We start from the raw sequence: 144,179 nt of genomic DNA on the forward strand, positions 1-144,179 counted from the left end.
TTTTTCTTTCAGCAGTGATTTTTTTGCAGCCTGAATTTCTTTCCCATCAGTCAGTCCCCCAGAACCATCTGATCTCTTAAATGAGCAAAGTAAATGAGTTCTCTTCTCCCTGCCTGTGTCTTATGTGCTCTGATTCCGTGTTCTGAATGACTCAAAGAGGCATTAAAATCTGGACACATTGTCTCAAAAAATGTATAAAGGCTTCCCTAGAAGATTTCTAGCTTACCTACATTTTCACTGAGTCTCAACTGCTGTCAAATTACATTTCTTCCAATTTGCCTACTAGGAAGTAAATTTCACAATCAAAATGACTTTAAAAACCTAAACCTCATTTCCCAGATGACCAAGATACTTCAGATTCAAATCACATTGAAAACCTTCTACCTGCCTAAATTTCTTTTGAAAACTGACTGCTTCATAGCCGTTTCCCAAAGAAACCTACACTCTCCCTGTTAAATTACAGGTCTGACTATTTATTTTCTTTCAAGTAGAAAGGTGACATTTTTTTCAGAAAACAGATACTTCATCACCAGGAAAATAAAATAATTTTGTAGAATGACATCATTTAAAATACACTAGTTGCAGTATGATTCGTGAGTGAACGGGTGATGAAAGAAATGCATTTCTTCCTGCCAAAACTAACAGCTGTATTATTAAAAATATTGATAGGATTGTGCAAAAAAATCCAGTCAGATTACTATTGTGAAAAAGTACCTCATCTGCTGCTTCTTTTTAATACAGTAGCAAATATACTGCCTGGTTTGGCTTCATGCCAAGATTAATTTTAAATTGGACCTCATGAAATATTTATGAGGTCCAATTTAATGGGATTGCTTTCTCTGGCATTAAGCCTGTGTGGATAGCATCTTAAACACTGATATTTTTAAGAGAACCTCAAGACACACACACAAAAATATCCTTGGGTATTAATAGGCTTATTAATAAATTGTTTAACATTGTGACAGTCTGTTAGAAGTATTTTGACAGGCCCTTTGTTGTGAATCTTTACCTGCTTTTCTCTGAGCCCGCACTTCGCACTCTGTCAAACAAACGCTGCTTAGCATTTAGCTAAATGGTAAATCATCATTAGTTAGAAACAAGCTGAAGTAAGCCTGACTAAAGAGCTAATCACCCTTAGGTAGGCTTCCTGGGGAACTGACAATGCTCAGAAAGCTACAGACACCACTCAGCTCCTCTGTGGCTTTCTTGACTCACCGAGACACCATTTACCTTTGGTTTCTAATTACATTTAATAGTTCAATAAAAACACTATATTGAGACACACATACTTACAAAAACCCTCAGTGTTTCGTACAAAGAAAACATGCTGAATAATTGATAAATCATTTTCCTTCCCTTTTTCAATTAAGAGCATGGGCCTAATCTCTAGAGCAAATTATTTCAACTGCATTTGAACCCATTTCTAAATAGCTGCTTCACTGCTTCTCCTCAGTGTTCACAGTGGACCTTCAGCAATCAAAGACCACGAATGGAGCGTAGTGCTAAAGCCAGTACAAACCACAGCCAAATTTTACCTCAGCCTGTTACTACTAGACAGCACCATTGATGTGTGACGCCTGTTAAATGTGAAAACAATACTGCTGATACCAAATGCCCCCTAACTCTATGGATCAGCTCTGCAAGCTGCAGCACGGTTCCCTGAGTACAGAACCAAGTGGGTAATGGAGTACAGAACCTCTCTCTTTCCTACAGAGGGCTTTGGGAGGCCTGACCAAACAGAGGCTTGTCTGGAGTGGAGGGCAGTCGTGTTCTGCGCCACAAAACAGAAAACATATTCCTGTGTTTCCCAGCATGACCCCTTTAGAAGGGCCACAGACAGCTTACATTCCTTGGGAGAAAACAACTAACATGAGACAATCAGAAAAAAGAGATTGTCCATCTGACCTGCTTGCTTCAACAAACCTTTGCAAAAAATAAAGGCTGCTTGCCAGAAAGGTAAAAAGTATCAGGCAAGCAGGAGTGAGTAGCACACAATTCAAAAATGAAAGAGTGGGGAGAGAAATCACATCAAATTATGTGTTTGGGTAACTAGAAGTCAGTAGCAAAAAGATACACCTTTCCATATGGGTGCCCTCTGATTTTAGAACAGTAATTGACAGTCACAGAGTGAGACATGACATTGCAAAACATGCCTCAGTTTATTTGTAGTGCAGCTAGATATATTCCCACTTAAACCCCATATCCATATCACCAATACTGCATCCAAGGAGGCAGGAAGTTGGCTTCACCATTTGCCTTCCAAGGACCCAACATGCTCAACAATGAGAGCCCTTTAACAAAAATAGAGCCACGTTACCAGGAGTTTGGAACTAAATATAAAAAGATAATGATCTAAATAATGAAACTACAAGGGAGTTTTAGGAAGGCAGATTGTAATTAGCCAACTGGAATTTAGCCAGGACACCACAGCTAACACCTCTGTGACCTTCAATCAACACTCTTTTAATATGCATGAAGTTGAGTTTCTTTATCATTAATAAACTGAATGAAAATTCAATTGGAGCAAATACTCCATTGGTTGATTTTCATCATTACAGAGCTGCTGGGATGATGAAATTCTTGGGGGAAAAAATGGTGAGTAGTCAGTCTTAAATGCACAGCGAGCTAGCATTCTGTCCCCTTTCCAATACTTCTGATGCTTGACAGCTGTTGGATGTGCACAGAAAATACTTTCACACTCATATCTGGGGGGTGTAAGCAAGATATTTCGGATGTCTTCCTGGCGAAAACCAAACCACCCAAATTCCCATTGTAGTCAGTCAGATGGAAAAGAATCTGTAGAAGGATACCTGGAATTCTCTTTCACACTCCTATGTGGCCACCTTAGGACTTGGTATATCTTCTGAATCACATGCTGCACCCATCCACTTTATTGAGGCATAAAAGTGCCAGGTCAGAACAGCACAAAACCTGCTCATTTTGTTGTTCCCACACAGATCCACACTCCCAGCATTAAAGAAAAGCTAATCACAGAAAAGCCATGATTCACAGGCAGCCATTTCAAATGAAGGAATCCCACCCCACACAAAGCAGCTCTATGGAATAAAAACTTTGAACCAGCTACCCTTGTTTAGGAGTGTTGATAGCAAGATTAATTATCCTTCTGTTGAGAGGCAGAACCTGCCACAATGATGTGTCACCAGCACTTACTGAGCAAGGATGTATTCATCACAAGTGACAAGACTGCAGAGAAGTGAAATTCTTGTTTAATATGTGTCTGTATGCTAATGCAGTTTGAAAACAAAGTTCTCAAAAGCTGGATGAGAAGAAAAAAGAGAAGAAAAAAGAAAAGGAAGAAGAAAAATGCTTTAGCCAAAGTAAACGACAGGAAGAAGTAAAGCAATTTAATTTTTTTACTCATTTTACAGACCTTTTGAGATTTAATCTGCACAGCCATTAGGGATTTAAAGAGGACTGATGTTTAACTTGTTTGCCCATTTGACTTAAGACAAATCCATCTGACAACAACAAAGCACTTTCTTTGTCTTCACCACCACTTAATTTAAAGGGGACATGTTTACTAACAGCTTAATCTGTTTAATACAAATAGTCTTTTACATTCTTTTATCTTGTCCAAAAAAATAAGAAAAAATACCAAAACAAACTTTCAGAAACCATTTGGTCCCTTCCAAAGCCCAAAGCCGGACACTGTGGAACGTGATATCAATAAAATATCTTAGCTGTACAAACACACTGAACAATTTAAATCTTCTTTATAAAAGCAGGAAAAATACATTATTTTTAAAGTGTCTGTTCAACACTATACGCTTTTATTTGTGAAAAAAGCTGTTAATCTGCAGGAGTTCTATGTCAAATGCACGTATTTATTTCATAGAGCTGCATGCACAAAATTTTAGTCATGAGGATTAATGTCAAAGAGCATAATAACCACAACATCTCTCAATGTCACACTATTTCTAAAAACTACTCAGGAGAGTTCAGCGGTCTTTTTTCAATGCACATATAGGCTTGAACTGCACATGGAATGCCCCTTTTTCTAGTATATTCTCTTCCATCACCACCAGTGTCACTTGATTGTTTAATGCTAATAAAAATGGAAATGTCTTATTCTGTAAAAGTGTTAACCACCTGCTGGTCAGGTTTATTCTTTTCTGATTGCATTTTCTCATCTTTGCTGCTGATGTTAATTGCAATCCAGCAAAAAAATAGAGTAATGAGAATCAACAGATTCCAATAGTCTTAATTCTGGGGCTGTCTGCTGTACCATCCCAAATAAATGCTTCAGCCCCAAGCCAGCGTAACATGTGGGCACATACCTAAGAACAATCATTCATAATAAAGATGCACTTTATTGCCTTATTGCATTGAAGCCTTGCTTTCCTCTGCATTTCAATTTCTCCATCTGCAAAATGCACTAAGAGCAATTCCAGCAAAAAGGTATTTGTAAAAAACAAAGTAATGTTCCTGTCACTTTGCCTGAGAACTTTGTTCAGGTAGTGCCAAACTATCCTGTAAGGTGCCAAAGATTAAATTTTGTGGTTTGCATTTAAAATTATTAGTCCACAGAGTTCAGAGCCTTGCAGAACACTGTAGATGTACCGTGTTACCATCAGCTCTCCTTGTGTTTCAAAACTTCTAGCAGCATCCATCTTTCCTCTTCTTTAAATATGAAGGAGAAAATATATGTCTGCAAAATGTATTCAGGGCTTAGCATTTTTAATAGAAGGCAGTATAAAAATTGTGTACTGTTTTACTTAATACGTCAGTGTCGCTTCAGGAATTAGACAGTTATTAAAATAAAGCCTTTTATCTTCAGATTCAGAAAGGAATGTAACATAAAGACACCTCTGTCAAAATACTCATAGTGACTACACTCATGAGTAAACTCAGCCATACAAAAGCTAAGTGATTATTAGTCCCTGGTTAAACAAGGAGCTCGTGGAAGAAATGGGAACAAGCCAATACTAAGCATTTACATAGGCCTTTTCACACAAGAATTTAAAACATTTTAAAAAGAAAACAACAACAAAAAAAGCGGCACTTGATTCCTGAAGCTCAGTCTTCTGCCATATCTACTACACATCAATCTTCTCCAGAAAATGTTGGTTTTAGCATTTGTTTTGTTACGCGTATTTTCACTCTGCCTCTGTATCAGGTAGGCTGAGTAAACTGCAATTTTAGACTGACATGCATGCTTTTGAAATCAGACAAATATTTGAATTTCACTGTGGTGGCTTCTATAAAACCCAATTACACCCCATCCTGTAAAAACAATCTTTGATAGCAGTAATAAAAATCATATGACAATAATTGTATTTTCACGTTAATGGCAAAATAAAGAGCTGCTAGAAGGTAGTCTTTATCAGCCTAACAGCTATGCTATATTTTTAAAAGACCATGGCCACAGAATAGGTTAGATTTTCAGAGGTTTATCTGAAAATTTCCCCTTAAATGATTATTTAAGATTTTAAGTGGTTTAGGAGGAAGGCTGTCTTTTTATTTCATGTTTTTATGGCACTGTAACCTATCTGTCAACATTATAGAAATAATGAAAAAAATCCTGGCAATATTTTCATTAATATTGTGTTCATTGATTGATGGACACCTCTAGCTTGGTCTCAGAAATCTTACCATTTTAATCAGACATAGCATCTTTAAAAAACAAACCGGAACATGGCGCCTCAAGGCATTTGTGAGGATCTTGTGAGGCAAGACCGAGGGATCCACTTGGCTGTAGGTGTAAAATGTGCATCCCAACTTTACAGACCTCTTTTGAAAGCCTCACTGGGCTATTTTTGAAAGCATGAAGATACTAACTGAGAAGCTGTCTTTCTCTTTAGCTGCAAAAGTATACACAGGGGGTAATTAAATCGCAATTAACTTCTAACCACCTTGTCGCTCAACAAAGTGATTCTCTCCTGTGGGAAAGGAGAAAGTAAATGGGATTTGGAGGTGTGGTGTACTTCCCTCTCTGCTTTCCCAGAGCTGATGAATGCCTACTCCAGCTGGAAAAATATAAACAGCTCCAGTGAATCACAGAAGTTTGGACATCTTGCTTGGTTACTTGATGCCAGATATCTGATAATCTGACACTCACTAATCCCCCACGTACGTGGCATTTTTGGAGTAAGAGTATGAATAGTTGATTAGTGAAGACAGGGACTTTAATTAACCTTACTTTGTGGGGATTTACAGATTTAGACTGTGCAAGTGGTGGCATTTAAATTTTCTGCCTTATCTCTCTTCACATTTTCATGCATATAAACAGTAAGGACAGCCTTGGGTGTCCTCCTTTTTCAGAGGAAAGCCAAAAAAGGTTCCTTGGAGGCAAACTCGGTTAAGGAAAATAGACCAAATAAAGAAAAAAATGAGGTTAAACATGAAGAATTCTCAAGTATGTAACTATACCAAAGGCATGGTAGCAATCAGGCATTTTCCAAACATGAGCTCTCCCAATGGCAGTGAAATGCTGGATGTCACACTGAGAAATGGGACATGTTTTATTGGGTTTTAATTAAGAATGATTGCTTCAGCTGTGCAGGCAAAAGAATATGCCAGAAGCAAGTGCAGGTGAAAGAAAACAGCTTTTTACTACAAATTTTTAGTGCAAGAATCTTCTATGCCTGTGTTGTCACTGTAATGTCTCACGATTACCCAAAATCAGTTGAAATTGGGCAGGTCTCTGCACAACAAGAGATGTCACCATAAGGAAAGCCCCCCTTACCACCAAGGTATCCCAAATCTGTGATGCATTTTGGTGTGTGCTGCTTCAGTTTCATTTGAAATGATATAACCTGCAAGACAACCAGTAAATCCGTTGTGGGAATTAAAAATTCTGCTTCTTTGAGAACAGTCCATCTTCTTCAGCTGTCATAGGGCCTGGAAGTTTTATGGCTGCATTTCTCGCTGCCTTTGGCCTTTATATTATTTCTTTATTTAGCATTGAGAGTGAATATGGACAATTTATGGATCAAAGACTCTCAGATGCTCTCTAATGTGTCCCGGTAAGAAAAATTAAGACTGCCCAACCCTGTGACATGCAATAGAGGATTAGGCATTTGGTGGGATTGTATGGGTTGGAATTTGAAAAATTTCCAATTTCAGTGCATACCTTAGTGTGTCTGCATTCATTTCACATTCAAAATGTCCTCACAAATGTGTCTCACAAATTATTCCTATTTTTAAGAAGCTTTTCATTACTTTCAAAATCATTGCCAGTGTAGTCAGAAACTATCAGAATCAAGAGTATACTGGTAAGAGTTTGGGTAAACATTATTCATTTATTCATGCCCTTTGCATCAAGAACCAAGTATCCCCTATACAGGCAAATGCTGTATGTTTAATTTACATCAGCTGGCCTGAGCATCATAGCACAACCAGGCAATGTAAAGTTTGTTCACTGAAAAACAATGGAAAGTCAAAAATGCAGTTTGTTATTACAGCAAATAAAAGATAAATTACTTAAGACTTTTTCTTGTACACTTCTTTTTTTGCTAAAGGAGTCTGTCAGGACATAGGAGGGTGTTTACAAGTGTGGTGAACAAAGACCATAAAAATGGATGACAAAGAAAATAAACTTTTAATATACCAGGGCTCGCAGTCACAAGGATACTGAGAACTTTCAGCTCCTGATTTTGTCTCTAAAGGAATGGTTTGTTGAAGGTGTTGTGTGCAGGAGCACATTTTAGTTAATTGTGCTCACTGTAACTATCTATTGATGCCAGGGAGAGCTCCACTTTCAGATGCTTATTGAAGAATGTGATGCCAAGGCATCCAGAATAAGGTATGGAATCCTTTTACAGTTTTATAAGTAATTAAACATTGATTTATGGTAAGCCTTGTTTAATTGCAGGAAGAGCTGAGAAGGTACTGCAGAAAAGGTAAAATATTCACGTGAGTTCCTGGTTTTATTATAAAAATGCAGAAGAGGAACTGTAGAGTCTAGCCATGCAGAATTTTATTTCGTTATCTCATTATCTTTTAGTCATGTTAGAAGCTAATCCAATTTTGATGCAACTCTGTAAATCTGACACAGGAAAAAATTCAAACTATTGTCTTAGTTTACATTTGTACCCTTTCTATTCTATTTCACAGCTCAATTTCTCCAACCAGCCTTCACCTCTCATGATGCACCAGCATGATTCCGTCTTACTGCACCCTTGACAATTCATGGCTCAGGGAAGATTAAGAATAACAGGAGAGTTTGTCTCATTGAGGAAACTGGGAGGAAGAAATGCAAAGATTGTAATCACTAAAGCCTGCATAAGCATCTATTTACTTTTAAAAATCACATTTCCTTGTAATAGAGGAGAGAATTTTAATAGGTTATAATAGTGACAAAATAGGAGTATTTGATAAAACGCTAAAGTGAAATGCAAAAACCTATAATCCAAAAGGCATTTCTTTATCAAATGTGTGCAGGATAGCAATTGTCAGCAGATAACATTAGTAGTTAAACCCAACCATCTGTTTAAGCCAGGTCATGTCACTCAAAGTTTAGGGTCAAATAATGTTATAAAGTATCAGAGGTGATGAAGAGATGGACACAGATTAAAAGAAACAAATGGTAGAATGTGAGGTACAAGACGAATGCTGAAAAGAGGCACAGATATTAGGAATATGAAAACACACCACTGGCCTGATTCTCATTTGTATTATGGAGTCTTTATTCCTCTCTGTTTATTTAATGTGGCTTTGAATGAAAGAAAATTAAAAATCCATAACCCCACTGGATTTACTGGCATGACCTCATCTGCTTCAGTGCTGACAAGAATTTAAATCTTATTCTTCAATAAAATTAAATTATTTAACATTAAAACTGGTTAAATAGAGAAAAGGGAAAAAATATTCCAAAAACTATTCAAACAAATTAGATTTCTAATTTTTTATTCTTCATTCACACATATTCACCTGAATTCATTTTCAGTTGCATGAATGGAGAATATTCCAAAGAGTCACACTTGATGCGAATGCCCTGGGATGGGCATCAACAGCTCAGTGACTCCATTCAAGAGCAAAACCATCATCAGGTAACCAATCCCAAAGTACCAATATATGCTACCAATATAATCAACTCTTCTTGGACAGATTCAGGTCGGGTTTTAGTTTGAGCTGCTTGAAATTTGAGTGATTTCAAATTTCTCACAGAGAATTGCATTGGTTTTGTCACAGGAATAGGTGTGTTTCAAAACAGCCTTTAAAAAACTAAACCCAGGTGAAAGAAAAATCATGTCATTTAGTTGGAAATATCAGGTGCAGACAAACAAGACTCATATTTTGCAGTGATAAATCCGAATATGAGATGTGTTAATATACAAGTCAGAGAGCAGAAATTCCCTGCACATACCACCCTAACCAAACCTCTCTCATAAAGGAGGGAAATGGAAAAACAGTTTCCATCCTGACTTCCTCACATGAATCTCACTGTCAACAGAGTATCAACTGCTAATGAAAGGTTCCTTCAGACTGCCTTGTACTTTACTCTGAGTCAAAGTATCATGACTGCTTTTACCTGCTCCTGCCAGGATAATCATCTGAAAGTTGATCAAACATATCTGAGCCTGTACAAGAGCAAGAACTGCTGGAGATGGATGCTGTCAGGTAGGAAGATGTCTTCACGCGCTGTTTGTTCTGCACTTGTCACCTCCGGATCACAGAACCTCTGTGTGCACCTTTCTTTTTTATTATGCCAACACTGCAGTCCAGCAGCTTTCATTCCTGAAAGCTTGATGAAAATACGTGATGATTTTTTGAAATATGAGAAGAAGCTGCTTATCTTTGGAAAGATGTTTTCTTTGATGCTGGTGTAAAAATGCATGGAATGCATCTAAACTCAATTAAGGAATATTTGTAGTATCACTTAACCTCTTGCAAATGCTTCCTAGCCAATTCTAAAGAGAGCTGACATTTTCTTTGAACAGAAGAAAAAAAGGATCAGGGAGATACATATTAAAACTTACTTCTTGTGGGAATATGGTCTGGGAAGTTTCTTCCCAGAAGAGAAAAGTTTTAGGGCTGCCAACAAAATGTAACATTATGTAACATCATGTAATTGCTTAAAGGTTGTGATGCCTTAAGAGGCCTCCCAGAAACAGAGACTGGTCAGGAGTAAAAGAATAAAATAGGTATTTATTTGAAAGGCCTTCAAAGGTACCCCCTGGGGAGCCAGAGGCTATTGCCAAAAATGGACCCCAAGATGGACAACAGGTCACAAGTTCTTCACACTTCTGTAGGTTTGGTTCATTTGCATATCAGGGTTAATTCTCCAATTAAAGCTTCAGTTCAATGATGTAATTTCCCCTCTGCTTGCCCCCCTAAGAGGCTCTTTGGTTTATACTTTTTGGGCCTAGGATGGTCTGGGTGATCTTGGAGCGCAGGCCCGGAGAGGCTTTGTTATGTCTACCTAGCACAAGAGAGCAGAAATTAACAGGCTACAAGAAACTTCAGAGTTACACACTAAGCAGTACAGAATCAGGAAAACATAAAAGTTAAAACCTAGGCATCAGTTGGATATAGAAAACATTCATTACCCAAGAAAATTCCATCTAAAGGTGCTGAGCAGGTTGTAAAGACATCAAAATTTTTTTCTATTTCATTAAAGAATGTAACTACCAAGAAACACTGTACCCTAGTTCTTCTACTGCACAGATTTTTACCACTTCCAAATGACAACATAAAAAAGCATTTTCCCACCCATGGAGTCTTAGACTCAGATACTCAAGAAAAATTGGTGTGTTATTCAGAGGTGGCTTCCAGTTCATTCATTTGAGAATTTCATTACAGCAGGCAAACAGGAACATAGTGGCAAAGGTCTGATAAAGAGCAGACAGTGTTAGTAGGACGTATCTGTAATACCAGCAAGTCTGAAGGAATACAGAGCTTGTCTTCTAAGGTGGCCATTCCAATCTAAAGTAAGTCACAAGATGCTGCCAAGTGCTGTTACTATCTTACTATTCAAGTATTTTACATGCCTAAAGTTATTAACAGAAAACCAGCTTCTTTACCCTCAGCTCCCCCCATCAATACCTCTAGGAAACACACTGGTGGTCATACTTCAGCTCCTAAGGTCTCATGGTCCAGATTCTTACAGCCCAAACTCCATCTGAAGCTGAACTGCTGCTTGTTGCCTTTGGGTGTTCAAGGAATCCCAAATGACAGAGAGCACCAAACAAGTGGAGGTGAGGCTCTGTGAATCATGGATCTCCATGTCCAGATACATACTATGTCTCTCCAGGGCTGGTGTTTTTAACATAAAGCCTTGGAGGAAGAGGGAAGGGATAGTGCAGTGCAACACACAGCATTTTGCACCCCAGCTCATTCAGCTGAGACTGACACCTCCAGGAAAGTAATTCCCAATGGGTATAAAAGCATAAATAAAAAGTAACAGAAGCTGAACTGGTTTGGGTGTTTAGATACAGCAAGAACAAGGAAAAGTGAGCATCAAAACACTTCAAATCTCAGCTGCATTCTTTCACTTACATGGATGATACAACTGTGACATCAATGGGCTCTTTTAAAAATGATAGTTAGCAAAGAAAATTGGAAAATAGTACAATTCTTTGACTGCTCCAAAAATGCTTCCAAAGGAAGGGTGTGTATTTATTCTGCCAGCAGAAGGATAAGGCTGAAGGTGACAGATGAGGAATTAAGCAGCCACTTGATAACATAAGCATTATGAAATACTATTCACAATGACCAGGTGTCAGCTGTCCTTGATTACCATTCAAGAATAGTAATGGAATTCTAGAATACTATGGACAATTTTCTCCACCACACTTCTGCTCATTAGAGAAAGGTGGTCAGGAATTAAATGAGTGGAGTTTAAGCTGGCAAACATCTGCTCAAACTGATGTGCATTGCCACAGTATCTACACACAGTCACTGCCCTGCACAAAACCATCCACAACCTGTCCTGACTGAAGTTTGCTCAGATACTCATGCCAAATACCCAAGTATTTGCCAGACTTCCTGGAAGGGATTTACAGCCCATACTCCCAGGACAATATCATTAGTACTGGCCATTATCTACTTTTTGTACAAAGGGTACAAGCTGTTGACCAAAGGCTATTGTATCATGAGATAAATTACTTCCTGGATTTCCCTGGATAAAGGCACTGAGAGGTAATGCAATACATAATGATCTCAGGTGGTCTTTAGACTAAGACTAAGCTTCCATAAGCAGGAGAAACTGGAATTTCCTACACTGTTTACTGAACAGGGGCATATTTTAGTAGTTCCCAATCAGTCTGCCTTTAGCATCAAAGAAGCAGCAGATCAGTGGGATTTGGAATTTTAAGTCCTGGTTCTTACAGGGCTTTGTTGCAAAAAAGGAGCAATCACACTTGCATATATCTCCTGGTTCCTCCTGAAAGAACATGGCAAGATAACTAATGAACACACTAAACCATATGAAGAATCATGAGTTTTTCTAATTTGTTTCCTCCAAAATATTTTTCCAGTTTGTTTTGTTTCATTTGCACAGTGTTTCTTCATAAAGATTTATCAGAAGCAGAATGCCCACTTTTGCACTGTTCCAATTCACGTTGTAGGTGCTCTGCCCTCTCAACATCCAAGCCTTTTGGTTTTGTTGTGTTATCTAAGTGACTCAGACTGGGAAGATCTGTCCCTCAGCAGGTTTTGGATCATCATGAACAAAATATTCTAGGTCACTTTGGTGTTTAAGCCTGAATCCAAATACATTGATACCTGATAAATACTTCACAGATGTTTAGGTATTGTACCCTGCCCTGGCTGGCATAAGGACATTATGTAATGAAGGAACAAAGATTCCTTCCATGTTGAGCTCTTACTTCTAGTTATAAATTGTATCTCTGTGGGAGATCAATAGATTTCTCTCCTTTCTCTTTTCTTCTTTCATTCTTCTGGTTCCTTCTCCCATGTAAACCTTTCCTTCTGTAATGCCTCCTTTTTCCATCCCCCTCGGAAAGAATGCTCAAATGCTTTTGACACAAGAATACAACATAAAAATAATGAAAATCCTTGAAAATAGGGGATCTTATTTACTGGTGGTGTGAAGAAGAAACAAAATCAGTGGGATATAAGCAGAAATAATTGACACACAGAATGGAAAAAACCAGTGTGGATTTGATAAACATCTATACTAAACAGACTTGCATGTAATTTGCCTGAGATTTAAGACCTTTTGATAGCCTAATCTGAAAGTTAAACATCCCAGGAACTAGGAAGAGATGTTGATTGGACAGGGAGGATATCAAAGAAAGAAGGCCCTTGCATATGGAGAAGTGTAGGCAAAGTGAAGTGATTGGCAGGTAACCACAAGAATCAATACAAGGACAGTTTCACTCAAACTGGACATAACATAAAATAAGAGCACATAGCATGGCAGAAGAGCTTAGCAAGAATGAAAATAAAGAAAAGGATGGAGCAGTATTAAGTTTGCTAGCAATAATTTTACAAGTGATCTGAACAAGCTAGGAAAGCATTTGGCTTCCTTATTGTAACCTGCATAAAAGCAGGTTAAAGAGACTTTTACAGCAGTAAAAACTAATGAAACAAAACACACTCTGTGCTACAAAACTTGGCAAGAAAGCTCCTCCTGATGAGCAAGTATAGTTTCATCTTTTGGATCTCTCCTGGCTGCTTAGGTCTCAGTGCTCAGCAACTCTTAAAGAGAGTTAGAGCAGCAGTAAAAACACAGAGATAATATTACAAATATAATAAATATAAATATCCTAATATTTACATACAAAGAAAAATCTCCGTCTTCACTTAACCTTCTCAATGGGCATAAGAAAAACTTTCTCTGAATCTGTTTTGTTCTAGTACAAATCACCACTTAAAATACTCTTTCAATGACTGAATACAAGTAAATAAACAGCAAGTCAAATATTTTTCTCTAGCACTAGGTTTAAGAAGAGTATTATATCACTTTTCTTAAATAGCCACCTAAATACAAAAATTTTTCATTTCTTTACTTAAGAGAAATATCACAGTGAAAATATCTTTAACAATAGCATCCTTATTCCTTAGCAGTTAAAAAGTAAAGCCACCTTCTAGAGATCAGTAAGGAAAAATGACAATAATTTGAACTACAAGAAAATTCTACTATTGGAAGTGCTAAGAACACAACTGTGAAAATGAGCAATAAGCAAAATTTCCAGTTAAACACATTCAGAAGTGAAGTACACTGATCAGTTACAGTGTCAAACAAAAGCAAAAGAAAAAAAATGGGCAGTCTTCAATTTAGAAATTCAACCTTTTCTTACATTATTGCAAGCATTTTCAGGGAACTCATCATCTTACACCTGTTCTAGCAACAGCCTCAAACAATAAAGGTGTTATCTTTGGATTTCAAAACACCATTTAAAACAAAAAGACTACATAAAAATGCTTTTGATGATGCCAGAGGAAACAGAACTTATGTGTGCAAAGACTGGAGTTAATCAAAATAGGTATTTCTAAGATGGTTAGGAGGCACTACAAAAGCAATGAACAAAACTTTCTCACCAGCAGAAGATTATGGTTTACAGTAGAGAATGCAGTATCTACAGAGGGCAGCGCTCTTAGGAAAGGCTGTCTCAGACTTCCCACTAAAATACCATCTTTGCAGGAGTTCACAGCTTCCTCAAACTGTAATGATTTGGGCTGAGAGGCTTGAAAACTGCTAAGGCTGAAATTTTAGAGAAATGTTGGCCCAACAAAATTCTGCTCTTTCTCAGGGCTGGGAGGATGAATACATTTCTTTCCCTATTCCCTCCTCCCCCCATCTTTTACATTTTAAATAAAAACTACCTTTTACAGCTGCTTGGTGGAGATGCTACTGCTCCCTCCATGACTCAGATCAGGATTTGGAAACATGGCACAGCAGTTGCCATAGCATCAATATTCTGTTGTTCTTGTGAAAATGTCCACAAATTCAGCCAAGTTATGAGTTTCTGCACATCTACCCACACAGACTGAGCGGAAATTTTGACTGTAGAGCAAATAATAAGTAGCAAAGCTGGACCCACTGAAACCTATTGGGGCAGCTGGAGTGTGTGTACCTTGTCCTCCTGAATCACAGCTCCATCCCCTGGCAGGGCTTGGTGTGCCTTTCTGGCTGTGTGCACCTACCAGGCCCACCAGCAATGAAAGCTGTATGCTTTCTCTTACTTGTGCCTTTTATTGCCTCTGTCTGCTATCCCCTCTCTCTTCAGTCATGGTTAGAAAGGTACACTGCAAGTTATCCCAGTGGAATGAGAATGAGGCAGAAAAGTTTAAGGATGATTGGATAAAGAAGTTCAATTACAAAATTCACAGTGGAAGCTGGGTCACATAATGAAGAGCAACCAACAGCAGCAGATTGTCCAGTGCATCCATGGCTTTTGTCTTTGCCAGTGTGTCAAGCAACCAGCATGTTTCTAGGTGCAACTTTACAATCACCTTTCCAACAAAATTGAAGTCTCACCTCCTCCCACAGGACGGCATTATGAAAATTAAGGCTGGAAAAAACCCAGCACTCTGGAATTCCTCCATAACTTTGTTTCAGCACCTTAGTAGTTTTGGACCATTAGATGATCATCTACATGAAGACATTTCATTCCATGTACCAAGAGGCCAACAGGCTGGGAACCCATCACAGCTGGAAATGTGCAGAAAATGAGAATGCCATCTTTAAGAAACTCTCTCACTTACAGCAGGAGTTGAAAGACAGGCAGTGCATGAGGAAAGTTTAAAATGTGGTCATAAAATTAAAAAACATAATCCTCTAGTGTTGGAGTCTGGTCAGTTTTGGCCACAACCTGTATGGTGCTGAAAAGATTACTCTGAACTTTGAAAAGATTACTCTGAACTTTGCACTGCTGAACTCTGACTGTCTGGCCCTTACTTTCTGAAAACCCAGATTGCCTGAGATCACAGATTTGATTTATGAAAGGGCTGAGAATCCAGAACTGCTGGAGTTGGCCACAGATCGGCTTTCTCTACAAGTGTAAAGTATTCTGAAATGTAAGAGGTTTAAGGCATCTCAAATTAATAAAATTGATCACTTTTACCTTGCATTTCACCATTTTTTCTGTCCTCACGCATTAAATAGCAAAAATACTTTTAAACAGTTATTAACCAAAGGATTAATAAACCACCCTCTTACGGTAGCGCTATAGAAAGATACTTGAGGAAGTTGATAATCATGCATTCAATGCTGGACAGAATGGTGTGCAGCAAATAACTCAGTGGTATACACTGAGCAATTCAGATAAAAAGAAACATTTCATAAAGCTCCTATTCAGCAATCTCTTTTGTATATGTTAAAGGCACAGACATCTCAGAGAAAAAAGTAGCTATGCAATCATGTAATTTAATATCCCTGTCAGGATGATGATGAACAATTGAAAAAATAACTGGAATTAGGATTGCCTATGTATTTTCTGTTCACTCTATACTTGACTTTACAACCTTAATACTCTTGTAACAAAGCATATGATATACTGACTTACCAAAATCCATTTTTCCAATATGAGCATTTCCATGTCAGGAATTTGTAAACACTATTTTTTTTGTATTGAAGCCCTACTAATATTTAGAAAATTCAGGAACTTTAAAAAGTCACAGGAGATTACATTCAAAAATATTAGTTTATTATACATTTCTAGTAAGTTTTAATACTGAACCTGCCTTTCAAAAACACATGCAAATACTATCATTTTTCACGCAAAGGTGTAAGACCATGACCAGTGACCCATTTTGGAGGGTATGGGGGTAGAGGCCAGGGATCTGAAAATATCCACTTTAAAATGTCTCCCTTCTTTAACTTGGATCAATTAAAGAAATGGTTTGCCATTAAACTATGGCTCTCCCACACACCATTTAAATACACACTTGACTCCCATTGAAATGGTCAGTTCAACTTAAATTAGATTGAACTGTGCATAAACAAAAGGCTACTGGAGAGCACAAAACTCCCATAGCACCCTCTGCTGATAAAGAGGGAATGGGATTAACATTCATATGGAGCAATTCCACAGAACAGGCAAAGTAACAGAGGAAAGTGAAAACGGGTTTTCATTGCGGTTCAGAATTTAAGCTGCTGCTTTATAAAGGGACCCTTTCAAGACATTACACTCAAAGGCCCAATCCTGCAGTCCTTACTCTGGCAAAATTCCAGCTGAAGTCAATGGGAATATTGCCTGTGTAAGGACTATTCAAAATTAGTCAAACTGTCTGAATATCATTCAATCAGCTCTAATCACTGCATTGAGAATAAAGGCCGTAATTTTAGCAGGTTTTGTCACTTTAAATTCTTCAACAAATACTTGCATTATTCTCTGTAAATCATCTTGCCAAGCAGTATTTGTCAAATAATTGGACAATTTTTTTCCATCAACCATTGAATAAATTATGAATAACAAGCACTGATTTAACCATGTGACTCCCATCAGTCAATTCTTAAGTTTCCTATGAAGGGCTTAACTGGAGGTTTTATTGGTGGCTTAAACATTAGAGAAAATCTCATTCAACAAGAACTACTCAGCAACCTTTCCATCAGTATCGACAACGCTAAAACTGAATGGCAATTTACTTTTTTAATTGTATGGACTACCATAAATGTAGCATGTTTTTGAGAGGATGTCTGATTTTACTCATTCTGCCAAATCCAAAGTATAATTTTAGAAAAAAAATATGCAAAACTCTACTTAGGAGAGATGATATATGTAAAGAGATTTAATAATATTTGTCAAATCAAGAGATATACTTGGAATAAATATTTATTTTCTCTCAGGCACATAAGCCTCACACAGGCACAATAGCTACATCACATTAGCAACAGCATTTGTGTCCCCTATTCAACAAATATTATGCTGGTTCTTTCACCTCTTAGACAAATTCTAATTAGAAATATGAGGGTCTTTAGGAAATTTTACTCTCTGTTAATAAAAAATTAAACTAGAAAATAAATATGCATTTAAACAGGCATTTCATAGGCACTTAAAATAAAAAAATGAATCTCTATTTAAAAAATAGGGAGAAAAATTAATTTAAAATGAGAAATACCAGGGCATCAGCATGCACCAATAGCCCAGCAACCAGTATCTAAAATATTAAGTGACTTCTGGTTTAGAAGAAGAAACAGCCCCTTTAAAAGGTCCATTATTGTGCAATACAGTGCTAGGAGAAAAAAACTTGGGTTTATCTGAGCTTGTATGGCAGCTATAGTCACTGTGACTTGAAACAAATAATTCTGAATATTAATGATGTCATCTGAAACTGTTCTTCAGCAACATCTGTCCCTCAGAATGGCACAAACCCTGTCACGATGATCACACACAAGGCAGGGATGGCCAAGCACAGGCACAGCCAGGGCCCAAGGGATCCCTCTCCTCCTCTCCTCTCTGGAATGAGCACATGGGCTCCTTCAATGACTTTCCGCTAAGGCCAAAACACACAAAAACCAATAAGAATCTGAGGAGACAAAGGCAAATGAGAACGTGAGCAAAGAAGATAGTCATGAGAGTTTATAAAGTGATGGTGACTGGTAAAACAAATGAAAACCTCACAGTGAAAAATGAATTATAGAAGGTGTTACTATTCCATGCAGTGGCTTGCCCTACAGAAGCAGCGGGGATTCCCTCTCTCTCTCCCTCATGTGGATGTAACTATCTGCACAGGTTTTTGTCTCATTAACTCTCATTAACTTTGTGTTTCCCTCTCATTAATTCACCTTTTATTTCAGGTAGTATCAGGAAGTGCAATTAGCTGCATCAAGCACATTTTCACTGCACAAATTATTTAGCTGGTAACTGTGTTTATAATTAAGTGGTTTAACACCACTTTATTACATATTTTCAGTTGCTCACAACCTTGCCAAACTTGAGCTGTTTCCCACGCCAGGTTTCTGTCTTGGGAAGAAACATTTCTGGAAGATTTCTGTAAAAACCTTCCATGTGAATGGAAAAACTGTTTTGTCTACATTCAAGACATTTGCGCCTTTCTCAGATATTATTGGTGCAGTAATTGCAGAAAAAGAGATAAAATTGGGGCATGTCCTTCTACATGTGCTCAAGGGAGTCTTGTCAGAGTTGGCAGATTTAAAGCTTCTGTCTTTGGCATGTTCCATCTTCCCAGAGCTCTGAAAATGAAACCACTTTAACCATATTTTACCCCCAGCAGTTGATCAGCCTCTATTGTTGTCCTGGTAGTCTACACAGAATGCTTTCTGCACCAGTGTAGGAAAACACAGGCACCAGGATCAGAAAAATTGTGGCTTTTACACAGCCCGAGATCTGTGGATCCACAGCTGGGCGGTACAGCCTGGGCAGTTCAACCACATCACCAAGCCTGCCTTGAGCTCAGTGTGGGCCATCCACAAAGCATTAACTTGGTTTTCCAGAAAGATCTTGTAGGTCCCAGTAAGCTGTATGATGCAGAGAGTTAGAGGCAGAAGGCAGGTTCCCCACCTTGAAGCTGATTTGGGCAGATGGCAGAGGAGCAGAAACACCTTGACAGCTGTATGGACTTTTAAACTGCCTCCTGCACTCTCAGTGCTCCCCTTTTGCTCTATGGAGCCTAGGTAGAATAGTTTAAAAAGCCCTCCCTGATGCCAATGGAACATAGAACTGGAACTGGGAAAAGGTAGAAGAAAGGGCTAGACAGGAGCAGACTGGGATATGACAGAAGAAATCTGCATCCTACAGCAAAAATTAGACATCAACTTTGCATTGACTGTAAAAACTGATCCTAAGCAGCACTCAAAGAAGCCCACATCTCTAAAGACACACCCTCTAGCCTTTGCACAGCCTTGCTTTCACAATTATGCCAGTCTTGTGCTCTAGGTCTCTGCTACAATTGCCCTGGTTTTCATATTAAAAACATATTGGGGCAAGTTCTCTGCTGGTGTAAACTGGCAAAGTGCCACGGATTCTCATGGAACTGTGCCAATTTTCATCAGCTGCAAATCTGGACCATTCTTGCTAATTTACTTGTAAAGAAGCTCCCCACATGCCTCTAATCATTTCTATTTTCCCCCTTGACCCTTCCTGTGTTTGAGGTTGGGGTTTTATCCTAGAAACATGGTGAGAAAACGCTTTATTTTGTTTCATCAGCAAATAGGGATGTCATTAGTCACCACTTCTAGCCTCTCCTCCAAAATCAGATTCACAATAGGGTGCAGCACAAAAAGGCCTGTGACACCTCCATGGTCTGGGAAGGTGCAGGAAGCGACACACACAAGGCAGCTCAGGGAGTAAGACGTGGTGTGTCAGAAAAAGAGGTAGCCCGTGCTCTGTCTCTGTGGTCGTTTAAACACACCTACAGTGATCCTTGGACATCCCACTGACCGATTTATTTTTCTGAGAAAATCTTTTGCTTTCTATCACCAACCTAGTTTTCCCCCTCATTGGCTTTATTTGTCTCACTTTAACTATTAAGTTTTTATTTTTATGCTGAGCTGTGCTACTAGCTTCTCTAGAAAAACTTTGTCCAGTATTTTTTGTGGAACTCATGTCTTTTTTGATGAAACTATATATGTACCTGTAAATTTCTCCATTAAATTCTTAATCTTTGAAATATACTATAGGGCTGGAGCAGCAAGATATACTGTTGCAACAATCAGGGTTATTTTTCCTTAGAATTATACTCCATCCAGACTCTTTGTAGATTTGGGTCTTTTATCGTTAAGGAATTTATCAGTTAAGTGTCCTGACACCAAAAGAAGTTCACCATTGTAATTCCTGGAAGCATTCTCAGAACCACTTACCACAACACAGTTTTGTATGAAGCTGGCTACCTCCAGTTTTCCTCTATTGTATCACATTTTCCTGATTAATTACCTAACTTTTAATAGGAATTCAGTTAGCAATTCTTTAGCTCCTTCAGATTCCTTGGACGAATGCCACATGTTCTGACTTTCACTGTCATTTAGTTCCGTGGGTTGTTGCAAACCCTGTATATACATCACTGCTTTCGGCAGCACTTGCTCTTTGTAAATAGCAAATACTAAAGCGAGTGGTTCCTTACGATCTGCTCTGCTGAAGTTCTAAGCCACCAAAACACTTTGTTTCTGCATAAGCTCTTTGTCTTCTCAGTTTGTTCCCTCTGTGACTTGGTGACTCCTTATGTATTTTCAGCACATTATCACTATAAACCTTCTTCAAATTTCCTCTAAATATTTGAGATTGATTACACTTGTATTACAAGGAAATGGCTTTGAAATAATAATAAACCCCTATTTTTTAAAAATACACACCAATGTTGTCATCTACCTCTACTCACATTCTCCTTAAAACCCCGTCAGAGAAGAAAACAGTCTTTGCTTTGTGCTCTTTACTGTCACTCATAACCTGTTCAAGGTAGTACTGAGCCCATATTTTCCCTCTTGATCCTATGCACTCTTCACTTTTCTTGTCTAAAAAAAACCTATGGGATTTATAGAACAGCCTGCCACTTCCACATCCCAATCTCTTTCTTACACAGTATAGAGAAATGAATTATTGCACCTCATTGATTTTTTAACTTAGCACCATATTTCACATGTGATAAATTATACCTACATTATCCTGATGCCAGACATTAAGCCCTACTCAGAGTTTCCTTTAAGCTCCTTATATCAGTATTTGCAAGTTTTATTATTTTACTGAAATGTTCCTCTTTAGAGGTGTCTTTTCCCCTTGCTGCACCACAGATGCAGTTGTTTATTGTGCCTTCTGGTTTTGGGTGTATATTGCAAAGATGAGAGGTCTGAGCAGTTAAGAAATGGAACATTTTCATCTGCAAATACAAGGAGAAAAGCAAAATTATAGGAAAAAATCCCTTTCTTGTGAAGATTGTTTTTTGCTGCATACACTTTCGTTCTATGAGGAAATGTGTAACACTAAGCAAGAATAAGAAATACTTTTGCTTTGTATAAGTTGATGAAACAAAGAACAGAATACAATATTTTTCAAGTACATTAATTATTTTAAGTTGAAAATTTGTATAATGCACAGGATAATGCATTTATGTAATGCAAAAAAGACAGGAAAATATTATAGGCCTAGTCAAATATCTCAAGAGTGGTCTGACAAACCCAATCTATTCAGATTAGCAACAGAAATTGAGGGATGACTTGATGACATCGTTAATGTATCTTTTCAAGGAGAAAATAATACCAGTTAATAAAGAGCTCTTCAGCCTAGCTGAGAGAGACATAAAAAGAGCAAATGGTTAGAAGCTGATGCCAGACAAATTCAAATGAGACATAATAAAGAGTAACAGTCATGATGATTAATCACTTGAAAAAACAACCTCCCCCAAGTTATGAAATTTTTAGACGAAAACTTGATGGCTTTCTGAAATATCTGATTTAAACAAATGGTGTAAGTTCTAAACTGCATAAAATTCCTTGCACGATCGTAGAAGGTCGAAGTGGGTGATCAAACTGTGCCTCAAACCAGAAAGTTTTAACATGTGGCAACGTCAGAATCACACAACCATTCATAACTATTCATAAAAAAAACCTGCTGGTTTTCTATAACTGTCTTTTTTGAATTCTCTTAAAATGCTGAGTTTGTGAAACCCTTTTCTAACCCTCAGTCTTGTTACACAAAAGGTTAATTTCCCTTCAGACATATCAGGTAAAAAGCAGGTGAAAGTTGTATTTAAAAAAACACTCCTGTTTCAAATAGCATTTAACATAAAGAGAGAGAGGGAGAAGAGGGGAAAAAAAGACACGAACACCAGCTCTGGAAGTATTAAAAGCATGCTCTGAAAACCTCTGTGATGACAGTTTGAAGAAAGCAGCTTTTATGTGCTACTGAACCCATCTCTACAATGTCTTTTAAATGCAGCTGTTTACCTAGAAAATATCAGCAAGGGCCAGAATCTGGACTAGATGAGGCACCTTTTGATTGCAGACAGTGAACTGAATCTTTAACTAATAAATTGTTCCACACCTTTGTCTGAAACAAGAAAAGCAAAGGTCTTCATTTTCTCACAAGAATGCACAAGCCCCCTCAAAAGCAGTATGGTTTTCTACATCTAAGTCTCAGTATTTGTTGACTTAAAGAGTTTGTATGAATGACAATGCACATCACTGGTTTGTTACTTCTGTCATCTGTGCTACTGAGTGTACCTTGGCTCAGATCAAAGTTGAAAGCTTCTTAAAAGATACACAAACCACAATGTGACAAATAGCATGCTTTGTTTGACACAGCAAACAAGAAATTACTTTCATCAACCCAGGGAAAGAATCCTGTGTTTTCAGTGCTAATTCTGAAGGCAGCAGTGATGGAACCAGAGCTTTACTTCATCCCCAAGGAATGAGGACCTCTCCAAAGACAAACAGAAAGGAAGAAACAATATGCGTGCATTAAATGCTGGCAATGGTATGAATTCGAGGCTTGCACTCTACAGTACCCATTTTCAGAAAACTCACCCTTTACACAATTAAACGGATTTCCCACAAAGCAAAAAATGTCTCCATTAAGCAAATATTAATCTGACCGGAAATTACAGATTAGAACATACACAGCACTTCACAAATAGATCCAAAACTAAACATTCCGATGTCTACCACATTACACAGCCTCGTACCACACATGGTTAATGCACAGGCATCAGAAATACTGCAAACAAAATGTTTTGGTTTTTTTACAGCAACATTATCTAAACAAATGCCACTGCATTCTCATAAAATATTTGAAAGTTTTCACAAATATAAAGCACTTCAGATCAATAAATCCTTACTCTATGGGCACTATTGGAATAACAAGATTTTCACTAAGACATATGCTCAATAAAAATCAATGGTTATATGTGAAATCACATTTTGGTTGGAATCTAATTTGATCCAATAATGTATATATACAAATTTCCCTTTAAATTAAGCTTTTTCTCCCTGAGCAGGAAGTAATATTTACTTAACAGAACAGAGTTTTAATTCAACTACGAACAAGCGACAGCCTTTTCACTGACTTGTAAGGGCTTTAAATGAGACCTAATAACATCTCTACTACCCTTACAAACTAAAATTGCTCAGCTTTCCTACTGAGTCAGAAGCACATCCCTGAAAGTTAACAGAAATTCACAGAAAATGCAAACAGTAGGCAAATAGCATAACAATGACAAATACACAGTATGCCTTCGTGCAAACAAATATGTATTTCATATATGTGAACAAAGAGCAAATGAGGTAAAACATTTTCAAACTCCTGAGAAGAAAGGGCAGACACTGTATTTTTGTAATTAAGAATGTCTGACTCAGTTCTCTTAAAACAGCCTTTAACAGGGCAACTACAAAGCTCTGTGACACGGTGTTCCTTGCTGAGTCAAAGGCAGGGCTCACATGTGCAGATTTGCCAAAACCTGCCCTCCTCAGCCAAAAGAAGTATTTCAAGCTGGAATTCCTCTTTAATGCGTTCAGACTCAGCTCTCATTGTTTATGACAGCAGTGCACTTGGTTCTCAGAAGAAATAGTGGCTTGTAGATTTCCAGTATCATAAATGTCCTGATTTCCAGTGGGAGAAAAAAATCTCTATGTTTACACATGCAAATGTTTACCCATCCTACTCAATGTCTACACCCTGGAACCTGTTTGGAGGCAGTGATACAGCCCAGCATCCCTGGAACAATCCTACCTCACAACCCTTTCAGGGATAAGCTTAGGGCAGGCAGAGCCCTCACCATGCTCACAGCTCACCACACAGGCTTTACTTATTGTGTCAATACACATTTTTATAACACATTCCTTTAGAAACCACCATTCAGTTTGAACCAACCTGCACAACAGTGCTACCTTCCTTTCACTTATATATGCATATTTTTATTGCACTTTTTTAACACAAGTAAGTGTAAAAACACGTTACAGGCAGCAAGTTTCATGATGTGAGGACAGAATATCAGTGAAACTCATTACAGTTGCTACACTGTTTGTTTCAAACCTTTGCCCTAGCATTGCTCTTTCTGTATCAAATTCATTCAGCCCACAGAATTCAATAGCTCTTCCTGAAAAGTTACTCTCCTCCCATTGATGACAGCAGGCCACTTGCCTCTGCTAGTTAGCAATACCATGCCCAGTTGCAGCTCTACAAGAAGAAAATAGATTGGTTCTTTGGCTGGTGCAATTCGCTCTAGAAGAGCAGAAGCTGTTGAATCTGTGTCTTACTCCTCCAAAAAGGTTTTAAAATTTACTGCACCACACAGTACCTCAACTGAGTGCAGCTAACCTTTGGCTCAAATCCTCATTTTTCCTAAGTCTTCTTAAAAAGGACTCTGTAAAAGCCAATCATTCTAGACAAATCCGAGATTTCAGCACTATTTAAACATACAATTAACATTTAAAAATTATGCACATGGATAAAACCAGGTATCATTAGTCACTTATTAGTCACCTTCAAAACAGGCAGCGTGTTCATTATGTTAATGTCCTTGGAGTGTTTAAAGCAACCTTTTGCATTTGAAGTGGAGGCTCATGGTAAAAGGTGGCACTTAATAAGAAATGGCAATTACCAAGGCATGTTACTCTTCAGAAGACTGCAGTATGAATTTTAATTTCTTCCTGGCCATGTATCAGCTAAGGCTAACACAGGCCTTTTCGTTTAGAAGCAGTTGGAAGTACAGTAAAAGTGAAAACCAAAATAAGAGACGACACTAATCTTCTCTGAGTTTCAATTAAGGCCCAGCACCTCTGGATTAAAGGCTTATTTTAAGGAAAAGCCTTAATTAAGCATACATGTGTATAGGATCACCTTAATGAGGTATGACAGAAATAGAAGAGATGGCAAACATTTGAAAAGAAGCTTATTAGCTGCTTTAGGAAATTCAGTCATAAATTCTAAAAAAAATATAATGCAATACTGAAAAGACATAAGAATGATGAATCTTGTTCAAGCATAAAACTGAAACCAAAACAGGTACAAGAGAGATTATTTTCAGTATCTTTATATTCAAATTTATACATATTCATGATTTTTCTACACATCAGTGGGTTGGGTTTTGAAAATATAACAGCATTTACACTTTCATTTAAATTTTAGACAGCAGAAAATCAACTTTTCTACTTTATTTCCTAATTAAAATTTATTACTAAGTACCTTTAAAAGTTTATATTTTAAAATATCCCTTCATCATATTACTGAGTCAGGTTGGGGGTCAGACTGACTTGCAAGTTCACTTTAAAAACCGCTATTTTATCTTTTTATTCCTGCCTTCGGAAAAAATCAGTGATTTAATGTCATTTTAAAGATAGCCACTTCAGCTGCTTTTTACATCTTCCCTACCGTACAGAGAGGTATTCTCATTTGCAGATTTGACTTTAAAGTAATTACTTGTAATTACAGAGAAGTGCATCCAGTGGATTAATCACTCCATTTATATGCTACTCAAAAGATTACTCTCAGGACAACCTCACTGCTTTTGCTCAGAAAATGTCACTTCCACAGGAAAACAAAGCTCTCCAGTCAGCAGCAGCTGAGAAGGACTCTGACAAGTATTTAAACCCAAAAAATTAAAGAAATGGTACACCTGGATTTGAGGCACCATCTGTGCCTGTCCTACTCATGAAAAATAAGGCCCACCAAGTGAGAACCAGGAAAATGGCCAGAGGAAGCCTACACTCGTATTAGAAGGTTTTTCACACAATTCTGGATCTGAAAGAAACACATCAGTGCTAATCAAAGGCGTGGGCAGTGCTTCTGGCTCAGGAAGCTGCACTTCAAAATGCGGGAAGTCCCTGAAGATCTGGTGCTGTACTGTCATAGGTTAGTGTTCTTACCATCTCCCTGAGCCATTTTCTTTCTTGCCTTGAACAAAAATGGGACACTAGGTGACAAAGATCATTGTTTGATCCATATGGATACCGTTCATCTGTTGTCTTTATAAAGATTTCTTTTCTTTCAGTGGTGACTATTATAGAGTTGCCAAAGACACAGGTCACCAAAATGGCAGTGAGGAAGCTGGTGAAGGCTCTGGAGCACAAGTCCTGTGGGAAGCAGCTGAGGGAGCTGGGGATGAAGAGCCTGGAGAAAACAAGGCTCAGGGGGGACCTTATTGTTCTCCACAAGTACCTGAAAGGAGTTTGTAGCCGGGTGAGGGTCAGTCCCTTCTTCCAGGTAAGAAGCAATAAAGACGAGAGGAAATGGCCTTGAGTTGGGTCAAGGGAGGTGTAGATTGAATATGAGGAGAAACTTCTTTGCTGAAAGGGTTGTCAAGCACTGGAACAGGCTGCCCAGGGAAGTGGTGGAAAAACCACCCCTGGAAGTGTTTAAAAAAATGTTTAGATGTGGCACTTAGAGACACAGTTTAGTGGTGGATTGGCAGTGCTGGGTTAACGGCTGGACTTTTTCAAACCTAAGCAATTCTATAAATCTATAATAATCACAGGGCCTGCCTCTCATCTTACCACCTGCCAGGTTAAAAACACACATTAAAAATTGAAAAACACAGCAAAAAAAGTCTTCAAATCCAAATGCACGTGAGGGTCAAAATTAATGCTCACTAAGCCGCACAGTACCACACAGACATGGGGCTAAAGGGCAAAACAGTGCCTAGGGACAGTGGGATACAGGAAGTGTGCAGCTTCAGTGGTAGGAAAAATCAGAAAGGAACCATTCCCAGGGGCTTCCCTATGGGCAGTGACTGGGATCAAGCCAGGAGAGGCTCCATTCCACCCTCTGAGGAGAAGGGAGCAACACCTTCCACTGCCACCCTTCCCTCAGAGCCTGTGCTGTGGGGCTGGAGCTGTGCGGGGAAAAAGGACAAGAGGTTGAAAATAATCATCATGGTTGGAAAAGACCTGTAAGACCAGTGAGTCCAACTATTAACCCAGCACTGCCAGGTCCACCACAAAGCCATGTCCCCAAGTGCCACATCCACAGTTTCTTTGCAGCACAGACACAGCCCCTCTGATCATCCCATCTTGAGCTGTGACTGGCGAAGCGCAGGGCTGGCTGTGGTAGCAGAGGAACAACCACACACTGAAAAGTTCAGATCTGGGTCCCAAGTATGGGAAGGACATGGACCTGCAGGAGTGAGTCCAGAGGAGGCCACAGAGATGATGAGGTGGCTGGAGCACCTCTGCTATGGAGACAGGCTGAGAGTTGGAGCTGTTCAGCCTAGAGAAGGGAAGGCTCCAGGGAGACCTTATAGCACCTTCAAGTGCCTTAAGGGACAGCTGGAGAGGGACAATTTACAGGGGAATGGAGTGATAGGACAAGGAGAAATGGCTTCAAGCTGAAAAAGGATAGATTTAGTTAAGATATTAGGAAGAAATTATTCACTGAGAGGGTGGTGAGGCCCTGGCACAGGTTATCCAGAGAAGCTGTGGATGTCCCATCCCTGGAAGTGTTCAATGACAGGCTGGATGGGGCTCTGAGCAACCTGGTCTAGTTGAAGGTCCCCAGACATGGCAGGGCCGTAGAACAAGGTGATCTTTAAGGCCCCTTCCAAACGAAACCGTGCTGTGACTGTGAAGCAGCACAGCCCTGTATGCAGTGGCTCCTGTTTTTCACAGCTGAGGGGTCTCACTCCATCCCCTGCAGCCTCCACTCTGGTACCAATCACGTCCTCCTGCTGTGCCAGTGAGGATGTTGGGATCACAGTGGAACAGCTTCAGCCCCAAAGGGGCTGCCAACATCATCCCTGCTCTGTGTATCACAGGCTTCCCTGTCTACAGCAAACTAATCTTGCAGAACAGTTCTGTGGGGTTTATTGCTACAGCCACATCTTTTCCTCAGTTCAGCCTGAAATTTGTGATTCTTGCCATTTGTTTTGAATCCATTCCCTGTATATTGCAGGCAGCCTACTGAGGGTGAAATGAGGTCAACAGGAGAGAAACAAACTTGGTGATTTATGGATCCAAAGTTAACTTCTGTGCCTGGAACAGATGTTAAGCTCTTTCCCATGGGATCCCAAGGAGAAAACAACAGGAATTGTAGGTTCCTTGTCTGCTATTGATGAGGCTGCTTCTCCTGAGAAATATTATTCAAGTTCTTTTTATATCTCTGTTTGTAAAGGAACACTATTCTTGTCAAATCAGCTAAAGATTATCAATGGGACATCACGATTTTACATGGTACTATTTTCCATCTCTTAAAATAAAGGATAAGCGTGGGGAGAAACAGAGGAACAGGTAGATAAGCCCATTCCCTGTATAAAAATAATACATTCTTGTTTATATTCAGTGTTCTGGAAGGCAGAATTAGCCTTTGGGATTGTTTTTAATTATATGAAATTAAAATGTGTTCAGGCATGCCAAACTTTTATAGCTCATAATGAGTTTATTGAATATAATAATTATGGGCTCAGTAATTAAAACTCTAAAATTACTGCTATTTTATTTAATATATATAAATAATATAAATGATAAATCAAAGATTTCATTTGACTTTCTGTAAGTTAAAACTAGGATGTGTCAGAAACATCAATCCTAAATTTCATATTACAGTAATTGCATGTTAGGCTTCAACTACTGGACTTGTATGTGTACAAAAGCATTTAACAATTCAAAAAAGTACAGAGTTTCTTTCAATTTACTACAATATGGATGGTTTAAAATCATTTATAACAATAATTATTCAAGATTGGTTGGGTTTTTTTGCTTTTTAGGGCTGCTCCTCCAAACAAGGGACGAGAGCAGTTTCTGCAGTTGCTCTACAGGATCATACAATAAACAGTCATCAGCTTCAGGATCCTTTATTAACAGATTCTTCTAAGTAAAGGACAAGGAATACCAAGAACTTTTACAAATCCCATGAATAAAAGAAATAGTCAGAATAAGAGTAGCTACTGGACTAAGAAAAAAGAGCACCAAAGCAAGGAAGATGCAGAAAAGGAGTATCTTCTTGACCCCAGTTCTCCACAGCTAACATTAGGTAAACCATTCTGATTTGTAATTTTTGTTTTTATTTAAAATAAACTAAAATGTGGAAGCTAAGCTTTCTGTTCAGTAAGATGATTTATTGCTAAACAGCAAAATATCTTGTTTTAAAATTTGTCAAAATTCAGCAGTTTAAGCCAGTAGGTAAAAAACAGAATTGCCATCAGTAGCTTAAATGCATCTTTTCATACCTGAAATGCATTTAAAATATTATTCTTGTGACAATGAAGGCAAAAAGGTGAAAATAGTGCATCTTGATGAAGACAAATTCTTCATTAGAAGCAAGAAGCACTTTTAATGTCTATTGACTGTCATAACTTTTTTTACATTTTATTCTCAAGAAAACATCAGTGACTTTGATACTATATTTAGCTGGGGGAAGGTTCTAGCATTAAGATTTTTTTTAAGTCTATTTGAAACAGTTTGGTTTATTCCTTCTTCTGTAAAAAGACATTTACTAATGCTGCATGAAATGCATTCTTCGTTAATATATACCCAGCTTTGCTCAAAGTTAAAAAGGTTTGTTTTTACAATGGTCCTGGGGCTACACCAGGGAAGAATTAACACCTGTAGCTAAATACCTTTTTCAAATTTAGAAGCAAACATGCAGCAAGATAAAAGTCACAGATGTGAGGGCTTGGAATGATGCCTGGTAGGAAAACTCACTTTCAAATAGTGTTATAAAAATATAGTTGTGGAGCAGTGACAGATACTGCTTAGAAAAACAAAGCCAGGGAGCATCTGAACAGGCCAGGAGACCAAATGTGCTTCCTGCCTCTCAGTTTCAGCCCTGTATTTCCCTTTTCTAAAGATTTCAACAGTATTTTTGCCATGAATGTCTTCTTGTGTCCATCCTTTCTGTTGCCTTGATTAGGCACTACTTAAAGAACCTTCTGGCTCCAGAATTTGCAGGTTTGAGCATAACGAGCCTTCATCATCGTTAATCTCTTTTATTTATTCTTTTTCATAGAAACGCCCTTAGGCCTCCCTGAAGATCAGGTTGCCTTTGCCACAGGAACCAGTAGTCACAGTAGTCCCAGCTCCAGAGGGAACCCATTAAACCAGGGACACTCCATCCCAGCAGCTCTGCCTTTGGAATCAGCTCAAGGCTCAGAGGGAAACTTCAGATAACGAACAACAAGTGAGTGTAAGCAGTGATAGGACAAAGGTAATAAGATGAGGCAATTAGCACTTTATTTACATGTTTATAGTTCTAAAGATGGGAGGGCTTTTTCTTTAGTTCATTTTGAAGAGAGGATAGCAGGGGGAAAAACAGAAGAGAGGTATTGGGGTTAACAGGAACATCAATAATGAGTGATTATGGAAGCTGAATGCTGAGGTGAAAAAATGCAGCCCAAGTGTGAGCATGTTTTCTGCTATTATTAGAAAGACCAAGAATTTTCTCTTTAAATCACAGCATTGACTGAATTGTCCCACATGAATATTTGTGCAAGTGATTCAAAAGACTGTGCTGAAATATTTTTTGAAACTTCAATGGTTCCTGGGATTTACCTTATAGAATTTTCACCAATATTCTCATATTATTTCAAAATGCATGTGTCAAACTTTCTCTTCCTTAATAAGGGTGCACGGTTTAAATATTAAAACTGCAAAACAACTTTAAAAATGTAGTTTAATGCAACATTTTCTCCTTGAGTTTATGGGTAATCAAACAAAGTTTCATAGGTCTCCTATCATTCATTCTTTTCAATAGGAGCTTGATTCCTAAAATCCAGCAGTAATAATTTAAAGGCATGTAAACACTTCTATAAGGTTCATTTTAGGATAAATAACTTGGTTGTAAATGGGTGTGTCAGTAAATGGGTTGGGCTTTTAAATTCGATGCATAAGGATGAAAATTCTTGGATGTCTTGAGCTGTGATAAATGTAGGTTTTCACTGCTTGTATTTTCTCAAAGTGCTGCTTTGAGAATATCTCCATAGAGCTTTTTGCTTTGGCCAACATCCCTCCTTTTGTGTCCTCCTGCCAGTTTTCCTTCAGAAACTCTGTTGTATAAAAGCTTTCCTTCTAAACACCTGTATAACCTGTCTCTCACAAGTGTCCCATCTGGTTTGTATTATTTAGAAGTTCAATTTTGCTGCCAATCTCTTCTTGTTTGGCAGTTTAAATAATCCATTTGTGAAAGCTTTAAATAAGCATTTTCTCTTACCCCGGGGGTATACAGAAGGCTTTCCACAAAGCCATCCCATTTTCTTCCTTAAAGCAGCCTCTGACCACACTGCTTGGAAGGAAACCAAGATTAGGCATTTTTTAGGTTGTGATACTCTTTCATGCTGTCATTGCTTTGCTTTCTTGTTCACTCCCCCTATACCCAGATTTTCTCATCACAGAGGCCATCCCTCGATATATTGGGCTATCAAAATGGGATAACAAAAGGGGGGGGGTCGATGTGAAACAAACCACATGTAGGGAAATCATTCCCCACGTTGTTCCAAAAGCATAAACTGACCCAGCTTGAAACCTCAAAGCCATCCTGTTGTTCTAAAATATGGATTCAGATTGATTTATGTTTGAAGGATGTCATGACCTCACAAGGAAGTAGGCTAGGCATATAGTTCAGCTAAAGGGAAGACAGTATTCCTGATAGATCCTTTAGTACCTCTCAAAAGTTCTTTTAAAAGATCAAAGGCAGTTTGTGCAAATTTTAGATGATTAACGATATACATCTGTAGATGGATGAGCTCAGGAGGAGAATTTTTGCCTCAAAAATTAACAAATCCTGCCCTAGAATAATGAGATACTTGAGCAAGGGGATCACCAAAACCCCATGATTTGCTAGGATTCCTTTTTTCCTCATGAGAAATGAGTTTGGATGCACAAGCTGCCTGATGGGGGTTTTGAAAGCTTACACAGAACAAATATGTGCTGCATAGTAATGTGAGATTTATGCAAAGATTCTGGTATGAATGAAAGAGTTTACCCTTTCCTTCCCATCTAGGACTGGAACTCTCATCTAGGGGGCATCAGCTTGCATTGTAATTATTGTATTGCATTTTTGTCCCTCTTCCTTTCTTGTTTTGTCAAACACCATTAAGGCCTCACTATGAACTCGAGTTATTAGCTTATTACACAAACCCAGGATATTTTTCCACGGATTTTGGTCAATCCAGAAAAGCAGCTTCTTCTGATCTTCAAAGATGACAAAGATCTATCCCCTGCTGTACCTATTAGCATAAGTTTTTTACTGCTGAGATACTGACACTGGACTTTATCCGCCACTTGTGGGGGCAGGTAGTAATACTCTAAGTATTTTCACTGATTCCTTCTTTAAGAAAGCAGATTTCACATGTACATGCAGCAAGGCACCTCACAGTCATTACTGGAGTTGGACAAGCTCAGCTGTAACAGTGACACTATCACTGGTCTCTTGGGACCATCTCTTTGTCTCTTCATGTTCTTTATTTCTCTTTCTTATGTCACAGCCTCATCAAACTTCAGTATTTTGCAGCAGCAGCCACGGTTTTTTATTATACCACTTGATTAATTTTTATTTTTAAGAATGCATAAATGCAATGCTGAGGAAAACTTCACAATTCTGAGATTTTATTTATGCTGATAATTTGAAATTATGTTGTTGTTACATTCTTTAGGTAATCCCATTTTAAGGGCTCTGAAAAGGCATCAAAATAAATTCAAATTACTCAGCAAATAAAAATGTACATTAAAAAAATCCTGTATAAATCCTGTATGTAAACAGGTTCTGATAATTACTGAATAGCTAATCCATTAATGGTTTGGGTTGAAAGGGACCTTAAAGATCATCCAGTTCCAACTCCCTGCCATGGGCAGGGACACCTACCACTATCCCAGGCTGCTCCAAGCCCTGTCCAACCTGGCCTTGAACACTTCCAGGGATGGGGCATCCACAGCTTCTCTGGGCAGCCTGTGCCAGGGCCTCACAACCTTCACAGGGAAGAATTTTTCCCAATATGTAATTCAAACCTACCCTCTTCCAGTCTGAAGCCATTCCCCCTTGTCCTGTCTCTCCATGCCCTTGTCAGAAGCCCCTTTCCAGCTCTCTTGTAGCCCCTTTAGGTACTTAATCATAAGAAATATATTGCCTGATGGTTTTTTGTCCAATGATAGATTTATATGAAGTATTTGTATAAAGTATTCCTAAGCAAGTGCATTATCAATGAATTTCATATGAAGAAAATCCATTGTCTGTAAAGGCCAATGGGTTTTATTCAGTGATTTGTTGTTATTGTCCACAGCTCAGAAATCAGTAGTTGAGCATCCTTCCTTGACACTTCCTGCTGAAGAACGGGTCAAAAAAAAGCAGAGATACACACAGCATGGAGAATCCATACAGCCTTGTGCAATATTCAGGGAAGAATTTGCAATTCAAGCTATGGTACATAGGTAACTGAACAATTGTGTGGACTACACAATTGTATTTACTTATTTTATTTTCCTGAGGTGCTGCTGAAAGTCATCAGCTGGAGGAAGAAATAAAGGAAAGATTCTACTTTCAGACACTATTTAGATTTTAGTAAGTGGACCAACTCAGTGGCCAACTCTGGTATCATTTTGAACATGACATGGTAGAGGAAGATTGGTAGTATTTGTAGTATCACTTCTGAAGTTATGATAGTAGAGAAGCCTTTTTATCTGTTCTTGCAAAGCAGGTGTAGGCTATTTTCTGCTTCAAATAAACTCATGTTAGATATGATTCTGGCCTTCATTCATCAGGTAAACATTTGCTGTTTGTACAATTCAAGATATTTTTTGTCTTCTCACAAGTTTTGTTAATTGCAGTTTAGTACAACAGTTATTTCTATTTGGAAAATGAAGTAGGTGTACACCCAATGCCAGTCAGTCACTTCCTCAGGTTATCTGACGAAATGCCTCGATTTTACCTTGATGGCTTTGCTCAGTGCATGTGTGTAGCATGGGCATAAATACATCCTGTTTTATTACATTCTCTCATCTATCACCTTGAAAATATTAAGCAAAAAAAAGACAAGTGACTGATGGAAGCAAGAGCTGCTTCAGAGAGGTGATGATGGTAACTAGAAGATTATCCCAACTGCTAGCAAGTTTCTCTCCACAGTGCATTTTAGGGTAGTTTTGCTGCCTGTTCTCCCTTCAAATTTTTTTAGAAGACTTTTCCCAACCAAGTCTCTGTTGTGAATCAAAGTCTTTGAATAACCTTAGACGCAGGGCTTTTGCTTCTTTTTACATCAACATTAGCTGGAGGTGAACAACTGTCCACAGACAGGTAGGATATCTCTGGAAAGATCTGCCAATTTCTGGCTACCCTGAAAGTCTGAAGCTTGACAAGAGAGAGCAAAAGACAGCACTCATTAAAAAGGTTACTTTAGATTTGGCACAAAAAGGCAAATGCCTCTGGAATTCTTTTTGTCCTCGGTGTTTCGTTAGTTTTCCTCCCTCAAGGGAAAAAGCCACTGTATCTGAAAGCTTTCCCTCCAGCTGGCTGCTGGCCATTAATCCTCTTGTGTTTGCCAGCTCAAGAGTGCTCACTGCTTGTTCTGGGTTTCACTCCTTTCCCAGTTTTCCCTTCCTCTGAGAGCCAACTGCTTTTTTTGTCCAACTCTGTATCTTTTGTCAGGATGGAGATCATCAGCATTTGGTGGGAATTTAGGTCAGATAAAGGTGAAGTTTTCTTGAAGCCTATCAACATACTTTCTCTTTTGTTTTATTGTATGCGAGAAATGCTGCATTTGATGGGTATCACTTCTTGAAATGCCATGTCTCTGTTGGGAAAGGGGAGAAAAATTAATCAGATTTCATTTTAAATGATTGTTTTATAGTCTTTTCCTCCAGTCAGTAGCAGTTGCCATTTCTTGCTTTCTGCCACCCCATGTGTTGTTAACACAAAATTCACAGATTCAGAAACTAATTTTATTTCCACTCGAAAGATTGCAGTAATCACCAAAGGAAACTGATGACCTTTCAGGCAGTCAGAATTTTTCTCGTCAGCATTTTTTTCCTTTTCAGCTGTTAGAATGCTTTAAAGTCAGGTTTGGTTCTTGGGGTTGTTTTTTTCCTTTGAAAAAACAGGTGCTGCATTCATGTTCCCATGTAGTCCATTAAGTGAGTACATTTTTATATAACTATTCAAGCACATAATACATGAGTCTTTTAATTAAACTACCTAAGTGAATATCTTAATGAATTAAATGTAATCATCCTGAAAAGTAATTTTGATTCCAGATTTTTATGGTAAGAAATATAATTTAAAGCTATTTTATGATGAAGCACTTTATTCTTTTTTATAACCTTTTTCAAAAGCATATGGGAAAACACAGTTTTTAACTGAGCTCTACATGGGTATACTAACCTGGAATAATTTAATCCATGAAGTTTCATGTGAATATGTGGAGATTTACAAAATTCTCTTAACGCTTTAATTTTAAAAGTATGGATCTTGTGGAGTGTTCATGGATTGAAGAATTAAGTGTTTTTACATTCTGTAATCGAGCCTGTTTCATCTGTACCGAGATGAAATATATTGTAAGTAATTTTGATTCTTTTTTCGGTCATATCTGAAAACCTTTGAAAAATTTACAGGTAAAAAGTTGTCCTATGTGTAGAAAAGAGCACTATCAGACCAGAGTAATACATGATAGGGCATGCTTGGTTAAAATGAATTAGTTAGGTAAGCCTTACTTCCGCTACAGGTGCGTCACTGGACAATATTTATTTCTTAATAATGTTCCAAATGCATTAGACTTTTAGTAAGAAACTAGACAAAATGAATGCACTACAAAAGTTAGAGTTTAAAAAAATGCATTAAATTAATGTTTCATGTAAATAATTAAATTATATAAATTAGAGTTTCCTCTTCTTGAGCAGAATTGTGTCTTAGAGAATTCAAGCTTCCTGGAGGGGATACATTGTTAGAAGAGATTATAAAGACTTGAGAGACCCAGTGCCTCCTAAGGATAGAAAATTAAGAAAGCAATTATTTGACAAAAAGTTATGTTGTATTTGCTTCCTTGGTCTCTTTCCTTGGTGTGATTCAGCTTTCTTAAACCAGAATTCCTGAATATCAGCTCCCTCCCTTTTCATTTATTCCTTCTAATTCATATGAAACAGGCAGCACTGGAGTCACGCAGTTGTTTTGTCAGTCTGTTCATTCCATCCTCTTTAGAATCTAAAAGTAAGGAAAATAATTAAAATATTTAATTTTACGACCTGCATTTTGCCTAGCCCAACAATACTGGACTTCTTGTGAGGCTCTGTATTCTTTTTTTTTTTTTTGATAAATCAAAGTGATCTATTTTCCTATAAAATTAAATGAAGGGGGTACGGTAAGGGGAGAAATAAATAAATCCATAAACGATCATAACTCCTTTTGTTGTTGTTCTCTCACTGAACTGGGTACTTCCACTCCACGGCTTTGCCCCTCTCTGACTTCTGCTCAGATGCAAATCGGACTGTAATAAATTAGGGTGACCCCATACAAATAAAGCAGAGTCAAGCATTCTGCAGTGACCCCGCTTTGCCTTCCAGCACACAGCTGCTGCTGCAGAGTCCTGGGCAAGCCTCAGGCTCTCCTTTGCCAGCTTCCAGTCTTCCCTCACTTTAGTCACAGCCAGCTCAGATCAGCTTTTCAGGAACAAAAACTGCTCAGCAATAACTAAACCGTCCCTCAGGGAGTGAGAGGAGACAAGGTCCAGCCCAGGGTCACCAAGAGCCTGGTTCAGAGAGCAGAGCCACATCACCAGCTGTGTCAGTGCTGCTGGTATGTGCAGCCAGGAATATCCTCTCACCCAAGCTGCAAGCTAAAACAGTGCTAAGTTTAGACCAATACTTAAATCGTTTGGTTTGGGTTTTTTAAATAATCACTTTGGTTAAACAGAAGAGTGCTTGCAGAAAAAGGCTTATTACTGTCTGACATCATTTCTCACACGTACACAGCTGTATCCTGTTGGAGAGCTTTGGAGGCATGAACCCACTCTTGCCCTATTCTGCACTTCTGTATGATAGTGACACTGTACCCTACATGTAACCTGGCAGACTGGTGACACAAAACTGGTACTGCTGTACAGTGGCAGGATGGGGAGGAAATCCTGTTCTCAGCTGCAACACTGAGACAGATTGCTGGTTGCTTTGCTGCCTTTGGAACCAATGCAAAATCCTTCCCTGTAGCAGAGAAAAAGAATATGAAGGTGACTGAAGAACACTGATGTTACACTCAAAAGTGCTCAAGCCCTTAAGTTTGGAATAAATTAATCTGTTGGCAGATTGTGACTGTCCTCAAGAAGCATGACTGGAACAGACAACAGCAATACTTAGATTTTACTCCTGTTTGAAAGTCTGGGGAGGCAGATGGGTGCTTCTTTCCCAAGAAGGCTGTCAGTTTCCCATGGGCCCAAGATACCATGCTAAGCTATGAAACAAGGTCTCAGCAACAGGAGGTTGAAGAAGGCTCCTAAATATGCTAAAAGCTGCAGCTGAATGTCGTTGGTTAAAATTTCTCTCACTGAACTTCAGATGGCTACAGCTGCAACCCACCAAGCTACCTCTCCTGGGCCAGCTTTAGGGCCTCTGTCTTTGGTGCCTGGCTGCCTACATTTCATCCCATAGTTACAAAAGCCATGGGAAGGTCTTCCTTCAACACAGTACCCACATCGAGGCCTCAGTAGTAGGAATTCATTCTCACATGTAACACTTCAGGATTTCACAGGGAACAATATGGGCACCACTTTTCCACCTTCTATTAAGAATAAATTTATAAAGTCTTCTCATAACAATTAGCTGGGTTTGAATCAATTCAGTACAAGTAATGACTAAAGGATATACACTTATTTTTCTTAGTGGCTTTCAAGTGGGAACTGTAGATGAGTTTTCCTGCTGTTCACTCTTACACTTTTAAGTGTTGGTTAATGAAAACAGTACAGAAAGTTTTCACAAGGAGCTATCCACTTCCAGACACTAAAAAGCTTTTCTAAAATAAAATTTGCTTCTCAAAATTGAACTGTGCTTTTAAAAGGTCACTCCCTAAACATCAGCATAATCAAATGGCGTCACAATAGCAAAAAAAACCCCAACTATTTTTTAATAACCCTGCCCCCTCTGGAAGGATCACAAAGGTTAAACGTCAAGTTCCATATGCTTAAATAAATATCACAAAATAAAAAAAAAGTTCTGAAATATTAGTACTATGAAAGACACATATTGCTTATTTCAGGGTGCTACAGTAGCCCTTATTATACCTGGCATTAAAATTTTTTATAATCTAGATCAAAGGAGATAAGAAAGGTCACTGAAACCAAAGTAGGCTACTTTTAGCACTCCTATACACAGAGAGCAGGGTGTTGCTTCAGCATGTTAGGTAGTGAATTTCTTTGATCCCACCTATAAATGTCACTCTATATGTCATTTAATTGTGGTATAGCCTTTTATTGGTGCAATTAAATCTTTTCTAATGCATTACATTATCTCCAGCCCTGCTAAAAATCCTGCCATTGTTTAGGAAGCGAGGTAAGTCATTGTGAAATGATGCAGTTGACTTTAGTTTCTTCCTCCCCCCTCCACATGATTTCTCCCAACGATTTTAATTTAAATCTCACCAAACAGTATAATGGTCCTGGAATTTGTTTAGTCGTTTGACTTCCTTTATCACACAGAGATGGTAAACATTCTGTTGCTAACCTGAAGTGGCTCCAAGCAGCAAAACTAGGAGGATATTAAACCAGTAAAAGCTTATCAACTGATTCATTGATATGCTGTAAATTCCAGGCTTTTCATTTTACTTTTGAGGGTTGCCATAAGTCAACACATTAGTAAGCAATTTGCTGACACTGGATCACTTAAAAAGGCTTCCCCATGGACAAAGTTCACCTCGGTGCTTTGTTTCATCGTTTCATTTTATCATAGTCTTGTGCTGCTGTACAGATGACTGATGCAGCTTTGCATACCGATGGGGGATTTCACAGAGTCACTTTATGCCACTCTGTTCAAGCTTTAGGAAGTCACAGACATAAAACATACAGGGCATGGTGTTTTCAGAAATAAATTCAATTGCTCTGTTTCACTCGTTCTAGGCTAAAAAAGGTTTTTCAGTACTATGCTTTAAAGCAGAGCAGGATTTCATATTTAAATCCTAGAACGTGCCAACAATAACAAATTACTCAAAATGCTGATATCCTTTCTGTTCACATTCATAGTTTACACTGATTTAGAAAAATTTCTGGGCTAAATTTCAGTTAGGCTTTTTTTTCTTCCCAACCTTAGACTTTATTTACTGATTGATGGATACGAGTTGGGTCAGGTCATACTACAGAAAATCCAGGAGCAGCTCAAAGCAGGTAGTATCTTAGCAGTAGAGGAACTTCATAGATCGCTGTCTTATGCAGGAGAAGAGTTTTCCTCTTTATTTTTACAGTTCCAGCTCAAGGAGGCTCACTTGCTTACAAAACCAGGTCAGGTCTGGTCAAGTCTGATACCACTATAAATGAAGACCAAGCATAACCCAGGGCCAGAAGTGTTTTCAAATGGATCAATAGGTACTTGATGGTGAACAGAAACCACAAATTATGGAAGAGTTGGGTGTCATCTTACCTTGTTCCTCCTGAAGCCAGCTTTTAATATGAAATCAGTAAGGGCAGTTAAAATTGCAATGTAGAGATTCAGTTCTAGAACCCAGCTAACAACAGTTAGGTACAACTTACTATGGTTGTTATTGATTAAATACATAATCACATTAAAATATTAAAGACAGAAGCAGCACTTCATGAGTCATTCAGAGAGCACACGGTGTCACCGATCAGGATTGTCTGAAGACCACAAAGTAAATATTGGAGGAGGCCTGTGGTGGGACTCTTGTTTATTTGTTTTTTGTTTTACACATACCACTGAAGGTCACCGTGAACGCCTGTGTGGGAGAGACTGGGATGTTTCTTGACTGAGCAGTGATGAGGGGAGGCACCAGGTTCCCCACCTGCTCTTTGCTACACAGAATTCCCTCACAGAGTACAGGAGGGGCTGCTGCTTTTCCCATCACTTTGGAATTTAAATACATACACAATACAAGGGCTCTCAGGGAACTTCTTTCTGTTATGTTAAATTACTAAATCAGCATTTACTAACAAGGAAACTAATCCAATTTCTACTGACAAATGGATACAGCCTTTCAATATCCTGTTGTGTTAGGGATCATTTGGGAACAAAGTAAGTCATAACAGCTCTCAGCAGTGAATCAGACCATAGAATAAAAAGAATACATGAGATCTTGTTAGCAGCAAATTTAGGAAATTTAAGTTTATATGAATTCTTAGTGAGTTTTCCACATCATCTCTGTGAGATTTTTGTGGGATTTGGGCTCTTGATTTCTCTGGGTCTAAAAAAGTTCAATTTAAATATTCTGATATATGCTAGGAAGGGTCACTTTTGCAGTTGGAAGGGAGCACGTGTGCTGGTAGAGAAAAGCTACCAAAAGTGAAATGAAACAATAGGAAAGTGTTCAGGTGCCATGAGGCTGTCTGACCTTGAGCTCAACCCTTCTGCCACCTCACCTCTCACTTCCCAAGACACACTCCCTGAAAAAATGGCTCCTTCTTTTCCTATCAGATTTTCACTCACAGGAAATGCACAGAGAGAAAGGCTCATGTTGCCTGGTCATGGTACAGCTGTCAAAACACCCCTTAGAAGTGCTGCAAGCATTTATGGGCAGAGACACACAGACAAGTCTAAGACTTGTGCGAGTCTTTGCAGAGCTTTCAGACACTGGGATGCATCAGGAGGAAGCGGCCACAGTGAGCTGGGATTGCATTCAAGATTATTAAATTCAAGAAAAGCAATCATTTTAGGTATTTACTTTGTTGAGCCCATGTGGGAGCATCTTCAGATATGAAGATGAGATTGCCCAGGCCTACATGCAGAAACATATTTAAGGCAGTAAAAAGGCATAAAAATATATTCTGAGGACAACACCTGAGATGCCTCTTCTGTCACTGTCTGTCAAAAAAAAAAAACAACCCAAAACAACCAACCAAACCAAAAACAAAGTACTGAAGACGATGTAGTGCCACAGCTCAGGCTTGGAGGTTTCTGCCATCCACTTGAGCTCTGCATTTCCAAAAATATATGAGCATCCCCACAGACAGCAAAAAGGATGATGAGAGACCTCCATAAAACCATTGAGGGAATTGGGGGTCACCTCATATCAAAAATAAAGGGAAATGTAACCTTTCAGGTGTGGAAAAAGCTGGTGCAAGCAGAATGGCTTGTTTGACTATGGACGTTTGGGAACAAAATTAAAGTTTAAAGCATGGGAAGGGCCCTTTACATTTGACATTTATGAAATCTTGGACAATTAAACACTGGAATATAATGCCTAAAGACAGCACAGCAATCACATCACAGATAGCCCCTGCCAGGCTGGTTAAATACCAGGAATAGCACAGCTATGTTTGATCCTGTGCAGCTGGATGGATCAGACATCTCCAGGTCCCTTCCAGCCACGTGATTCTTGAACTTTAAAAACAGCCTAAACTCTCCTGTGAAATGGAATTTAAAGTCTGAAGCTGTTTAAGTTACAGACAGCTTTGGAAGAAACATGGTGGTCAGGGGTTTAAGATACAAAAATTGCCCTTCAGTCAAACTATTAAGGGATTGAAAATTACTTACAAATTACATAATGAGCATACTCTGCTATAAACAATCCCCACTGGCCTAAAGCAGAGGGTTCAAATTAACTGCACACCTGTCTTAAAACACAGAGCTGTGATGCCTCTGAATGTGCAGGAATCTCCATCATATTCCCTACCTCAGCTATTTTAGAAATGCAGCCACTTGAGAACCTCAAAAGCAGGTTAAATTGGGAGGAGGAAGGAAGAAGAGAGGAAGAAGAGAGAGGAACACAACTATTCATACCAACTACTGACATGATAATTGAGAATGATACAGATTCTTATTTTTTCATTGCTTAGAATCAAAAAAGACACAGAACTCTGCTATAAATCACACTTTACCTTTATTGAAAACACAGTAAAAAAAAATTTTCCTACAAAACATTCAGTGTAACATTTCAAACAAAGGAGAAAAACATAATACCACTGCTTTCCACAAAACAAAAAAAATCAGCCTATCTAAGGCAGCAGATATATTCACTTATTTTTGTAACACAACAAAATATCCACAACAGAGAACATTATAAATCGTAATTCTGGATGACCTAAAATGAACCAGGAAGGGTTTGGTGGGGAGAAGGTATCTACCCAAAAATTGTTGTGATTAAATTAACACTCAAAGCACAGTTTTTCGCTGTGTTATACCGTGGTCAGATACATCCATGTGAAAGCAAAGCCAGTTGGTCAAGACTGTGGAGTTTAGAAAGCCTAAAGCACAAATCAGACCAAGAGGGGACCACCAGTTCCATTCAGCACCTCCCAGCCTCACACAGTTTAGATTGTGCACAATTTATAACTTTTTTTTGTAAACTGTGGTATTAACCAGTAACACTGCAGTGAAAAACCTGGATGTGCACAGTGAAGGCACCTGCTGGCCATCACCATAGCCCAGCCAGCAGCAGCAACTGCCACGGAAACGCCAGCTCAGAATTGTGTTTTCATGGTCAAGCCCACCAAGCCCACATGAACCCAGTTCCACGTGATAGGGACCAGGGTGCCAACAGCACCCCGAGAACATCCTCAGTCTCCTCACTGGGAATTTAAAAGACAAAATTTAGTGGAGACAAGAGCAACATGTGATTTCTATTTAGGTAATGCAGGGTTGGGTCCCAAACCCAGAGGAAACGAAATGCACCCTTTTTTTGTGTACATGTGCTTCATACACACACATCCCCCCCTCAAGATTTCAAATCCCATGACCCAAATGTATCTTCTTTTTAAAGCAACAGAAGTCACACCAAATTAGGCAAAAATACTTTGAAACCTACCTTTAAGAAAGTAAAAGTGACTTTTTTTGTTATATAAAGCCAAGGAGGAGAAAGTACTCACAGAGATTTTGTGACTCTAGGAATTCTGGTCCAGAATGCAAAAACTCATGGTTAGGGGGAAAAGGGAAATCATGCACCAGCTAATTTTCTTCTTAAGCATTTTAACACACCCACTGAATCCACTGCACAGGTATCACCACCATGACACTTCTCTGAATGATCAATCACATGGGGAGAGAAGGCCCAAAGCATGCTCATACACATGAAATACAAAAATCCAGAGAACAGGTGAAGAGCCTCACCTCAGCACCTCACAAAGCCTGATCCTGATGAGAACATGAGAGCTACACACTGCTGCCCCGATGTGTGTCCACCTCCCACTGAGAGAGGCAGCGAGAGCTGAGGTCTCTCTCTGTACGTCCCACAGCAGATGACCAGCGGAGCAGTTCCACAACAGGAGCCACCCTGCAGTGACAACCACCCCACGGGCTCCCAGTGGCCACACCAGCTCATTCCCCTCACTCAGAAGTGGGGCTGTACCCTCACACCACTGGAAGCTAAAAGCACAAATATATGCAATGACTAGACCCTCTCACTCCTAATTCAAAATGACTTGAGCTTTTGGTAATTTGTTAGAGGACCCTCTAGTGACAGGACTGCTTAAATGGAATCTAGTGGTAAAAAATGAACTAATAAAAGTGAACATTTTTGTAGTGGAAGAACAGTTCTAACTGGGGAATATCTCTGTACAGGCTACATGGGAAAAGAAATCCATTAAAAACAAAGCAAGTGCCCCAGTACTTCAATAGCTGGTATCTATGGAAGCAGGGAATAGATGAGGAATGCAAAATAAAGACCTGTTCAGGAAAGGAGCTTCATCCAGTGATGCCGACTATAAAACTTAATATACTGGGGGGGCAGGGAGAAAAGCAACAGCAACACTTGGGGTTAGTGATCAACAAACATTTAGAAACAGCATACCAAAGTGCTCAAGTAGGTACATATCAACATTCAGATACCTAAAAGCCTTTAAGAATTTGGATTTCCTAATTTCTATGTTTATGTAAGGCCTTCATACAGATACAGCTTTTAAACAGCTTGGAATTCGGTATGTCAAGAATATCAGCATTTACAGGATATTTCTCATACTATCTCTTTGACTGTTTGGAGTCACCTTCTCTATTTGGTAAAACATTTAATGCTTTCTATATTTAAAAAAAAATTATGAGCAATAAGTGAAACTAAAAAAGTTACTGATACAGTATGGTAATTAACACAAAACTAGCAAGCATCCTCAGGTTTCTGTTAGCAAGACAGAGATACCTTCAGGAGTTCACAGGCTTCTATAAAGTCCAAAATACTGTTTCACTGTGAATCACGAAAGATGTTCTAAGAACTTATTAAGTTCTTTTCAGCATCCGTGAATTACTGGTTTAGAGAACATACAATTGACATTTGCATACTAATGATACACACTTCTTCTTTCTCTTTGAAAGAAGAGTTTTAGGTGCTTCATTTATGAAATATTCCAAAAGCCTTCCATTGAAGTTGCCTTCTGGTATGTTTTCTTACCGTGCATAAATCAAATCTATGCACATTCTTCTGCTATTTCATGTTCTATCTCAAGAAGAGTAGCTGTTCTTAACACAAAGGCCACTGAGAATGACCTGAAAACACTAAAAAGGGAAGCAAACCAAGAGGTTGGGTATCTCCAAGAATCAAGGCCAGATTTAGAAAAAAAAAGCTCCATCAGTCCCTCAATTCCATGCAATATATTTTCAGCAATCTGGAATTTTAAAGACCAACTAGAAAAATAATAAAAGAATCCAAGCAGGTGAGCTCCATGTCATTTCCATCAGCCACCACCCTTACCCAATTATTGGGCACAGTGGGGACTCTGAAGTCCCATCTGGGGTTGATTCCCCACAAGGTACGTTCTCCTTCCTAGGATTCTGACCAATATTGTTGGGCTTTAAGTGTTCAAGTGCAGCTTGCAGGAGACCCTCTGTGGCTGTGGTGTGGAGGGACACAGTTCCTCTCAGAACCATGCAGCTCTTGAGACAGCAAAAAGCCAATTAAACACAGAACAGCTGCACAGTCATGTACAGACAGAAGATCCTGAACCACCTGAAGCCCTAACAAAACAGCTGAAAGTGCCAAGCTCCAGTTCCTGAACACCTCAGCTATCACCTGGAAACCCCAGGAGTCTGCAATTCCCACCAATTCCCACAGCTCAGCACCTGAACTGTGTGTGGCAGAGGGACACACCACAGGCTCATCTCTCACCCTGATCACAGGAAGGAACATCACAGCTTCATACAACAGAGACTGTGTCTACCTTGCCTAAGGTCAGGGCAGGGGGCAAGGTAGAAAAGGGGGCAGAAGTTGTATCAGCATGTGGGTGGTGGCTGTGGGCTTAGCTGGTTCTCACTGACTGGGATGAATTCAAAAGCAGCATTTTTGTAAAGCTCAAATCCTGACAATGTGACTGAAAAAACCTGCCAGCTTACCAAGAGCAAATTCAGTGTTCATGGACTGGGGAAGGAACTCAGTGTAGGCAATATCGTCTCAACTCAGCACTAAAATCACAGCAAAAATCCTAACACTAGGAGGTAGGGAATCTCATTTCATTAAAGCAATTAAAGTTTTACAGTTCACAACAACACTTTTTTAAACAAAACTAAGCACATTTCTTTTTGAAGAGGTTTTTCATGTGGCCTTAGCGTCCTGTCTCTGTTTAGATTATTTCACCTTGATTTAAAAAAATGCTATTTTCAAGGTCAGAGAATTGTTTAACAGGATTTAGGATGTTTTCTTGTATTTTAGATGCTAGTCCACTAAGGGTAAGGCTCAGCTGCTGTACATACACCACCACCCCCCTCCTGGAAGAGGAAGAAGAGATGCGAAATAACCTAGAACGTGTTTCGAGTTCAAGGAAAGCCACATGCAGGAAGAGGCCAATTGCTTTGTTTCTACCTTATTCCTTTCTAATTTAGACTATAAATTCTTTAAGAAAAGGGCCATCATGTCTTCACTACACAGCACTAGGCACATGTGAGCACCTCAAATAGCATCAGCTGCTGCACAGACTGACGAGCGAGTGGCAGAGACATGGTGGGATAGACAGGGGCTGCAGCCCCTTGGCACCCATCACTCCTGGTGCCACAGGGGAGGACATGGCACTCCTGGGGACACAGGGGAGGATGTGTCCCCCAGGATCTGCTCCCATGTTCATCCTGCCAAGCACTTGCTGCAGGAGCTCCTCTCCACTGGTGCTCCAGGTGGTATTTGGGAACCAGACAAGGAAAACAACTCATCAAATCTTTTAATTTCTATGACACTACAACAGTCAACAGGGTCAAAGGTATTGGAGGAACAGGGCCAAAGATAAACATCACATTACAGACAATAAACAAAGCTTCCTATGAATGCAAAACTGTTACTTGTACAGTAACCAATACTATTATTTTTTAGCTTAAAGTGATAAGCATGTGTGCTTTATGCTTAGAAATCCTACAAATATTACAGTTCCACCATTGCATTTAATATTGTGCTACCAACATGGAAAAAAGCCAAAAAACGGCTAACTTAAAACACTCAGTTTGCATCTATTTTTTGGTCTTATGTGGTATCTAGTTGAAGATGGAAGCATTGATGTGCTTTTTGCCTCATAAGAAGTGAGGCAGATGTTAATGTTACTAAGATCAGTTGTATATACCTTGAAGGTATAGACCACCTGACTCTACATGAGTCAAAATACTAGGAATGTATTGTCAATATCCATTAATGAATTACCAGTTGCTTGTACTTAAGTGACCATATGCTTCTGTGGAAAGTATACAGTGACCTGTATCCTGCATGCAGTTACAAAGCTTTGCATAAGCATGTCATTTTCAAGGCCAAAGGCTTATTTTAATGTGGACAGCGTCACAATATCAGCAGTTGATTTTAAAACAAAACACTGTCAGTAGTTGCAAAGGGTAGTTCTGAATTTCTCACCCACCCTGGAAACCACACAGCACCTCAACCATCCCACAGAGTCCAGTGTAAAGTCTTCCCTAACACAGCCTTAACCCATACACCTGCCTGCAGAATCCAGCAGAAGGGGTGGGGACAGTCAAGGCTGTAACATTTGTTTTGAAAAAGGGATTTAAAGCCTTGCCTGGAGCTTGGGTGCTTCTTGTCAGGAACTGCCCCTGCTCAGTTGAAGTAACTGCCCAACCCACTTGCAGAAGCCACACACACATTACAATCCACCTTATTCTGTGTTCTTGGGTCACTGATGCCAGGACAAATATCTCTCCAAAGGCACGAAGGGCATGACCTATGCTGGTTCACACTCCTAGGTTTATTCCTAATATTAATTTCTTCAGCTTCTATTAACTGTCTTAGCATTGTAATAGAAATATTTCTATAAAGCTAACTGGCTTCACACACCACAATTCACCAGTCCCATTAAGACATGAGCACAATTTTGGTCATACAATGACTTGCATGAAAAAGTGGACACATTTCACCAGTTTTTAACTATGATGCCAATACATAAGGCTACAAGCTCTGAGAATACCTGAATGATGCCCCTAATAATATATCTCCCAATATTTTAAATATGAGCTCATTTTAGAACAACTTTTAATTATAGCTCCCTGTTACTGGTTGCAGAACTTTGACTCACATAAAGATTTCTCACTAAAGTGTCAGCATTAAACAAGAAAAAAGATGCTTGTAAATCTTAGTGAAATCAAGCAATTTTACTTCTTCTTCCAAGACTTGATACAACACATCAATAGTCAGTTCAATAAACCTTGTATTTATAGTAATCACACACACACAAAAAAAGTAACTCTCTAGCATCATATTTACTACAGAAATATTTACATTATGCCCCAGTTCAAGTCAGAAAAGGCAGCTGCAAAAAAGGTAAATCCTCATGTGTACTGGAGCTTGATTTTTGAAGCACTTTAGGGGAAAAAAAACAAGCAGACATTCACACACACAGCAATAAGGTCTACAGCCCAGAGCAGTCATCTCAGGAAAACAGCCAAAGAGTTTCTGACACAAGGTTTACCTTATTTTGGAACCCCACCAGAGAGCAAGCTGTCACCAAATAATATAAGACCTCAAACTACAGACAGGCAGTTTTACACAAATGGGAAATGAACAGGAACATTTTCTGGCTCCCTACATGACAGACACTCACTGAAGGTGTCCCCATTCCAGTCTGTTTGAAGATTACTTGTGGCCAAGCAGTACAAAAGTGCTACCAGATTTTGAATACTTACTTGGTTATTTTTCTTTACTATAAACTCCTGAAAGGACTCCTAAGGCTGCAGGAAATGCTACAAGACCACTGATGTCATCCTGAATCTAAGGCCTCTGAGCAGTTAAACTGTAACACTACAGAAGTTCAAACTACCAAGACTGAACACACAAGTTTTACTTACCAAACCACCTACATCATCTCTATAACCTTAGAATTTAATTTACGGTATCTACACATATAGGCCTATATACATGTTCATGTGTACATTAAAAAACAGGCTAGTGACAGATAACTGGATTGTGCCACTGAACAGAAATCCTGGTAACTGAAGTATAAATTCAGAGAAATTTACTTCAAATTAAAGATTGTAGAAAACTGCAACTGCAGCCTGTGCTCCTTGCATTGATTCCAGGTACTGCTTACCCACAGTAGTTCATCAAGAATTTCACAGGGGGTACTGGGTAGGGTAAGGGACCTCCACGGCACAACAGCTCACAGAACTGTAAGAGCTGTGACAGGGGGTCTACACAGCTTTTTACAAAGCATACTAGGCTCAGATTTAACACTGAAGTTAATCTTCATCTTGGACTTCCGTAACACATTGTTTGACCATCAGTAAAGCAACCTGGCATTTGGAGCTAAGGACAGAGAGCTGAAAACGCTGCCTTCCGAGACAGATCTGTGACACAGCCTACTGCATCCAGCACCGAGGGAACTGTGATCTCTACTGTCATTTTTAACTCACTCTCAGTAGAACTGTTTATCTTCTGTCAAGGATACCTACTCCAGGTACTTTACATTTCCAGTAAGGGTCATGTTGGCCTTCAAGTGTATGTTTTCTTCTTTTGTTTTTTTAACCAAGTCCCAAAGTTATTCTTCATAGCTGTGTTTGTATAACACAGGAGGTACTGTGCATTCAGATGGTAGCAAGTTTAAAAATAAAGATGTGAGACTTTAAACAAATAAAAAGGAATGCATTTTTCTCTTCAGCTTCCAGTCTTCAAGGCACCTCCTGCATTAACTTACTGGGAAATAAACAAGCAGACCAAAAGTTCACTGGAGAGAGAAGAATCTGACACACATAACTTCCTCAGAAGCACACAGCATCAAAATGAGACAAGGTTCGACCCAAACTAATAACTAAAAGCAATATAAAAATGCTGATGAGATGACAGGAATGCCATGAGGTTGATGTTTTCAGCTCTGTTGACTGCAGGTGACTGTTATCACAGTGTTTTCTGATGGCCATTTGCAGAAGGCTTTGTCTCCGAGTCTCTTGGATTGTTTGATAGATTAAGTTTATCTAGTCCTGCAAAACATTACAGAATAAGAAAAAACTAAGACTCCCCCTTGTTTCATGCACACAGGTATTCAAAAGAACACAAACAATCCAAATTCTACTTTGGGATTGTGGACTTCACATTTGCTGAAGACCACAACTGATGTTCTATCTCCTGTAAGAATTGCTTCTGGGAAATTCCCTCGGTGTTAAGTGAGAAAAGCCCATTACAGTGGACAAGCATGGAAGCCAGAGAATCCTAACTTCCCATTGCTTAAATCACAGACTCAGATGTTAAGAACCAAGAGAGACTTGCAATAATTTACCCTGTTGCCTACAAAGACCTAAATAATTACCTAAAATATTTCTTTTAAATTACAGCATCTTCTTGTGAATCAACCATTGCTGATCTTAATGTCATTGGTGATGACCAGATCACTTCTCTAAACTATTTATATGTCTAATTACATTTTTAGGACTATACTATTACTGATTTATCTCTGTTTCCAGCCATTTGTTCTTATTGCACAATTCTCTATTTTGAGTGCTAATTCCTCACATCGTGCCCCAGGGAAGCAGTTAAATTACTCTCTTTTTTTGTTATTTTGGGGGTGAGGAAGATGAGGAAAGACGGCAAATTTAGCCATATTTTATTCAAAAGAGGCATGATGTCAGTCCTTCCTTGCTTGCTACAGTTTCTCTCTGAAGTCTCCTATCAAGTCTCTAAAATTAAGGATCAAAACTGAAGAGTTTCTTATTCATTTAGTGTAGACTACACTGAATGTTTTACTTAAGTGCCACAATGTACAAAGTTAAATTTCTTCCATTGTTGGAACTGGAATTCCAAAATTTACTGCACTACCAAAAAACTAAAATCGCCTTAATGATGTCTTATTTGTAATTCTGTGAATTTTTTGGTCATAGGCCAATTTTGGTTCTCATTCTTTGAATTCCATGGGACAGTTTTTAACAGACACCTTTTGTTATGTACAGCACTGAAAACAAACACAATTGTGTCAGGAACCTACACATTTCAGAGTTTGTAACTCCCTGCTTGTGTCAAACCCAGTGACCACTACCCTACTGTGCCTGCGTTTTGAAATTTGTTAATCTGCCTTCAACATTTATGATTCTTTATTCAACATTATCTTTCTAATTATTTTACAGTAATTTTAACCTAATTTCCCACCAGCAGAGGTGCTCTCTGGGAAGTGACTGGATTTTTCTGCATCACAACTCTGAAAGCAGTGAAAACTAACATGAGTAACTTCTAGATGATGCAAACTGAATCCTCAGTTACCTTTAGTCCTCTCAATTTAAGTAAATACTACTCTGGGGATCTAAAGAGATAGGAGCTTTCCTAATTAGTAAAGATAAGATGAAGCAACAACAATAAAAAAAACCCCAACATTTTATCCTCTAAGTATCAAATGTGTTTCAATCCTTTCTTCTATAGTCAAGAAATATCAATGCAAAATTTGATCAAACTTTTGATTGTATCAGGTAGAGGTTTTACTCAACCAGTTACTAAGGTTCTGTACATTGCGTACAAAGATTTTCTGAATAGATGCTCAAAAAAAAGCATGACAACAAAGCAGTTAAGATCTCTGCTAGCTATTTTTAGGGAACTAATAAGTTGCTTTAAACAAAAAAGAAAAAAGCCAACCCATACACAAGGTGAAGTTTTAACGTGGAATAATTGCTCATAGCAATGAGAATGTTTCTGCATTCTCCAAAGACTGAAAATCCAACTGCAGATCAGTAAGTACCACACGCATATCATTAAAATCAACATTGTACCTTAGCTCTGCACTCTTCAAAAAACAACACAACGTTACTCATCCTCACACCTTAACTTAGAGGAATTTCCACCAAAAAAAAAGTATTCTGTGAGCTGTGACAGAACTTTACCAGTAGCACATCAAGATGTCAATGGTGGAGAAAGGGAATGTTCAAGCACACAGAGAATTTTCAGGGCTGTGTTACCTATTGCCTTCAGGAGCTCTTCTCGCACAGCAGAAGTGAACTTTCTGACCAGACACAATGTTGTCACGATAGCAAAGAGCAGGTTGTAAGATAACACAATATAGAAGTTCCCCAGCCAGTTGAACCTTCCGAAGTCTCCAAGCAGATCAAATCTGGTGATTCCTGTTAAATTCCATGCAAGATTTAGATCAAAATATTCACAACAATGTTTTAGGAAACACAAAAATTTCATTATATTACATTTACATTTGGATGCAAAATTCTTACAGACAACATACCAGAAGACACATGGTTAAACACACAAGACAATGCTCCTGAAGTCATGTTCTACTTTGTTGCTCACTGTAAAACTCTAAGACACCTTTACCAAAATGTTTTTTAAATTTCATAGTAAAACGCTTGAATAATGGGAGTTGAAATGAATTGTCTATTCTAAATAAGAACTCTTTTAATAAGTTCAATAAATGTAACTAGGAAAAAATCAGCTTTAGTATGAAAACTGCTTAAAACCACAGTTTCTATGAAATCCTTAATGATTTGAGAAAAGAATGAAATGCACTGTGAGCTTTTTTTATTAAAAAAATACAGGTAGCAAACAGCCTTTCTATGAGAGCCACAACAACTTATGGTAAACACTAAGTCTTCTTCCAGAGCACTGCTTTTGAAACCAAAGTTTAAAGACATCTTTCCAACTAGAGTTTTTCTCCTGGATCGGCCCACCACTACAGCCATGGAGCATTTGCACAGAAGGAAAAGAGTTAGGCTGAAAGATGGTGCTGACAGGTCTTCACAGTGCACCTCCAACCCTGGCACTCGGGCTTTGTGCTGATCAAAGGCCTGTCAATCACTAATTAAGGAACAACATTCTTCTGAAACATGGAAACGTCTAAAAGGTGTAGGGCCCATCCCAGAAGGCAGAAGAGGAAGAACCACAGGTTGGTTCCTTTGTCAGGTGTCATGGAGTACTGAATACATGGCAGAACATTGAGATGACAGCCACATGACTACTCTCCAGGATTCAAAAGCAGTTTATTCCCAAAAAACCTAGGGCACAGACAAAGTCAGAGTGACGTGTGCCCTCACAACAGTGCAAAAAAGGAAGCTGATCCTGTCCCAGAACTAAAATGGCAGCAGCAAAGAAGGCAATCACAAAACAGCCCTGGATCTGAAACTCCTAAAAGCTCCTGATTTTCTATCATCGTATTTTGAAAGTGTTTTGGGGCTTTTAAAAACTGACTTCTCAAGTGATAATAAATGAAGAGACAGAATTAAGGGTCAGTTACATTTCTTCCGTGGGTAAACCTGACACTTAGGAATCTCACTGTACCTGGATACCCAAGACTTGCAAGGCAGGTATCACAATGTTAAAAGATACACACACTTGTACAGTCATTTAAATTAAAACATTACTGAATTTGGTATCTAAGGAAAACATACTGAAATGAAAAGAAGAAGTTTCAAAGGATGAAACAAAACAATCACTGATCAAAATAGCAAAAGAGGCAGGGAGAAATACCAAAAAAGCACAGAAGGTCTTAGCACAGAAAGAAGAAACCAGCTGAATTAACTAGTAAAGAGATGAAGGACAATAAACACAGAGCTGCTTTCCCATTTGAAGGCAAACAGTGTCCTTAACATTTCCAAAGCAGCAGTGCTTTAGTCAGACTGTGGAGCCACATGAAAATTAAGAAAGTCAGGTTTGAATGTACAGGCTTCCAGAACTTTAAAGGAAAAGGAACAAAACAGGCAGAGCACTGGAATTCTCTGGAAAAAGAATAACATTCCTTGACACATAGAGGTCCAGAAGAACAGTGAGCCATGGAGTCATGTTACAAGGACAAACAGAAATGAACCCTGACACTTCTGTTAGAGTAGGTGGGAAAATTATTGTCCATAAATTACATTCAATTTCTTCTTACAAACAGAAGAAGTCACTGCTCATCAGAAAAGACCTGACACAGTAACAGTCTGTAAACTCATGGGAAAAAAAGGTTAAAAAGGTTTTGATGACTTTCTTACAAGAAGCAGTATCTACTCAGCCCACGGAGAAAAAAACCCAAGAATTTTAATAACTCTTAAGCTTAAGTTTTTGTTCAATTACTGATCTAGTGGCACAAATATATACACACAAACGCTGATAAAATTTTACCAAATAAACTATTAAAGAATTCTTCAGGTTAACAACAAATAGTAGGTTTTAGACAGCACACACAAATAAATTTAAAATCCCCATTTACTTGCACATAATACTCAAGTGTAGAATTCTAGGAAAACTTCTGTATGCTAGAAAGTTCAATTTCCTCTGCAATTCTTTGGTTTTGTATTCTTGACTATTAAGTGCCTTGCTCCCAATTTGTTTCTCTGTGATTAGAAATCTGGTGCTGGTGGGAAACATTTTTGAAGGGCTACTAAAAGGCTGAAAAGTCCTGGGAAAATATGAGTTAACTTATTTCAGTAAAAAAATTTATTTTAGTTAAAAACTTTCCTGGAGTTCTAGAAGAATGACAGATTAGACATATCCACCACCTACATATCTAATTAGAATGCCATGAAACATGTAAGAAACTCCATTTCCATTTTTAAAAGTTGAAAAATGGCAGTAGATGCCTTAGATAACTTTTGCTTTTTCACCTTTCCCATAAGGATAAAGTCTAGTCTTTTCTGTATAGTCTAGAAACTCGCTTTTTTAATAAAGTGAAAAGACTATGGATCTGCTTAACATATTTATTTCTTTTCATCTATTCAGTGCCACAGGGCAGTGGCATGTAGTGCAACACACATTGATATTTCTGCAAAGCACCACATGACTCACTGTACTCTAATACACTCTATTAATCCTGTTTGGACAGCTGTGACTGTGCGTTTGTTAGCTGGGTGTTAATTGTTCCATCTTTTTTCTTCTTTTATTTATCTCTATGGCAAACTATTCAGGAATTTCACTTGTTAGTCTGGTTTTTAAGTGAGTTTTACCATTAATCTGTTTCCTATGAGACAACAATGGGCCCAGCGTGTACACTTACTGCCACAGAATCTGGTTATTATCAGCTGTTAATCTCATGGATCATTAACAATTAATTTTATTTTCTTTTAAACAAGTCTTGAATGCAGTAACTTAGTGGACACAAACTTACATTACGATTCTGTTCTAAAACAGTGATTTTCCAATGTAACATCTGGCTCCACATGCTAGAACCATTTTACTTCTTAAACCTTTATCATACTGGTTATATTTTAAAACTGCACTACTTTAAATATGTGAATTACTCTTTTGCATTTTCATGAAGTTTTACGACAGATTTTTTTAAAGTAAGTTCTAAAATGAGTATTTTAAGATTCCACACTCCAAAATGCATTACAGAGGGTTTTTCATTTGCTATAGAAATGATTTATAGTTTATTAAAACACTTCATCTGTGGGTATACATAGCATGAGAATACACAGTATAGTTTACTGCAAAACATGAACTACTCTTGATTCAAGAGTATTCTCACTGAAAAGAAAACCAGCTGTAAAACTACTGAGCACACACTGCGGGTCTGTGGGCCTGAGCTCAAACTTCTAAGCTTGTACTTAAGACTTGTACAGCCTGAGGTGAAGATTTTTGTTTTGTTCTATTTAATGTTCCCAATGAAATTCACATTAGCTACAAGGATTCTGCACTACTTAAACATGTAATAGCCTTGCAATTTAACTTCAAGAATTCAAGCTGAAGATTACCTAAATGAAGTGGTGATGATACAACACGACTTTCCAACTGGTTAAAGCAGCTTAACTACTTCAATTGCTACTGTCAGTTCTTAGTAATAAAATCAGAAGTTCTTCAGTTCTGCTATGGTAGACTCCAAATTGTTAAACTTGAAAAATGAAGTAGCAAAACATACAAACATATTATTCTAGGGAAAATGAAAGTAGCCTGGTATCACTGCTGATTAAAAAACTTAGTAAATGAAGAGTCATTAACTTCTGCACTCAGTGCTACCTCAAATTTCAGACACCGAATCCCAAATTTTTCACAGGAACTAAGCATTAATTCCACAGTGACCAAGAAACTATTTCATACTGCTCTGGACAATCAGTTTTCCTATCTTTTCATGTCACAGTCTCCCGTTTTAAGAAGTTTCAAATCTGACCTTCTTAAAATAATATATTCTCTAAAAAACGCTTAGCATCTTTTTCTTTTTAGAAAGCATGTTCTGCAGTTCATGCACATAGATGTATGCTCAACAGCTCATGTTGGTGTAGAAATGAAGGCCATGGATACGTGCTCTTTCCACTGAAAGTGATGGCAAATTAAATACATACTATGGAAAATACAGCTACAGGTTCTTCTTTTTTCTTGTATTTTTTTTAATTCAATTAAACATTCTTTACTATGACTTCCATTTCACTTACCCAGTGTCCTTGACATCACTGGCAAAGCAGAGCTCAGCACCAAGATTGAGACACAGTTTCCAATTATCTGTTTGAAAACGACAAACAGCATTTAAATGATAAACGGGATTGTTGAAGGGAACACAAAGAAAATCAGTGGTCAAGATGAAAAAGAAGAGATCTTAAAAGGCACATTCTTAAAACTGAACCTAAAGCGATTTACAGTAACATATTGTTAGTCTTGCTGACTTCTGTCACTGCTCTCCACATGGTGTTAAACAAGACAAAGATGATCCAAGAAAAAATCAAATATGTATTCATGTGCTTTTAATCAGTGTTATGTATGCTCAGATTCAAAATAATTCAAAACTACCATGCTGCAAAGCATCAACTGTTTACTTACTTCCTGTGAATGTTTTATAAAAGAACAATTCCATGGGCTTAGAATAGATGACTGATACATCAGCTTAAGCCTTGGATGTAACTGCTTGCAGGATTAGCATTATTTAAAAAATTACAACAAAGAGCTTCCTTTCAATTCAATGCCTGTTGTCTACTTTAAATAGTATGAAAAAATTCACAGCTGTTAGATTTTACTCTTGTTCTTCTAAAGCCTTTAAAAAGAGTAATTGAAACTTTCTTTCAAAAGGGATCATTTTCTTCAGGTCTAGTTCTATCAGAAGCCAAAAGAAAAAAAAAATAGAAAACTTGAAAGTAGGTAGACACTTGTACATTCACTATTTATTTCTACACTATTCCTGATGTACTGTAAACAATCAATAGGAAATATTAAGAACATTCCAACTATCTACTACTTATTACTCTAATCATTCTGTGTGCATACCCACTTTCTCACTTCCAACAATTTGTTGGAAAATACCTTCATCCATTACTTAAAAAAAACCAAAAAAACAAAACAAACAAACAAAAAAAAAACCCCAGAAACAATGAAATATACTGAAAAAATAATTAAATTCAGCATCTGTTCCTTGGTTACTGATCACTTCCCCTTGTCAGCTGTGGGAATATATTGCCAAAAACCTAGGCATGTTCCTCTGAATTAGGTAACAGCATTGGTGATTCTAAAGCCATTGCTAAATTGTAGAAAGTCAAATTAGCTTCAGATTGCAAAATGTTGCTGAATAGCCCTCCTCAGTCTTAGTTTCATTATTCAAATTTGAATTACTTTGTATTACTTCTAGCAACCACGTTGTTCAGATCTCATACAAGTTCCCTGAAGTACAGTTAACGCAATCAAAGTTACTCATTAGCAATAAGTTTCTTTTGAAGAAAGTTCTTTCACTCGCTTTTCTATAGCCAGTTAACAAGCTCTGCCATTCCTGGCTTCTTACAAGTGAATGGATGCCATCCAAGCTAAACAGAGCACATCCTTTTTCCCACTCATTCAGCATTTTGAAAATCTTCCAGTTTGTGTTTACGCAGCTTACAAACAAACAGTGATCACTGCAAATGAGCCATTCAGGGCAATTACTAAGAGAGTCAGTTTGTCTTGGGTGGCAAGAAAGACAGGAGGGGGCCATCCTCATCCCAGACTGCACCTTACCTTTGTCATAGTTGTGTCATCCTTCCTGGGAGTGAAATTCTCAAAAAAACGAAGACTGTAGAAGCCGACGACAGAAGATACCATAAGATAGCTGTGAGAATCAAGGAAAAAGGAACCTCCAAGGAATGCAAGTTTCATTCAAGTTCTCAGCAGCCACCTAAAAGTCTTAAGAACTAAAGAAAAAAGAAACAAAAACACTTCAAGTGTTTGAGAAGGACTGACCCATCTCTTTCTTCTTTCCAGGCAAGTGCCTTAGTGTATTACCAGTGTCCCAGAAAACTGGACAGAATACTTGTTAACAGACAGAATTCTTACAGAAAGGATACAAAATCAAAATGATTTCAAGTGCTGCTCCTACAAAGCCAAAGGTGGATAAGGAGGCATTTCCTATTCCAGGCCCCTACAAGGAAAAAGATACTTTGCATAATTAAATAAGATACATACAACAGTTCACAAAGTTACCTCCTACCAAGAACAAAACATGTAACATCTTACATGAAATACAGCCTTTCTCAATTTCAGTGTTTCAGGGGCGTTCTGATGTCCTACCCTCAAAGTCCCCCCACCTCATGTAATGGCATCAGCAGCTTTCAAACTGCAGTGAAATGTATTGCTAAGACAGAACTGCAAACTCCAGATAACCGATCTGCTTTACTGCATCACTGTATCTAAATAAAGCTTCTGCACTATTTTAGTAAGAACTCCCTACAACATGACATGTAATAAACATTTGTGTGGGCACAGCAATGAAACCTAGGAGCAAAGTCAAGGTCAAGGTTCATTAGTTTCCGTGTTACTAAAGCAAAAGTTTACACTTGCACTTCTGTAAGGCCCCCAAAGCTTTACTAAAGTTATAAAAGTTGTAAGGGAAATTTACTTTACCCCTGATCCCTTTGGCATTGCAGTCTCGTCAACCAACAGGTAAAGAATGTTGAGAGCGACTAAGAGAACTGAAATGGACTATAAAAAAGTAGAAACAGTCTTGTTATTGAAAAGTATTCCACATTTTTAAAATCTACTCATTTATGCTCACCAGACTCCATAACGTCAAGTTTTTTTTTAAATGGTCAAGAAAAGAATATCAAGACTGTTGCTTAAACACACATCCCTCAAAAAATTTAAAACTATTCCCTCAAATGACCAAAGAACTCTTCATACTTTTTGTTGGGGAAAAAAAAGAAAGTTCTTACTGTCTCAGTCAGTAGCAATATCATGACAGCTGGATAGACTAAATTCCTTTCCCAAGCAGAAGCTTTTTTCCTCCGTTCTGTTCAGAAGAGAAAAAACAGAAGCTTAATACCATAGATCACCTTAGAATAAAAAAAGTAAGAATCATTCAGCTATCTATAAGCTCATTATAAATATAAGTAACAACAGTAACCTGATCTGGAACAAACATCAACCAGCTGATAAGAACATCCACTATGTAGAGCTGTACAAAGCAATAGCAAAAACATGAAACCTCTCTAGAGAAAGGCTGGGGAGACAGAGACAAGCAGATTCTTCTTAGAGGCATGTTTCACCATAACTTTTTTCTTCCCCTAGCACACAGCAGTTCCACAAAGTTTAAAATCTGCTGAATTTAAAAATACATTGCTTACATGTAAATTTTAGCATGACCTAAAGGGACAGAATAGCATTTCAGATATTTAAATAGTATTTTCCTCTTGTAAGGTAAGAAAGACAAAACTAACTTCACTAGAAATCATTAGCAGATGATGCTTTTAGTAAAAAAAAAAAACAACAAAACAACAAAAAAAAAAAAACCACAATTTGAATTTTATAGAAATAATTCAAACACAAAAAGAAAGTAATGCCCAAATATTCATAAGCATATCATATATTTAAAGCTCCATGCAAAGAAGTCAAGTGTTACAATTTCTCTAATGTTAAAAATAAGATCCAAATCTGACTCCCTACTTGAACTGTTTTGTTGGAGGGGTGCAATGATTCCATGTAATGTACTTGCAAATGCACAAATTTGGTTAAGAACAAACTGAAATCAATCAAGCAACTGCTCCAAACTAAACACAGCACCTTTAAGGTCATTTAGTAAACTACAATCTACATGAAACACTAGAAAGTTCATTACCTAGATTTGTTTTCTTGCTTTTCACTTTTTCCAGCTCATGTTCCAGCTCTACCGTCTGGTATTCCACTGTGGAAGATACACCTTTTAAAACAGAAGACACGATTTTCTTTTGGATGTGACTGACTGTAGTACTGTAAGGCACACAGTGACAATTCAGATTTAGGAAGCATCATATTAGCACTTGTGACTTTAAACTGCTGGTGTTTCTTTGACACTCTTCAAACACTTTTCCAAAACAGAAGCATCTAACCAGAAGAGCTCAGCACAGAGGTTTCAGTGTCATCTCCTGTGATCCTAGCCTGTTTTGCTGATGCCTTAACGCAAGTCCAATGACCACAGTGTGACAGAATGTCTCAAATGCCTCATTCTTGTATCCCTGTGTGATTCTTGCACCAAGATGTAAAGAATCCCCAGATGCCCTTCAGGAGCATTATTATTTAGCAACTCAAAGGCAAAGTGGACCTTTGCCTCCAAACTGGCCAGAGCTCCAGATTCAGCTTCTGCCCCTCCCTCCCTTTCCTCAGCAAGCTCAGTTTCCATACTGCTGACCTCCTTGCTGATGGATCCTCTGCTCATGCCAATTTGCCTGCTCCATCCCTCCATGCCACAATCAGATATTCCCACAACTACCCGTGAGACCATCCTGTTCCACTTTCCTTTCCAGTTTACAACATACACATGTCACTGTTGTGCAACTCCTCAAGCTTTCTCCTCTACACCAGCTGAACCCAGACAATCATCATAGTAATTCCTTTCTTCCTATTAATTTTCTGCCTAAAAGTTGCTCAGCAACTTTTCTTCCTGTCCCTACACAGCCTTGAGGAAACCCAGCCCATTTTTTCTCTCCATCCTTTTTCTCTTCAACCTTCCGTTCTCTTCCAACCACTCCTCTTTCCCAGTGCAAGCATACTGTGGTTTCCCTCCTTGATGCCCATTCCTCTACAAACCCTACACTGTGTTCAGGCACTGACACAGCTCTGCAATGCTGACTAGAGATCTGCTGTTTCAGTTCCCATCCCATTATTTCTGCCTTAGCTTTCACTTTCTGCAATCACAACCTGGAAATATTCTGCCTGGGGTAAGTTAAAAACACTCTCCACTCACCTCTGTTCAGAAATAAAAGCGATGAAAGTGGGGCAATCTCACCTGAAAATAAGGGCTCATATTTTCTCTGTCTATTCCAGGCCAGTTTCACTCTGCAATAACACACTGTGGCAGTGACAGTTCAAGGTCTTAAACCCAAAGTCCTCTCTGTTATTGTTTTGCTGATTTACATTCACACCCTTCACCTGCTGGCCATTCCCTACTCTCAGCCCCACCTTTGGCTGTGGGCTAACCCGTATGAGCACCACGCTCCATATACTTTTTTTAAACACTCTCTAATACATTTATATGAGATTAATATTCTTGTCCAGGCTTTTAGCTCATATCTTGATCACTTGCCTACAAAATCTAAACAGCACTTAGACTGCTGGCACAGCAACACTACTTTGTAGTCCAGTCTCATTATTTCCTTATTTTCTGTTGTCTGCTCATCCATACAGTAATCTTAATACAAGAATAAAGGCGACTGTTTTTATTGCAGACTATTAAATACTGATTTGTTCAATGCAGTCAAATCATCAATGAAACATCCAACCATTTAAAATTTTAAAAGTTTAATTGAATTAACTGAATGTTTCCTTCACACACATTTTTGCATATAACACATAACTTCTGTGCTATGTCTAAACATTTATCTTGGATATCAGTGACATAATGAGTATGGGGTAATATTTACAGGGCTTCAAATATATAAATATCTCTAATCTCGGGACTATCCAGTAAGACCTATAGACACCGTTCCATTACAACATCTTATCACTTGAAGCACCTGAAATACAAATGTCCGTTTCTCAGTATTTTTTTAAAAATTTATCATAATCCCCAGGTTTTCAGAAAAAGTCTTTTTAAAAAACCCAAGCTAATTACGACTATAAAAATAAGCTTTTGCGATGATGCATGACCCCCCAAAAAAACCTAAAACATCTGTTTTATAGAATGACTAATTAGTGTGAGGTGGGGAAAAGGATTTCATGGAAGCAGTTGAACAAGAAGGAAAACTCAGGTCAGCATCTGACATTTTCTTCTTCTCTGTAACTGATTTAGGGGTCTCTGAGGAAAAGCTCAATTCAATATATATATATATATGTTGTTTTCTTCCCTCAATATAAAAATCTGGAGCTCAAAACACTGATTTCTTGGGAGTCTATCCAACAAATCAGCATCATCACACTAGGTCCCTAAGAGACAGCTCAGTAGAAATTCTGAATCATATCTAAGTGCTGTTGTAGTTCCCCCTTAAAAATAGTTGCAAACAACAGGTTGCTATACAAAAGGATATTTTATGAGAGAGGCAAAGTTTCAGATCAGTCAAAAGAGTATTTGAAAAGGATGCAGCTAAATTCTTAAAAGCTCTCTAACATTAGCTTTATTTCAAACACGCACAAAGTTCAATGTCAGCGCTGTCTAGCCAATAAATCAAATTGGTAGACAAGACTTGTTTGGACTAGCAATGAAAAGTTAGAAGGGATTCTCCAAGAAAGCCACAAAGCAGCTCATTTAAGGTCAATTTAACGGTATTATTCTGTTTTTCTTCCAGCCCCGACATAAGATTTCAGTACCTCAAAGGAAATTGTAAGAGTATCTATTTGCATTCCCCCAAGGTGATTGGCAGTTCACCACCAATTAGTTCAAAATTACACTGTTACTAGTGTGCAATAAAAACAACACCTTTCATCTTTCTTACATAGGTAAGGATACCTTCAGAGCCAATAACTTTGATCAAGTAAGTATTTTTGATCCTACCCCACCCGTCTCTTTGGATTCAGGAAAACTAATAGCTGAAGGCAACTTTTTTCTTTCTATATAAAAAAAGTCCCAGCTTTATTCTTCGACTGTAGGAGTGATGTGGGTACTGAAATATAATACACTGGAAACAAACATTTTCCCAAAGCCCAGTATCTCTTCAATAGATAAAAATACTAGGGTAGATAACACAATCAAACTTTCCCCTCCCTCCTACTCCGATTTTCAGTTAGACACTGCAGACACCTGAGGAGGAAGAAAATTAGTTCCCACAAAGAAGATCTACAGTTTCACAGATAGATTTATTTTCAAATATGAAGAGCTTTACAATCATCAAGTATCACTTAAGCCTCTGCTCTGGTCCTCTTCATTTTAATAAAAATTCAACTCTTTAGTTATACATATAAATGAAGTATGTATTTCAGAGCACCTTCCTGCAAACCTGCCCAGCAGGGTTACTTAAGCACATGGATTTCCATCACCAACACTGTGGAAGAGTTGCAATGGCCATGGCAGAGGAAGCATGTAGGTGAATGTGTCTGCTGTGACACAGCAACAAAGAGTTACAATCTGTGCACTAAAACACAGATTATGGCCTCTAACATCACAGCACGTCCACTGATGAAATTAGCACCACCCCCATTTATACACATTTTTTAAAATGCAATAAACATGTCCCCTCATAGTTCTGGCAATAACAATGTCTAATTTTTTGGCATAATTTGTATGTATTAGAAAGACTTCTGGAAGAGAAGATGAAGCTTTCCATGCTTGTCATATTGAGAACCATGCTTAAATTTACTTAAGTAACTACTCACAAAAATCCTGCAGAGTATCTTCTTGCACATATAACATCCTGTCCCAACTACATGCTACGTGCAAGTTTAGATTTTCATTTACTTGTCAGCTTAAGTCCATTCATTTTCTCTGTACACCAAACTAGGGGTTCTCAAGCATTCCTTTAGATGGGGGTGTCAATGCCATTCCCTCAGCATTGGAAACAGAGGGAATTCGGTTCCTCTCCTGTCTCAGGACATTTAAGCCCCATGTCTTTCACTGCTCAAGAGCAGGCTGGTGAGTGGTCCATGGAATATGGGTGGGCTGCAGTTCCACTTTTCATACCAAACAATGAGCTGAAAGAATATCCAGTCTCTTGGCTGGTGGTTAGAGGAGGCCCCTGCACACATCCTAAATCCATATCCAGTTAGTAGACTTACAAACAGCCTAGGTTCACACCACAAGTGATATTAAACTGAAACATAAGCAACTGTTGAGAGATTTCTGCAAGAAAAAGAGCAGCCGAGCAGCACCTAAATAACCACATTCCCCTTCTGAGTAGCAGACCCCTCTCTGCACTGCTTCCAATAGATTCCTGAATAACTATCGGGTCATTCCTCTGTGTTGTACACAAGCGGAATCACCATGACAACATAAAATATTCAGTTACAAATATTTTACAGTTCCCAGCTAACATCAAACACACAGAATGATTATAATTACCCTATCACAGCTTCAAAGCTGCATGCACCTTTTTGTGTGCCTGTGTGTGAATGCACATCCATAGGGGTGTCACTATAAACACCTGAGCCTTCAACACTGAAAAGGTGAATGTTACTTTTGAACTGAAATTATGGCTGATTTCAGCACAAAGAAGTCACTACTTCTCCACAAATTAGTCACTACTCCTCCACAAATTTTAAACACTGGAATAGAGATGACCACCATGATCTCCGCTATCAAAGGTACTTCCCCTGACCAAGCAACTTCAAACGGAGACTTAATAAGACCTCAGAGAAGAAAAGATTGAGATATATGACAGAAGACTGAAAAGTAAGAGAGAAAAAGCAGGAAATTAAAAACATTAAAATAGGTAAGACAGCACAACAATGGATGTGTCATGACATGAACATTCCTTGATTTTCCAAACTGCAGTAGTTGTATAAATTGTGGATGGATGGCTTATCCATGCAGTTAAAAGCAAGACAGAAGGTTTGTACAACATGCTTTCCAGGTTTATAGAACCAATACATTTTCCATAATTGGTGCCTGCCATGTTGCAACACTCCTTTCTATTCTAAGCCAAAGCTTCATACTGTTTTTAAAATACTTCATAACAGAAACACCTTATCAAGAAATGCAAAATTGTAAGATTAAATACCGTAAGTCTAAAAACATTTTTGTAATTATTCATTTTCATTACTTATTAATAGAATTTTTTAAATTATTAAATTCACCAAGTAACTCCTAGAATATAAAGGAGTGCTCTGATTTTTAATGAATTACTACCTGAGATTTTAAATAACAATCAACTGAAACATAAAAAATCCTCCAAATTAAAAACAAAGCTCATATTGCAGGAAGTCAAGCCTCTTTTCCTAATTGTTCATTGTCCTTCAAACAAGGCTGAAATAGAGTCATTTACCAATCCAAGCTATTTTGCAGTAAGGGTGGTAGGTCTGGACAACTTTTCAATTGCTCTCTCAGGCTCAGAACATTCCCACATTAGAGAGCTGATGAACAATTTAAAAAGAAAATCAAAGCAAACCACACACAAAGAACCAATCTTGGAAAACCCAGCAAGGAAATGTACGCCTTTAGCATTTGTTACAGGCTAAGATGTTGAAATTTTCTGTTTTGAGAGAGAAGACTGCACACCAGTGAGACCAATACTCCTGACCAGAACCACTCTACTCTAAATACTTAATCTGAAGCACTGTCATTACAGTATAACACACATACCATTAAGCTTCCTCTGAATTGCTTCTTCTTCTAAAGTGATGATATACATCTGCTCATCTAGGTCTTCCAGGATCTGTATTTGGAAACAGAAACATGAACTGAGTATCAGAGACACTTGTTTTCTTGACTGCACTTACATAATCAGGTTCACTTTGCTTCAGTAAGCTGTACTTTAAATACAGTCTACAACTTTACAACACTGACACAAGTAAGAACTTCACAGAAGATTATTCCATTCTGTTAAACAGCTGTATCTTTACTGTAAGCAAAGTTACTGTTTTTATTTCAAGTTAAGGCTTTTATGTTCAGTTTCAATCTAAAGAGACAGAACAGTATGTCTGTCCTACATTCAAATCTTATCAACCTTCACACTCAATTTAAGCAAAAATAAATACAAATTTTGAAAAATTATATTAAAAGCACCTTTTCATATAAGCCAGTATTTCATGCAAATATAAGTTGCTATCGGAAGCTAAAATCAAATGAATAAAGTCTGTCTACCTCAGCTATCAGGTGCTTTGAGACTAAAGCCGACAGATAAGATAAGTAGTACATATTTTCTTTGTATTTCCAGGGTTGAAATGACTAATGAAAAGGAATGCAAGATCTAAGTGAATCCAAATTTCAGTAAATACAAACTAGGACATGTGACACCCAAGTCACTAGAGCACTTGTACATGGTACAAACTTCTCCCTTCCCTCACAGCATTCAGAACATGAACCAAAGAGCATCTGTATGTAATAAGCTCTTAAAGATGACAACTAACCACACTTCACCAATCTATGTGTATCCCCAGGTACCCTTCTTGCTATCCAGACTTTGTTTGCTCTTGTATTCTTTTCTCCTGAACTCAGAATATGCCCACACTTTTCAGGCACTGGTAAAACACAGCAGGAAATACTGGCAATAAATAATACTAGTAGCACTGACATAAATTGAAAAATCAGAGGAAGTATGTATTATTACAAGAAAAACTTTGGAAAAAAACAGGCTTTTGTGTGATATGAAAAATGTGAAACGAGCACATAAATAATGGTTATAGAAACTCTGATGAACTGGAGAGCTCTGTAGAAGTGTAAGCATTCTAGAAGAAAGTACCCAAATACCATTCTACCTTCTCACAGGTAGCACAGGAGGACAGAATTGTGTAGAACTTACTGTCGGCTTCACCAGCAACTGACCCATTACTGTAAACATCCGTGAGAGCCCCACTGGCGTGCACACTGCAGGGGAAGGAAAAGCATGCAAAACAGTCATTAGTAAGTCAAAGACCAGTTTTTTACTTGGATGCTCAGTGTGCTAGTCCACATATAACCATTTTTTGGTTTTGAAAAGAACTGCAAGAGCTTAAAGCTCCAATATGAACTTTTAAGCACACTGCAATCACACAAATTTTGAACAAGACAAGCATCTCTCCCCCCCAAGAGCTTAACTGTGATTTTTTTTTTTTTGTCAACAAGGAACACCATATAATCAGAGATCTTAAACTTGCTCAACTAATTAATTATTTATTCAAAGCATGTGGCCCCAGAGGCTATGTCTTCACTAGTAAATTCGGCAGTGCCAGAATACATTCCTGGGCTTTAAGGTTGGATTGCCTACCCCAGTAAATTGTTAGAACTATTCCTGGCATGATTCGCCCTGGGCCAGTTAACCTGCTGAATGATTCTCAGTGCAGTTCTGGAGTTCAGGCAGCCCAGGGACCATTATCATGAGACAAAGTGCACAGATACCTGCCAACTGCAATATCCTGGATGGAATGACACTGGCTGGCCACAGCACTGGAGAACATATCAGGCATGTTTCATTTTTTAGCACAGGTGCAGCTGCAAGGCCAAGAGATCCTGAAGCTGCTATGCTCTGAAAGTTATCCTTCAACTTCCATTGATAGTAGGCTCAGCTACCAGACTTTAGGTTATTTTCTATGAAATAACAGGCCCTTTCTGATTCTAGCCTGTAATGGTTTTCAGGAATGATGCAAGTATGCTTCTTGGTAGAAAGGCTCAACCATGATAATAGAAAATTATTAGCAGAAAACAACAGTTTAGGGAAAACAGCCTTCAAATACTGAAACGTGTAGGAGATGAAGGAATTTATAACTACATGGATGAGGATGTACATTTATAGTTTCCACTATAATAAAACATGTTGCCAAAAAAAGGAGACAAGATTTTACTGTGAGGATTGCATTTATTTTTATTAACTAGCATTTCACTGCAGCTACTATGTATTACAGAAAAAATACAAGAGTATTCAAAAATCTAACTTAAGTCTGCCTTTACTGCAGAAGAATCCTGCAGGAAAAGGAGAAAAGAAAAAGGAAGTGATGCTCCAAATCACCATGGCAATAGGCTTTACTCAAACACTGCTTCAGCAATTAAGCCAACTGAAGATCTAAAGAAGCACTACCCCAGCAGCTGCCCCACTGCTGTATACTGCCCTTTCAGCTACACAGATCTAACAGCTAGGAGGGCCTTCACCTCAGTGATCTGCTTGTTTAAGTTAAACATTTCCAAAACCTGGTATTTATTCGCAATAATTTTGGTGACCTGGTTTACAACAGCCCCCAGAACAGAGGCTGCGTTTTCAGCTCTGCTGAAGCAAACTACAGGGCAGATTCGAAGTTTTGTAAACCAACTTCCCATTAAAGTCTTCAGCACCTCTGTCAATCCCACTCAGAACAGCCTGCATAAGACTTTGAGAAGCACATTGTTTAATTCTCCCATCTTCCTCCAAAGTAGATTTGCGAATCTGCGCATACAGAGAACCTAAGGAGACTCTCCGAGGTCTCTTTCATAGACAGATCTGTTTAAAGGGTATTACAAATTATCACTCCCCACTCTTTCTCCACAGTGACAGCCCCATGTAAGCTTTGAACCTGCCAAGCTTGGAGAAGAGACGAAACCGTAATAGTCTAGAAAGGGAGACATTCTGTCCCTCTCAGCAGTGTTCTAGAAATTATTCAGGGAGGGGGCTGAGATTATAAGTGGGATTTGGAGTCTTCCATAATGTTTCTTATTCCCCTAAACATGCATGACTGAACTCTGGTTAGGACCAGTCAATGTAAGGTTGGTTTTTTACGGCATTTGTTTCAAATGCAATTGTGTAACTGACCTGCAGACTGGCCAGAGACCAGCTGTGTGATTATGAAAGCTGACTGCACTGTCTTCCAACTCCTGCCTATACAGAAACATTTTCAATTACAAAAGGAAGAATGGTAGTTTACTGAATATAGGACATAATGTTCCAAAATAATTGTCTCACCGTACTACCGACTTCCTGCAGACATTTCATTTAAAAATTGTGCTTTTCTTTGCAGAATGGAGAAATTCAACTGTTTTTCAACTACCTGCTTTAACAAGTTAGAAGTTGGAATTGTTTTGGGTGAGGTGTAAAGTTTGACAAAAATTGAAGAAGTAAAGTACCATTTATTTAAACTTCAGAACCCAAACCTAAAAAATTCACATCTAAATTTAAATTTACCCAGAACAAGAAAATCCCACTCGACTTTCACAATCAAAAAGTTTCCTTTAACCACAAAAAAAAAAAATTTAAATACAATAGACAAAAAAAAACCCCACCATAAAATCCTTCATCTTTTGGAATAATGAGGAAAATACTTACACAAAAGCAACAAGCATCCCATCAGTGATATACAGGAATATAAATACGGGAGGTAGAATTCCCAGAGGTCTGTAAAAAAAACAGCAAGCACAGCTTTAGCTTATTACAAACAGGCTACTTATGTCACAGAATTTAACATAAGAAATGGTGCTGGCTGAATTAATACACCTTCTTCACAACCTGTGCAACACTCACATAGCATCTACTAGAAATACATTTAACTGGAAACACGCATTTCTGTATCTACAATGAAACTGGTGTGAAGGTTCTTTTGCATTCCATACCATATAAAGACTCCATACTGGCAGCATCATTGTCTATGAGTGCTGAAGCCACCCATACGATTCCAAGGATAAGCAGTGCAAGAAGAATGAGCATTACAAGGGTTTCTAAAATCCGTGCTCTGATGCCCTGTGGGCAGAAGAGGGGAGAGGGAGGATAAAACACAGCCAAGAAGTTTGAATCAGGTATTTTCAAACATTTTTTAAATTACAAACAAATACCAGATCCTTCTTCCTAAATATATACTCACATTTTGCCATGTAGACAAAAGCATAACATGTAATACACATTTAAAAGGTAGTGCATAAAAAAAGGAAGTACTTATGTCTTTATAGTGCCCAGATTGCATTTTTCCCCTTAAACCCATAGAAAAACGTTTTAAATTGCATATGCCTTACAGTTCTCATTAATCTCATTATTCCATAAAGTACTCTTTATACCACATGATTTTGTTCGAGCATTTTAAAAAGATGGATTACTTTTCTAATACTTTCAGCAAACAAAGTGGATTAGCAAATTTTTATCTATGATTCCAATCAAGGGAATGGAAAGCCAATTATGGCAAATAGCCAAATGGCCCGGCAAGCATTAAGCCCTGCGCAGGTACAATGCAGCAATTCCTTAAAATCCCTCCCGCAGCCGTCAGTCTGCGGAGCCCTCCAGCGCTCGGCTGCGGAACTGCTGCTCCCGGCTCCGCTCAGGCACAGCTCCCACGCTGCCCCGGCCACCGAGCACGCACAGATCACGCTTCCACGAGGCCACAGACCACGGCATCTGCTCGAGTCTGAAAATGGAACAACGCTCCAACAGCTGAGTGCTAGATTCGCAAATATAAATATACCAAATAACACACAAAATCAGATTTACTTTTGACTGTGTTGTCACTAATTCAATTAATTTTGAGCAATAGAGTGATTGGGATGCTTTCTTTAGGCATCCAGGCCATTAAGGAACCATCAGACTGATATTCAAATATCAATTTTACTTTTATTTTTATTTGTTTGCCAGTACACATCTCCACAAGAGAACCCAGCTTGTTTCTCACAAAGGTTCACCCCAGCTTGGGGATATTTCAATGCAAAGACTACTTGATAGTTAAAAGCAGAACATGTGTTTTACTTTATTGTTTTTTCTATTTTTATAACCTCTTCCCTCACTGCTTAACTAAAGGATTACTTAAGGGTAATCTTTATATGACATTTACCCTGAAAATTATGCTTTCTACATAATCAGTGCATCCAACCATGAACGAGGACCTCAGGCATCCTAACCATGAGCACTGATCTCTTGTAGCACACCAGTTCCTCTCTTCTACCAGTCCTCTGCACAACAGTAAGGTTAGCACTGACAACTCACTCCATTCTGCTGAGGGCAGAACAATTTTTATATTGCACAGCACACATACTAGGATTCACACTCTGATGATCATATTAAAATAGTGAATTAATAATATTTTTAAGAACTTTGGTGAAGTGACTAGATAGAAATATTCTGTCATAGACACTAATGAATACTTGGTAATGGTCCAGGATAAAAAAGAAATTAAGACACCTAAAGTACATAGGTAAATACTTAATCTCAATTAGGCACCTATAAGACTGTGCCCTATAAAAACATTTATGTTCCAGGCACATTAGTTCATACTTACACACATTAGAGTACCTGCCAAATAACTGCTATTTGAAAGGAATGAAAGGTACAGAATTTTCCTCCCCCGTGCACACAGAGAAAAGCTCTGAAGAATCATGGAATGATTGAGGTTGGCAAGGACCTCCAGAGGTCACCTGGTCCACCCCGTGCTCAAGCAGGGACACCAAGAACTGGCTGCCAAGACCATGTCCAAGCATCTTTTGAGTATCTCAAAGTTTGGAAACTCCAAAACCTCTCTGGACAACTTCTGCCAGTACTCAGGCACCCTCACAGTAAAAAAGTAGAAAGAAATGAACCTTAGATACCCTTATTACTTCTTTTTTTTGCTGAGGGTAGTTTTGCTTATTCAGATTGAAAAATAAAAGCTTGAATACTATTATTAGTAACATCAGTAATTTAAGAGCTGGGCAAGAATCTGTACTCCTGACTTTCAGAAAGATACAGGTACATGTAAGAAATATTTCACTTTATTTCAATAAAGCAAAACTATCCAAACAAAACTTGAAGTTCAGTGCTTTATTTCTTTTCTTTTTTTCCTGAGCAAAAACCTCTTCCCTGACATTTTCGTTTTGACTTAACATTTCTTCTTTGAGTCATTTCACTTCTCTCCCACAGTCCCATTACATTACTTCAAACTTCTTAGACGAACCAAACGTCCCGGCACAGAAGACATTGCCACTTCTACTTCACATAACACTTGTTGCACTTTTTGAATCCATTTACTCCTCACATTTTCTCCTCTGTATGTGAAAAGGAGCATTAGAGCCTGACATCTCCAAAACCATCAACAATCCCATCTAAAACTGGAGATGTGAAATCAGCTTGTAGAGTACACTTATTTCTCATGCTCAGTCTACACCACTGGATCTGCCTTGAGCACAGAACATTAGCGCAGTATGAGAAAACACAAAGTGTAGGTATGCAAGACTATTTCCAATCAGCATTCTAAACAAGGACCAAGTTTATTCAGCACTATACAACCAACAAGACTGCATTGGGTTTTTCAGAAGGTGGTTCTGTATCTCAGCTTTCATAACTGCATTTGGTTACACAAACACCATCTCACCCTTAACACATCCTCCAAACCAAGCATGGATTGCACAGCAAAGAATCAGGATGCCTCCAGTGAGGAAGAAGACTGATTTGTAGCTATCCTGTGTTCTAGTACTTAAAGAAGAATTCAAACACAAGATGAAGAGTGATACAGACTAAAAATATCTATATTGTTTATTAAAGGTGGGCATAAGGAGAACAACCTCAACACCACTATCAATTAAAATACCAAACACAAATTTCAGTCCAGCATTAACTACACTGCCTTAAATAACATTCCTGTGCTGTAAATTTAAGAGATGAATACAACCATAGCCTTTAGAAATAATTAAAGATATAAAAATACACTGGCTTAATTTTCACAAAATGTGATTAAGTTTGACATTATAAAATTAAGTGGCCAATTGAAATACATGTTAAGGTGGTGGGCTTTCATACACTCACTGCTATACACTAAGAATATTGATATGACTTCAAGTTACATTTCTGTGCGTGATGAGAAAGGGGTGGGAAAAAAATAAGGGAAGTAGGAGGACCTGGAAAAATATATTCCTCTAAAATAAAATAAAAAAAAAAACTTGTCTAGAACAAAGCCTGCAATCAGAAAGACTATTTGCCAATCAAAAATTAGAAAATTTGAATCCGTAACCAGGACATATTTTCTTCAATGGAAACAGATGAAGCAATATAAAGCATGGTTACCTCTCCAGACACTCCCTGAAGATATCAGAAAAACAAACAAACAAACAAACAAAAACAACCAAAAAACACAAGAATGACATGAACAGATTTTTTTATTAAAGAGAAGGGGCTCATAAAGCACCCTCACTTTTGTACACACTTGGGTTGTTCCTACTCTCCAGGGACATGCAGAGAAGGAGGGTTGTAAACACTAAAAAGGAGGAGATGAACTGGAAGTGGAACACAAAGAGCAACAGGATAGAACTAATGCAAGCTAAAAAGGAAGGCAGAAGTGTTGAAAAGAGTCTGATCTTTGATCTTCAATTCATACATAAACTTCTCTGCCTGTTAATAAATGAGAGAAATGCACTCGGGATCATTGTTTAGGAAACACGAACACCCTCCAGTTTGAAGGAAGGTGGCACTTCTCTTTCTCAACAGTGGCTTTGGTTTCAGTAACTCCACTTTAAAGTACTTTTCCATGAAGGTATCTACAACAAAGCATCAACTATCATTGCCCTACAAGCATATAACAACATCTTTGGTAACTGCTGAACAGGAGAACAAAACAAAACACACCAGCACCTTACAAATTCCTCCAGTTGAGTTTCAGATTATCCATAAAGCAAAAGCCATCCCTGAAAGTGAATTTCCTGCGTGGTTCCCTACTGTCCCTAAGCAGAAGTCTGACATCTTTCAGGCTGACTGACACATTAAAGGAGTCTCTTGTGGAAGATGAAAAAAAAATTATGAATATACAAAAAACTTTTGGAAGCAGATTATTATAATCCAATAGAAACTGTAATTTAACTGTTTATCAAGAAAATTGGGGAAAAGGACTGACAGATTATACCCTCAAGCCCCCCCCACCTTCTTTTTTTTTTTTTAACTTCAAAGTTTCACAGATTACAAGTCCACAGCTCACCTACACTTTTACTCACAGCACATTTTCAAAATCCACCTAATTCTTTAACATGAGCACTTAACCAAGTGAAGTATTTTATTAAAGGAAAGATATTTAACACATCAATCCCAGCAGACTGCGACTTGCCAGAAGCCCAGTAATATCTGTCATCTTCTCTGTGCACTAATGGGGAGAGTGGAAAAAAAAGAGCATTTGAAGCTCTCAAGGCCTGCCTACAAATAAAAGCTGTCCTACAAACACATTCTAAGAATCGTGTGGTTTGTACAGCCTCAGAGATATCTGATTCTCAGACTTCTAATTCTTTAAAATTCAATTGTCAAGACATTCAGAAGTTTTTATAGTTTAATCCTGAGCTACTTATGCTGCCAGGAGCACCAGGCCTAAGGGTTCATGTTTCAAGAAAAGCCTAATTTTAGCAGGAAAGGTTTTAATTATTTTAGAAGTGTTCTGACAAATTTTTAATTGCTGCTCTGGAAGGCATCATCAAAATCTTACCATGTTTCTTTTCTATTATGATTAATACAGATCTTGGATGACAAACAGCCAAAAGATACTAAAAAACAGCACATGGCCGAAAAAGGTAATTGAAGTACAAATGGCAACAGTGCTGAAGGGATAACAGACATCATACAAGCAACTCAGAAAGCATAACTACCAAGGAAACCACCTCTTCCCTGCAGTACATTTTGTGTTGAGGGACTATTACACCACTTACAACACATTAAGACTTTCCTGCTATGTGCATTCACACATAACACCTAGAGACTAGTTTTACTTTAGAAGATAGTATGTGTGGTGATAGGTTCTTACAGCTTTTCAGTAAGGAAAATTTCTTGATAATGGAGACAAAAATATTGGGGGTTTTTTCCTGTTTAAAATTCTGTAACTACTTTGAATTATACAAACATAACAATACAAAATGCTTTGCCATTGATCTGGCACCAGTAACAAGTGAAGATCTTGCTCTGCACACTGGTTGTCCACCAAGTTTCAGGCCTCTCATATAACAGGCAGCTGGCACAGGGATCTCTCCTCACTCACAAGGGCAGTGCATAGGCAAGAAACCTGCCTGTCTGCTCCTCTTTCCATTAAGAGCCACATGTAAACTCCGGAAAGTTTAAAAGGAAATCTCTGACAACTGCCATTCTAGCAATGCTAAGGCAAGACATGCACCATCTTCCAGGAAAGCCTCTGTGGAAGATAATGTTATCTTCCGAGCAGCGGCACAACCCTGTGCCAGAAACGCACAAGTTGTTATTTTTTGGGAAAGAATGATTACATAAATGAAGCATTCGGGCCATTTTTTGTCAATTTATGCTCTGCCAATTATGATTAGAACACAAATATTATTCTTCAGAAATTTAAGCATAGTTTTAATGCTGTCTAATGCTAGATGGATTTTAACAGATACGTACCAAGAGTTCTTTTGTTTTAATGCTGATGAATGATTAGAAAACCTTTCAATATGTTATCTTCTCCTTTTGCAAGAGGCAAAATTCCTGGTAAAGTCGAAGAACTACAGCCCCATCCTTACCTTAAGAAAAAGTATTTCTTTGTTGGAACATTACCTGGCTACAGAGATTTTGATGAACGTATTATTAGCTCCTATAAGATGGACATTTTTAGAGCTACATTGCCAATGTGAGACATGGAATGGCTTTTGTTAACTCCTCATTTTAATTTGGTTGCAATTTTGCAGAAAAAAAAAAATAAAACAGCCTATCATCAATGAAATAAAAATTACGTGTTACACACAAAACCAGAGAGCGCTAACTAAGTTTCTATGGTGCTGAATATTTGAACACAGTTCTGCTTGGACATCTTGACCTCTTGCAAGGTAGGTAAACATCACTTTTTACACCATGCCCTGACCCATGGGGAAAGCCTGGGAAACATTTCTGCAATCATGGCACATTTAAAGTACACATGATGCCCATTGTTTTCACATGACAGAAAGGAGTCTTAGTAACCTCAAGATTTGTTCAGTGAGGGGCTGATGGCAACAAACACACATGATAACATCTGCAGGAAAAGTGGAGCCACTAAAAAAGGGAGAATTACACTGGGTATGAGTTTGGGGATGTTATATATTAACCCCAATTACATTTTTAGCATCTTTTTCAATTTGCAAGCATTAGTGAAGAGATGAGTGTCAAGCATTTCACCCATTTCTATGGCTTGACACCAGACTTGGAGCAATCTTTGCTGTGACCTATTCAAGGCAGTCCACAAACAAGTCTTGTAATAAGCAAAGGAGAAGCATTCTGCATCAGGCAACATTAAACACATACTACATTTAGCACACTGATATTTAGTCAAGGGGTCATTACCTTATGAGACTACACAAATTACTAAGTCAAAAACAGATGCTGTAGTTTTAGGAAAACTCAGTTCATTTTTAAAATGCAGCTGCTAATGACTCAGAACCCTCATGGAGCAAGCTAAGAACATTTTAATCAAGAAGTAATATATTCAGGCCTCAGATTCAAGTTAAAAAAAAAAACAAAAACAAAAACAACAATTTCCTTGCCCATACAAGAACCAAATACTTCAGACTGCAACCAGCACTGACTGTGTCTTCTCCCACACCACCTCTTCCCTCACAGAATCTTCCCAGCCTCTGGGGATTTTAAGATTAAAATGAGGACTTTTAATCACAACACAAGTATATTTTAAAGTTTTTCTTTATTTTCCACACAATACAAACATGAAAAATTCAATCATAAAACATTCCCAGCAACTTTCAGCTGATTTTTCTGTTAACATATTTTCTCAAATGGTTTCACAGTTCTTACTATGCTGTCAATGGAGGAAGAGTAGGCAGCCAAAATACTGACCTGTATCAAACTTAACAGCTACACAGGATAAGTCACAAAATTCAGAAAATTCAAAGAGAAGCAGAGACAGAGAAAAACAAAATGAAAGTTCTGTTGAAAAAAAAAAGAAAATTATTTCTTTGGGTACTGGCTAAAGACATGTAACAATAAGCATTAGAGTTATGCCTGCCGAGCTGGAAGTGAAGGACCAAAATCCCTCAACTAGAGCTCAAGAAAAAGATGCCTGGTGAGGAGGCCATCTATTCAGGATGCAGTACACTCACTGGAGTGATTCCTCTACCAAAGAAAACTTATGCTTCCCTCCTCAGTGTCCCCAGAGGAGTATCCAAACCAAAATGTTATAGCATAGTTTGGGATCCATACCCAAACGTTCCTGTTTGGACACCGCTGCAAGCAAATAACCTCAGGCAAAATAACCTAAGAGACCAACATGGACTCCTTGCAGACTTGATCCTCATGACTGGGATAAAAACCAGTCCTTCTCACTTTTTTCCCTAGGATTATTCAATTATCCAGTGCAAGATGGAGTCCAGTGAGAATCATAATGTGAGATTCATTTATTGTCTAGCAGTTAAGGCACTGTTTCAAATACATGGATTCAAATTACTCAAGCAAAGAGCATATATCCCTGGCTCTTCCACATTAGGTATCATTCTTGTAGATTTAACATAGAAATAGTATATTAGGAAATATTATTCCTTCCAAATTTTGTAACAGGAATACATACCAATTTCTTAAAATGAGGAAAAGCTACACAGAATGGCAGATAAAATGGCAAGCACGCACTAACTGGAATAAAATAATACATCCTACAGCTGTCAGGATGGACACGACTACCCTGCTGCAGCTTGCCCTATGCAGATCTATGGACATACAACCCAAACCTTCTGGGGAGGAGGGAAATGAGAAATGAAAGGACAATCACAGTAAAATGGTAACTGTCCCAGTGTTACCCCTTTCCCCCACAAGTTTGCTCTGTTGTTCCATTCACTAGCCCAGCCTTCACTAATTAGCTCTCAGATGCTCCACTCCCTCCACCTACCAAGTTTCCCAGACTTTCTAAAGCCACCTGCAACAACAACATGGGAGCTGTGGGATTTCTGACACTATGAGTCTCCCTCTAAATAATTTACTTTTGGATCAGAAAGAATCTTTCCTGCTAGACTGGCCTGATAGGAAGATAAATAGATGTTTCCAACTTCCCTTATAGCTTGGCAGAGCATTAAGACAAGTAACGCAAAGTATAAAGAAAGACTTGGAATCCGTGATTGTGTTTCTGGCACAAGAAGACTGTTACCAAAAGCAAATGACATGTACAAGCACACAGGTCACTTTTAAAAGTCTAAAGTAAGTAAAGAAAACAAAAAATAAATCCCCTGAAGTCATGTCCTACTAGCTAACGTCCTGATAGTGGGTCAATAAGCCCAAGAAGAAAGCACACTTCTAGGAACTGGTCAAAGCACCAGAATGATGGAAGTTCTATTAGTAAGGTGGGAAACTCTTGAGAAACCTACCAAAAAAAAATAGGCAGGGATGGAAGAAAGTCTGTGGTTCTCCTCCTCCCCGCCTTTGTAAATAAAGGTTGTTGTCTGCCTCACAAATTCTCACTACAGATGTGCAAGCTCCTTCCTCGAGATGTCAGTTCAGAAAAAGTGATTCTTAATATAGAGCAATCCCTAACATGAAGTAATTCTACTAATACTAAATAAGTAATGTAGAATACAGATTTAAATATCACATGGTTATAAGAATCAAAATTCCACTGCTTCCAAGAAGGAATGAGAAGTGATGTCCTGCTAGTAAAGCTTACATTTAATAAATGAAAACCCCTTAGAAAAATGTTTATTGCCTTTCTATGATTAAGACAATTATATTAAACCTTTCTGCTACCAATATAAAATTCTATGGAAATTTTCTTCTCTGTGAATTAAAATTACAATTATAGTAAATCTGTAAGTATTTTTCAATTTTAATATAAAGTAACGAAAGCGCATAAACAGATTTAAAAATAGAGACAAAGTTTTGCTTGTTCTGAATGGTCACTACTTGATGTCAATGGAGACGCAAATGAGACACTGATGTGAAAATATTTAAATATTCAAATCTTAGTAAAGATAGTCCTCGTGCATAAACCAGCCATTTTTATAAAAACAAATCGATTTAATGTTTCTGACCATTTAATGAAATAAATCCAAACACACTGAGATGGAAAGATGCTCACATTGCCTCTTGAAGCCTCTAACTCAGACATGCCAAATTCTTAGAGGCATCTGCCTGTTTCCATTGACTAAAAATGGGGTCTGAATCACAGTCATTTCAGAGATTTTGCATGTGTGAATACATCCTTCCCAAAGCACGGCAAATTTTTCCATGAAACATTTCCGTTTTAAATTACAATTGTTTACATGAATTTTATTATAAACTGACCATAAAAAGAAAATTTTAAAAAATTACATCGCAGGTTTTTAGATACACAGTTATCATCTACCACAAACAGAAGGATCTATAGAGGGCATTAGGAACGTTCCATCCAGACAAATTTAAAAGCTACTTATTTCTGCCTAAAAATAAGTGTCTTAGGAAGAAAAATATTTTAGAAGCCAGTGCTTCAGTCTACATCAGTGATAAAACTAAGAGATTCAAGCTTAGCATTGGGTAGATGTACCAACTGCACACTTTACAAGTAGTAGAAATATTTAACATGTTTATTTTTGCTCATGCAGAACTCCGTAAGTTATCCTAAAACCAAATAAAAAAAAACCAACTCCATTTATGCACTAGAGAGCAGCAAAGGAAAATATTCTCATCTTATTCCATTTGCAGGCTTCCAGCTACGTGTTAAGGCTCTTAGCAGAAACTGTGGAAATTCTACAAAGCATAAGCATGCTACATACAGCACAAATGTGCAAGTTCAGGGCGACGTAGGCGTGGGGAAAGCACAAAAGTTCAGCAATGCAGCCCATTCCTGGCTGGGGTGAGGTGGAATAACTAATGCTCCAGTGCTAGCTTCCAAAAACTGAGTAGTTTACAGATGCCTCTACCTACTCATAATGCGTCACCTAATGCAGATTCTCACAGTGTGCTAGAGAAGTCACAGTCAGAAAAACCACATTTCAAAATAACACCATTTTCTTTGTGCAGTATTTTTACTCCAATATTACTAACAACACTTGGTTCATCTTGTTACTCTACAAATTTCCATAGCTCAAACACATTAAAATGCTGCAAGAACACAAACTAAGCTGACACATTTTTATTTTCTATCTGCATTATAAAGTTGATCAAAAAAAGTAATTATAACCTCAAATCCACACACTGCTGCAGAAATGCTGAACCCCTGCTCAGATAACAAAGTGGCAGTGAGGCAGCCAGTGCAGAAAAGCTGTACCAAATAAACTCCACCACCAGCTTATCTCCTGGTAGCCTATTTTTTTGTACCTTACACTGAGGCCTCTTTAAACGAAGTACCATCTAATTTATGGAAGCAACCAACTGACATTTAACTACTTCAATGAAACGGAGCACATATCACATCTCATCACATCTTGATCCAATGTGTGCAACAACCAACATTCCCTTATTTCCCCCTCAGCTGTCCCCAGATACAGAACTGTTACTTATATTCAACAAACCACAGATCTCCTTATGCTAATATAAAAAAGGCAGATTTTTGCATATAATGACCCCAACTGACTTAAGCAAGAAGTCTTATAAAAACCTGATAAAATATTTTATATAGCTACAAAACCAAATTCACATTAAGCCATTATTCCTCATATGACAAGTTTCTCTCTCCTGGCCACTGATTCTTGAATTTTTTTATCTCGCTCTCAGTGAAACATGATGTGACCTTAAGCTGTCAAATACATGTTACTTACCTGCCCTGCACAGCCTTTGATCCTAAATGTCCAAATACAGACATTTAGGCCAAAAAAAAAAAAAAATATTATATGTGCTGAAGTCAAGATTTTGAAATACAAAAGAATAGTAATACAACCAGGATTCCCAACTTCTTTTGACTTACCTGTAGTAATTGTCAGGCTCTTACATCATTGTGAAAGGACAGCAAACAGACATCGCTGCAAACAGACATCACTTTTACAAAGGTATTTTCATTTCACACTAATCTACAGCAGAGTTACAGATTCCAGTCACAGATTCACAAAAGTAGCCCAAACAACCACCAAACTCTTCATGCACTAATTTGCTAATACATATACCTGTAAGATAAGAACATTTTTCTTTCCTCTGCAGAAGTGCAAATGAAGGACTTGGTAAAGCTGTAATTTAACATGTTTTCAAAGTTGTAACCCTTGTCAATGTGACATGCTAACAAGTTATACTAAACTTTCTCATCTTCCCTTTCCATCCAATTTATAAGCTCTTCTCATACTTAATATTAGATGGGGCTGTCCTCTATATTACTAATTGCAAATACACTCCACATTTAGCTGTGTACAAGCTGTTTCTGAGACTTCAGTGGAAGCAGGAAGCCCACAAAGGTTCCAGATAGGCATCATCCTTAATGCAAGATTTACAGTTAAATACAGTCCTTAGCTCTGCACCTTACATCCTACAAATTAAGTTACGGGTTTGTACAACTGCCAGCTAGGTATGCTTCTAATAGGGAGAAGGAAAAATCATGATCAAGTTACTTGCCAAATCAAAATCCCAGAATAATCAGGATCTGCTTCCAAACAACAACAAACTCTAATAATTAGGTGGTGTCATTTTAAAGGCCTCCAGTTTAAAAACTAGACTTCATATCTGAACTTAACATGTTAGCTTATGTCAAAAATACAAATCCAAACAGCTGCCTTTGATGTGACTGATTAAACAACTTTTGTTTCTGGTATTACTAATGGAATGAGTAAATGGGTTGTAATATAATGTACAATAATTCAGTTACATACTAGTAAACATTTCATAGACATCATGCAGAATGATTTTATGGACAAATAAATATGAGCTTAAATGCCAAATAAACATCCACTGTTAACAAGGCACCTCAAGACTATTTGGTGAGCCATGACACAGAGTGGCCTGTGGGTATTGCAGTCAGAGGTACAAGCAAAAAGCATAAAGCACAGGCAAATGCTGTTTGAAAACAAGGCTCAACTCTCCAAATCCCTTTTACAGAAAAATCACGGCAAATTTTAAAAACTGACTGATTTTAATTAGAGATTATTTCATAATGGAAAGAATTTCCAAGCCACTTATGTGCCAGTATTTTGCAATATAGGAACAAATTTCTCTCCGTGAAAATCTGCTTGAGATAAGCAAAAAAGTTGCTAAAAGTAAATACTTCAACACTAACTTTGAACATACTTCCTACATTGTCATCACACACTGAAATGTCTTTTATAGTAATTTACACCTATCAGAGTTCTACTGGTACAAACAGCAAAACTGGGAGTACAGATTTTCTACATGGAAAAATACAGAAATTAGAATTTCCATACCCACCAAGAAATAAAAAAGCAGCAGGTTCACTTTTCACTGTATTTATTACCATGTTTCTTTTACTTGGAGTTTGCAAATACAATGCATGGCAACACAATAAATCAGGAACTTAAGTTTAGTTCAGTCCTATTTCACAGCGACATGACTAGGAAAAGTCATTGCTGTTGATAAATATAAAGTGGATCTGAGGACATGGGAGACATACACACTGTGCTTGTTCAGCAAGCTAACAACAGAGTATAGCAAAAAAAAGCAGTTTCAAAAAATATTAATGATAGTATTTTTGCAAAGCTTCAACTTTTCACCCCCTCCCCAAATAAGTAATTTTACTTACAAAACATTTTTAAAAGCCATGCTTCAGTAAAAGAGATGAAGAGAAGAAATCTGCCTTTAAGAGCAGAAACCCCTGCATTTTACTATCTGGAAAGGAACTACACCCCACATTTTACTTGCACGGGTTAAGCTGCAGCAGCTAACACAGGCAGGGCTCTGCAGCCACAACAGCCAAATCTTTATACAGTAGCAAGCACAACACAATAAATGTTCTGAACACTGGCCCAGCTCACCTGCCTTCAGCATATGAATAAACTGCTACATTTTTAAGTGGTGTTTTTATTAAAATAAACTGGGAATTTGGGAAGAGCCATCAAGGAAAGGCAAGCAGATGGAGGGACTAGCTGACACATAACAATAGCTGGTGAAATATTACTCTTATTTTCTGTAATAAACACCAAGATCAAAACATTACGCAAGTTAAATTTCCTTGAAAGGTTCTCAGCAGGAGTTTTCCTTTTTGTTTGTGCAGTACGCGATTTCCTCTCACCCACAAAAAACATACCAAGAATGTGCATGTGCCACTAACACTAAGCAGCACTTCCTTAATCACTCATTTCCAACAATTTATGGATGATCAGTGGCAAAAACGAGCAAAAATAATGAAAGCATGCAATGAAAGCTCATTGAGACAAACCGGCTTGGACTTCCTACTCATTTCTGTGTCTCTTTAAGATGGGGGTCTGATACAAATTAGCCACTGGGAAAAAAGTCATCTGGTCATAAAATACAGTACAGGGTCACTTTTATGTAAGTTTGCCAAAAGGGACATAAACCAGGACAATTTCAAACTGTGACACAGGATAGAAGTATATTAAAAAAATCTTTGTTCCTCCTCCATTGTGCTGTCATGTTGCTCAGCTTTATAGACATTCTGAGCACCAGCTCTGGCCTCTTCGCTTCCACCTGGTCTACCTAATTAATTAAGCAAGGAAGTTACCTCAAATTTTTGTACTATTTGTTTTTATTATCATGCACTTCTTTTGATGTTCCAGGAGTTAACCTCTTAATCCACAGACTCTGTGTGTTGTGTTGTGAACATTTTGGGATGTCTGGATAATTTGGATAATTGGTCAGGATGTTGCTGTCGCTCATGTTAAACTTTATGCTATGACTTCAAGTTCAAAGATCAGTATTAAGGTAATATACTTCATAAAACCTTTTTAAAACTCTACACTTCTGATTATGCAATACCTAGTTTTTCCAGTTTCTCGCTGTGGTAAATTGCACTATTTGTACTTTCTTACGAGGAAATTACTTCAAAATGTCTCTCTTTGTCAACTTCAAATAAATACAAATTTCCATTGAAGTTACATCAAGAGAAAGCATATTTTAAAGGTCAAGAAAAGGTATAGCAATTATCTCCTCAAAAATGTTTGCCTCCTTCACACAGCAGCACACATGCAATTTTCTGTGCAGTCTGTTACCACACATGGAAACATCAGCACTATGACCTACTCAACTGCAAATAGCACAATTTTTCTTTTTTTGGGAGAATGATAAAGAATGAGGCTAATTCAGACATTAAGAAACACTGTTGACAACTTTGTTTCATAACTACTATAGAATCCGAGCACATCAGTGACAAAGAACTAAAAGATTATCTAAACAAGAAACATAACTTTATGCACAGACTCTACAAAGGAAGACAAGAAGAACAGAGAAAGATGTAAAACAGTTTTTAATACTGGTGCAAGAGATTAAAGTGATATCAGGTACTCCAACAGCTCAGTTAATAGCACTGGCTGAGGCATAATGTATCACAATTCCAAGTCTAGAAAAATCCAATTCCTATGTGTGCACAAAAATACGTGTGTGCATCCATACACACATGGCAGATACACAAGGATGTACATGCATATACATATATATCTTATACACCTCCAGTATTGGCTGGATTATTATTATTGTCCTGACATCTGAATTCTTCAAGTGCCATTAAATGGAAATGAACAAAAGCAAAGAGCAGCACTTAAGCTCTTTAGAAGGGCATAGTCAACCCACTCAGGTTCCAAAATGCCCTTTCTGATTTCACACAGTGGATTTTATGAAAAACTAGCAGAGAATCAGTTTGAATTCCAGTGCATCACTGCATCCATCCATGGCCAGTGCCTCATTTCCCTGTTTCTCTCCTCTGCACAACAGGCAAGCCCTTGGTTGTTTTAAACTGCTGCCCTGGGGAATCCAAGTGAGTCTCTAAGAGGGGCCATGTGCCATTTAGAAAGTATATTAGCAGCCAGGGAAAAGAGCCATATGAAATTGGAAGATGGTTAATCAAACCCATTCTGATTCTGAACAGTTAAGGGAGCAATGCTACCATTCAGGAACATGGAAAGAAAAGTTATACAAAGCTCTCAACAGTAATCTATGAACTATCTGAAATATCAGGGTTGGAAAAAAAAAGAATCCTACATATTACAGTCAATACATAAAATCAACTTTTATAGCACAGTCTGTGATAAACAAACAGATGGCTAAAATCTTCAGGAGTCAGACCCATACATGACAATGACTGAAATTACTGTTGCTATTTAATCTGAACAAAGACATCCATTAAAAATGAAAAAAAAAAATTTCAATTTCAGGAATGAAACTCTTTTAATTATGCATTTTCAGAACTTTAATAAAAGCCCAACACGTAATTCATATATGAACACCTTCAAATAGACATCCTCACTGCACACACCTATATCCCAAGTGACCTATTTAGTCATTATGATGAAGGTAATTCAATGACAGGATGACCTGCATAAAAGCTTCCACTGGAACAGTCTTTTTATCCAAATTTTGATTCGAGCTGGGTATCTAGAATCAACTGCTTTCCCAACTCCCAAATGAAAGATTAAAGATCCATGCCAAATCTCTTTACTGAATGTCTTCACATTTACAGTAGATCATTCTTCTCTTAAATGCTACAAGTTTTGCCAAATATATGAAATGTTCTTTTAAATTGAGACCACTAAAATCTGGTTTTCCCAGTGAACAGTAATAACATTTGAACACTGTTTTATCTCTCTGGTCTATTAGTTTGATGTGATGAATGACAAAATATTACTTTTTTTTTTAAATTACACTAAATTATTTGTTCAAATGCCAAAATTCTACAAAGTAATTACAGTCTCAAAATCTTCTCAGAAAAGAGGTAAGAAACATGACGAAAATCTAGTAAAATTAAAAAACAATGGGAAATACCCTTCCTTCACAGATGCTAGAACTGAAAACCTTACATGTAATCCTGATTTCAATTAATTATGAATTTTCCCAGATTCTAATGACCCAATTATGTGATGTAATTCTTTAAAACATGTATAGCAATTATTACAAGTAGAATCATTTATCTACATCAGCACCTGAAAAGAACAGCACATTTAATTTTAACTATCAGCTTAGTCCAGAAGTGCCATCTGCCACTTACTTTCCAAGAAAAGCAATCAGAGACAAGGTATGTTCGTATTACAACAGATCACAATTCCTCAGTCTTGACCAGCAGTTTTAAGGCTCACACAAAACAGGCAGAACAATTCCATCCATTTTGGATAATTTTAAACAGAGCAGTGAGGTAGAACAGACATTGCATAAAGGCCTGGAGTATTTTTACCAGGAATCACACTTGGCTTCTGGGATGTTCCAAAAACATCCAGAACTCAAAAAAAAAATTCCAAAATGGAATTCCCTCCCCTGGGTTTTGATACTAAAAGCAAAACTACCCTAAAGCACCAACAATCATCTTTTCCCTGGCATCTGCAGAAGACTATGGTTCTATCTTATCCATCTCACCTCACAAATGCTTTCAAGCATAAACGTGCAATGATGATCTGATTTATCTTGAATGGGATTTACTGATAGCCACTATCGTAAGAAAATTACACTTTAACTATTAAAAGTTTCATGTAAAGTACAAGTTTCATGTAGCTGGGATACACAGAGCATCTGTTGGAGCCAACAGAACTCTACAAGCAGAAGTACCTTACCCAGTATGCTAATGGACAGCATCCTTGGTTTTGTTGGATTGCAGGAGATAAAAACCCCACTGTAATTAGTTAACTTATTTTTTAGAAGAAAAGATAAATATTAGCTGTGGCTAGATAGTTAAGTGTCAAAAGGAAAATGGAGTGGCCTCCACATGAAAACTGGAAGGACAAACAGAGTTGCTAAAAGTTCTCAGCCCTGTATATACCTGAAGTGAAGGAAGAAGAAGAGTGTTTTCCAGCCAAAATGGACAAGCAGGGTTAAACCAGCAGTCCATCACCAAACTCCTTGGAAGCTGAATGCTTTCATTTGGTCACCCAAATTCATAACTGAAGTGACCTGGATACTTCTGCAGTTTGGTCAATGCACAGCAATGCTGCAGCAGCATCAGCTCAGTGCAGGTGACACCAGACAACATCTACCCACCACCTGGGCTGAGCCCCGCAGGTGTTTTCTGACATTGCTGCATTGCTGTAATCCCCCAGTACCTTCTGCTACGGAATAAAGTCTCTGTTTCTCCACATTATTTTCTCTGAATTAAAATTTTCCTTCACATAGTAGTTTCTAAGTTGTTTGTTTTGCTGTCCTCTGTTTTTTCTCAAGTGAACCAAAAACTTGAATGCAGCACTTCAGTTTAGTTTTCCCTAATCCCACCAAGAACCGAAATGGTAACTTCACTGCCTTCATGCCAGTTACTGTCAATGCAACCAGGAATGATGTTTACCTTCCAAATACAATTATCCCCTAGTGACTTTACATTACATGCCGTGCTTCAATGACTCATACTCTTTTGCATCCATCTTTAATTCATTTCATCCTCCAGATTTCAAGATCACTTTCCAAGCCCCTTTGCTTTCTGAAAACTGTCATCCAAAGGGAGCAGAATTCCCCCAAGTGTAGTATCATCAAAAACAAAAGCGTTATCATTTGGATGATAAAGATTAATGGTAACGTGCTACAATTGGTCCCAGTCAGTCACTGCAGTTTAATCTATCTCATATTTATGATTTGAAATTAATTTTGATGTGCCTCCCATTATAGTAATTTTTCACTGTGTTTCTTTATGTTCACATATTAATACAATCGTTATCTCATTGTTCAAAAATTGCCTTGCCAAATTCCCTGCTTCACCGAAATACTCAGCCCTCTCAACCTGAATATTTCCAATGAAGTTGAATATTTTATGATATTCTTTACCCATTTAAGACAGTTTTCTTAACATATTATTGTTAATACTGGCCACATTTAAACCTTTTTTGGGATGTTTGTAATCTTTAAAATTCACAAATCAAGCTTGTTTTCTCAGGGTCATCTGTTATTTAATCACCGTTCCCATTAGCAAGAAACCTGTCCTTCTTCTCCTTGTTATTTTATTTCTTATGCATTTTTTGAACCTTCTCTCCTTTTAACATCCCAAAAAAGTTATCTCCCAAAAAATAAAATCTTGATTGAATTGTTTTGTTCAAAAGAGAGCTAAGTAATTTTCTTGATCTCAGTACATGTGGGTTTTAAGAAGTCCTTTTTCCCCCATAGGTCTGGCCTGTGCGAGAGTGTGCAGCTGTATATACACCTTCACATAAGCACACACATCCCAGCACCAAATCCTCCCCAGTCTGTAATATTAGTTTCATCAGAAACAAGGGCTGAAAATGAAATATATACTGCAATTACTCTGTATTTAATAGTGCTTTCCTACCTTTTTCAAGCCAGCAAATCCTTCTGATTCCAGGAAGAAAAACGCAAAGGGCATCAATACAAACAAACACAGATTTGAAAAAAGAGAGGCAAGATTCCACAAACCTGAAACAAACAAGAAAAGGTTTACACTATAAGTTTCTATATTTTAACAGTTAAATATACAACATTTTCTTCCCTTACATATAACAATGTAGTATATGTACAAGTGCCAAGGGTTTATGGGTATAGTTATTTACAGGTCACTGCTGAAAAACTTCCATTTCTCTGCATAATGATCTTCAAACAAAAACTGGATACAACTTACCTTTCAGGAGTAAATGTCTGAAACCTTGGGAGACAGACTGCAAGCTCAGGGGTACGACTTCCACAAACTCACTGAAGGCTCTTTAGAGAACCATTGTAGAAATTTTCAGGACAGAAGTATTTTACTACTCTCAGTGCATCTCAAAAAATCCAGTTCTGTGTATTTCCTTCCTCCCATATTTTTTCAAGAGAAACTTCAGCAAACCATGGATTTTAACATGAGCAGCACACAAATGCCATTGTCACCTCCAAATCAGAAGAAGATATCATGGTAACAGCAGCCTTCCACAATGGAATGACTGGCTTAGCAGGCAAAAGGAGAGCAGTAGATATTTTTATCTCAGCTTTATAAGGCTTTCAACATCATCTCCCATTAACCCACTCATCGCTTAACTAATGAGGTATGGGCAAGGTAAATGGACTCTGAGGTGGACTGAACACTGGCTGAGCTTCTGGGCTCCCAGGGTTGTGCCACCAGTGGTATGTACACCCCAGAGGGCTGATGGTGGGTTAAACACCTTCACTGGTGACCTGGGTGGTAGGAGAGGACACATCCCCAGCAAATCTGCTCAACAGACAGGATAGGGAGGAGCAGTCTCCTGCAGCTCTGATGAATCTCAACAGGCTAGACAGAAGGACAGAGAGCAGAGAAGAGTGGACTTAGGGAGATTTAAACAATATATATATGTATAAGATGAGGGAGAAAAAGGAAAACAGTCAGATCTTCACAGTGGTATCTAGTGAATTGAGAAGAGGCAATAAGCATGAACTGAAAAACTGGAAAATCTACTTACTCATAAAAGGGAAGGAAAAAAACCCAAACAAAAACTAAAAATCCCAAACATTTTCCACTGCCACTGTACGCAAGCAGTGAAACAGGTTGCCCTGTTTTGTCATCTCCATCCTTCAACATACTCAAACCTAAAAGAGGAGTGCCTTGAGCAGCCTTCTATGACTGACCCTGCTTGGAGCAGATTATTTCCAGAGCTCTTTCCAACCTCAACCGTTCTGTGATCTATGTGAAAAATCAGCAACTGACTACAAGGAGGACATCTGTAAGACACATGTGACACCTGCAGGAAGAGAAAGGGTTTAGAAAACAACCTGAAGTGATAGCTAATCTCCATTAGAGTATCTGTTCTACTAAGATTTTCTAAGCTGCACACTTACTGAAGAGCCAGTTTCTGGTGCCTAAACATGAATCCATCATCAATCACCCTATCAGAAGTTGTGCAGGATGCAGCGTTTCTTCTTTATAAAAGCAGAAGCTTATCTGCAATTTAGCACCTAACAGGTCTAACTACTGTCACATGTTCTACATCCTAAAAAAAAAATTCTGTAGAGAAAAACAGGCTTAGTTCCCCACCTTCTCCAAGGCACACACATTTCCATAATTCTGCAGGACTATGTTATATCACCTGAATATCACTCAAAAAAAGAATATTCCCCCATGATAAGAAAATCTGAACTAACAGCTTTGTTTGTTTTCCTTCTTCCCATGTACAGGCTTGCTCCTTTTTCTCTTGAAATTGTCCATTTTGTAAAGAATAGGGAAGGAAAGAGACATTTACTGGATGTCTGGGGTATTCACTATCAAGAGAAATTTCTGTAGTTAGATTCAAATGTAAAATAGTTAGCAGTGATCTTTGCCTGTACCATCTCAGAAAGTGCTTCTGCCATATAATTCCTTTTTGCTCAAATGACAGCATTCGAATTTGAAGGAGAAATAAAAGAGAGACGGAGGGGGACAGGGGCCAAAAGAACCTCTTCAGCAATTGACAGCAGCAGGATACCAGCAACCAAACCCAGCCAAATAGGCTACAGAAAACAAAACACGAAAATTCCAAAAGATGCGTGAAATATAACACTCATTTGCTAAAGAAAACAGACTGCCTAAAGGTGGCTAAACTCCAGTTAACAAAGAGGGGGATTTTTCCTTTAGAATTTGCTTTGCCAGGAAGCTCCTGTTACCATTTGAGAAACATTCAGGCATAGCAACATCAGCAAGAATGTCGTTAACAGCCCTTACGAGGGGACATTAACTTCAGCAGTCTGCGCCTTTTTTTTCCCCAAAAAAGACACCAGAGTAAGAGTAGAAATACAACTAGATGGGGGTAGGAGTCTTATTTCAGCAGTTTTCTCTAACTGAAGACAGAATGCATTCAGTTACCTAATGCAAAGTTCAATATCTGCTTGTCCTAATTTCAGCAGCTCTATTACATGTGTATCTTACAACATAAAACAGTGCTTAGGAGCTGCAGAGGACACAGAGCATTTTAAGGGGGGGGAGACTGGTGCACACCCAGGGTGAATTTTTAAAAGTTAAAATCCAGGAATTAACACATTAGTAGCATATAGGAACCACATTTACAGATGTTAAACTACAGAGCTACAATATGCACACAAAGTTACGAGGCAAGGACAGTGCTGTTCTGCTGCCGACAGACACGTACACTTTCCTCAAAGTAAGAGTCCTCTGTATTTCTTACCCTAATCTGGTAGTTCAGAAATCAAATTAAAATGGACCCAGAAAAAGAATTATTTTCTACTACACTGATTGCATCATAAAATTGCATGAGACATGTGCAGAGATCAACATATAGAAAAGCTTTAAGCAGTCAATTAGAACTTTTTTTCCTTTGCATTTGCAGTGACCTAAGACTGTACCCCATAAAACAAGTTAATAAAACATAAAAATTAAAAATTTCCCAGTCTTAGGCAAACAGATTAGATCGTGAGCATTTTCCCATTTTTCTTATTCATGGCAGTTTCATTACGTTTTACCCCCACCTGCTGGTTGTACCCAACAGCAGCACAAGGGAACACCGCTGTCAGAACTAGTCCTGGGATTACTTCAGCAGTAGTAATTAGGTAAGAGTGTTTATGCTGGATACAGGTTTGGCCTTTCTGCCTAGTTTCAAAAGTTTGAGGCATATATTTTCTACTTTTTTATTTGCCAGCAGTAATGCAACAATCTACAGAATAAAACCCCTCAGTGTCAGGTTCAAGTACCGCAGATGATAGCTGTAATCGATAAATCTAAGGGGGGAGAAGTGTTTTAAAGCAACACAAATGCTCCCATTTGATAACATTTACAAAGCAGTTCATAAACCATACGTGAAGGCTGTGTAGGCAGAGTATTACGGGCATGTGAGCCCTTCTGAGCTCGGGTGCCGGTGCCAGGGCTGTGAGCTCCCAAAGCCGCACAGGTTTCCCCCTCTGAGTGCGCCGGGCGCGGGACGGGATTCGAGCGGGGCGATCCCGGTGAGTGCCACGCGGGGGAGCCCTTGCTCCAGGGAACGGATCCGCACCGGCGCCCGGCCCAGCCCCGATCCAAAACCTCCCCGATCCAAAACCCGCCTCGCATCACCGGAACCCACCCAAGGCTCACCGCGGTCACGCCTACCCCTTTGCCATACACACTTACACCTGGAAACACCAAGATGCTGAATTTCCCTTCTTGCTAGCCACTGCTGCTGGACTTACGGAATATAAATTATATTGTGTATCCATAAAGTGGTATTTTCAAACATTAGCACAGCAAAATCGAAAGATGGTCACTGGAAAATTCAAAGGCCTCCTATTTAACAGCAACTATTCCAGCAGATTTCATACTAAACCAAATCTTCTCAAGCAACAACTGACAGAGTAAAAATTTCTGAACTGGTTATTATACAATTTCCAGTCTCTGATGCATTTTTTTGTCTTTTTTCCAAAGGCGATTCAGACACGGAAGGATTACTCTCCATTAATTTTTTGAGGGAAGTAAAGAAGAAAAATGCCTGAGCAGCTAAATCCATGTGAAAAATGAGATTCAGCTTGGGTTCTTCCTCCCTTGTAGGAGACATACCAAATTAGCAATCCCCCATGACGTGTCACAAACAGGTCATAGAATAACTCAACTAGAAAGAACCTGTAAAGTCACATAGTCTGATCTGCCCTTAAAACAGCCAAACTGCAGGTGCCATCAGGCTCCTCAGGGCTTTGGCCACCTGAGTTTTGGAAAAATTTCAAGATCTCCCAGTTTCTCTGGACAACTTTTTTCAACGTTCAGCCATCCCCACTGTGAAGAATCATTCCTTTATGTCCAACAAATATCCCTTCTTGCCTCTCACTTCACAAAAAAACCAAACCAAAACAAAACCCCAAACAAAATCTTTGCAAGTTAGGGATCTGAAAATTCATGAACTTGTTATGTTTGAATATTATTACACATTTAGCAAAAAGCATACACTTTTCACAGAGAAGTCCTCCAAAGCGAAATTACTATCTCTTCCCAAGACTAAAGAGGACACCACAGTTAACTTGTAAATTATTTATACCAGATTAAATAAATTGTTTCACATAGTGAACATACTTTCTCCAGACAAACCTAGCAAAGATCTTGTTTTCACCAGTTATTTTATCACACATCTTTGCCACAATACTTATGTTCCACAATTTTCCTTGTTTACACATAAATCATTAACAGCTGTATTTAACTATCCAGTCCAAGCTGCCCACAACTAGCAAGTTTCTTAAAACATGATTTTATTTTGAGAATAAATTTATAGGTATCATCATGAAGAGTAAGGCATATGAATCTTGCATTCACACATAAGGAAGAAGTCTGAACAGCATGTTTCAGGTTAGCTTGTAGTAGCTCTTATTTTACATTAATATTCAAAGCAGTGATTTTGGTTTAATTCCAGCAAGTCGGCATAATTCTTAAAAAAAGAACAGAACAGTTAAGACAGACTTTGGTCATACCTCACACAGCAGCAAAACCAACCAGCCAATAGCACATTAACAATTAGCATAGTAAATGAAAATAAGTTATCAGTTTGAAAATAAGAACATATCTGTGCACGTATAACGAGGACATCCATTTTAATTACATTATGCTGAATACTAACCATGAATTAGTGAGCCATTTAACCACTGAATATAGTAGTTTTGTGGAAAAGAAAGCAGGATCTCATTGCTGATTATTGAGAAAGGTAGAAGCAGGACTGCACCAGCTGAAACTGCTAGAGTGAAGGTGCTCAAGAACAGCCTGAAATTTAAAGAAATGTACTATTGTTACCACCAACATGCTCTGAACAGCAGGAAAAAAAAGTCATTAAACTTCCTGTTAATCAGCATCTAAAGGCAACACATTCTTACATTGTAAATAGTCAGGAGAAACTGGGATTTCCAAAGCATCTGACTTCCAAAAAGCAAATTTAAAATAGTTTACAGAACCCAGTATAAATAATTAGCTTTTACCACCTCCCAGAATTAGTCTCTTGGCACATGTATGCATTCAATTCCAATGTAATACAAAGGTTAAACTACTGGTGTTTATTAAATATCTTTTCACAAGTCTCCTCTTTCAGTTTTAATTTCCCACACAGACACACACATAAGAAAAAAAGATTCAATTTCTATATTCTTAGTGAAAGTTTTAAAAGCAGAGCAACGTTCTAACAACTGAAGTGAGTACAATTATACATAAATATTTTAACACCAAACTGAAAAAAAAGTTGTTTTTTTCACAAAGTAGTTATTCAAGTTATCATCTCATAGCTGTAAAGTCGATATACAGAAATTATCAGAAATATTTAAAGTATTTAAGCTTATTCTTTTTAGATCCCAAATACAACCTAAACCACATGCCATCTTGTGGCATTAAAAAGAACTGTGTTCTAAAAAAAATAAGATCAACAAAACATTCTTACAGAACTAATCTAATGCTGTAATAAAAGCAGAAGTAATTCTCAAATTGCATGACAAAATAATAAATAGAACATCCCTACAACAAGAGCATCTGTAAGCTGCTTACAGAAATCTTACTTTCTTAACAGTCTACAAATCCATTTTTCATTTACACAAAAGTTAACATAAAGAGTGACTAATTTTGTCTTTTAAGATATTCTTATGTTATTGTTGTTGGCTTCTGAGATTTTTTCTTTCATTTAAGGATGTTTAAGTATTCCAAGCCAGAACTGTAAAACCTAACAAACTACAGCAAAGTACTACAGCAGTTTGGCCTTTTTTTCTCCTCCCTCCACACCTCAAGTCCTGACAATTATGCCATGTGGAGAAAAATCTATCTCCATATGTTTGAGAGTTACTGCTTGTAGGAAAATACCATGCACATTTACGGAACAAGAAACCTTAGGCTGAAAGAAAAAAGAACATTTTATATTTACAACAACACTTTTCTATGAGCTCTCCTTCCAAAGGGACGACAACACCACCAGGGAAGAGCCAAGAGCACTGTAATACACAAGGAGTCGATTCACATTGTTCAGCCAATCACGTAACTGACAGGGCAGCAACAGCCATGGAGGTTCTGTACATCTCGAGGCACATTCAAATAGGAGATATTAATATCTAGCTTTACAAAGGAAGAGGATAAGGAGAGAGTTGCTGGCAGACCAGTAGGTCTGGCAAGTGCTTGTCTTCCACTTGTTACCCCCCTGCAGCTTTTTCACAATGGTCAGATAAGTTATCTTCTACAGAGGCAGTTAACTTTCTTCCCAGGATCCACTGCCTCCCTTGACAGGCCTTCCATCGACTGCTGTAGGAACTTACACCACCTTGCATCTAAACACCTACATTTTAGAGACCTAAATGCAGGTCTTGCACTCAATTCCACTGCTTGCATCAGGTCCTCATGCAATATTCTGGCCAACTTCATGCTTCCTGGGAAAACCACAGATGAAAAAAGCCCTAGACCAGACTTTCATAACACTTTTCATAACACAGGGCTCCAATTAACCAAATCATTTTCCCTGACCCTCTAGCAATCTATTTAAAATACATTTGAATATTTAAAATAGACTCTTATTTATTTGGAAGCACAGAAGGTTACTATCATAACAATATATTCAGGAAAAGAAGTTCTGCCAAGAAGAGCTATACATACGATATTCTGTTAACGATGGCATCTTCATCTTCTTGCTCATCTGAAAATTAAATTACAGCAGGTTATACTCAATACTCACTTGTTTTTCCTCAGGCTAAAATGTATATCCATCGGAATAATTTTAATTTACAATTAAATTCAGACATACTGATACAATTTATGAGCATGAATAATTTAAGGAAGTTCCTTCCAAAAATGAATACTCACACCCCTTTTTTTTTCTAGTCAAACTCTTTTCAATGTAACAGCAAAGTTATTTCACTTTACTTAAGTATGCAGTTCAAAACTTCTTGGAGACCTCTTCCAGAGTGCTCTATGGCAAACATGCTTTCAGATTACTACAGCCATGGCTGCTGCTAGAAACTGTCCCTTTGGGCATCTCTGGAACCACAGAGAGCAGGCAAGCTACAGGAAAGTCTTAGAGTCCATACTAACTACTACTAGAGATCACTTTCAGTATTAATGTCTTTTTAAAACAAGAAAGTATACTCAGAACAATAATGATGACTACTCAATTGCTTCCCTTTACTTACCCCTCTTCCCAGCTCCTGGGGATTTGGGAGAGGGGAGGAAGGACAGGTGGTGTTATTCTTGTTACTTCTTTTGGATTTAAGATATCATTACTTCCTTCTGATACTTCAAATTTTAGACCATTTTTATTCACTTATTCCTCACTTAATACTTCACTAGAACAATCTTTTTGAAACAATACCAAATTTCACTCAGAGATGAATCACTAACACATCCTTTTACGCTTAACATCCTTCTCAAGGCGCATCAGTACACAAATGTAAGCATTTCTAAATTTAAAATAATGGAAGCATTTTTAAATAAAAATTTCTGAATTTAAAATAATTTTACACTCAGCATTCTAAAGTTTCTCCTATTTTCCATAGGAGATAGAATGCCTGACTTTATTTATTCTTAGATTTTAAAATAAATTTAAGTTCTGAAGAGTCATGCACACAGTTGAAATAAACACACAGCCAATAACATCATGCTATTTTGAAATTCTTCTGTGAACGGACATGGAGTTGTTGGTTTTTTTGATGGAAACCTCATGGTGCTTTGAAAGACTAAGTCAAGGTCTCTTATGAATCATTTTGGCTAAAGAGCTTCTTGGAGAAGCAGCGAACAATTTGTGCTGAAAGAGTTCCAGATGTCTTAACTCTTCAAACATTTCTCATCAGGAAGATCATAGCAGGCTACAAAGTGTGCCTAAGTACATGCTCACAAAGCTTTCATAAAGTCAGGACAGCTGCAGAGCAGTCCCTCTTCCTAGCTGAGGAGATCAACCGCCAAAAAAAGGCAATAAAAGTGTCTTTGCATCCAACAGTGTTTGCCAAACCAGTTTCCCCTTCCTGTTCTTCTCCATCTACAAATAGTAGCAGCTTTATAGTGCCCAAAATACATATCAGGATCAGAAGATAGTATCTGTCTTACTTCCCATGTTTAAAGATATGTACCTTTCTTTTAAGGAATTAAATTCCATGAAAAGTTTACTTTTTAAAACATTAATCTATCTATGAAAGCATCTCTATCATAACACAGGTCACTACAGCTCAATACACAGTTTCCAATAAAGTTCAAAGCACCAAGATCACCATACACAGGAATGTTTCTACAACCTATTATCAAGCACCAAGGTCCCAAATAAGCTGTCAAGAGTCTAAAATTCTGCAATTTTATACCGATTTTTATGCTATTTGTCTTTAGAAAAAATATCGAAGAAAATGACAGGGCTTCCTAAAGACTAGTTTCAGAATGGAAACTAGACCATGTTTCCAAAGGGAAAAAAAACAAGAGTACTATTTCAAGGTATTATCTAAACTTCAGTGGTGAACTCATAAGAAACAGGTTAAGACCACTGAAATAACTGTACCTGAGCAGAGCAGGACTTTTTGAAGAAATAATGCTACTTCTCTTCTGTAGCACTGGCAACCTTTCACTTTACCAGCAAAAGCTCAGAACCTGATTTTGCTGCTAAAACACAGCTGAAGATACTTATTCTGGAAAGGCTGATGTGAAAGGAGAACAGGATCTAAAGGCAAGGAAGGCAGAAGCATCTACTTGTCATTAACCCCTTTCTTCCCTCTCAAAACAGTTAACACTTAGGCTGCCATACACAATCAGATCAATCCAGGCTGCCATAGACCAGTAGCCTAACAAACAGCTTTACTTCTTCCACTCTCCTTGTGGAGATGGAGAGGAAAAGAATCATCTATTTATTTGAAAAACAAAAACTATTTTTACATATTAAAATTTCTATGCTTACCTGCTTTCCTTTTGTATCTTGTGATTATAAAGTAGGAAACTATGTAGAGAACAGCAAACAGGAGAAAACAGATCTGGGGAAAAAAATGGCATTTATTAGGTCATGAAGAAATGCCTGGATTATAAATAAACAGTAAATCTAGTCTCAACAATTTAAAATTTAATTCAGATCAACAAGAGTGCATTCTATGCAAATTCAAGTCATTTCAAGACTTATGTTTTATATCTTATTAACAGAAAGTTAAACACATAAGAACAGTTAGGTTAGAGAAACAGTTATTGCATCAATCATATGGCCAGCAAGTTTTACTCTAAAATTAAGAAAAAAGCCTTGTCTACAGTGTGATTTTTTGTTTGAGCGGAGTGGGCTGTTCTTTGAAGTTTGAATCCACTTGAGTTGTAAAAGATATCAGGTTTTGTATCTGCTTCACATGCATCCTTAAGGGGAATTGTATTTTATATAATGGGCTCTTGAGGATCCATTTTGATCTAAGCTGTCAACATGCGTGGAAAGAAACAAACATGTTTACTATTTGCATCCTGTCGTGAATCAAACAAATTCCAGGTGACAACACACACAAGAGAGACTCGTGCCTACAGTGGATGTCCAAGCATGAGCTCATCAAACATGATGTTTCCTTTAAAGTCAGAAACCAAGGATACAACTTCCCTTCGCAGAAGGTTGGTGGTTTATTTAGGTCAGATGTACCTTCTGCCCACAGTGACTTGGATGAAGTTGTTTATAAGATTTAGCACTACAATTTCAATACTATAAGACCAAAACACCTACAAAAATGCTGGAAATCTTACAGGAAAGGAATTAAACAGCAGGAAAGTTTTAACCTTCCAAGCCTTTGTGGGGTAAAAAAAAATACCAAAAAAAATCCCCACACATTTTATTTGCTCCTGAATGAGGCATCAAGTGGCTCAACACTGCTTCCTTAATCCTGGGTGCTGATGCCTATTAAAAACATGAGTCAGACAGAAATGCAACAAGAAGGAAGCATGCCATTCTGTGCGGCAAAACTACTTCACTGGATAACAGCTGATCTATTTCTTTAATCAGTCATTTGTAGATTTGTTGCCTTTAAGAACTCACTGTCTTAAAAAAATCAAGAGCAGAAAGGCTACCTTAAGAGAAAGGGAAAAGTGAAAGTGAAGGTAGTGATGATAGCCTTGATAAATTGGCATCTAAACAATACCACATGCAAATCAGCAAATCAGAGGGGAGAAGAAAGTATCAGGAAAGACAGACTTTCTAAGAAATACTGATAAATATAAACTGAGTTATTTTTCTGCTGTAGTCAGATATTTTGGATTAAAAAAACCCAAGTGACTAAGCATGGCATTTGGGTGCCTGTGACTTCCAGGTGCCTCCCAGAAGGACAACAGTAAGTCTGAAAGTGGCAACCCAGCTCCTTCTCTGTGCAGGCAAAACACAGCAGCAACATGCAAAATACAGCCACTGAAAATCAGGTTTCATAACTAGATCTCTGAATTCCAACTTTTAATCTGAATTGAGTTTACCACTCCAACCTTCTTGAGGATGCCTCAAAGAAGAAAAGATTTTGATAAAGAATTCAGTCCTTTAAATAATTCTAAAGAATGTTATTAAGATTTAATAAAGAACATTTGGTATATTTTTGAACGGGAAGAACAAAAGAAACTGAGAACAGCCTTGGGCTTTCAGAGTACTCTGACATAGCTCGTACTGTCAGTATCGGAAAAGGCAATGTCAGTGCTGAAAGAGAATCCTACTCTAAGCTTCCAGTTCCTCTGAAAACTAGACCAAGGCTACAGCAACAGACATCTAATTTTAGGCATTCACTTTTGAAAATCAGGTATCACATATACAGAGTAAGTGAATTCTTTAAAAATCTGTCAGATGCAAATGACACGGTGTAACCCATGTAAAAGAAAAATATAGTTCAGCTCATTTTTGGTTTAATTTTATTTAAAACAAGGATCAAAATTACTGCAATCTTGTTTACATCTTCAAATAGAAGATGTGGCCTTTATTCTATCCATGACAGCAAGGTTACAATGAAAATGTGAGTCTGTACTTACAAGGTACCACTGAGATAACTGAGGTATTTTGAGGGCATGGCAGACAAAAGCTGTCCAGTAACACAAACTGTCAAATGCTGTATTTCTGGTTTTAGATAACAGCTACTCTGCAACCCAGCAATAAGGGGTAACTATGCATCCTGATGTAATTCTCCCTCTACTTCTGACAGATTTGAGAACGACTTTGTAAATGTTTGATAAAGTTGTTTATTATTGAAAATTCACAAAATTTTAAAATTACTGGCAAGAAAATAAGTAAATTCTTTTAAGTGAAAGCTTTATGATCTTAACAAAAAAGAAGTCAAATTAAAAGTCCTTCATACTGACCAAAACAACTCAAACACCAAACTCAGAAATATTACTGCAGTCTCAATTTACACTCAGTGAAACCTCTGATTCTGAACTGTTTCTAACCATGCATTCTGAATAGCTTTCTAAAGGAAACAGCTCAAGTCAGCATCCCAACTATTTTTAGAGTGGAACTCAGTTAAGCTGGGGAAAAGGAATGTGTTGCCTCTAACAGCTGAAGAATAGGTTCCACTGTCCTGTCATGCTGCAACCTTGGGTTCTTATTCCTCATACTGCTGCTTCTTTTCAGGATATTTTTGTATTAGGAAAAAAAAAGCCATCAGGACTTGTTCATATTTGCTGTAGTTTCAGTTATTGTTTCTCAATAATGAGTGGCTGGGCTTGTATGCAGCACTCCAGGTATGATCTTACAGCTGCATGTAACAGCACTAAGCCCTTCTTGATGCACTGTAAATGCTTCTCCACACTCACCTGAGAATCACACTGGCAGTTCAGCATTATCCCCTGGTCACATCAGCACTGTCCTCCCCAATTGCTTACAGCAGAGTAGCTCTCAAGTTTCAGTAGAAACTTGGCTTTAGGGTTCAAGTTCCTCACTGCGTCTTTTTCTTTTTTTTTTTTTAAATCACACCTTGAAGTCACACTACATACAATCATCTGTCAATTCCATTTCTAATCACTTACTAAAAAAGCACAGGTAGTAATACTGAAATAGGGTGCTACTCACAAAAGAACACCATACACAAAACTACACTGATACCTTCAGTAAAAAAACCAAAATTTAAAACAGCCTATATTCCGTAAATTCCATCTTTCTTTCAGAAAACTACTGTATGTGTCAGTATTGGAGGTAACACTGGAATACAATGTTAAGTCCAAATTATATTGCAAGTTGTTTCCAACCAAAAAAGCAATGGTTTATGCCATCACCCATCCCTACAATTACAGCTGACAAAAATTAAGGATGTTGCAAATACAGCAAATCTAGGACAAGGTGTATTCCTCATATCCTCAAGTTCTCTGCAAGGAGATTTTCACTGCAGCTCAAATGCTGCTCTTCTAGGTTTGACTTGGGGAGACAGTCAAGACACTGTGCAGAGAATGTACCCAACTGTGATGAATAAGGATTTCTGATGTCCCCCACTTCACAAGAAATAAAGCTTTTCAATCTTAAAATGTATTTCCTTAAATTCCTTCCAAATTTGATGGACAAAGTAGTTGTGGATCTGTTGCCATAGTTAAATTGGGAAGCTACTTTAAACATACCTATGGTACATACTGACCTTACAGGGGAAATACATTCAGTCCATGTTTGACCGGATGGTTCAAAATAAAAAGGAAATTACGAGGAGCCCAAGAATTGTCTATGGTTATATCCAAACAGTCAACCAAAGCAATTCTTAATAATTTTTAATGTCTCTGTGTGTGTGTCCTTTCCACTCAGTACCTGAAAACAAGACACGTGGATTCTGTGCCACATCCAGGGGCTCCTTTCTAACAGATGGCACGTTAAGAAGCCTTCAAACCTCAACCATGTAATTCATTTACATCTCTTCCCATGGACTAAATACAACCTCTGGTAGGACAAGCAAAAGAAACCTGTCTTCCCGTGGAGCCCTTAATTTTCATTTGGGAAAGGAAGTGCCTTCTGTTCCTGCTTAGATTACACACCAGACACACCAGGAGAGGCTGCTTACGGAGACACACTGCACTACATTCTTAGGTACCTTGTGTCCAACTCTCCCACAGTGTCACAGGTTTGGATCTCTCATCCAAAGTTATCCAAGTATGATCCACATCATACTTTTGGATCTGTACCACAGCTCCCAGCTCCTGGGAGAACGAAGCTGGAGATTACCTGAATACTGTATGTTTCTAAGGGGCCAGCACTGAAGGGCCTGGCATTAAACACAAGCAGTAACAGTCTGAACTAGGTCAAATTACCTTGTACTTATCCCACTGACAATTACTAAAGATCAGCTGGCACTAATTTGTCCTTATGGATGATCTTTAAAACTCTGGCACTGAAATTCATGCCTCAGATTCATGCATCATGCATCATCTTCTGTTGCAAGTGTTAGTTACTTTCACGCTAAGAAAGACTATGTTCAAAATGTGTAAGATTCTTTTTCACTTCTTACAAACAAGATTCAACCATCTTTTACAACTGCAATTTGTGTGTGTGCACATTAAAAGCTGCATTTTTACGTACAGGATTCTATTCATACAGCATGGGTTGTGAGGGAAGTACAGCTGTAGTTTACACCAGGAAGAAAGCACACAGGTGCCTTGTCCAGTAATTGTTCCATAGCTCTCAGTCAGTGTGCCCTGGTAGCACACACCTTAAAGAGCATCCCTGGCTGTATTACCTGAAGCAAAGCAAATAATCATGGGGAGTAACTATCTCTCTCCAAGCAGCATTCACCCTGTCACATGTAGTTGCTGTGTCTAGTTTTGAGCCACCAGTACAGGAAAGATGTTGGTAATTGCAGAAAGATGATCACCAGGATGGTCAGGAGGCTGGTGCAGACAGGCTGAAGGACCTCAGCATGTTCAGACTGAGGACAACAAGGCTTCAGGATGGCCTGACAGCAGCAAGGAACTACCATAGAGAGAAATCACAGACCTTAGTAATGTTCTTTAACCTAACACACTTCCAAGCACAAAACACAGGTTCAACACAGGTTCATTTCCACTTGAAAAGCATCAAAGCAGATAAGTGATTGTTTCCTCCAACTTGACTGCATACTAGCATTTAGAACAGAGAAAATCTGGAGGAGTAAAACAGACAAGCAGCAAACAGCATTTTACTATGCCATGTGTGAAATGAAAGATCAAGAAGCTCTGAACAGTAGCTCCAAAGAGTAAGGGAAGAAAGGAAGTAACTTTAAAATGAAGTGGCTGTGCCAGTATTTAAAAAAAAAAAGTTACTGCTATTACATCCACAAGCATTTCTATGCAAATTATACACAAAAAACAGCTACGGATGTAATAAAAAACATCTCCACTTCTAGCTATTACTTTACAGAATTTGTCCTTTTCCCTAAGGAGAAAAAACAGCACAGAGAAAAGAGAAGGCAGAGATCCCTCTGGGTAATATCACCATGTAGAATATGTCTATCTACATGTTTAAGTGTTGAAAATGAAACAGTCAGTATTTTGCCTGTGATTACTATCTACAGAAAACAATAGTGTTACACTTCTGGATTTAATTTCTGTAATATAAAACAACGAACACAGCATTTTACATCCATCTCTTACTGCTCTAACGCTGCTCAAGTATTTCAATGTGCATCAAAATACCACACGGCAACCAAAAAGCTTCCTCCTACTGTCCCACTTGGCAACTGCTTCTGTTTACTCATAGAAAAGATGGCAGGAATAAACAGCCAAAAAAATACAGGTGGAGACAAGCAGTTCTGCTTGGTCTATTTCTAATAACTCAATTATCCCAGACATCTAAAAAGCAAACAAGGCATTCCACCTGCTTTGGATGTGTCAACAGTAAGTGACCTACAACCAACTAAGCACACCACAGAAAACTAAAAATTGTAACTAGGCCCTCAGTTTTACCTTGGCATTCATTGTATCATCTGCTTCGGAAATTTCATTTTTCTCAAATGAGACATTAACTCTGCACTCTGTGGTTAGATTAAGCTCACTCTAAACCAGCCAGCGTTATACACTTGGCATGACACACTAAATTTAATCTTATGAGAAAATATCAAATATGTCCTATGACTACAGATAATTTTTCTCATTAACACTGCCCTCCATTCCTATGATTCCCCCCATGTATGGTCTCTTCTCAGGACTCCTCTCTGGCTTAAAACATTTGCAAGAGATTGACCCACTTTTTTTTGTTGGTTCCTAAGTCATGAAGAAATTATAAGTGGTTTGGAGGCAGGTGCCCAGACTTGCTCATCCAGACAAAACATCCAGGATCCAACAGAAAGTACGAAACATTCAAAAATATATTCTGTGTTCTAGAAATTCTGCTGAAGATAAAAACCAGCTTCTACAGCCCTTCAGTCAAGAATGTTTTTCAGCATTAGTGCAAGATTTAAAAACAATCTCTAGAATTAACACCAGCAGCACCAACCCAGACCATGCTAACATTCTGTCCCTGAATGAAGGCATTGTTCAACACTGGAAAGTCAGGTTATAATAATCGGTTATATTAAAACTCCAGAGTCATACCATTAAAAATTCATTTCTGAAAAAATAACCTTAAAAGTCTCATTAATAGAGACTTGGTAAACAATTTATTTGTTTTAAGACAGATTTTTTGACTAATACTAATTTTCGGGGCAAGATGCGGAAGATCTTAGAAGACTGAGCTAATAAACTTTCTCATCATAATACAAAAATACTCTTCCTTGTCTTCTCACACATTTATCCTGAAGCACTTTTAAGTGGCACCCCTACTCCCAAAACACAAACAAATTTAAACTGCAACACCTGTATGTTTTCATAATTCTCACCAATTATGCTGACTCTCTACTGGATATAAGCTACCACAGTCTGAAACTCAGTAAATATTTTAGACATGTTCCTATTGTCAAATTCAACTAAAACTCATCAGCATCAATTTTTCCTATAAATACATCAAAAATAGAAATTACAGTTAGATAATGGAAAAAATGGGATACCCAAGGCCTAAACAGGCATGTAAAATCAACAGTAAAACTAAAGCACCATGTTTTGATGACAATTGTGAAGCTTATCCTGGAAACCACACAAGAAGGTAAAGGGGGAAAAAGCATCACATTGCTTCTATCCTCTGTACATTACCCAGCCATATGCAGAGTTTGATGCCATCAATATACACACAACATTAGGAGCACACATGATTTGGAAACAGAGGAACTGAAACATAGCTCTGTATTTTCCAGTTAATCAAATTTTTCAAAAATTGTCCAAGTGTTCAAATATTAAAACAGTACAAAGCACAGGGCTCTCTCTTGGAACCATGTTGATGGTAGTTAGAAACAACTTTTAACATACCCAGCTAATCAAAAAACTAGAAACCTCTGTGTGAGAAGCAGCTGAGCTACACAATTATACATGAATATTCAACACCCAGCTGACAAAACGCCAACATGAGTTTTGAAACCATCATTATGAGAGTCAATTGGATCCCAAAGAGCACAGGTCAAAGCTGCTGAAAGCGTGAAGCAACCTCCCCTGTCACATGAATGGCTAATCAGGGGGTTAGAGCAGCAGACTGTCCCAGGTCATCTCTACCTGGCTCTATGCTCACCCTCCAGAGTGATGCAACAACCAAGGCTGTTTGTCATTAGATGCATAAAAACACAAACTCCAGCCATGATTTCCAAAGTCTCTCCTCTTCCTGTGTTGTAAGTGGTATAAATTTTTGCACATGATTGTTCCTGAGAAGGCAGTGCCCCAAGTCATTTGACAGCACAAGGTTACATGACAGAGTCAGTGGTTTTCAAGGTAAAGGGGAGAGCGTGGGAGTAGAGAGTGATGCAGAAGTTAAGACTTTCTCAACAAGAGTTATCACTGCCCTCCTAAATGAGGATAAATATCAATTTAAATATGGAAGGCTGAAAGACAGGAAAGGAGAAAGCACTTCAGTTTACAAGAAAGAAAAAAAAAAAACAACTTGCATAATCTTCAAATACAAGCAGGAAACTTATAATGAATGGAATGTTTTCTTTAGTCTTCCTTAACCCAAAATTCCATCTACGTCAACAGAACTGAACTCTGAATTTCTTATCATAATGTCACTGGCAACATGCTTCAGATTCTCTCTCCTCTCTGACTTTACCACCATCTCCTCTGCTGCTCTGCTCACCTCTTCACCCATTTCTCAACCCTCCTCAACGTCTCTGAAAACACCTATTTCCAAACTAACAAACTCAGTAACACTCAGCAACCTCCTCACAGCAAAGGCTGAGTTGTTATTACAACCCTCCCATCTCCCAGTTACACCCTGCCATCTTATCCAGTCCCTCTACTCCATGCCCAGCCACCCAAACAAAACCCAAGAGGGATATGCTTGGTTTAGGTCATATAATGAAAAGTTGGTTTTGTTTGCTGTCAGTTCTTTTGCTTTTTATTAGATTTTCTCAAAATTAATTATACCTTAATACAAATTTTTCTTAAACATATGTCTGTACCCTCCATAAAGTGTGTTGCCCTTCTGGTCAACTGCTCCTCCAAAGAAACACACCAGTAACTCAGAAGAAATTATTTTGAACTGCAATTAATTGCAAATTTTTACACTTCAGCCTCTCATGTTTATTTTATGTAAACAGAAATAGTGGAACTCTCCAAAAGCTGTTTCTGTTTAGGGAATAAGTATCCCTCTCCATTTGTCTATGCCAAGTATTTTGAGATGCCTATTGATTCCAGATGGATCCACAGCGCTGATCCCCAGGACCAACAGCCAGAAGATGATTCATCACTTCTTAAAGTTCAGTACAGCACCCATCTTTACAAGTAAAGGTATAGTTTTAAGATGACAGAATTATGCCAACATTTTATATATTTAATTATATTAAATGTGCACCAATCATTCAGCTTTATGTCTCACATCACTAGTACAAATACTCCTTTATTCAGTTACAAATCTTTCCCAAAATATTTAAAAGAAAAACTAAAAAGAAGCAATACTGAGAAACCTAGGCAAATTTATTTTCTGAAATACAAGAAGCCATTTAAGATATAAAGCAGTTCTCAAGTTTCCAGTGTTGGTGAAAAGAATTGAAAGGCATTTTTTTAATACAAGATAAACTTGCATAAGCATTCACAAAAACATTTCAGTATGTAGTAAGTTTGTTCTCACAAATCCCCCACGCTTCTAATCAGCACTTTCTTCCTGGCCCACTGTCAGAATATCATCACTGCTGGCAGAAAAAAAGGTCTGTGAAGATCAGTTTTTTTAGGAAGTAGAACTCGTCACAAACAAGAGCCCACTACCAACAGAAGTCAAATGCTCAAACCAGCTCCCTCATTTTACAGCCTTATAGAGGACAAATGCCAGCAGCAGCCATGGTGAATTAAGAGAAGAAATAGAGAAACTAAGCTTCTCAGAATATTTAGCATCGGAAGGCTGCACCCCTGAAAACATTTAGTCCTTCAAATGGAAGTGTATCATATTTAATATAAAACTCCATAATACACCAGTTTCAGTATCTGTCTGAACTTGCATGAAACACTTAAAAGTTTTAATATCACTTTTGTATTTGCATTTGTTCTACCAGGGCTGATTTTTTCGTTACATATTTAATATAGTAAACTTATTTCCAAATACACTATGTTCATTCTTAAGCTTCCTATCTAATAGTTCTACGGTTCTAATAATAGAACCTAGAAGTAGATAATAATAATAGAACCTAGTAGTTCTACTGTGCTCTTCCACAGTTTTCCCCACACTACAAATGCAAGCACAGAGTATTTATTTTGCTAAGGAACCCTCATAACCAAGTGTACATGTATATTTTTACAAACTCAAAATCTGACATTTTTTAAGTGGAAAAATAAGGAAAATGTAGCTTTAACTTTTAAAAATACAAGCTAATACTGCAGAACAGAAGACTCAAATCAGAAAAAAAAGGGAAGAAGACAATATTCTAAAAAGTGAACCCAGGGGACCACAAACAGACTGAACCATTGCACTTGCTCCATTTACATCTGCAATAAACTGTTCCCAACAATACCAGAGGAACATGGAACACTTTATTAACAGACGTATTAATAACAGGACACAAGGGAAAAGCAGTTCCCTAAAAGCTCAAATATCTTCCATGGATGTGCAAGATCTCAGCAAATTATAAATTAATCTAAAGGACCAAGAAGGGCAAACTAACAGAATATTGTCCTGCATTTACAGCTCTTTCATACAAGTACTGATGAAGTACAGAACACAAACCCTTTCCTGTATTTTGCAATCAACTAAAACTGCTTTTCAGAAAGATGTCCCTTTTAGCCAGAACTGAGGATCGCTCTGGCTTTGTTGAAGTCAAGGATCTCACTGACTTCAAGCAAACTCATGGCTATGCCATGTCTCTTACACTGGGTCACCAGTTCACAGTGTCAACATTTACTTCATTGCATCCGAATTTTAAAGTTCAGACAAGTCTCAATCTGGTTGTTTTCCAGAACTGTTCAAATCAACAAATCCTCTATAGAGCAGATTAATGTTTGAAGAGCCATGCCTAACTAGGGAGTTAACCATGTTCTAGTTGCACAGATCATCCTCATGAAGCAACAAAATCCAAGGCAGACAATTTTGTTGCAAACAGGCACCCTCTTGAAAAACAGGTGCCATACACACTCCAAATGAGGTCAAGAGTAAACAGTCCTGAGTTAAATTAAGCATTAAAGCACTGAGTCACCTCAAAAGCAGATGAAGGATGTATTTTTTAAAAAACAATCTTTTCCTACCCTTGCTCAATCTATAAACATGTGTCAAAAATATTTGTCTTTTCAAGGCGGAATTAGCAGAAGTTGGCACCTGCAGAAAGAGACAGGCACCACCAGCAAAAGGATAACAAGCCTTGAATTTTTTTTATGTTACACAACTTTATGGAAAACTTTGTAGCTTGCCAGTTCAGAGAATAGATGAAACAGAAATAAAGCATTACACTGAAGCTAAACTCAGTGTGCCCTTAGGATTCCATCAGAAAGCACAATATAGAAATCCTGTACGTATTCAGAGAAAATTTGAAAGAGAAAAGTGAAAAGGATTTTCTTTTCAACAACATTAGCTTACTTTGATTTCTCTTCTCTCATGAATGTATCATTTTAGCTTCCAGTAAAAACTGTGCCACACAACTAGCTCTTCAAAGATACTTCTAACAGACAACATAAATTTCTCTTGTTCGTAACAGGCATAGAGAGGTCTCCTCTACTGTAATATTCCACAATAGACTGGAATGGTTTGGGTTGGAAGGGACTTTAAATATCATCTGGTTCCAAACCCCAGCCAAGGGATACCTTCCACTAGACCAGGTAGCTCAAAGCCCCATCCAACCCGGCCTTGAACACTGCCAGGGAATCGGGTATCCACATCTTCTCCGGGCGACTGTGCCAGTGCCTCACCACCCTCACAATAAACTATTTTTCCTAATATCTAATCTAAACCTACCCTATCCCAATTTAAAGCCATTACCTCTTGTAACATCAAATGCTTCTATTAACCGCTCCACTGCCCCCAGCCCACCTGCAGCTGGAATCAAGTTTTTACTCATGTGTCAGAGTGGAATATGCTCCCTGCTCCAGCTGAGGGGCTGATGATTACGCCCACTACCCACACAACAACTGTCAATTTGCGTATTTTAAGGAATTCTATTCACCATATAACTACGTGAGCAGCAAGAGCAGGAATAGTAAGGAGAGGATGTTAACATAATTGCACATGCAAGCAACATATATTGTGCGCTCCAGCATACTCAGACTAACCACAAATGCACTCATACTTGCAATATTCTGCAGCTGTGCAGGACCCACAGGAGGCTGCACACTCAGCTGGGGATGGCAACACTTTATGCAGTCATAAAACCCTGTGGTGCTCCAACCCAAACTGAAGACAAAATCATAACTGTACCAGGGTATGATTTAAAAGGCAACATTGTTATTATTCCCACTGATTAAACAATAACAAAGGTGGCCTGTGATCAGTGTTAAGATCAAAGTAAAGTTTCAAGAGCAAGAATATTCTGCTTCCACTGTCCAAACAAAACAAAACTGCACCTCTAAAATATGAGTTACTGATGTCCTATGTGATTTCTCACATGACTACACCAATAGGAAGACCTACCAATTGCTCTAGAGGGGCTGAAGAAGTCCCTCTAACTTTAGAGGAGTACCTACAGTACAGATGAGCTAGTTCTTTAAGAATTTAATAGACTTCACTATTTGTAACAGTACCCAGAGAGGCTGCATACAGCCATTCCTTCAGACTCAAAAATCTGTGTTTCCTACTGAATGAAATCACAAGATGTAGCATCTGATTTATCAGAACAAGACTCTGGTAAAAATAAGTAGGAGATAATTAGCACACAATGAAATACAAATGGAAAAACAGACATGAGGGAAAAGAGAGAAGATTTGTACATACTTTCATGTTTTCATACCACAAAGGTGATTAAGATGATACTTAGAGCATTCTTTACAAAGAAGTATTTTACGTTTTGTGCCCCTCCACTAGTCATGGCTCCCAGGACATACATTACATCCATGCCCAAAGAAGAGACATTCCAAAATATCTCCTAAAGTAACTGTTCTCCTCATACAGGCTTGTTTTGCACTCTTCAGAGACAAACATCCCAGAAATAGAATACTTCACCACAAGAAAGGTCTTAACATAGATTCATAAAATACAGAAGAGGAATTAATACATTCCAAGCAAGTCTCTGCTATCAAGTGACCTAGCCATAGCCCTACATAAACTGGTTAACAGCAGTATTTTAGAGTCTCCCAATAAGGCTGAAAAATACTTAAAGCTAAATTATGAAATCTTATTTTAATTCAAGAAATCCTTTTTCCCCCCAAATAACAGAGATAGCAAAGAAAACACGATTCCCCATCTGAGCTGGGACAGCACGTCTACAACACTGCGTGTCTCCCATGTACAGCATGTATTTCCTTCCGGGAATTGAAGTAGGAGAGACACGAGCTCCATCAAAACACCTCCATCAGCTTTGAATAGTCCTGAAAACAATTACGAGGCTGTCAGAGAGGAAACTGCAACTGCTCTGTCTGCACGCAGGGTGTAGTGCCGCACTTGCCAACGGAGGGCTGAGGGAGACAGGATAGCACAGGCACTGCCATGTGCTCCACTGGGAGAGCACGGCACATGAGGGGTCAGGGAAAACATGCACTGCATACACACAGCACTGCAAACAGCCCAACAAGGCAGGAGAATTCCAGTATGACAAGAGATACCATGAAATCCCATGCACACCTGATGGAACAGGGCTGCACCTGAGGGCTGAGGTGTTCAAAGAATCCCACAATGGGTCACAGTGGGTCATCCCAGAGCACACAGCAAAGGAGTGCATCCAGGAGTTCTTTACTGCCTCCAGTAAGGGAGGCTCCACAGCCTCCCTGGACAATCTGTTCCAGTCCATGGTCACCTGCACAGTAAAGAAGTTCTTCCTCATGTTCAGCTGGAGCTTCCTGTGCATCAGTTTCTGCCCATTGCCTCATCTCCCGGTGGCTGGCACTACCGAGCAGAGCCTGATCCATCCTCTTGGCAGCTCCCCTTTAGATACCTATACACATTAATGATGTCCGCTCTCAGTAATCTCTTAGGAAGCTGAGCACTGCTCACGAGGTTGTTGCACTGGTATCTGTTCCGAGATCACTCCCATGGAGTACACCGATGCCCTGCATGCATACACAGCATCTCCATCTTTCGCTGAAGGCACAAGGAGAGGAAAACCCTCCAGGGGATTCAGCGCTGGGATCCTCCAGCTCTCGTGGCACCTCAGAGAAGGTGCACGCACCTCTCTGCCCACCCGGGACAGGCCCCCGAGTTCCTCCGGGCACTGGGGCGAGGGGCAGGCAAGGACAGCGGGAGGGAGCGGGACAAGCCGCCGGTGCCCGGGGACAGGGCTGGGACGGAGAGCAGTGGCAGGTCAGAGAGGGTCCGCGGGGCACGGCGGCACCTACCGTGTACTCCCGCACTTGGCTGTGGAAGTTCTGCTCCCGGATCGTCACCTCGTCCGCTTCCATCCTTCATAGTACCGCGGCCCCCGCGAGCAATGGCGGCCGCCGCCGCGCCTGCTCCTGCCCCGCCGGCAACGAGCGGGGCACCATGGCCGGATGCAGCACGGCTGCTCCCCCGGACCCCGGCAGTGGCTGAGGGGCCCCGGCTCCGCCGCTCCGTCCCCGTCCGGCGAGCGCGGAGGAGGAGGAGGAGGAGGAAGGGCGGGAAGCGCCGCCTCAGCTCCTCCTGCTGCGTCACCGCGCAGCGACCCCGGCAGGGGCGGGGAAGGGTGGGGGCGGGGCGTGGCTCAGCCCCAGCGCGGGGCGGGCGAAGGCGCGCCCGGGGCGCGGCTAAAGGAAGGCGGGGGGCGGGGGGAGGGAGGGGGCGCGGCCGAGGCGGGGCGGGACCGGGGCGGGCCTGGAGGAGGCGGGGGCGGGGCTCGGGACCGGGGACGGGCGGGGATGGTTTCACCGGCAAGGGGGGTTCTGAGAATCACGGAATCGTTTAGGCAGGAAAGATCTCCGAGATCATCGAGTCCAACCTATGACCGAACACCACCACGTCAACTAGACTGCGGCACTAAGTACCATGTCGTCTTTCCTTATACACTCCCAGGAACGGTGACTCCACCACCTCCCTGGGCAGCCCATTGCGATGTCGAATCACTCTTTCAGTGAAGAATTTCCTCCTAATGTCCAAGCTGAACTTTCCGTGGTGCACCTTAAGACTGTGTCCTCCCATCCTGTCGGAAACAAGTCAGCTGTTTGTGCCCGTGTGGGGACCGGCAGGGACAGAGAGCCCCTCTGTGACCTGGGGGACAGGGAGCGGGGGCCGTGGGAGAAGGGACAGTCTGAACGGGGGGCAGGACGCTCCTGGAGGGGAGCAGGGCGGGAGGCAGTGGTTGCCATGAGAAGAGCTGCAGCCCAGGGCCCTGCAGGGAGCTCCCCAGTGAGGGCAGTCGGCAGAGCAGTCTGGACCCCGGGGGTCACCCGCAAGAGTCACCCGGAGCAGCGCACGGAGCCCCTCAGACACGGGTATGGACAGGGGTTCAGCCACCACTGTCATTGAACCCGTGAGGGCACCATGAGAGAGTGGGGGATGTTCGGCTCTAGTTGATCCTCCTGAAACTCAACAATGTAAACGCAACAGAATTTCTAGTTTGAAAGACTGTACTTAAAACTTCAGTCACAACTTGTGTTCCACTCCCCTGGAGCAGGTTTCTGCCTTTGAGTGATTTCTGCTTTGTTGGTTTTTGCCCAAGTGCTGTGGAGAGAAGGCACAATCTCGGCATTTTTCCCTGTTCCCTCTACACACACGGGCAATCTTCTTTGTTTCTGAGTTTGCAAGTAGATCAATTGTCTAAATATCCACAGACGACTATTAATCTAGGACACACTATAAATTATAGATTGTGGTTTAGCAAATCAAACCCTTATTTCAATCCAAATATGTATCATTAGTTGAAAGAAGTTTCAAAAATAAGGATCATCATTTTCTGCTTATTTACAACTATTGATACGTTATACATGTTGTCAATGCCAATTATAATTCCGATTATATTCATTCCCCAGCATCTGGCCCATTTTCTTGGTTAAAAGCAAATGGTAAAGGATTTATGAAATTTTAGAGTTAGAAAAAGTAATCTTTGACTGATGTATTTCTTGTAGTCCTGAATGGATGCAGAGCATCCTGCAGCTTCAGAATGGCCACAGTTCCACTCTTGTTCTTTTGATACTTGTGAAGATAAAGGTAAGGTATTTGCAGGCATAGTCACACCCTGCATGTGACAGGCCAGAAATGTCCCCATGCTCTCTCCTCTTGAAGCTCAGGGAGGGAGATTTCAGGCATTCACTGAGGCTGTAGGAACAGAATACCATTAAAAGTAGAGTTGAAGGAGCAGGGAGCACAGTCTTTGAGCGCCTTCTTGGGGAAAACTGTCCTACTTTACAGCTCTTTTCTGCACAGCACTTGATCCTGTCTGACAGAAAATATTATTACTTCTCTGGGGTTTTTTTCTTTGCCTATTCCCATTTATCTTCAATCTCCTTTTCTTCTTCAGATGCTGAAAGTGGTGAAAGCATCCCTAGTTTCCAAGATGAATTTGACATAGAATTAGGCTTCTAGTTGAAGCCTAGTTCTAATTTTGACTAGAATAAGGCTAATGCTGTTCTCTGCTCAGGAGCTGGTCCAGACTGAACAGTGTAGCTGAAGGTGAGGTTATAGGTAAACACAATATCTTTTATTATAACAAAAACAGCTGGCAAGAGCAGACAACTGTCTGGTACGTGCAAACCTGACCCCAGGGAAACCAAATTCTCTTAGAGCTGCCTATAGAAATACTGGTACAGAACAGACAGGATCCCAACTTTCATCATCTTATATAAAAGACTCACACAATAAATGACAATGGTATTGTAGCCAGGCTGTTAGGAACCCAGTGTTAGGCCTTCACGGTATTTGTGATGAAGAGAGAAATGCTGTCACCATAACAAACCCGCTCTAAGAACTAGGGAGACCAGATGGCCCAATCAAAGAGGAAAAACAGGAACAACCAGAGATTCAGCCAGCAGTCCAAGCCTGAGGTGAGGGTTAGTTCCTGAGCTACCTGGGAAATGACTCATGCACTGTCAAGGAACAGCATTTCAAGCATTTCTAACTTTATCTGCAGACATATTAAACACTGGAAGATTGCAAGGAAAATTAACTGAATTTTTGTATCTTATAGAAATTAAAATTAAGATTTAGAAGACCTGAAACTGCCACTTCCATTTGGGCAATATGTGTTCCTTTTAATCTACTGAATTTGAAGTAAGGAAACCTTACTTGAAACCTAAGGAGGAGATATAGTACATAATTTGTCTCATACTGTGGACTGTCAAGTTCTTTCCTCCAGTTCTAGCAGATGAATCATCAGAAACATGATATACATTTATATTTGCTGAAAAGGCAGGGAAGGGGTGGAAATAGCTTCGATCCTTTCGTGGGCAGAAGCTACTGCTCGGTTCTGAGGTATCTACATCACAAAGGAAGGTCAGAGTAGCCACCACAGCAAAATCTATTTATACCAAAGGAAACTCAGTCTAAAGTAGGCAGCTTTTGCAAACTGATGAGAAGGCTGACAGATGCATGCATTGATCTGATGGGAGTACAAAAGTAATAGTTTGAAGTATACTAGATGCAAAACTACCAAAGCAAGTCTGAGATACTTTGCACCAGAGTGGTTAAAAGACTTCTAGATGTTTTGCACCCATATCCCAGACAAAACAAGACAGTGCTGGAGGGACTGTCCTCAGCTGTTCTTAGGACCTCCTCAGTAACCCTAAGGGACCTGGTGTAGGTGTAAGTTACGTGCGATTTAGGTGTAAATAGAAAACTTTCTCATACTGGTAATGGACAGCTACACGCACACAAAAGCAATAATAAAAACTGGCCTTCTTTTAAACTTACATTTGGTGGTGCCTAACCCCTCAGCATAAAAGTTGAGAAGATTTATGAGATTTTGCTCAGTTTATTGCTTTTCAGCATAGTTTTAACACCATTTTTCAGCTCCAGGATGACCCAGTAAGTATCTGTACCCCGAATCCCCAAGGAGGGTTTTATGTGCACAGGGTTACCTCTGAGATTTTCCAGAAAAAAAAGTTGGGATATTCAAGCTAATAAAATTCATTCAAATTGTCAAAGATGGAAGTTTTTAAAGTTGGAACTGTTTCTCTAGGAAGGTTCCCTCAGAATTTGCCAATGGATTTTAAAGCACTCTTTAACTGTAAATGCGAAATTGGCACCATGCCTTTAAATCTAAATTTATCTCATAGCATTTGAATAGGTGATACTTGCTTTTCAAATCATTCTTCAGCCAAACGCAGCTTGGACTAAACAGAAAATAGGAAGCTATTCTCTCAGTTAGTATGACTACTTACATACTTATATTCAAGATATTACCTAAGAATTGGCCAGATTGAAGCCCAAAGCCCACTATAATATGGTGCCAAGAAGGACCACTGACTTTGAAGAGAATTTTGGGTAAACATATGCCACAGACGACACCCAGCACTTTATACTCAAAAGCCAATTACAGAAGACAAAAAGAAAGATTCAAAAGTTAAAGTATCTTGATAATGGTAAAAAAGAAACATTATGCTATCACAATTACGTACATTAAGTTTATTTATTGGGCAATTTTTTCAGTGTCTTATATTTGGTAAGCTAAAACACAGCAAGAATTGCATTATAACTTTAGAAATGCAGCTCTATCGGTCTTGGATCTGGATTCAACTTAAAACATTGCTGGCTGACATTTCATTTCTATTCATAACTTATACTTTTTATTTTTTTGCTTTTTTTAGAACAAAAAAGTGGGGGTTTTTTTGGTTCCAAATACTTCCAGCCTATATTTTCATTGCATCAACCCAGTAACAATAGCTCCCCAGCTAAATGCTGTAGTATAGCACAATATATATTTTTAATTCTTTTAAACATCCAAGGGGAAGAAATTTAAATTAAAAATTACAATGTTGGCACGAAAAGAAAAAGGCTATAAACTACTTCAGTATAGACCCACATAGGTATGTTCTGGATTTTATATATATATAGTAATAAATGTATTGATGAATATCTACTCCCTCCAAAAAGAAGAAAAAAGCACAATCAAAGCATTACAATCTTGAACAAGCTTTTAAAACTAACATTTTAGTAAAAATCTGCACTACTTCTAACTTAAAGCTTGGTCCACTTGTAAAAAGTTTAGTGAGATTGCTTTCAATAACAAGGAACTGGATTTGGTAATAAACAAAACCCCTTCTAATCCTTAAGTTTCCTTCACTGATAGGAGCCTAGAGTCAGAAAACCTGCAGAGTTTATTACAGTCAGAGACATAAACGCTGCAGGAGTTGAGTGCTGTCAGGTAAAGGAAGCATAAGTCACATCATGAAGCTAGAACAGTTTCTCTTGCATATCTAGGCAGCATGAAGTGACTGAAAGTTCGTTTTGCTTCCATTCACCTTTAATGGGTCTTTCATGCACCACTGGGAGTATTCAAAGCAGTCCTCAAAACAAAACAAAACTCACACCACATTGCAGCTTAAATTTTATTAAGAATAAAATGAAAGGAAATATTCAAGGATATGCAGCTGCATCTCTAAGTCAAAGTTCACCTGCTGTGTAGATATGAACAAGGCCAGGGTCATCTGTTCCATGCTATGCAGCCATGGCCGTTTGGGCTGATTCTTCAAGTAGGTATTTATTGGTTAAATGGCTGTCTGGGTCAATACTGTTACAGAAGAACCAAAGAATTAAATCAACCCAAAAAAAAAAAAAAAGTGTCCCTTTCACCAGTCTATGTCTGTTTTGAGCCCAGAAATTAGTGTTAGACTCAATCAGCCTCTGAGAGGGGTTCAGCTAGAGCAGATGGATGAAAACAGTGAAAATACATTACTTCTCCTTATGGTGTGCTCAGTATTAAATTCCTGCTAATCACAATTCTCCTCAAAATCTCCTTTTCAACTGCTTAAAAAGATTTACTCTAAGTAAATTTACCCTTTAAAGATTTCTCTCAACCATGAACTCTTTTTTTTTCTTTCATCCCTGAATTCTCTCCAAACTTCTAACATACTTATTAAAATGCAGACACAAAAACTGAAAGCAGTATTCTAGGCTCAGTTTCAGTAATCCTATGACCAGATGTAAAATCACCTTCTTATTTTATGCTCTTTATTACAGACCATTTAATCATTACAGAGGAAAACAGCACACAGATTCAGAGGTGAAAAACATGATTACTTCCCAGAAGTAAATGGAATGTGCAATTGAAGACGCTTGTATCTACTCCTGTCCTCCTTCTGTCAGAGGCCTGGCTGTAGGTAAAAGGCTGCCTTGTGGTTTTGATTGCCATGTCCACTTCCTTCCTTACAGAGACTAAAGCCAATTTTAGGGACATTTTAATCCAAATGCTATAGCAGTCATTTCCTTGACATAGAAAATAGTGGCTACCTCTGAACTTCACTCATACCAACCAGCAGCAATCTGTAATTTTTATTCTGAATCATTGCCCTCCAGGTACAGCCCTTGTTTTGCGTAAAGGGCCGAAGCCCCTTGCTCCTGGTGCATTCATGGGCTTTTGACTGAATTCAAGCCTCCTTTGTTTTCTGCTTCCCAAACATTTCAGATTGCTCTGTATGATTAGCTCATCCTTGTCATTTACCACTCCTATTTCCAGTATTTGCCAGCATTTTTGTGTTATCTGCCAGTAGCATTAGCAGTGATTTGTCAACCAGAGTAAGTACATCCTTTAAAAAAAAGTCATTACCATCTCTCTGGGGTTCATTTAATCAAAATAAGTTTTTCTTATATTTTTTTTCTCATCTTTGGAAAGTTCCTGATGTACTAAGTACATAAAATAATTATTTTACTGGTTGAAAGTGTTATGTTTGCCCATATGTAATACAAGCTTGCCAATATCATGTGTTGGTTACATAGCAACACCATAATGGGATTAAAAGAGTTATCCGACAGCAAAGTCAATATCATTTGTGTTAGGAAATAATCATTAGAAGCTTTAATGTTGTTTTACCACTGGCTGAATAATAGCACCAAATGTGTCTCTGAAACCAAAGTGTCACAAACAATTCTTCTGTTCTTCAAGAAGAGATGCTCTCTTCACTCCTGTGCTTTTTCTTCATCTGTTTAGTTCCTACTCTTGAAGTGCCCACATGGTCCCATTTTCAATGACCCCAGGCCCTGCTGCACTTCGGTTTGTTGTGTTCATGGCACTACATTACATCTACACAACTCAGAACACAGGCTGCACGCTCTCACCCGTCACCACCCTGTGCTTTCCCCACAAGCTCTGCTGATCATTTACCTTGTTACTTTACAATGTTTCTCTGTGCTTTCAGAATATTCTCCTTTAATTTGTGGGCCAGTCAACATCTTGCATTAGACATCTGAGTCTGCCAATCTACTATTGATTCTAAAAGATGTGATCATGCATTAGGCGCATTATAAATGACAAAATTGCAAATACCCACCCATATGATCAGTTCCTGACTACTTAACATGGCTGTAATCATCGTCCTTTAAAAAAAATTAAATCATTAATCTGCTGGGCCATCTGTGCTTACTCTGAACTATCCTCAAGCTATTTTTTGTTAGTTACATAGTTTTGAGAAATGGAATTTTACTATTTTTGAAGAAGATAGGTTGCACTGTGAAATCCTTAAACAATAATAAAAAAAAAAAGGTATTAGTTAAATAATTTTACTTTTTTCTCTCTAAATTCAGCATCTGACTCATCATGACTAAGATTCTTGTGCTGTTAAATACCACACGGAAGGCATTTCAAAAATCTATCCAGTATTAACTACAACCGTTTTTCAGTCTGGGTGACAAAAATCACATTGTATAAATTTAGTCTTTGAAAGTAAGCCATGCACCTTTTATGAAGGACTTTTATCCAAAATGCTAGAAATTTTAAAGGAAATTAATCATCTTAATTTCTTAAATTAATAGGTACAAGATTTATTCTTAAATCATGGATACTCCTTTCTAATTAAATTCAAATGTGTTTAATGCATCTCAAGAGTGTTAAGATAATAAGTAGTCCTTTTCTGGAACTTAACATCCTCGATCCCTGTCAATAATTATATTGGGTGACTAATAAAATATGATGCCAGGCATTTTTTATATCTTTATCTTCCTCCTCTGTCTCATTAGCAAAATGAATAGGTTTGCTCCACAGGCACCACCTAATCTGGAGAATTCAATGTTGTTCAAGGACAGAGCAAATAAATTTCAGCAGGTATTCCTTCCTGCAACAGTCATATATAAAATGCACTTTTACAGCATCTGCCAGTTGCCCATTGCTGTATAAGACTACTGCCATTGTAAAAGCCACCAAAGGCTGGAAGACCAAAAAGGTCTGTGAGGTGTGATCTCCTGATTAGGAGAACTTTATGCAGTTATCCCATCAAAGACTACACTCCTCATAGAGCTCCGGTGTCCAGTAATTGATCCACAGAAGACATGGCAGTGGTCTATCAGAAAATGCTGACACCAAGAGAGCAAGTTATTTTATAATATAAGACAAAACTTCTTTTCAGAAACTGGACTCAGCTCTAGAGGCCTTTTAACAAAAATCATGCCATTAATGGGAAATTAGCTAATTTGTTCTTGAGAGTTTAATTTCCTTTCTCAAGTAGACATTACATTACAGTAATTACACCTGCAAGTAAGAAAAAAAAAATGGCAGGATCCTCAGTCCCTGGGATGATATATAGTCCTCTGGCCCTCATATGAAAGCAAAAGCCATCTCTAGTCACTTGGGTATATCTAAGTATTTGAATGGAGGATTTCATACTAACTCAAAGGTGGGAGGACAGAACAAGGAATAGGTTGTGATTCATCCAACTCTTTAAAATATTTTCATCTTTCTAATTTTAGGTCCTGTAAGCCATACATTAAACTCAAATTATACCCACCCTGCCAGAGATTGCAACTGCAGAGATACTGCATGCTGATACCCCATCTCTGTCTATGCTACAAGGCATATGTGATATTTGACCACATTTTACATGCAGTGTGTCACACGGAATCCCAGAATCTTTTGAGTTGAAAGGGACCCATAAGGATTGTCAAGCCCAACTCCCTGCTCCTTGCAGGACTACCTGGAAATAGACTATATGACTGAGAGCAATGTCCAGATATTCTCTGAACTCTGACAAGCTTAGTGCCATCACCACTTCTCTGGGAAGCCTGTTCCAGTGACCAAGCACCCTCTCAGTGGAGAACCTTTTCCTAACTGAAGTCCAGTCTGAACTTCCCCTGACACAGCCTCATTCTATTCTATAAGGCACCCCTTTGAAAGTCACTATCACACTGAAAAATGTTTTTCCCGTTTTATTAAGTTGTAGCCCTTGGCCTGGGCAAGAGGAAAGGTCAATCTATACAACATATAGAAAAGCATGTGGCTGTCTGACAAAATCTCCAAATCCAGTGTTTTTCTAGAGACTACTGTCCACATACTTCATCTTACTCTGTGAGTAATCACCTATTTAAATTGTAGAGATAATACAAAATTAGTGAAGTTTCATAGGATGTATTTGTACTGTTTTATATCATGTGTGTTGATACCTCAAAACTTACTTGCTTTTACATTTTTTGCATTGTTGTTAATTTGCCAATAGCTACTCATACATTAAAAGAATGCATTAAAAGTCACTATAAGGCACGTAGGAAAACCTGAATACAAAAGGGTCACTTCATCCTGAATAGTAATAACAACAAACCATGGGAAATAACTCTGCAGTTTGTAGTCAGTGGTAAAGTATTGCAGAGGATGTAGTTTTTATTGCAGTACCATTAATGCTGCATAGCATATGACAGCTTTGCTATTTATGAAGTCACGTCTGCGCTGCTTCTGTAGCCTGACAGCCTATCTTCCTACCCCACACTGTCCTGTCATCACTGGGGGTATCCAAGTGCCAGTACTCTGAGCATATGCTAACCTGACATCATCCCCATCTTTAAATCTTAGCCTGCAGCACCTGTTGGTCCATTTATAGTCACATGCCCCAAAATTAGCATAATTACAATATACTTTGAGACCTACTTGCTGTCTTGTTGTGTATTAACACCTGAATATCATCAACAAAGTAAGAAAACAACCAGCTTCTCTCAGGCAGATCTTCTCCCTCCTTCAACTCTGTTACCAAAGTGACATTTAGTCTGGAATGCATTCAGGCTGCTAGCAAACCTGTTAGGGAATTAATTATTGAACATCGCTCTTGTCCTAAATAACACTATAGGCTATGACATACACTTGGTTTTTTTGTTGCAGTGGCAAAGATAGCACATCAGTGAGCTCATCATCTTTCCAAGTTCTCTTCACCCCACACCCCACAGTAAAACACCAGCAGCATCCTGGTGAGATTAAATTCCAGCTGTACTCCTTGCCTTCCCCTGTTTTGCAGCCCCACAACTGACTCCCATGTTCAACACCATCACCACGCAGCGGGATCTGCTGATGCATCCTTCTACCCTTCATATTTTCTTGTTGTACCTTGAGTCATGCCAGGCTTGAGGGAACATTAGCTTTCAAACAGCTCTGCAGAAAGTCTCACATTCCTTCTCTGTGGCCTAAAGCACCGTATAGAATACCTGAATAAAAAACTATTTTGTCTATTCAAGTTCTAAAATTTAGCCCATAATTTGGCACTTGTGAAGTAATCCTCCAGCAGATATGTACAACTCCAAGTTCCCTACTTTTAATTGATTTTATATTACTGCAGGCTAATAATCTCCATAGAACCTCTGAAAAACTCAAGTGAGGTTTTCATTTGAGCACTTTGTAAAAGTACTCGAGCAAGCACTTTTTGGGCTGTAGTGCTGATCCTGTCCAGCTCCATTCTTGTTCAGTTTATTCCCACTGCCTGTCAGCAGCACTGACACAGCCACACATGGCTGGTCAGACCTGGCAAAATAACTGAGCAAAAATAAAAAAATTTTATCAGGATTAATTCTCTGAGCCAGTTCATTCTGCGTTCACACAACAGAAGGAGCTACTCCATCCACCACTGTTGCAGAGAGAAATGCTTGTGAGCTACAGTGTACACTCAAAGCAATCACAAATATGTTTTTCTGTTTGGCTAATGCCATTTGTAGTACTGAGAGTGATAGAAAATGTGAGAAACTATATTGTCCTTTTGCTCTGTAATCACAGTCCTCTAAAGGATTTATGAGTCAAGATATAACTACAGACCAACAATTTTCAGACAGTTCTTCCTGCCCTGGGCATACAGCAGAAGAAATACGTATGCAGAGTGCCAGCAGGACAAGTTTATTGCATGTTTTTTAAGAGTTTGTTCAAAGATTCCCTCACACAGTAGATTTTAAAGAGTACATTTTCAAATCATTGAATGATTTATATATTGCATGCATACTTATACATAGTGTGGGTCTGTGTATTTATTAAGCTATATGTGGGGTGTGTGTGCTTATTTTTATTTAAAGTTCTCCAAAATACAGTTACTCTCCCATAGTACTAAAATAAGCTTGTACAGAAGAGAGCATTGGGTAGGGTCCTCTAGAGAATTTCTTTACAAGAGCCAAATTACATATTTTGTATGCTGAGTTAAATTCAAGCACAGTATGGGTATGAGCTTTTTTTTTTTACAAAATCATGGTGTAGTGACTTTTATGAAAACAGTATTTTTGCCTTTATAAAGAAGCAGCAGCTTATATAATTCTTTCATGTGAGTTTGCGTGACTATATATATGAAACAAAAACATAGGTTAATTACTGTTGGAGGGCCTCTTTAGCTTATCATTTTATTATGCAGTGCCTCTTCAGCTTATCATTTTATTTTGCAGTTTATATTTTATTTCCTTAAGAGGGGCATTGAAGTTTGTGCCCCAAATAAATTCTTTCTTTTAAAACTGATGAAATATTTAAGTGGCTGCTTAATATAATACAAGAACTAATAAGTGAAAGTGTTATGAACTGAAAAAATTATTATGGATAATCTGAAATATACACAAACTAAATCATTATCTTAGTTATCTTCCCTTGTTAGATGCATCACTGCATGCACAAAGTCATGTAGCTCAAATCAATGTGTTGGCTTAAGCTATGCTCTGGGAAAAAATGGGAGTTTTGACTACATAGAAATATAATAAGAATTCCACAATGTGACCTATAGTTTTTACTGAAATAAATTAATGGATGGCATACAGATGCCAAGATCAAACAGAGTAATAACAAAACATTAGTAAGCACTTTTAGCATAATTAAATTTTTGATGTATTACAAATTTTAGTGCGTAATTATTTTTGAAGGAACTGGAGAGTAATACTGGATCACACCCTTACTCAACCTAGTTACTAAAGAATAAAGTGTGGTGATACTTTTAAATTCTATTGCAGAATAATGGTGTATTGTCCATCACAGATAATGACGGCAAGGTTTTTCTCATCTGATAATCACTCATAGTGATTACCTAATAAAAGGACAATCCTTGGTACTGCAAGAACCCCTGGTCAGTCCAGAATGTAAGCAAGCATTAAGATGTGCTATATAAAGCGTCTCAGCTTGCAAGTGACCTTGAATCTGCTTCCTTATTGCTGGAGGTTGGGATTGTTCCATGGCTATGTTCCCAGTCTGCATCAAGAGGCCGCTCATAACATCAATCTTATACACGAGTCTTTAAAACTATTTTTGATGTTGGCCTTGAACAAGTCTAATAATTTCACTTAATCACCTCTGTTTCTACACAAAAACTGGAATCTAGGCTGACTGCTAATTGTTCATTCTTGTGAAATCCAGCCACTGGTTTTCTGTCTGCCATCAAATATCTGGAATCACAATTAGCTAAAATATGTCAGATGCCCTGTGACTCCCAGCCATCTTTATTGTATAGAAGTTCACTTTCAGCTAAGAGTAGAATAAATTCTGTTCGAGTGAGAGGTCAGTCCTTGGGAAGAAAAATGGGAAGTGTGTTCATTCGCATATTCACACATGCAAATTGAATGCATCCAATTTGCGTTATTTGTCTCCTAATGAGAATGACCTTTCCTGCTGATGGGAAAAAGCAATTGAAATTAAGCATGTGAAAGTCATGGAAAATACGAAATTCCAACTCTAACAAAACAGGTCATCTGTTTGATCCTGGAAGTTAAAAAATAGTCAATGTCATATCGAACCCCAAATCTGGGTGCTCTCTCATCTTTAGGACACCCAGATTAGGCTCAGTATCTGAATTTTGCTACTTAGATGTATCTCTAACAACACTTCTTGCCTAGCACAACTTCCTCTTCACCACCCTTTATGAAGAACATCTAAACAGTTCTGCCACCACTAATGTGGCTCAAGTTAACACCACAACATCTTTATAATTAATTTGCATAACAAAATATGAAGCTTTAAAATTCAAAGATCAAGTGACCTGCCCAAGGCTACGAAGAGGATGTTACTACATCAGGACTGAAACTCAGTTACATCTGGTCTTTGGTCCTGTGTGGATCAAGTTTCTTTCAATACCAAAGTTGAAAGAGAAAGAAGCCACGATCAATTTACCAAGAAAAGGAACATTAAGATCACATAGCCGGTGTTGTTCTCCTTCTGTGAATGCTGGAGAAGAAAACAAGTCTTACATATGGGCAGCTCATCTGTAGACAGATATCATCATCACTACTAGTGCCTTGCATTAGTATGCATTAACACTATTTTCTCCCCGAGAAAAAAAAAAGGGAAAAAATTACATATGGTCAAATTTCTGATATGCTTCTCTTCCTTTCAAGCTTCCTCTTTCATCTGCAGAGCTCAAAACCAGGCAGTAGTGTCACCACATAGGTAACAGGTCTTAGAATTGGAACCACTCATGTGCAGGACTCAGGACTAATTAAAGAGCTCAGAATTCAAACCAACATCTTGACATGCCTTAATAGCATGGGCACAGTTATTTATTCTTGTTATTGTTGTTTCTTCTTCATTACGGTGCTGCAGGAGTCCCCCATCAGGGGGGGATTTAAACACTTAATGAAAATATCACACCTGTAGTTAAGAATTTACAACTGCAATTATAAGATGAAGAATAAAACTGTCTCTTCAGCTGATTTCTGTAATCATAAAATTCTAAATGATACTAACATGTGCCTCATTTTAAGTGTGCGTTTTCCCATGATTTCTTAGAGGAATAGGATGCAGTAAGCTTAACACTGCCATTCTGGAAGTGCCTCCAGACAAATGTGGGCTGTCCTAAAAATAGATTTCTTACCTTTGCCACCAGTAAACAAGGAGGAAATTTCCACTGAAGAAAAAAAATTCAAGCTGTACAGACTCAGCCAGCTCCCTAAGCACACACATACAGGTGTGTAGGCTTTATTCTTAACATTAACTTACTTGTTAGCATGCTTTGCTTTTTAGAAAATTATTCAGGAGAGCGAAGAAGACAAGCCCTTTCATGACAAACAATGTAGTTACACAAAAAGGGGTTTTGTAATTGTTCCTGTTTTCACCGGTGTTTCAAAACCTTTTTCAGACTGGGCAACAGAAGGGCCAGCTGTAGCTGTTGAATAATGAATTTTCCTTTAAAACAGCATGGGAAATAACCCTGACACAGTAATTTCTGTAATCTGCTAATGCTGTAGTTTCATAACTGATTTTGGGTGATCTTGCTCTGCGCTGCAGCTGGAAGACGTTCTCTTCCCTTTCCCACAGCTAGCTACCTCTTTGTGTAGTTGAATCAAAATTAAGCCAGTCCAATTTAAAAACTTTTTCGTTTCATTGTGATCAAATCTTGAATTTGGTGCATTATGCCATGACTCCTGGTGTTAACATGGGGAAGTGCATCACCCGGACAAATTCGTGGCAGATTGACCTAAAGTAGCTGCAAAACGGCCGGTTTGAAAGATGGCAATCACTTGAAAGGGAAGTCATGAAGTGAAGGACTAGATTAGGGTGGTATCCAGTGTCAGATACTGCCAGACACAAACTGTGTAAACACTAGGTCACTTAAGGTCATTTGAGTATGGTTTTGTTTTGCTGCCATGACCTTTGCATGAGTCACCTAATGAGGTATCTCCAAGGCCATTGCCTGCAGCTAAGCCAGTCATGGAAGGCAGCCTTTTCACCTTGGGTTAAGGGAGTCTAAGGCACTGATCATCGTGTCCTGAAGCAGAAGCCTAAGATGAATTAGATGAGGTTTTTTTCTCTAAGAGTCATTATTTCTCTCCGTTTGACTATAAACAGAAATCAAGGTGACTGGCTCAGCTGTAGATGTCTGTCTAAACTGAGGGAGAAGAACCCTATGGTCTGTCAGGCTTAGATCAGTGTGGCTGTTTCAAAGTACTTTGAGAGAAGGGTCTGTAACTAGAGATGGGGCAGGCACAGTCCACTGCTGCACTGCTGCACTCTGCTTATGGTCATGTAAGCAGAGCTCCAGATCAGGAACTGTACCTTAAATCAATACTATATTATACATAATAACATCATGCTTTATAAGAACTGGGATTAAAATATAGAATGGCAGCCAATGTGTATGAATTGATATCATTGTTTCAGTACAAGGTTGCTGACACCCTGGAGAGACCTCCAAATGCTTCATTCTATTTGGCTCAGGCACACATCATATTTTGCATGTTTACCAAAAGCCTCAGAAAAAATGCAGTAAGAATTTTGTTAACAGCTAGGAGCACCCCACTGAGCTGAAAAAGCAGCTGGAGATTGTCCCTGGAAATGATCACTTTACACCATGTACCAAAGAGACAGTGCTAGCAGGGGGATGAACAGCAGCACTGCACACTGCTACTGCTGCAACTGCTCCTGTGTCAGGGCCACATGTACTCTTGCCACTGTCCTCACTTTTATAAATAAATAAACAAACGGGTAAAAAATGTTAAGTTTAAGGAATTTGTTTGTTGAATTCAAGCCTTCCCAAGTATTTATTCTGGAGCATCACTCCTAAGTATTCTTTTTGTAAAGTTTCCTTGTCAGTACTAAAGAAATAGCTGATAAAGACTGATCTTCTGGGAACAGAATTACAACTGGTATGTTAAAGCTAAGTAATTAACAACAAAGGAGAAAGAACAGAGAGAAAAGGATCCCTTGGTATGTATTTACAGGTTTTTGATGAAAACTGCCTTCTAAATGACAATACAAGTGTTCATTAGATAAGGTTGGTGTTTAGCACAAAGTCTCCCACAGAGACAATTCTTGGCACAGAAGCTTTGATTATATAAATTTTGTATGAAAAATGCAAAGTGCCATAATGTGGGACTTTGACCAATGGTGCTATTCTGATTTACAACTGGGGTTTTTTTAAACTATGATGTGCACAAAACACTAATTTAAAATCTCATTTTAGTTGCAATTTACCTATTCCTTTTAATAGCAAAAAGTAATCTGATTGCATTTTTTCAGTCAACCTTGTGCCACGTATTAGATAATCTCCCTGTAGTTTAAAACTAAAATTGCTAATGGATTGGGGAAATGGATTTCTGCTTTCACTCACCATATCCGTCTTTTTTATGCTTGTCTTTCAGATCATTTATCTAAATAATAACCTTTACTACCCACTCCTTCCTTCCAATGAACTAAAAGATATTGATGATCAAAATCAGTGAATACGCATCTTCTCCCTACTCAAGTTTTGCCAGCTGAGATTTCCACTTTTAGCTGCTGCTTTTTTGGAGGGGAGGGGGAGAACTACAGACATCCCCGTATGAAATACTCATGGTTACTTTCTAATTTGTCTCAATCAAACAGCTTAAATTATCTTAAAATAATGGTAGATCTCTTTTAAGGAGCATCACCAGTGAGCACTGACTGAAATGGCATTGATTTCAGGGACTAAAAGACAGCAATTACACGAAAAACTCAGCAAACAGCTTTTGGTCAGCAAATCTGTTGGGGCAGCCACAGAGAAGAAGCAGGAATTACCCCTCAAGGGGAGGTGCTGTGGGTGGGAATGTCCTCAGCAGACAAACCTGGAGATACAGGAGGATATACTTGTGTGGCTTTAGTCTCAGAATGATGGAAAGAGACTCATATTGTACAAAGGCAGCAGAGACAAGATAAATGACCAGCCCAAGGTCAGGTACAAAGATGATGGAAATGTGGGAGAAAGTGCCAGAACAGATATTTTTCTAGATTCTTTGTGTAGTCAGTTTTCAGCATGCCTGGCTAAGCTGTCTACAGACCAAGAGTGCAGGAATTACTTAGCACATACACCCTGGGAAAAAAAAACCAAAACAAAAACAAATAAAGAACCCAAAACCAAGCAAACAAAAAACCCAACAAACCAACAACCAAAAAAGATTCTGAGCATCAGGGATGTATCTTTAAAACACCAAGGAAACCACTTTCTTCACCTGCCAATACCTTCTTCAATAGGTAGGGCTGAAACACATCTTAAGAGCCAGCAACTTTGTACTGCCTTGAGGCTCTGAAAAATGTTTTCCAGAAGAAAATTGTCCTTCTGCAGACAATCTTTCCCAGCAGAACAAATTTCAGTTCTGCTGATCCCAGTGGTGACAGTATGACATGGGGAGAAGCAGTACCTCCAGTAGATGGATGCTGTGCTGGGTACTCATAGCAGAGCAACTTGCACTGTTCTGAGGCTCTCAGTGCTTGGAATAAATTCATTCTGGCAAGAAGCTTTTAGTCTGTAGAGTCAAAAAAGGCTTTGTATTTAAAGCCATGTTCTTACATTAATCAGGCTGTTTTCTCCATTGATGAGAACAAAGAGCAACCCTTTTGAGCTCAGTCTAAAAGTCTTTCTGGTGCTGCTTTGATATTTCCTGTAGTGATAAATATTCTCAATAGCTGCAAATTACAAAAGAGCCAGAATATACCTATGTGCATTATGTAGTCACAAAGGCACATTTTCATGGCATGTGGGAGGTGATCAGGAGACAATAGCAGAGAAGCAGCTAAAGGAATTGTATTCTGCTCATTCTGCTAAGGGTTGGGAAATAATAAACCATGAAAATAAAGTAATAGGAAAGGAAATCTGTTAACAAAGATTATCTCAGCAGGAAGGAACAATTCTATATGAACTGTCATTTCCAGTGAATCATGCCATTATGCTCAATTTCATTGCAAATGTGAAGCCTACCCTCGTGGCATGTTCTCTGATGTGGGATCACTGTCAAAACAAAGGACAATTACAAAATGTACCCTCAATTCCGAATTCCTGTTTGATAAGTAATGCTCACATGATGCAGAGATCTAAATGTGAAATCTGTGAAATGGAAACTGGATTTCCTCCCTTTTCTGGTATTTAGACAACACAGGAATGTTGGAAGAGACCTTGGCAGGAGTTTCTAATTTATTCACATTTTAGATCTTAAGAAGACTGTATTTACCAGGTACTTGAAGCCAAATTGGTAAATGTAAAATAATAAGCCACAATATTCTGGGATAGGATCTGAAATATTTCTTGTAATGTGTTTCTTTTGATATGGCATCACCAGATTTCAATGCTAGATTAGTCTATTAAGCAGATTGGTATTTCTTTAAATATTACATTTTCTTGACTATGATATTCATGTTTTGTCTGAAATATTGTTTTAATTCTTTGAAAGTATTTTTACTTCAAAACCAGATAATAATATTTCTATCCATATATTTTTTGCAAAAGTAGCATGCCCATTTTCACCCAGTTTGAGATTATGGAGTTCAACAAAATACATGCTCTTCACATTTTGCTTTGTGACATGAATAATTGAAGAAGGCAAATATCAGCATTTTCTCTCTTTGAAGATACATGAAATTTCCCATTATTGGAAAGCTCTCTTGCCCTGAATAACAAATTACATGATGACACACAAGGAAGATGCAAATCTTAAAAAGTTCTAAAAGCACCTAATATTTTCTCAAATTATATTCAGCTGTATTTAGCTTACATTCTGACATGCTGCTGGAATACTATTATCAATAAATCTATAAATAGGATGCAAAATGCATGTGAGCTGTCTGTGCATGAATAAAGAGTGGCCTGGCAATAAATTACAACATAATATATAGTTTAAAATGTAGCAAAGCAATGCCTTGACAAATCAATGCAACATATTTTGTCAGTGAGGATGAAAGATTCATTATGCATCAGCCTAGAGAAAGCTGAATTTCTGAGGCATGGGTCATCTAGGACATATGATGTAATCAGAGAATATGGAAACATGCATAGAAAGACAAAAATAATCTTCTGGGTAATAAAGCCATATTAGATTTTCAGGTAAAATGTAAGTCCTACGCAGTACTTCATTGTCCAAAAGAGGTCAGGAGTACCATGACAAACAAAATGAAACCTGACTGTCGGGGTCCCTTCCCCCCCCGCCATGTGGTCCTGGGAGAGGGGCCCTGGGAGACAGACACGGCGTTTCTCTGCCCCTGCTCAGCCTCGTTCCCCACTGGTTGTTTTGTGTTCCCCTGCCCGGCAAGGACCCTCGGATCCCCTGATTGAGCAGTTCCTCGGCAGAGCCCGGCCATGTGGCTGGAGAAATAAACATCTCTGAAACATCTACCAAGAATCCGTCCATAGATATTTCTTTTCCACGGGTCTCCTTGTCTGATACACGTGTTGCAGTATCCCCACTGTAACACCTGACTTCCTCTGGATTTGGTCCCCACAGCAGGTTCAAGACCAGCCCTTTTTCTGAAACTGGGTCATGTGTCCTGGCTTTCATTTGTGTTTTTCTCATGTCTGCTAAGGCCTAAGCTCATCTTGAGGCTCTTTGTTCAGCCAAGAAATTCTTTCCTCTGCCCAGTTTTCAATGAACTTTGGGAAAATTCAGTGTTTTGGGGAACTCCAGGCATCTGCCAGACAAGACTGGCACACACCCAGCAGGCTCCATAAGCCTAGAGCACAGCAGAGACTAAAAATAAGACTAACGAATTGGTTTTCCTGCTGACAGCAGCAAACTGCCATGGGACATTTAATTTCCCCTGATCACATAGATGACAAACAAGCTGTCACCAGTTGTGCAGAGCCAGGAAGATGTGTGACTGTGGTAGGTACACAGATCCCAGCAGTGGCATCAACCTTGCCCTGCACGCTGCTGAGGGTGGAAATGCCCCAAGAGAAGCTGGCAGCTGTCACAGAATCCCAGAATGAGTCGGGTTGGAAGAGACCTCAGTGGGTCATCTGGTCCAATCTTCCTGCTCAAGCAGGGTCATCCCAGAGCACACGGCACAAGATTGCATCCAGATGGTTCTGGAATACCTCCAGTAAGGCAGACTCCACATCTTCTCCGGGCAATCTGCTCCAGTGCATGGTCACCCAAACAACAAAGTTCTTCGTCATGTTTAGGTGGAGTTTCTGTGCATCAGTTTCTACGCACTGCCTCTTGTGCTAATGTTTGGTACCACTGAGAAGAGCCTGGTTCATCCTCTTGGCACCCTGCCATAGATATTTATTTACATTAATGATGTCCCCTCTCAGTCATCTCTTCTAGAGGCTGAACAGGCCCTGCTCTCTCAGCCTGTCCTCATAAGAGAGATGCTCCAGTCCCTCAATCCTCTTTGTACCCTCCACTGGACTTGCCTCAGGAGCTCCATGTCTCTCTTGTACTGAGGAGCCCAGAACTGCACACAGCACTCCAGCTGTGCGTCACAAAGGCTGAATAGAGAGGCAGGATCGCCTCCCTGACCTGCTGGCAATTCTCTTCCGAATGCATTCAAGGATCCCAAGGCCTTCTTGGCCACAAGGACACACTGCTGACTCATGGACTGCTTGTCATCCATCAGCACCCCCAAGTTCCTCTACAGAAGGACATGGCCGTGGATGTTTGCGCTGGCACACTCAGGAAGAGACACCTGAGCTTGGCAGGGTTGGAAGGGGCTTAAAATGCGGGTCTTGGCAGGTGGAGGAGAGGCCAGGGGCTGGTGTCCCTCGGCTCCTCAAGAGGCATCAGCAAGAGCCTCATGCCCCATGGGAGCCTTGTGATCACAGCCAGGGTGTGAAGGACAAATTGTTCCAGTCCCTGGCATAAGAAGATGGACAAGCCTTGCATTTTCTTTCTGGAGCATGTCCAGAAAGGGATAATGGAGGTGCTGAAGAGTCCGTAGCATGTCTTATAAGCAACAGATGAGGAAAACGGTGTTGTTTAGCCTGGAGGAGGCTCAGGGGAGACCTTACCACCCTCTACAACCTCCTGAAAGGAGGGTGTAGCCAGGTGGGGGTCGGGCTCTTCTCCCAGGTAGCAAGTGACAGGATGAGAGGATGCAGCCTCAAACTGCACCAGAGGATGTTCAGGTTGGACATTAGGAGAAATTTCTTCACAGAAAGGGTGACTGGAATGGGCTGCCCAGGGAGGTGGTAGAATCCCGGTCCCTGGAGGGGTTTAAGAAAGGACTGTACGTGGCACTTAATGCCACGGTCTAGTTGCCGTGATGGTGTTCGGTCATAGGTTGGACTCCATGATTTAAGAGGTCTTTTCCAACCTAATTCATTCAGTTATTCCGTGATCCTAAAATACATACGCACAAACGACGGGATCTCTACGGACAGAGAGCCTTTGGTGCGGCGCTCAAGAACCCCGTCCCCTCAGAGCTGGAGCCGCCTGCGCCCAGCAGGGGGCGCTGTGCCCGCCATGGCGGCAGCGCGGCGGAAGCGGCCGCCCGGCCCCTCTCCAAGATGGCGGCGCCCAGGCGCGGTGTGGCCGCGGGCGGGATGAAGCGGGGGGCGGCCGCCCGCGCCCGCCGCGGCGGGAAACTGGATCGGCTGCGGCAGGCGGTGCAGGACTATGTGCAGGCGGCCGGAGGCCAGCCGTCGCTGGCCCTGCTGAAAGACTCGGGGAGGCAGAGCCGCAGGAGCCGCCGGGACGCCAGGAAGGAGAAGCGCAGGCTCAAGCGGAGCCGCCGCCGCCGACTCCAACGCGGGGAGCTGGTGGAGGTTCCCAGCGCTCCGGCCAAGCCCGCCCCGGCCAAGCCCGCCCCGGCCAAGCCCGCTCCCGCCGCTCGCCTCGGAGCCCCGGCTTCGCCCGCCGCTGGGAAGCAGCGGCCCAGGCCGGTGTCGGCACAGACATCGGCAGCCCTTGAGGCCCTCTCGACCGCCGCAGCCACCTCGGCGCGGAAACGGGCCCTGCTGGAGGCCAACGAGGAGGAGGAGAAGGAGATCCGGCGGCTGGAGCGGCAGCTGGGGCTCGGGAAGCGGCGCAAGAAGCAGGAAGGTTCCGCGGCCGAGCGGGTGCCGCAGAGCTTCCTGCGGGACGGGCTGGGATACGTGCTGGGAGCGCTGGGCACACGGGCCGGGCTCAGCCAGCTGTGCGAGAGCAGCGACGAGGAGGAGCAGGAGGAGACCCAGCCGGGGCCGCGGGAGCGCCCGCCGAGGAAGAAGGAGGAAGATGAGGACGAGGAGGATGGTGAGGACGAGGAGGATGGTGAGGACGAGGAAGCTCAGGAAGACACCTCAGACGCCTCCGAGGCGGATGACGTGGAAGGACATTGGGAGAGCGAGAGCTCGTCCCCCGAGGACGGCGGGGTGCCAGAGGCCAGCGAGCCCTCGAGCGAGGAGGAGGAGGTGGAGGCAGAGGTAGGATGTTCTCCTCAGATAGCACAGACCTGCTTCCCAAAGCACGTCCCGCAACCTGAACATAAAGCAGAGTTGCATCGCCGCTGTTAAGCCCGGGTGTTTGCTGTCCAGTTGGGCCATGTGGAGTGTTGTCCTGGTTCAAAACAGCCGGGCCCAGCGACAGTGTTGACTTGAGGGGTCTGCCAGGTCCTAGGGACACTTGTTAGGCATAGAGGGGAGAGTTCCCGAGTCATGCTGGTGGCAGGTAATACCCTCCAACACAAGGCATGTGGGAGCTCTATATGTGTGAAATCTGCAAATAAAAGGAACTGCCCTGGCGTTTGAGTGTAAGAATATTATTAACTCTTCCGTAAAGAGAGCTTGTGTTGAAATTAGCAGCGGTTACACACTGAAATGTTACTTTCTGAACGATCTCAGAGGTTCTGCCAGTATTAGGTCTTGTTGAATGGGTGGAGGAGAGGAGGTCATACAGGTCATTTGGCCCTCATGGGCCTAAACTTAAAGTGTCGCTGATAAAACTTGAGTAAACCCAGGACCTAAGATGTCAGGTTTTAATGACCATAACTTAAAGAAAATTTCATGTATAGGGAAGAGGGGCTTTGCTGCTATCAAGTTTGTTTTAAAGGGTTACCTTTTTGCCTGCTTCTTTTCTGCATGTTGTTCCTTTGACATTGGTTATTACATGGTAAGATATATCCTTAACTAAAAGTTTGGTATTTTAATCTTAAATAGAGATGTGTATTTGTGTTCAAGTATTTAAGATACTGGTCTCATCTGATACCTTGTTTTCTTCTTTTTCTGGTAAGAGTGATAATCACGGTGTTACAAAGTATGTTCCTCCTCAAATAAGGAAAGCTCAGGAGACAGTAGATGACAAGAAAAGAGAAGAATTGGGAAGACTGAAGAAAATGGTCAATGGCCTCATTAATAGGTAATGTAATAAGGAAAGTCATTAATCTTTCTAGATCTATGTGACAATGCTCATCATTCAAGCCCAGGTGGCAAAGATGTGACTTTTCTCTTCACAAGCTGATTTTAAGTTGGCAATCATGTCTACTATTGTTAAGAATAATTATCTTTATTGGTATAAATTCTTCAAAGTTAGTCATTATAGGTGTTGAAAAATCTAGAAAATAAATTTAAGATTGGGCTGAATTCCACACAGCAGTTGCCTGCAAGTGCTAGTTATAATTACTAAGTGTCAGTTGGAGTTGGAGTATGCTTATAAAAAACCTCACAAGAAAACAAGTTTTGGGTTGTCTAAGGTTTTTTTAAATTAAATTTTTCCAACACTACAACTGAGAAGGAGCAACCCTTCATATATTGAAGTACTGAAGAATAGAAAAAGTAATTAACATTCATTTCAATTTTAGAGTGGTTTTTAAATAAGAAATCTATTGGCAATTTTCATCCATTACCTGTAAAACACAGACTAGAGTTTGTTCAGTCATTAGAAATTTGATATACCGTATGGTTAAAGTATGAATTACTTTCATACTTAATTTCTTCAAAGACTGCGATGTGCCATAGTTAAAACTGCTAAAACCAGTCTGTTTTCTTGAGAAATTTGTTCAGTGTGACAGTAAGCAGATTGACAGTGCTTTGTAAATACTGCTGCTAATGTGTTTTTACAAGTAGTGGGTTTTTTTGCAAAAAATTACACTCAAATTAAATGTACTGTACTTTTTTAGTTTAGAAAACACAGAAAAATACAAAAGGTCCCTTACAGTCTTCTTGTCAATCTTCAATCTTTTCTTCTGAAGTCAAACTAGTTTCTCTAAAAAGAATAGTTGTTTGTTAGGTGAACTCAAAACTGTGTAAGGAGAAGAAAGAGTGAACACTGGAATTTGTTTCTCCATAGGCTGAGTGAACCAAATTTGTCCTCCATCAGTGGACAGATGGAAGAGCTCTACATGGCCAACAGCAGAAAGGACATGAATGACACTCTGACAGACATTCTCATGAATGCCTGTGTTACTGCAGTTGCCATGCCTGCAAGACTGATGATGGAGCACGTCCTTCTGGTTAGCGTCCTTCATCATAATGTAGGAATTGAGGTAATTCTTGTGCTTGGGACAAACTTTATATAATAATAGATACTGTAGAGTGTTTTCCTTGTTTTCTTTGAATTGCCTTGTGATTTTTAATTGTGTGTCACTAACAAGCATCTTTAGTTGAGTTTCATCAGTGTTTTGTGGCTTATTTGCAAGGCTTCCACAGGTGAAAGGGTCTAAATCTGTTGCTTTATCTGATTTTATTTCCTCCATGAGTTACCACTGGTCAGTTGTAAAACCATCATTTTTTCATCAAAATCTTTCTGCCCCCAGTAATCAAAAATTTTTAACCTTCAGCTTCTCTTCCCTTTAGTTGCACTAATCCATTTCTGTTCTCATGGATACATGAGGGTATTGTTTGAATCATGTGTATCCAGATAAGAAAAGTGTTACAATTACAGAAATCCTTTTACAGATTTTCTAAGCAAATCATGCAAATCATCAGTGGAATTAAGTAGTTCTAACATGGAATAATAAAAACTTTAAAAAGCATGGCAATTTTTTGAGGAGATTTTGTGTTGTGTTTTTAAGCCTGATGAGTGAGATAAAATCTCTCACTTAAGCTGATGCTGAAGCTACTGATGTCAAAGGGAAGATTTTAGCTAATTTCAGTGAAATGTCTCTCAGGAAACAGTTTTTTCAGCAGTATGTTCCTATTAGATTACTCTTTTTTTCCCCCTGCCACATCTCAGTGCAAAAGATGTATTAATGCAAGTTTTTCAGTTTGTCATACAGTGGCCTGAATGCTGGCTCTGAAACCATATTAAATATCAGATGGATGCAATTACAGCAGCTTTCTCCATGTAGCCTTGGCATTAAATGGTTTTTTTGTCCCTCTTTGTGCTTGAAAGGCAGTTCTGACTGCAAATATAATGTTTCTGTAAAATAAATATACAATGTGCATTACATGAACGAGTGATAGTACAGCTGCACTGAAGATTAGGTTGAGCAGTGCAGGAGTTGGGCTCTGTTTATAAATTTGTGCAGCCACTGGATAGTTAACACTTAAGATGGTCAAGGTTTGTAAAGCAAGTCAGTACTGCTGCTGGGAATTCTGGTTTCCTTAAGAACAGCATATTTTAGCACAGTAATAATGGGTGAGAGGTTTATTTAGCAGCAGTGTATTCATTGTCTCCCTGTGTTTTGGTAGGCTTTCTAATCCCAGCCTTTAGCATCAGTTCTCTCTTCAGAAGTAAATATATTCCAAAATTTCTTTTCCCGGCTGTACCACTGACAAACATCTAAGAATTATCCCCATTTCAAAAGCAGCTTAAGCTCATGCTCCACAACTGTGAAAACTTGGTATTTTGGGGATTTTTTTCACAATATTATTTTTTTATCCTCCTGTTAAGGATTTTGTTCTGGAGTGCCGAACTCAGCAATGATTTTGGTTTTTGACATGCGGCTTTTCCTGGATGAATGACTAGCAGTAACAGCATGCTAGCCTGACAGCTGGAAAGATGCTAATATGTGTCCATGAAAATTATGTAAATGTGTACTGTAGATTCATAATACTTGTTTTTCTTGCACAGGCTTTAAAAGGCAACTGGATGTCATATATGAGGTGTAAATGACATAGACTTCTACAAAAACGTCACACCTCTTAAATATTTGTGTATGTAAATGTCGAACATCCATATTGGTTAAGAGAAGCAACAGCATTTCTTTAAAATTAATAGTGGCAGTGACCCAAAAATGAATGTTTTACAGACATCTGTAAAATCTACTTACAGTTAATGGCTGGATTTTTTTTTTCTTTTTTTTTCCCCTTAATGGAATTGTTGCCAGGTCGGTGCTCACTTTTTGGAAGCCGTGGTGAAGAAATTTGATGAACTCTGTAAAAGTGATGCTGAAGGGAAAGAATGTGAAAATCTGCTTGCTTTGATTGCTCATCTGTACAACTTCCATGTGGTTCATTGCCTGCTGATCTTTGATATTCTGAAAAAGCTTGTTAGCACTTTCACTGAAAAAGAGATTGAGCTGATTTTATTTCTTCTGAAAAATGTGGGCTTTTCCTTAAGAAAAGATGATGCATTGGCTTTGAAGGAACTGATCACTGAAGCCCAGAGGAAAGCAAGCACAGCAGAGAAGAAATTCCAGGATCAGACTAGGGTATGTGTTTGTTTTAAAGATTTTATATTCTCAACAGACTGTAATAAGTACTTGGATACATAGTTTAATTTACAGAAACATTTTCTGCTACATTCTGTTTAGGTTATAAATTACCATTAGTGTGATATTGAGTTACTTGCATTCTTCTTGTTTGTCTTTCCCCGTTAGTTCTTAGTACACAGACACCAAAATGCTTCTGATGGGTGAGACAGGACTGGTTTGTATCTTATGCAATGGTCAGATTTTCTGTTTCATGATACTTTGTGCCCTTCAAAAAATGGTCACTGAGGCATGGTGTTTAGCAGATGAAGCTTGTACACAAATTAGTATAAAAGGGGTTAAAGTAAACTTGAACACAAATTAATATAATAGGGGTTAAAGTAAACATGTTGTATTTAAATTTTGATGTATATAGCCAGCTGAGCTGCTTATTCTCACAGAATAGTAATTTCAAGGTACACTCTTCTACTTTATTTAATAAACCCACAGCACATAATCTACAGAACTCTTTCTTTTCCCAATAGGTTCGTTTTATGCTGGAGACTATGCTGGCACTTAGGAACAATGACATGCGTAAGATTCCTGGTTATGATCCTGAACCAGTGGAAAGGCTCCGCAAATTGCAGAGAGCGCTGGTGAGAACTTTCTTGGCAGGTGTAGCCTTGTTCTTCTTAATGCAGGAGTAATTATTTGTATTGGATGTCAGCTTTCCTGGGGGTTTTTTGTTTTTTTTTTTTTTGACAGAGAGGGCAGTTTGTCTAGAACAACCCAGTATAAAAGGGGTGAAAGTAATTTATCAGTGCAGGATGTGCATATCAGAATAAGCTAGGTAACCTAGTTCTGTAGGTTTTCCTCTCTTAAATTTTTGCAGTCCTCCTGGTAGGCTTCTAGACTCTTTTGTTGAAAGTTTGTTCTTTGTTCACAGGGTTTAAAATTTTTATTTGAACTGTACAATACATAAGGCAGTTTGTTGTCTTTGTAGGTAATCACAAGTGTTCAAAAGGAAAATCATGACCAGATTGTAAGATGCTGCAATGTCAGCATCATCTGAATTCTAATCAAACTTCGTGATTGGAAGATGCCTACTTTTTAGATTATTATCTCTTTTTTCAAATAAAAAACCCAAGAGCTTCTACATATAGATTTATGCAACTTTATGCATTTAAAAAATTACAGCATGTGGAAAATTGTAAATTCTTTTCAGGTTGCTGATTGAAACAAAGGTTGGGGAGGAAACATGGGAAGACCTTTATGGAGATACAAACTTGTATGTTTAAAGTTTTTGTTTAAAAATCATTTTTAGTAACTAAAGTATTTGTTGTTTTCTGTAAGAAAAGAAAAAAAAGTTTCAAGTAAAAGCTTTTGTGTTGGTTTTTACTTTTGTTTTGTTATTCAAGGTTCACAGCAGTGGTTCAGGAAAAGACACTCAGCTCCGTGTGTCCCTGGAGTCTCTCCTCAGTGCTGACCAGGTTGGTCGCTGGTGGATCGTAGGGTCATGCTGGAGTGGAGCACCAATGATCAGTGATACAAAAAGCCAGGCTCAGCAAAAGCTGCACGTAGGAAAGGTAAATCCAAATTTTAAGTCTAAGTGTTTGTGATCTGAAGATTTTTTTATACATGTCATTAAGTTCATTTCAGAGCCCACCAAAAAAACCTTCATGTGCTCTTGTAAGACCAAGATTTTGGACTGTAAATTCTGCTCTTAGATTTTTTTAAAACATTATACTGATCTCCTTCAAAAGAGCTGTTACTACAAATATGGTATAGCTTGTTTTTTCTTATCCTGTGGAATTGCTAAGGTGAAAGAAGAGACTTAACAATGGATTTGCTGGTAGGAATTCTGACAGGTTGTGGTGTCTGTCTGTGGCATATATCCAAGCTGATTCCAAAAGTAATGTGGTGAGATGGTCATGGTGAATTACTTACAATAGAAAAGCACATCTTAAAATTAATTGGCACAATTGAAGTAGATTAAAATGTATTTCCATAGTTGAAAAAGCTCCCGATGATGTCTGTGCCTCTGGACAAAAGCTCAGGACCTTTGGATTGGTGATTCATGGTTTACTGGAGAGCTTCATTGATGGTGTTATTTAAGGTATAGAAATAGCTTTTGTAAGGCAAACATAAATAAAATAGCATATAACTTTATTTTCAGGTGAGTTCAAAAATAATGGAACTTGCTCGTAAGCTGAGAATGAACACTGATATCAGGAGAAGTATTTTTTGTGTCTTGATGACAAGTGAAGACTTCATGGATGCCTTTGAAAAACTTCTGAAGTAAGTACAGACTAGCACAAAAGACATCCCAGAACTAAAAATAGCATTAAATGGGTTTAAATACAGCATTTCTGGTCTGAGCTTAAATGCATTTAGTTGATAATACAATTAAAAGAAGTACATAGCCAGGAATCCACATAGGGTAAAAGAGTTGGAGAAGGGAACCAGAAACCTGGTATAAGGATTAATGTGGGCAGGCAGAACTGACTGGCGGTCAGAGGAAAGGAGTAGCCCCTGTTCCTGTCACTCCTGGCTATAACTGTGATGTGCAGCATCTTTTGATGTAAGGAGCCTGTGTCTTTTTGCATTGGATCTGTGTATCCCAGCAGAGTGGATGGAAGGCTGCTGCAGGCTTGTTTCCTTACAGGGGCAGAGCAGAAGCCCCTCTAGAACATCTCGTGGTTTTGTTGCTGGATTGCTGTGATTTCTGTACTACTGCCTCTTCTTTGACTTCTTGCCACCTTGTTAAGCCATCTCTGCCCATACTTGTGTGACCTGGTAGTGTTCTAGTACCTCCCCTTCTCTCTTGCATAATTTATTAGCTTTGGGTTTGCTTCCCATTAAGACCAGTTTCCTTACCCCTTGACAAGCAGCTCTTCTGAAGAAGATGTGATCAGGAAAAAGCTCAAACTGAGGTATTCCTTGTGTTTGTCAGAATATTCATTGTAAGTCTGTAGTAACTGGGAGGGGAGAGATCAGGTCTGAACTTTTCTGTCACAGCCTTGTAGCTCAAGGGTATTGTCTTACCAGGATGGCATGCAATTATTTAATTTGCTTACCAAACCAAAACAGACTTTGTAATAAAGTCAACTAATATTTGATTAAATGCCACTTCTGCAAAACACAGCTTGGATTTAAGACTGTGATGGAGTCATTCCAATATCTTAATATGGCCTGTTCAATTAAAAGAAATTAGCTGCTGCAGCTCTTGCCAAGACCTGGTAGCTCAATTTGCAAATTGGACTTGACTCTCATCTGTGCTATTTAAGCTGGTACACAAATCTGAATACATACAGGCTTGCAGAAAATCTCTCTTCAGGCTCCCTGGTGTGTGTTGGTGCTGATGTTTATATGGCAAACTCAGGGAGAGGAATTCTTAAATCTGCCCACATCTGGCAGAGTATAATGGAAAGTACACAGAATTGTCAGTGAAGGAATTAACTTCAGTGTGAACATGTGTTCCTGAGTTTATAGGAATTTGTATTCATGTGTTTGATGTCAGTCTCATGAGAAAGAGCATATAAAGAAATATTTTAACTGCTCTTGTTGATTCATCTGCTGCTAGTTCTGTGGCAGAGTTGAGATGTGGTTAAAGGATAATTTAAACTATTTAAAATCCAGACTGCTATATTTCTTCTAGTTCCTTTCCTCCTTACTGCAGATGAAAGTAACTAGTTTGAGGCCAGAGCAGCTCCCTGAAGTGGCTCAGTGATTGCAGAGGTGTCGGTGAAGAGACAAGGTGACAAAGAGGAGGGAGTGAGACTGGATCCTCTTCATCAGCTGAAAGGCCACACCTTCACAAACCACAGTTTCACTCAGGAGAGAGAATGAATCCTGCTTAAGTTTGATGGAGAGGCAATTTTTGAAGTTATCTTGTAGAGATAAAGAATTTGAGAAACTTTCCATCTCAGAAAATACTGAGACTCATAAAAGGCTCAGCTATCCTACTGGAGTGAGATGTATAACTAAGGATAACAAGTGTCTACCAAAGTGATTGTATCTACTAATATAATTTGTACTGACTTTTAAAAGGGGATTCAACAGTTGCTATTTTTGATCTAAAGGCAGTGATAATCTTGGGCTTCAGCTGATGATAACTAACCTACTTGGAGGCAGGCTTCTGCTGGTGATAAATAACCTACTTCAGAGGCAGTTATCCCATTTACAGCAGGATCAAGATACACAAGTCCATGGGAATACTGTAACTCATGAATAATTGAATCAGTGAGGTGGTTGCACATTTTTTATCAAAGAATATCAGGCTTATGAAATCTATACAGTTTTGTGGTGAAGCTCAGTAGTGAAAGATAGTCCAGACTGTTAAATTTTAGATGTTTAGGAATTCTAGTTCTGCGAAGAACAAATACATGTATATATATGTATTTATATCCAAGTGTTGTCACTTGGTTACAGCTCTGGCAACATGAGTATTTCCTAAGTAAGCAAGTCATGATAGGCGTGATGATCAACAAGTAAAAGGAGAGTGTGCTAAACTAGTGATTGCAGTGTAACTTCCCAAGTCATCTATTAAATGCAAATCTGATGGCTGAAAACCTGTGTACTTGTGAAAAAACCTTTTGTTGCTCTGAAATCAGATGGAACTTGGCTGATGGGAGAGCAGGTGGATTATGACACAGACACAGCACTTACAGTACTGACCCCTTTGGAAGTGCAGACTTCTGAATTTTCACTGCTCATTAGCAATCAGCCTAGAAATCATCCCAGATTTTCCTACTGTAAAACTTTAAATTCTGGGGAGTTTGGGCTGAACAGCAGTGTTTTCTCTGTTCACCTGTTGTGTCTGTGGTCACATGCAATGCAGATGTCTGGAGGTGTGTACAAAGGAGGGATATTGGCATCAGGTGATGGCCAGCTACCCTACCGACAGTAGGGCAAGTTCCAATGGAGTCAGACTTGGTTAGAAAGTACTCTTGAGTTGTACTAATGCCCTGTGAAACTTGAACTTGAAGCAATGAGAAGAATTTTGTTTGATATTTTTCAGATTCTAATATGATGCGTTTTTCATTTTAATTGGTTTTAATGCTGCCAAACACTTGGCAGCATTAGGAAGTTAAGTCATACTACTCACAAACAGGTACACTGTTAGTTACTGCTCCCTGCCAGAGTGTCTCAGCCCTCTTTTAGACTGGTCAGCTAGACTGGTTGGAGTGGGAAAGCTGCTCAGTCCTTGGCCTTCATACTGGGGCCTCCAACATAAGTACTTGCAGATCTTGTTTTCTTCAGGCTTTTTTAAGATGCTGTGAAATCAGTGACTGTACCCTCAGGCTACTATCAAACAAAAATGAATTTCAAGTATCACGTAGCGTGGATTTGACCCAGAGATTAAAAAATTCATATCACCAAGTAAGAAAAACATCTTAGAATATTTTCTTATCTGTACTAAGTACCACACAAGTGAAGGGTCCTGGAAATGTTTCTCCAGAATAGGCTTACACTGATCCAAAGGCTGGATTTCCTCCCATGACCATAAGTACAAGCATGAGATAATCACAATGGGACCCTACAGTTCTTGTTTCACTTTTTAGCCTTTGTTTCACTGTTTAACCCTGGTAGTGGTAACCATGGGTGCAGTTCTACTGCTGGTACCTCTGTGCCCTCTCTTCTGTTCATGGAGAGCTACAAACATGGAGTGGGATACCTTTCCTTCCCTGGGCAATAATACTTTTATCATTCCACTTCTGTCTCTTTAGGTCTTGCTTTTGCATCTACTCCTTTAACGTCCATAATGCTTCAGCATTTCCACAGTGCCATACCAGGATACTCATTTAGCCAACACTCTTAAACGTTGGACACTACAAGTTTTAAAGACTTTGTAGGTACTTTGTAACAAGTAAAATCTAATGTGATGTTTGGAGGGGTTTTAAAGTATTGCTCTCAGATGTTGACTGTAGCTCTTACTTTGTGTCACTAAGTTTTTCCTTACAAAATTATTCTCATTTTCTTGCTACATTTTAGGCTTGGACTGAAAGATCAGCAGGAGAGAGAAATAGTTCATGTCATCCTTTACTGCTGCTTACAGGAAAAGACATTCAACCCCTTCTATGCATTTTTGGCTAACAAGTTTTGTGGATATGAGAGACGATTTCAGGTAAAAACAATTCTGTTGCTTCATTGG

General features: G+C 38.8%; 3 protein-coding genes and 1 long non-coding RNA gene across 6 annotated transcripts in view; 2 read left to right on the forward strand and 2 right to left on the reverse strand.

Annotated features, from left to right (window-relative positions):
• The first annotated feature begins 5,655 nt into the window (after positions 1-5,655).
• RNF32 (ring finger protein 32) lies at positions 5,656-36,818 on the forward strand. The gene is given in 8 exon segments (XM_032115951.1): positions 5,656-5,715; positions 29,515-29,664; positions 29,667-29,715; positions 29,718-29,780; positions 34,021-34,160; positions 36,304-36,347; positions 36,349-36,423; positions 36,623-36,818. Coding segments are annotated over 8 exon segments (777 nt in total).
• Positions 36,819-42,733: 5,915 nt separating this feature from the next.
• On the reverse strand, positions 42,734-112,120 carry LMBR1 (limb development membrane protein 1). Of its 3 annotated transcripts, XM_032099154.1 has the most exons (17): positions 111,825-112,120; positions 97,804-97,876; positions 95,529-95,568; positions 93,532-93,671; positions 88,332-88,435; positions 69,727-69,853; positions 69,443-69,511; positions 66,977-67,041; positions 65,818-65,890; positions 60,232-60,312; positions 59,330-59,406; positions 59,022-59,099; positions 58,466-58,539; positions 58,140-58,230; positions 56,597-56,663; positions 52,205-52,366; positions 42,734-50,248 (listed from the first exon to the last, which is right to left on the reverse strand). In XM_032099154.1, exons 1-17 carry the CDS (start codon positions 111,885-111,887, stop codon positions 50,166-50,168), a joined length of 1,467 nt encoding a protein of 488 aa, XP_031955045.1. In that variant the 5' UTR covers positions 111,888-112,120; the 3' UTR covers positions 42,734-50,165. The 3 variants fall into 3 exon arrangements, with proteins under 3 accessions (XP_031955045.1, XP_031955054.1, XP_031955064.1); XM_032099163.1 differs by lacking the exons at positions 93,532-93,671; positions 111,825-112,120 and having other exon boundaries at positions 97,804-97,880; XM_032099173.1 differs by lacking the exons at positions 88,332-88,435; positions 93,532-93,671; positions 95,529-95,568; positions 97,804-97,876; positions 111,825-112,120 and adding an exon at positions 80,895-80,949.
• A 20,847-nt stretch (positions 112,121-132,967) lies between these two features.
• Positions 132,968-144,179, forward strand: part of NOM1 (nucleolar protein with MIF4G domain 1) — a 14,419-nt gene continuing 3,207 nt past the window's right edge. The window contains exons 1-8 of the mRNA XM_032099184.1: positions 132,968-133,880; positions 134,687-134,811; positions 135,742-135,937; positions 137,723-138,046; positions 138,571-138,681; positions 139,444-139,611; positions 140,202-140,323; positions 144,020-144,152. Of these exons, the coding sequence (XP_031955075.1) occupies positions 132,984-133,880; positions 134,687-134,811; positions 135,742-135,937; positions 137,723-138,046; positions 138,571-138,681; positions 139,444-139,611; positions 140,202-140,323; positions 144,020-144,152 (2,076 nt within the window). The 5' untranslated portion in view covers positions 132,968-132,983. The remainder of the gene's footprint in view (positions 133,881-134,686; positions 134,812-135,741; positions 135,938-137,722; positions 138,047-138,570; positions 138,682-139,443; positions 139,612-140,201; positions 140,324-144,019; positions 144,153-144,179) is intronic.
• LOC116439534 overlaps positions 139,620-144,179 on the reverse strand; it is a 9,804-nt gene continuing 5,244 nt past the window's right edge. Inside the window, exons 2-3 of the long non-coding RNA XR_004238189.1 lie at positions 142,787-142,794; positions 139,620-139,630 (exon numbers count right to left, since the gene is read on the reverse strand). This is a non-coding gene — a long non-coding RNA (uncharacterized LOC116439534). The remainder of the gene's footprint in view (positions 139,631-142,786; positions 142,795-144,179) is intronic.

Source organism: Corvus moneduloides, chromosome 1 (genome assembly GCF_009650955.1).
Source record: "Corvus moneduloides isolate bCorMon1 chromosome 1, bCorMon1.pri, whole genome shotgun sequence".
Classification (NCBI taxonomy): domain Eukaryota; kingdom Metazoa; phylum Chordata; class Aves; order Passeriformes; family Corvidae; genus Corvus; species Corvus moneduloides.

Excerpts from the sequence above, each read along its gene's own strand:
- LMBR1 (XM_032099154.1), bottom strand. The coding sequence starts at position 111,887 with ATGGAAGCGGACGAGGTGACGATCCGGGAGCAGAACTTCCACAGCCAA. Across the intron at positions 59,407-60,231 it reads AAGCAAGAAAACAAATCTAG|AACGGAGGAAAAAAGCTTCT; the intron begins GTAATGAACTTT and ends TCTTCTGAACAG. Across the intron at positions 56,664-58,139 it reads ATGACACAACTATGACAAAG|ATAATTGGAAACTGTGTCTC; the intron begins GTAAGGTGCAGT and ends GTTTTCAAACAG.